Source organism: Bufo gargarizans, chromosome 4, assembly GCF_014858855.1.
Source record: "Bufo gargarizans isolate SCDJY-AF-19 chromosome 4, ASM1485885v1, whole genome shotgun sequence".
Classification (NCBI taxonomy): domain Eukaryota; kingdom Metazoa; phylum Chordata; class Amphibia; order Anura; family Bufonidae; genus Bufo; species Bufo gargarizans.
Window position 1 is genome coordinate 16373468 of NC_058083.1, and position 144179 is coordinate 16517646.

Here is a 144179-nt window from a genome sequence, read left to right on the forward strand (position 1 = left end):
TTTATTCTCATCTTTATTTTTAGCACAAATGGCGCTATGTACCAATTTATTTCGTAAGTTGGGAGCTTTTTTATAAATGACTGTCGGTTGCTCAGGAATCACAAGTCCCAACACTGGGTCATTTTTTAAAATCGACCAGTTTTTTTTTATTGCGTTTTTCAGTTCACCAGAGCACTGTGTGAACTGGGTTATAAATGAAAAACGGAAATCAGTGGTCTTACCTGCTCTTTTTAGTTTATTGGGAGGTTCCTCTTGTTGTTTGGTTACCTCTTTTATACACTTCTCCAAATCTTCATTTTTATAGCCCTTTTCCACAAAGCGCTCCTTTATTACATTACTCTGTTTTTTAAAAATAGCCGAATCAGTGCAGTTGCGATGGATTCTCTGGACCTGTCCCTTTGGTACATTAAGTAACCAAGGGGCATAATGGCAGCTCGTTAATTCTATATAGCCATTGACATCAGTTGGTTTAAAAAAGTTTTTCGTTTTGAGCTGTCCTTCTTCAGCATATATAGTTAGGTCCAGAAAATCCACAGCAACCGCACTGATCGTGCTAGTAAAACTGAGGTTCCATTCCTTATTTTCCAAGTTTGCAATAAAGGTCTCAAGCAAATTTTTATCCCCTTCCCATATCAACAGGCAATCGTCTATATACCTTTTCCAGGTTTTAAGGGTTCCCCTTTTACTGGATTTTTTTAACTCGGGGTCAATGAACTGCTTTTCCCACCTGGTCATAAAAATATTAGCGAAGCTGGGCGCGAATTTAGACCTCTAAAAGTCCGTGTACAGGAACACATAAGAAACATAAAAAAAGGTCTTGAAAGCCACGGAGTATCAGCTCATTATAAAAAATATCATCAAAAAAATCCAGAAGGTTTAAAGTTTATGGGAGTAGAATCCGTACAAAATCATTGGAGGGGAGGCAGTCTTTTGGAAAAAATTAATAAACAAGAAACCAAGTGGATATACGAATTAGGTACACTACAGCCGGGAGGTCTAAACGTAGACTTCGACCTGCAAACTGTTTTGAATTAGAGTAAAAAAAAAAAAAAAAAATTATATATAAAAAAGCATGCCCATGTGAATAGGGACTTAATAGCATCCGTTTTCTTTCCCCTGGGGATGAGGAGATTCCAGTATAGGGTTAATAGCAGGATAGGAAAAACATGGTGGAGGAACACATCTGACTCCTGATTAATTGCAATGGAGGAATAAAAAGGTAGGGGGAGGGTGAAATCAAGTGTGCCCCTGACGAAGCTCTAGGAGTGAAACCCGGGTCGGGCAGAAGTAGCAGACGCTGGGAATTTTATGCGTTTTAAATAATTGCTTTTTAAAAGAGTTGTCTTGTAAGTACGGACAAATAAAAAGTTTTAAACAAATATACACGGAGCTTCACTATTGCAGAAGCCATTTTTGTCCACAGAATATTTGCAGGAATCTGAAGAAAAGGACCACAGATTTGTCTAGGGAATATACCATTTGAGTCCGTGCGGAGATTTAACCAGATCGAATAGGAGCGTGGCTGTTTTGATAGAACAAGAACTATTTACCACGAAGGGATTACATCCATGCCCTGTTTTCTTCGCATTCTGTGAGTATAACCGGTTTAATGCAGGTTACTGTTACATACGGACTCACACTATTATAAATCCATTGGTTGCAGGATATCTATTAGAGGGATATTTGCAGCCCTCGGCTCTCTCTGCAAACAAGGAAGTAAGAAGGATTAAGAACTAGCATACTGACCTGGACCAGAAGCGCGGTCCGAACCCCATATACTGTACTTGTATCTGATCATAACAGCCTGGACATGCTGGAAATTGTAGTTCTCTCCACTTTCACCTCTCCCTGTGTTGCTCCCTAATTTCCAATAATAATCTGGTGATGATGAGACTTGTAGTTCCCTTGTCACTATTATAATGTTCTGCAGCAGCTGAGGTGAGTATTAGGCTTTGTTCACTTCTGTGCTGGTGACGTTCGCTGTTCTGCCGTCATAGGAGCAAATCAACGAAAATCACTGCAGTTCCGGATCTGGCGCTTCATGGACGACAACACCCGACGGATCCCGCTGACTATGATGAGATGTCAGGTTTCCATCTTCCAGGCTATAAAATTGTGTCCAGCATTTATGACTTGATCCACGAATGAGGCCCCAACACAGATGTGAACGAAGCTTTATATGTTCTGCAGCAGCTGAGGTATGCATTAGGAGGTTCTGACAGTTCATAAGGCAAGGGGGGATATGGTGGCACTGGTATACTATTATGCCAGAACCACCATAGCCCCCCCTCCCCCCCCAATGAGCTGTGCTTGTGTGCTGCTTATAGTGGAAAGTGCCCTAAGACAATCAATGGGGACAATCAAAAGCGGGTTTTTTCCCGGTATTGAGACCCTATGACGGATCTCAATACCGGAAAATAGAAACGCAAGTGTGAAAGTAGCTCCTAATGTCTACACGGCTGCAACTGCTGGGGGTATGGCAGGGGAGAAGCCAGGGCAGGTGGTGGGATGGGCCAGTGGACGGAGTTAGTGGGGCCCCATTAAGATTCTTGCTATGGGGCCCAATGATTTCTATGTACGCCTCTGTGATAAGCTTTACTGTATCTTTACCCATAAAACTATATATCAATCAGTTTTTTCAGGGTGACCGGGCCCCTTTAATGCGGCAACATCAGAATCAATGTGTCGGTTTACCTTTGTATAACTAGACCATGTTACGGCTTGAAGCATTTTTCTGGCGGTCTGAGTGTGTTTTTTCGCATCAAAGGAAAGTCATGCGTTTAATTAGGCCAGTTATTCTGGCTCTGTTGTCAACTGTTTTGCTCTTGTTACAGCTGTTCATTATTTTATTAAGCTGGTTTATAGAAAGATAGATAGATAGATAGATATGTGATAGCTTGATAGATAATATATTTATCTATTAAATGATAGATTTGGGCCAGATAGATAGGTAACTAGATAAATTACAGATATATAGAAAGATAAATGGGTAGCGAGATAGATAATAGATAGATAGATAATAGATAGATAGATAGATAGATAGATAATAGATAGATAATAGATAGATAATAGATAGATAGATAGATAGATAATAGATAGATAATAGATAATAGATAGATAGATAATAGATAGATAGATAATAGATAGATAGATAATAGATAGATAGATAATAGATAGATAATAGATAGATAGATAGATAGATAATAGATAGATAATAGATAATAGATAGATAGATAGATAGATATGTGATAGCTTGATAGATAATATATTTATCTATTAAATGATAGATTTGGGCCAGATAGATAGGTAACTAGATAAATTACAGATATATAGAAAGATAAATGGGTAGCGAGATAGATGCTGGATAGATAGATAATAGATAGATAGATAATAGATAGATAGATAATAGATAGATAGATGATAGATAGATAATAGATAGATAGATAATAGATAGATAATAGATAGATAATAGATAGATAATAGATAATAGATAGATAGATAATAGATAGATAGATGATAGATAGATAATAGATAGATAGATAATAGATAGATAGATAATAGATAGATAATAGATAGATAATAGATAGATAGATGATAGATAGATAATAGATAGATAGATAGATAGATAATAGATAGATAGATAATAGATAGATAGATAATAGATAGATAATAGATAGATAGATAATAGATAGATAGATAATAGATAGATAATAGATAGATAATAGATAGATAGATAATAGATAGATAGATAATAGATAGATAGATAGATAATAGATAGATAATAGATAGATAGATAATAGATAGATAGATAATAGATAGATAGTAGATAGATAGATAGATAATAGATAGATAGATAATAGATAGATAATAGATAGATAATAGATAGATAATAGATAGATAGATAATAGATAGATAGATAATAGATAGATAGATAGATAGATAATAGATAGATAATAGATAGATAGATAATAGATAGATAATAGATAGATAATAGATAGATAGATAGATAATAGATAGATAGATAGATAATAGATAGATAATAGATAGATAGATAGCCCGATACAAAGAAAGATAGATATTAGATGGCTAGATATATAATCAAAGTTTTATAAATACTGTTTTCTGTTAGATACAGCGATGCTGTTTTTATAAGACGTTGCAAAACATGGTTTTAGATAGATAGGTAGAACATAGATAGATAGCTTAGGTTTTTATAAGATTCATAGAAGAGATTAATAGAATTATAACACCCTGATAAAGAGGTTAATAGACACCATTTTATTTTTTAAAGATATTAGGTCTCGTAACACATGTATAAATATTGTGGACTTCTAAATTTGGTAGGTGTTTGTATAAATTGTTGGACAGACGGCGTATTAGAAGACAGATACGTGTTATCGGCACCCGTGTAAGTTGGGTGCCGCAATTAGCTATGGTTAATATTTATAAATGCTACATATCTATGTTAGACGCGGTGATCAAATATTTTGCTTAAATCACGGACGCCTTCGATTTTATTAAACACGATCGTATATAATTAAAGGGAATCTGTCACCTGCTTTTACCATTTTAAAGGGGTTATCCCACTAAGCGTTTTCATACTTACCTGCTGCCACCGCGCGTTCACTTCCTGGATTCTGGCTGGGGGCGGGCTTCATCTTGATTGAAGTCTTCTCCCGGCCGTGCCGTGCGCTGGACTGAATGCGCACGCCGCCGCGCATGCGCAATGGTGACTTATTCCTACAGAGCCGGCGTGCGCGTTCGCAGCTCTGTACTATTCTGGTTGGGAAGAAGTCACTGTCGCACATGCGCGGCAGCGTGCGCGTTCAGAACAGCGAGCGGACCGGCCGGGAGAAAAGGAGTCGTCTTCTGGGCAAGCGCGACCTTCCGGCTTTTGGAGAAGAACAATGGTCGTAACCAGGGGAGACCGAGTCACAACAATCAGGTAAGTGGGGATGAATTTTATCCTAATCGGTGGGGATTTGTTAATAAAGTATATTTACAAAAATGATCACTGTCAAATCATTAACAGATTTAACAGTGATCATTATGATGGGATAACCCCTTTAAGCTGGCACCATCGCTATGTTCACTAAAGTACCTTATTTCCAGCAGTCTTCTTTTTACTTTATTTTGTTTTGTCATTTTTATATAAAAGCGCTTTTTATGATATGCTAATGAGGCTCCAAGGTGCCCAGAGGGGCGTTTTTTTCCTTCTCCAGTGCCCAGTGACGCCCCCCTGCAGTGCCCAAGAACGCCTCCTGATCCTCAAATAACCTCCCACAGCCCCGGCAAACGGTTCCACCCCCTCCCCACGCCATAGTCTACCTTCTAGAAATGCCCCGTCCTTCTTCCTGTCGGCGGCCAGAAAACTCGCGCAGGCGCAGTACCGCCTGCGGCCTGCGCGATCATCAAGCTCCTGAGGGCAACAGCCTCAAAAGTCTCACTGGGCATGCGCTGAGCCCAGTGATGTAACCTGAGCGCGGTTGCCCTGAGCAGGTTGATGATCGCACAGGCGGTACTGCACAAATTTTCTGGCCGCCAACAGGAAGAAGGACGGGGCATTTCTAGAAGGTAGACTATGACGTTGGGAGGGGGCGGAACCGTTTGCCGGGGCTGTGGGAGGTTTTTGAGGATCAGGAGGCGTTCTTGGGCACTGCAGGGGGGCGTCACTGGGCACCGGAGAAGGAAAAAAACACCCCTCTGGGCACCTTGGACCCTCATTAGCATATCATAAAAAGCGCTTTTATATAAAAATGACAAAATGAAATAAAGTAAAAAGAAGACTGCAGGAAATAAGGCACTTTAGTGAACATAGCGATGGTGACAGCTTAAAATGGTAAAAGCAGGTGACAGATTCCCTTTAAAGCAAATTTCAAACATCGCAGGTCCACTAACAAAGGGACTGCGTCAGTTACCTTCCAGGACCTGTGGTGACATCATCAAAGGTCCTTTAGCTTTAGGAAGATAGACGGATCAATTAGCCATTGTCAATATTTATAATGGCTTGGTAAGAGGTTAGTTAATACAAGCTTAATATTATTTTATTGTTAAAGATATTAAAACTTAATTAAACAGATCTAACAGAATAAGGGGCGTTGAATGGGGCGGTATTAAGGCGTGGTTTGGGAGGGGTTTTAGGTGGAGTGGGTGTGGTTATGGGCGGGGAAAGGGGCGTGTCGACCTCTCACTTTTAGTTTGACGAAACCTATAGAGGCTCTACTACTCACGTGTCATGTTGATGAATCTGGCGCACAGACTAAGGCACTGCTCACATAGCGCACCAGTAATTCTTCACCTCCTCCATACAACTCATTACCATACCCTCTGGCACTGTAATGGGGCGCACTGAGACGAGGCTGAAGTTGGTTTCTTATTCACATCATTTGTATTTTATTTTATTTTTTTAAGAATTTTGAGGAAACCTTATCAACAGTAACAGAAAAAGTTGCAGTGACATCAGTTGAAAGCGACGTTAAAATACAAAAGATGGGCACAAAATGGGCATCAAAGTGGGCACAAAAAAAGTGTGATTAAAAAAAATTCTATTAATTCGGGCCAGTGATCTCGGACTACAGTTTGTGATGCCACACATCATATACAATGGAGGTCAGCCTGGCCCAAACAGGTTCTGGGCATGAAAACTGGCATCAAAGTGGGCAGACGGACACTTTTCACTGATTTGAATAAGTAACTTATGTTTTTAAGGGGTTAAAAAAAATTTGGCCACTGATCTTGCACTGCCAACATACAGGTTCTGGGCATGAAAACTGGCCTGCCCGTTTTGATGCCAGTTTTCATGCCCAGAACCTGTTCGAATTTGTGACCAAAATTCATTTAACCCCTTAAAAACATCAGTTCCTTATTCAAATCAGTGAAAAGTGTCCGTCTGCCCACTTTGATGCCAGTTTTCATGCCCAGAACCTGTTTGGGCCAAGCTGACCTCCATTGTATAGGATGTGTGGCATCCAAAACTGTAGTCCGAGATCACTGGCCCAAATTTATTTAATTTTTTAAATCACACTTTTTTTGTGCCCACTTTGATGCCCATTTTGTGCCTATCTTTTGTATTTAACATCGCTTTCAACTGATGTACGTTGAGCACCGCTCACCGCAACTTTTTCTGTTACTGTTGATAAGGTTTCCTCAAAATTATTTAAAAATAAATAAATAATGCAAATGATGTGAATAAGAAACTGACCGAATAAGAAACCAACTTCAGCCTGGTATAGCTGAGGCTGTTCTTATGGGCACCATGAGATTGCTCTGGCTCTATTCATTGGGACACCCTTTTTGTCCCGGACTACTTACAACTCTTTGCCCACGGTCACAGTTCTTAATGGTAGATATAGACCCTGAGGAGACAACCATGGAAAGACTATGGTCTTCATAAACATGGCGGCTCTATTCTGTTGTACCGGAGACACATTTAAACATACACTTTGGCCTCTAGCGTCTCGTCTGCTCTAGAAGGCTGAGAAGTAAGAAGCTGCTAGACCGTTTCAGAACAGGAAGTGACGTCAGCACCGATGGCCAGGGCTCTTGGTTGCCTAGAAACGGGAGAACTTGGCATCTTAGTTACCTGGTCTCCATTGTGATCCCGGGCACCGGCAATAACATGTTCATCTATCTGAGTAAGAAGGTGAGTGGCTCTCCCGCCTCCATGAGATGGGGATCGCAGCTGGAGGTAGAGGCTTCCATGCTGTTCTGTTTATACGGGTTATATGCTGTCTTGCTGGGACTTGTAGTCCTATATTAAGCCTTACAGTTTGACCCTGTAAACGCCGTGTTAGGACAGTGATGTTCTATCTGTACCCGGGAAAGCTGGGTGATGTGCAGTGTGGCTGCCATTGTAGGTGCTGGGCTGAGCTAAAGTTTTATGACGTCAGTGGGGCCCCAACAATGAGTGAGGAGGCCACAACGATTCATTGAATCCATGAGCGATGGGGACCTAGATTATATAATCCTGCCAGCCTGTTCTGTGGCAGTGCTGGGTTCCTACAGTCGCCCATAGAAAGTGAATAAAAGTCACATGACTGCTGACAGTGACGTCACAACTCATATTGTTTACGTATAGTCACATGACTGCTGAAGGTGACATCACAACTTATGTATGACTTACCTGTGGTCACATGACTGCTGAAGGTGACATCACAACTTATGTTTGACTTACCTGTGGTCACATGACTGCTGAAGGTGACATCACAACTTATGTTTGACTTACCTGTGGTCACATGACTGCTGAAGGTGACATCACAACTTATGTTTGACTTACCTGTGGTCACATGACTGCTGAAGGTGACATCACAACTTATGTTTGACTTACCTGTGGTCACATGACTGCTGAAGGTGACATCACAACTTATGTATGACTTACCTGTGGTCACATGACTGCTGAAGGTGACATCACAACTTATGTATGACTTACCTGTGGTCACATGACTGCTGAAGGTGACATCACAACTTATGTATGACTTACCTGTGGTCACATGACTGCTGAAGGTGACATCACAACTTATGTATGACTTACCTGTGGTCACATGACTGCTGAAGGTGACATCACAACTTATGTTTGACTTACCTGTGGTCACATGACTGCTGAAGGTGACATCACAACTTATGTATGACTTACCTGTGGTCACATGACTGCTGAAGGTGACATCACAACTTATGTATGACTTACCTGTGGTCACATGACTGCTGGCGGTGACATCATCTCTTTTATTGTTCACCAGTGGCTGACGGTGACGTCACGGCTCATATTATTGACATTGTGGGCGTCTGACCCTATTGAATGAATAAAGGTCAGCAGGAAACGTGCCTCGGGCTTTGTTCACATTTGGGTTTCAGTTGCGCAGAATTCAGCGCTATCGTTGTCATCAAAATGATGGAAACTCCAGTGGAACCCAGACAGACCCCATTAAAGTCCATGTTGGGGGTCATTGGGCTATCGACAGCTTTGCACTGATTTATTTATTTATTTTCATGGTTCATTAACCCTTTTATGACTGCCACCAACCATGTATGTGCTGTCTATGCTCCGTGCAGTTAGCAGGTATATAAACATTGGTAGCATGACTTTAATCCATTATGTTTTCACTGCCTGGCCCTGTCAATCAAAGTGCAGAGGACGCAGCAGTTGCAGAGAGAGCAGAGCCTCTGGGTGTAATGGGATCCTAGAAGCTCATTTGCATATAACAACATTTTTCTCAGCAATGCAGGCACATGTGAAAATGGGACCAACACAGATGCCTTCAGCTGTCAAAAGCACATGTAACAGGTCAACCAGTGTCATAGGTACAAAACTGCTGACAGATGCCCTCTAACCACTTAACTGTTCTGCTGGAGCTGAGCTCGGGCAGAAGTGGAAAGGGGGAGTCTGCTGTAGATGCTGATATCTCATGAATGGTAGCAGCTTGAGACATAGGCTGGCATTCCAAGCTTTCATACAAGACCAAACTGACAGCATTAGCCCAAGATAAACAGGAGATATCACTGTTAGAAATCGAGTTGGGAATAACTGCGGGTAAAACCTGCTTTTACTATCACTTTCAGTTGCATTCACTGCATCCTGATTTCTAACAGTGATATCTTCCTGTGCAGTGAAGATAATGCAGTCATTCTGCCAGCTTTCAAACAACACAAAGCCCATATCTCTAGCTGGTACCAAACCAGAGATATGAGCAGCTAAAGCAGCCGCCCTCTCCCTGTCAGTCAGGAGGAGGAAAGGGAGCAGCTGCAGAGCTGACAGGAGGAGAGAAAAATTGTAAAAATCCTATAGAAATGTGATATCATTAGGGATGAGCGAATCGACTTCGGATGTTTCACCCGAAAGTCGATTCGCATAAAACTTTGTTCTAATACTGTACGGAGCAGGAGCTTCGTACAGTATTGGAATGTATTGGCTCCGATGAGCCGAAGTTACTGCTTCGCAAAGTCTCGCGGGACTTCACTCAATAACTTCATAAATTAATTTGTACTGTAGTTAAAAAACATTTCCCGATCTCGGGTTCGGTTACAAGGTAGCACTTGGGACTGAACCCGAGTTCGGGAAATGTTTTTTTACAGTATAACTTTAGAAGCAATTTTTCACATTTTAAACTAAATTTCCAAAACCATTTTTTTGAGCACCAATTCAGTTATAAAGTGATTTTGAGGGGCTTTCATAATAGAAACCACCCATAAATGACCCCATTTTAGAAACTACACCCTTAAATTATTCAAAACTGATGTTACAAACTTTGTTAACCCTTGAGGTGTTTCACAAGAATTAAAGGAAAATGAAGGTGAAAATCCCAAATTAAATTTTTTGGGTAGTTTTTTTTATGTTAATCATTTTTTTTTCTTGCAACACAGCAAGGGTCAACAGCAAAGTAAACCTCAATATACCGTATATTACTCTGATTCTGCAGTTTACAGAAATACCCCATATGTCGTGGTAAACTGCTCTTCGGGCACGTGGCAGTGGTCAGAAGGAAAGGAGCGCCATATGGATTTTGGAGGCAGATTTTGCTAGAATGGTTTTTAGACACCATTTTGTATTTGAAGAGACCCTGATGTACCCCTACAGTTGAAACCCTCAAAAAGTGACCCTATTTTGGAAACTACACCTCGTAAAGAATATATAAGGGGGGGGGGGGAGGGGGGTACTGAGCACTTTGACCCCATACGTGTTTTATGGATATTGGAAACACTTGGCTGTAAGGGGTAACAGGAAAAAAAAAACACACCATAATTTGTTACCTATTTTCTCCTGAATACGGCAACACCCCATATGTGGTGGTAAACTGCTGTGAGGGCTCATGGCAGGACTCAGAACGGAAGGAGCACCATATGGCTTTTGCAGTGTAGATTTTGATGAATTGGTTTACGAGTGCCGTTGGTTTTTATTTTTGAGTGATTGTCTTATATGGGGGCTCATTTTTTGCGGGATTAGGTACCGTTTTCATTGGTACCATTTTAGGGTACATAAGGCTTTTTGATCGCTGGGTATTACACTTTTTGTAAGGAAAGGTGACAAAAAATGGCTGTTTTGGCATATTTTTGGATTTTATTTTTTACAGCATTCACCTGTGAGGTCATCTCATGTGATATTTTATAGAGCAGGTTGTTACGGACGCGGCGATACCCAATGTGTCTATTATTTTTATTTTTGTCAAGTTTTACACAGTGAAAGCCTTTTGGAACAGAATAAAATCTTGTTTTAGTGTTTCTATTTTCTGAGAGCCATATTGTTTTATTTTTTGGGCGATTGTCTTAGGTAAGGGATCATTTTTTTTAAATGACGGCTTGATTGGTACCATTTTAGGATACATACACCTTTTAACAAAGAAAGGGCTGGGCACTCTCTATAGTCTTTCTTTGTTATATTGATTTAGCTTATAGATTGTAGCAGTGCGGCCTAATTTTGATTTATTTCAAATTCTACTTTTGCATACACCTTTTTGATTGCTTGGTATTGCACTTTTTTGTGAGGCAAGGTGGACAGAAAATGGCTGTTTTGTTGCAGTTTTTTTTTTTTATTTATTTTTTTACGGCGTCTGGCCTCATGCACAAGACCGTTTTTTATTAAGGTCCGGAAAAACGGGGTCCGTAGGTCCGTGACCGTTTTTTCGTCCGTGGGTATTCCTTGTTTTTTGGAGGATCCACGGACATGAAAAATGAAAAAAAAATCTAAGTCAAGTTTGCCATTGAAATGATAGGAAAAAAAGGACACGGATCACGGACACGGATCACGGACACGGATGACAATCTTGTGTGCATCCGTGATTTTTCACGGACCCATTGACTTGAATGAGTCCGTGAACCGTTGGCCGTGAAAAAAATAGGACAGGTCATATTTTTTTCACGGCCAGGAAACACGGATCACGGATGCGGCTGCCAAACGGTGCATTTTCCGATTTTTCCACGGACCCATTGAAAGTCAATGGGTCCGTGAAAAAAAACGGAAGACGGCACAACGGCCACGGATGCACACAACGGTCGTGTGCATGAGGCCTCTATCTGATGGGTTGGATCATGTGATATTTTTATAGAGCCGATCGATATGGACGCGGCAATAACTAATACGTCTACTTTTTTTCCCTATTTTTTTTACAATTTTTATTAAAATTTATTTTGGGATTTTTTTATTTATTTTTTTTGTCCTACTCTGAGACTTCAACTTTTGGGGGTCTGACCCCTAGAAAAATACCACCAAGTCTGGAGACTATTCCCATACTTTGAGTGACCAAGTTTAAATATCTGGGAATATGGATTACAAGGGAGGTTACACAATACATTGAGCTCAGTCTGATGCCCCTACCAGATAAGATGAAACGTAAAGTAGAGGCCTGGAATAAATTACCGTTGTCTATGATAGGCAGAGCGAATTTAGTCAAAATGATACTAACTATCCTATATAACGCCCCGCTTTGGGTCCCCTGGCATTTCTGTAGAAGGATAGATGGGCTATTTAGAGATCTGGTATGGAAGAAAGGGGTGCCTGGGATAAAACTACAGCTTGCTAAGGATAGTGGGGGAGTAGTACTGCCACATCCCTGGACTTACTTCTTCGCTGCACGACTTCAACATATGCGAGATTGGAACCTGTCCACACTCCGGGACTCCAGGAGATCCATTATTGGGCGTCGCTCCCCTATTGGGTGCTGGAGGCACTCGCACTTGTGCTGCTAACACTACTACGGAGCGCTCACTAGCACACAGACTAGGACCTTACCTGAGTGAAAGCAAATAATTACTTTATTTATGATAAATGATAATAAAATAATCTTAATTCTAGAACGGCACTTCTCTTGTCTATCATGAGTAAGTGAGAGTAAAGCATCAATACATCACCAGATACTGTGGCGTCACCCGCTGCCCACAGATTGGGGGATTCCAACAATCAGCACGGGTAAGAATCTGGGAACTGCGCAAGGCACGTCTGCTGCGCCCCCAAAATTCCCAGTGGAAACCCCCCTAATTTTATAAGCTTTGGGCATGTCAGCGCGTGATCATATTTACTTGATCATGCGCAGAGAGAAAAAAGTGTTAGAAAAAGTCTTCTTATGAAGCCTTCATGCACAATACTTGTGACTATGGCTGAGAATCTTCTCGGTTTTCCTGACCCCCAGTACTCTCAGTACTCTCAGTACTTTTCCCCTTATACACACGGCTATACTAAGGTTTCATGACTACTGGAGTGTCAATCACCATTATTCCACGCATTCTTATACATTCCTATCACATTTGTATAACAGCATTTAAAGGGAACCTGTCACCAGGGTTTTGGGTATAGAGCTGAGGACATGGGTTGCTAGATGGCCGCTATCTATCGCATCCGCAATACCCAGTCCCCATAGCTCTGTGTGCTTTTATTGTGTCAAAAAAAACAATGTTCTATATATATAAATAAGAATTACTAACGTTTCCGGAGCCCAGCCACGCCCACTGTGAAGGAGCCCAGCACCGCCCCGCGTCCTCCGAATCTCCTCCTTGCTCCCCAACGTCGCAAAACTAGAGCGACGTAATCTGGCAATGTGCGAGCTAGCGCATGCGCAGTGTCGGCATAGTGTTCCTTCCCTGTGCTGACATCAGCCTCAGGGAACGAACTGCGCATGCGCTAGCTCACGCATTGCGAGATTACAGCGCTCTAGTTTTCTGACGTCGGGGAGCAAGGAGGAGATTCGGAGGATGCGGGGCGGTGCTGGGCTCAGAGTCAGAGAACGCTGGACTCCTCTCTGAAGCACGGAGGAGACAGGACTCATCTAAGGTTCATTTACATATCTATAAAATAGTTTTTTTTTACACAATAAAAGCACACACAGCTATGGGGACTGGGTATTGCGGATGTGCTAGCGGCCATCTAGTAACCCATGTCCTCAGCTCTATACCCCAAATCCAGGTGACAGGTTCCCTTTAAAGGGGTTGTCTCACTTTAGTAAATGGCATTTGTTATGTATAGAAAGTTAATTCAAGGCACTTACTAGTGTATTGTGATTGTCCGTATTGCTTCCTTTGCTGGCTGGATTCATTTTTCCATCATGTTATACACTGCTCGTTTCCATGGTTACGACCACCCTGCAATCCATAAGTGGTGGCCGTGCTTGCACACTATAGGCAAAGGCACCAGCCTATGCATGCTCCCACGGTCCGAGCCACCAGAGAGGCCGGTGCTTTTTCCTTTAGTGTGCAAGCACGACCACCGCTGATGGATTGTAGGTTTGTCGTAACCATTTTCCCCACATGCTCGGTGTCTACTGTCAGAAAGTCTACCGACAATTGGTCGTCATATTTTGTGGTCTGTAATTCAGGTTTTCTATGTATATGTGAAGACGGTCCCAGACCTGCTGGACGAGAGGTCTCGGTGTCTTCCATGGTAATGTGTTCACGTACCATTTCTGTCTCCCATTAGATTGCCATTCCCAACAACATCCGCTTGAAATGCATATCGTGGAACAAAGACCAAGGTTACATCGCCTGCGGGGGAGAATCGGGGCTGCTCAAGGTCCTGAAGCTGGAAATGCAAACCGGTAAATGAAGACGTTCTTCACTACATTTTGGCCGCGTTTCAGTTTGCTTAATCTCAGTTTCTAAAACAGCAGCTACCTGTCTGCCGGGCCTGCTTATATGAGCAGATGCCAGGACGTGGACACAAAGTGGGTCCTTCAGCTTTTCTTCAGAAGGCTGATGGTTGCCTTCAGGGAAGGAGGGAGACCCGTCACTGAGGCTTCCTTTTTGTAGGCCGCTCTAGAAAAGTCAATATTTTTAGACCTGGTGGTCATATCCGGGTTGGGTCTCTGGAGATAACCTAGTTCCTCAGGAGATGAAGGTGTTGACACGTTCTTCCTGATGGGATCACTCCATGTTTGCAGTGTGGGCTGACAGAGGTGCACAACCACTCTCATCATTCAAGCCTCATGCACTCATTTAGCACTATTCATGGACCATACATATAAAGGGGAATCAACAAGGGTGGCCATGTTGTCCTCTCTGTGGACACATCACTTGCCCTGACCAGATTAATATATAGTTTTGTACACTGTATAATTTGTACTTTATTCATTTAACCCTTGATTATTCTGGTCTTGACATCCCTCTCTGAATGTGTGTGTATAAAGAAGCTGTCAATCACAGATTTGAACCCCCCCCCCCCCCCCCCCCCGACTCCTAAACCCGGGATATACAGACCCTGCAAGGAATTAGAGCCGTGGACTGCTGCGAGTGTCAGGACCTACCAGGCACAGCGCTATATGTTGTGTAGTGGCCGTGCTTGGTACTGCACCTCTATGCAGCCCAGTCCCTCTCAAGTGAATGGGCGTGACCTGCAATACCAGGCAGGGGCGGACTGGGATCTTAAAGTGGCCCTGGAAAAAAACCTGAAAGTGGCCCCATGTTGTAGACGGGTCCACATTGACAGAAGCAGGAGGCAACAGAAGTAGGTGGGGTCAGTAATACCACAGCGCAGCACAATATACTGCCCCAGCAGAACCAGATACCACAGTACAGCACAATATACTGCCCCAGCAGAACCAGATACCACAGCGCAGCACAATATACTGCCCCAGCAGAACCAGATACCACAGCGCAGCACAATATACTGCCCCAGCAGAGCCAGATACCACAGTGCAGCACAATATACTGCTCCAGCAGAACCAGATACCATAGTGCAGCACAATATACTGTCCCAACAGAGCCAGATACCACAGTGCAGCACAATATACTGCCCCAGCAGAATCAAATACCACAGTGCAGCACAATATACTGCCCCAGCAGAATCAAATACCACAGTGCAGCACAATATACTGCCCCAGCAGAACCAAATACCACAGTGCAGCACAATATACTGCCCCGGCAGAACCAAATACCACAGTGCAGCACAATATACTGCCCCGGCAGAACCAAATACCACAGTGCAGCACAATATACTGCCCCGGCAGAGCCAGATACCACAGTGCAGCACAATATACTGCCCCATCAGAACCAAATACCACAGTGCAGCACAAAATACTATCCCACGAGAATTACATACCACAGTGCAGCACAATATACTGCCCCAGCAGAACCAAATACCACAGTGCAGCACAATATACTGCCCCAGCAGAACCAAATACCACAGTGCAGCACAATATACTGCCCCAGCAGAATCAAATACCACAGTGCAGCACAATATACTGCCCCGACAGAACCAAATACCACAGTGCAGCACAATATACTGCCCCGGCAGAACCAAATACCACAGTGCAGCACAATATACTGCCCTATCAACATACTAAGGATAGTGATACAGCTGAATTCAGGAGGACACCTGTGGCTGCTGCCAGGTGTATAATTACCTGATGCTCCTAGCATTAATTATTGCTGAGGGCATCAGAGTGTTATGTACCTGGACAGTAGCCATTAGGAGGGCTCAGGTGATGTCACGGTCCCTCAGGAAATCCTGATGTCAGGAAATCAAGGAGATTGGCTGAGAGTGGAAGAATCTAACAGCCCCCTTGATTTCTCTTTATTCAGTGTTGATAGGGTTCATGACCACTTCCCTTTTCTCAGCTGTTGCTCAGTGGTCATCACTTCTATCCTTTATAGTCTCACCCCACCCTTCTGACTATGCGGTTGATAGCTTCATTTGGGTTTGGCTGAGCTGGTGTGAGATCCTCTCTGGTGTTCATGTTCTTCCATATCTACAGAAGTTAAAGAGGACCTTTCATCAGAATTAAACTTCTAAAGTAACCATACAGGCATGTAGAGCGGCGCCCAGGGACCCCCCTGCACTTACTGTTATACCTGGGCGCCGCTCCGTTCTCCGGTAATTGCCTCCAGTATCTTTACAGTTAGGCACCACCCAGGGGAACCTGCCGGCGCCTCCTTCTCCCATGCTGCAGCGCTGGCCAATCACAGCGCTCAGCTCTCTCTCAGGCTATGAGCTGAGCGCTGTGATTGGCCAGCGCTGCAGCATGGGAGAAGGAGGCGCCGGCAGGTTCCCCTGGGTGGTGCCTAACTGTAAAGATACCGGAGGCAATTACCGGAGAACGGAGCGGCGCCCAGGTATAACAGTAGGTGCAGGGGGGTCCCTGGGCGCCGCTCTACATGCCTGTATGGTTAATTTAGAAGTTTAATTATGGTGAAAGGTCCTCTTTAAGTGTCGCGTTTGTTTGTATTTGTTATTTTCCCTGTTGTTGTATCTGGGCCTGAGAAAGAGACTTCAATTTGTCCTGGGGAGGAATGGGTTGTCTCTGGTCCTAACCTCATTCCAGGGCCTTATAGGGAAATCAGGGCCTAGGTATCCTGCTTATGAATATTCCTACCTTCGAGGTCTATTTATAATGATAGGTAGTCAGGGCCCAGGTTAGGGTTGTCTAGGAGGTGACCTGTTTCTTCCCTAGTTTCCAGGCCCAGTTACTGTTCCCCTTCCCTGTGTTCAGTGTGGAGCCCCCCCCCCACTGATTGTGACAGGTGACCATCTGGACATCAGCCCATCAGTAAATTTCCCTGTAGGGTCTATGACCAGTCCGACCCTGATACCAGGCAAAGCCAATACTAAATGTCCAATGGTAAACAACAAAGGCTACAGGAGCTGTGGCTCCTTCAATCAGCTGATCGGCGGGTGTGCATCGGACCCCCACCAGTATGATGTTGATGGCCTCGAAAACCCTTTAAACTTCTGAGCTCAGGGCTGTGCACAGTATGCCGTATTCTGGGAATAGATGACGCTTTATTATTAGCGGTGGGCAGCGGTAATATGAGCAATGGAAAGCCTCTGTGTCATATAGCCCAGGGCGAGGAGAAAAGTGAGGCTCGTCCTTGGGTAACTTTGGGTCATTTAAAAAAATAAATAAATAAGGAATTCCTCAGTAACTCCATTATTGTTTCTTATGTATTTAATCTTTTTTTCTGCTGTTTCTAGTTGATCTACCCTTTAAAAATAATAATAATCCTCAGATTGAGAATTTTTATCAATTTTTTTTTGCCTGAGCGTATGATTTTTCTTTCCAGATGATGCCAAGCTGAAAGGTCTCGCTGCCCCCAGTAATCTCTCCATGAATCAGACCCTTGAGGGACACAGTGGTAAGTCATGGGACTTGGATAGATTATATGATATGGTCCAAAAGGGGTTTTCTGGGACTAGGATATTGATGACGGATTAATCAGATTGTACCTAAGTGGCTTCGATAGTTAAGCACCGTAAATCACCTCTTAGAGGGGTTTTCTGGTTATAATTGTAAGCAAGTGCCTGCAGCCTACCTACTGAGACAGAAGATTCATACTTACCTGCTCCGTACCGCTCCAGTCCTCCGCGCTGCCTCCACCTTCCGGGCCCCGCACTAATTACATGCTGTGGTGCAAGGGCATGGTCACACGCACCGCTCTAGCCAAGGACTGCATAAGAGGTGAAATGCCAAAACGAATTCCCATATGAATGTCACAGATCCATATATCATAGCATAACAAACCAAAAGGAATATATGGATACCCACTGAACAGTATGAAATAATATCCCAACGCCAAGTGTGAGGAAACCATACACAATGTTATTGTAATCACAAAATAAATACTCACAAAGTTAAAAAACAATAAAAAAAAAAGCACTAGGGCTGGTGGCGCATGATTAGCAGGTCAAGGAATAAAGTGAAAGTGGCTTCCCTTCCCTTGAGAAAGCAGCACGCGAAACGCTCGTCGGGGAGTGGACTGGTGGTGCTTGGCTGGTCAGTATACATTGTAATATTGTCCTTATTCATTTTTCTTTTTTGCATATGTCACCGATTGCGGTGATTTACATTAGCTTCATATAGCTATTGTTTTTTTCATATCGCTTGGTCACATGTCTTTTGTGTGCCACATTGTGACGTCAGTGGTACACATTGTATATTTTCTTATTAACTTGTGCTGCTGATCGCACTTTGCACTTTATTCCATGCACCACCAGCCCCAGTGCTTTTTTTAAATAGTTTTTTAACTTTGTGTTTTGTCAATTGTGAGTATTTATGTGATTACAATAAAATTGTGTATGGTTTCCTCACACTTGGCGTTGGGATAGTATTTCATACTGTTCAGTGGGTATCCATATATTCCTTTTGGTTGGATAAGCAGTGATGTGACCTCAAGCATCAAGTCACCACTGAGGCCAGTCATCTGCTGGGACGGTGCATGTGACCATGCCCGCGCACCACCGGATGTAAACAGTGCGGGGCCCGGAAGATGGAGGCAGCGTGGAGCAGGTAAGTATGAATCCTCTGGTTCAGCAGGTAGGTTGCGGGCACTTGCTTTAAAATCATTATAACTGGAAAACCCCTTTAAGTTTGATAGTGTGGGGGCTATGGTGTAACCTGTTACAGACACAGTACTCTGCTCCAAGATTTCTTCAGGCACTGTCTAGAAGATGCCGAGATATTACTATCAGTGATGGCCATCTTGAACTCATGCGGGCTGCCATCTTGACTCACAAGTCCGACGATGCAAAGGTGAGCCCTTATCTGTGCCTGCGCCGCGAGCCGGTCTGAAATCAAATGCGGTCACCGGGAGCAGGCAGTTCCGAGAACAGCCACCGGGGGCCTTCATCGGGCTGTACTGCCTGCTCCCGGTGACCGCATTTGTTTAAGACCGGCTCGCGGCGCAGGCACAGGTAAGGGCTTACCTTTGCATCGTCGGACTTGTGAGTCAAGATGGCAGCCCGCATGTGTTCGTTGGCAAACACTGAGAATTGGCCATCACTGATTACTATGTAGTTCCTTCTATGTTGTACTGATGTCTTCGTATCGCGCACACACGTAAATATCCATCCAATAATATATTGTTTGGTTGGACCGCTCCGCTATCTGACTGTCGTCACATGTTGAGAATTTAGTTGCTTTAGAGCAGGCATGCTCAACCTGCGGCCCTCCAGCTCTTGCAAAACTACAACTCCCAGCATGCCCAAACAGCTTACAGCTATCAGCCTACAGCAGGGCATTGTGGGAGTTGTAGTTTTACAATAGCTGGAGGGCCGCAGGTTTAGCATGCCTGCTTTAGAGAATGTTAATCCGCCAGGTACCTCTTTAGCCGTTTATACCTGCATACTTTTTTTTATGTTTTCTGTGATTTATGTATTCCCGAGTTTTGTACCACTTTGTTGTGTTTGTATTGTATTGTAAGTTGTATTTTGTTTGAATTTTTTACCTCTGTTTTGTTAGATCACTTTTAATAAAACTGGCTTAGGCTCCTTTCACATCTGCGTTTTCCTTTCCAGTTTTAAAATCGGTCATCGGATTTTGTCCCCATTCATTGTCAATGGGGACAAAACTGAACAGACCGGAACGGAGTCACCAGAATGCATTCTTTTCCGGTTTGTTGCATTCCCATACCGCAAGCAGCGTTTTTGTGTGCGGCATGGGAAACACAAAAAACAAAACGTATCCGGCACCCATGGACTTACATGGTTTAAGTGCCGGATCCGTCATGTTCATTTTCGATATAATACAACCGGATTCGTTCAGAACAAATGCAGCTGGTTGTATTATTCAAACGGATGCATTTTGCTGTGGTTTTGAGATCCCATGCCGAATCTCAAAACCGGACAGCAAAAAAAACGCAGATGTGAAAGTAGCCTTAAAAAATATATTGATGACCTGTCCGTAGTATAGGTCATTAATATCAGTTTAGTTGGTGGGGTTTAAATCCCAGCACTCCACCGATCAGTCGTTACCTGCAGCCATGGTTCCAGGAAGTAAACTGTGCAGCGCCTGCGCTGTGTTGTGGGCGTCCTCCAGTACGGTTACTCAGCTGCTCTTCACTGGAAGGGTAAGCCGAAACTCTCGTTGGGGTTGCGAGTCGCGACCACCATTGACCGCAATTGCAAATGGATGAGTTTTAATATTGGCATTAGTCTTTTGTACTCTGGTCTGGACACAGTTATCACGTTGTTTACAGGGTACTAGCCCAGTGGATGTAGTCCAGGCTCCAGACCATGCATTATAATATATACACCTTTCCATACTCGCCCCCATTTGTAAATGATGTGATCTCTGGAGGATGTTTTTTCTGCCACCTGTCCTTGCATCATGTGATCTTTTTAATAAAAACGTTTATGTTATTTGTATACACAATAAAGCTTTATTCTGTTTTACGGGTACTGTTTTGGGCTCGTTTCTTCTTTGTAGGCTGTTTTTGCAGTTTTTGAGCTGGTACCTTGGTTACTATAATAGATGCGGGTAGTGCCCAACACAGTGTACTGTACACCCGAGATTTAGGTGTTATTAGTGCTTGGCTTGTTCGGCCTTTTTTGTTTCTTCACTGGAGTAGGCCCAAGAGCGGCCATTACACAGTGCGTGCAGCTGCGGCGTTCCTGCTCCACGTCCTGAGTGCTTCCTAGAACCACGACTGCAGCTTACAGCTGATCGGTGCGGGTGCTGGGTGCCGGACCGTCACTCAGCTGATATTGATACCCGATAGATCAGGCATGCTAAACCTGCGGTCCTCCAGCTGTTGTAAAACTACAACTCCCACAATGCCCTGCTGTAGGCTGATAGCTGTAGGCTGTTCGGGCATGCTGGGAGTTGTAGTTTTGCAACAGCTGGAGGGCCGCAGGTTGAGCATGCCTGCGATAGATCATCGTTTTCCGGAAAACCTATTTCAAAGAACCGTCCATGTTGGAGAGCCACGGTCATCCGTATAGTCTTAACCAAGCCTTTCAGGTTGCCCATTGACATATATAGATGTCTATTTACTCCTGTGGCTGCCTTCAGTCTTTATGAGCTCATTATGCATATTAAAGGGCTACTACATGTAAAGATAATATAAACCGATCTGCTAACATTCCTCCACGTGTGTACGTCTGGAGATATATGTAATATAGCGGTGATCGTGCGTCTGACAGCGTCTTGATGCAAGAAGAGAATTGATGCAAAGTCTTATAAATGCCAAATTTCACCCCCAGGATCTGTGCAAGTGGTGACCTGGAATGAACATTTTCAAAAACTGACCACAAGTGATCAGAATGGGCTTATCATTGTCTGGATGCTGTACAAAGGTAATCCTACCCCCCCCCCCCCCCAACCTACTCAGTACATTATGCTTCATTTACTGTATAGCCGATCATATGTAGACCACAGGAATGGGCCGAAAATGGTTCGGTTAGTGGCCACTATGAACTTTTCCTATGCAGCTGTAAGAACCAGTGTTTAGGGGACCATCTACTAAGCCTAGAATCCAGCTAAAAAGAACTTTACTGGCGTGACACTACCCAAATGTCATTTTCAGCTGGATGCTAGGCTCAGTGTTCAGCGTTTGAATGCTAGATCTTTAAATTGCTCACTAATTTATCCCGTCACGGTCGGGTACGCACAGCCCATAGGGCTTTCTGTAGTTTGCATCACCAGTTCTGGTGCATCACAGTTGCCAGCCTGTCTTTCATCCATATCTTACAGGAGAGACATGGCATTGATTGAACTGTCCATCTTCCTGGGCTCAGGGGATCCATGACCTTGCCTAATTTTCGGTGTGTCACCTATCTTTTTTCAGGCTCATGGTACGAAGAGATGATCAACAACAGAAACAAATCTGTAGTACGCAGCATGAGCTGGAACGCGGACGGTCAGAAGATCTGTATTGTGTATGAGGACGGGGCTGTCATCGTTGGGTCAGTGGATGGTAAGGACCTCTTTCTAACGTCGTACTCTTGTCTTGCTGTGGACACTTTTTCTTGGATGCGACATGGCTCCACCTATGAGTAACATTCAGCTAACTGAAATCTTATATCCTTCCTGCTTGGTCATACATGACATCTGCCTTCAGGATCTACCGTATTTTTCGCCGTATAAGACGCACCGGCCTATAAGACGCACCTAGGTTTTTGAGGAGGAAAATAAGAAAAAAAATATTTTGAACCAAAAGGTGTGCTTTTGGTGGGTTTTGAACTAATTGTGGTCTGTGGATGGCACTGTTATGAGGGATCTGTGGGTGACGCACTGTTATGGGGGATCTGTGGGTGACGCACTGTTATGGGGGATCTGTGGGTGACGCACTGTTATGGGGGATCTGTGGGTGACGCACTGTTATGGGGGATCTGTGGGTGACGCACTGTTATGTGGGATCTGTGGGTGACGCACTGTTATGGGGGATCTGTGGGTGACGCACTGTTATGGGGGATCTGTGGGTGACTGTTATGGGGGATCTGTGGGTGACTGTTATGGGGGATCTGTGGGTGACTGTTATGGGGGATCTGTGGGTGACACTTATGGGGGATCTGTGGGTGACACTTATGGGGGATCTGTGGGTGACACTTATGGGGGATCTGTGGGTGGCTCTTATTGGGGTCTCTGTGTATGACAGTTATGGGGGGGATCTGTGGATGACACATATATAGCATCTTATGCTATGTGTCATCCACAGATCCCCTCCATAAGTGTCCCTGTAGTGAATGACCCTCAATACAGGGCTGGGGGCCGGCATCTGGCTTTATAATGACAGCGGGGCCCGTGCAGTGACTGTATTCTACTACACGGGCCCCGCTCATTGTATAATCGTATGTCTAATAGTAAATAGTTATGTGCATAATCGCATAATGAGCGGAGTACTTACAACTACAAGCGCTCGCCGAGAGGAGGGAGGAGGCAGGAGGCAGGCCGGGAGGACAGGCGCTGGCAGCGTGAGTCATAATTCATGCGCCCACGCCGCCTGCTTCATTCATAAAGTGGGCAGCGCAGGCGCGTGACGTATGACTCACACACTGCCAGCGCCCGTCCTCCCAGCCTGCCTCCTCCCTCCTCTCGGCGAGCGTTTGTAGTTGTAAGTACTCCGCTCATTATGCGATTATGTACATAACTATTTACTATTAGACATACGATTATACAGTGAGCGGGGCCCGTGCAGTGGCGTCTCTAGCTTTAAAATTTTGGGGGGGCACACTGGGGGCCAGGACAAAAGTAGGGGGGGCAGCTATAACAACGATACATTTACATAAGTACGCTTAGAAATGCTGCGATACTTTACCCAATACCTAAAACCACAACAGGGAAGAAAAGTCCAGCTGTCTGTGGATGACACTTTTATATAGTGGGGGATCTGTGGATGACACTGCTATGGGGGGATCTGTGGATGCCACATACCGTATATAGCATCTTATGCTATATGTGTCATCCACAGATCCACCCCATGACAGTGTCATCCCCATTTCCCCCTCCATAACAGTGTCATCCACAGATCTCCCTCCTTATAACAGTGTCATCCACAGATCTCCCTCCCCGCCACTCACAGGAGTGTACATATATAACAAACATATTTCACATGAACACTTAGTTACTTGGCTTGGCCCTTGGGGATCTCGGACGGCACTTCAACACTTGGCCGGGGGCTCGGCGGAGCTGATGTTGTGTTTTATCCTAATGAGAAAGATTTCATAATAAGGATTTGGAGAAGGGGCAGAGGGATAGCAGAGCAGGGAGAGGCTGGTGCTGCTACTAGGGGGTCATACCATGGGGGAGTAATAAAGCCCACCATAATGCCCCCCAGTAGAAATAATTCTCCTTATAATGTGACAATACCCCCTTTTGCCCCCAGTTGAGCTAATGTCCCCCATAATGTGCCAGTATAAAATACCCCTATATAGTGCCCCTAGTGAATGCCTCCATAGTGCTCCTCTCCCCCTTCCTGCTAGTGCCCCCCCATAATGTACCAGTATAAAATGCCCCATATATCGTGCCCCAGTAGATGCCCTCAGTGTCCCCCATAATTTGCAAGTATAAAATACCCCTTCTTAGTGCCCCCGTAGATGACTCCATAGTACTCCTCTCCCCCCTTCCCCATAGTACCCACCATAATGTGTCCCAGTTTAAAATGCTACTGTACAGAGCCCCCCATATAAAACACCCCTTCTTTGTGGCCTCAGTAGATGCCCCTATAGTGCCCACCAATAATGTGCCAGTAATAAGTGCCCTCAATAACGTGCCACTGCCAGTAACAAGAGCCCCCATCACGTGCCAGTAACAAGAGCCCATCACGTGCCAGTAATAAGCCCACCATCACGCGCCAGTAATAAGCCCCCCCATCATGTGCCAGTATTAAGCCCCCCATCATCATGTGCCAGTATTAAGCCCCCCCATCATCATGTGCCAGTATTAAGCCCCCATCATCATGTGCCAGTATTAAGCCCCCCATCATCATGTGCCAGTATTAAGCCCCCCATCATCATGTGCCAGTATTAAGCCCACCATCATCATGTGCCAGTATTAAGCCCCCCCATCATCATGTGCCAGTATTAAGCCCCCCCATCATCATGTGCCAGTATTAAGCCCCCATCATCATCATCATCATCATCATCATGTGCCAGTATTAAGTCCCCCCCCCATTATCATCATGTGCCAGCCAGTATTAAGTCCCCCCCATTATCATCATGTGCCAGCCAGTATTAAGTCCCCCCCCATTATCATCATGTGCCAGCCAGTATTAAGTCCCCCCCATCATCATCATGTGCCAGTATTAAGTCCCCCCCGTCATCATCATGTGCCAGCTAGTATTAAGTCCCCCCCCATCATCATCATGTGCCAGCCAGTATTAAGTCCCCCCCCATTATCATCATGTGCCAGCCAGTATTAAGTCCCCCCCCATTATCATCATGTGCCAGCCAGTATTAAGTCCCCCCCATTATCATCATGTGCCAGCCAGTATTAAGTCCCCCCCCATTATCATCATGTGCCAGCCAGTATTAAGTCCCCCCCCATTATCATCATGTGCCAGCCAGTATTAAGTCCCCCCCCATTATCATCATGTGCCAGCCAGTATTAAGTCCCCCCCCATTATCATCATGTGCCAGCCAGTATTAAGCCCCCCCATCATCATCATGTGCCAGCCAGTATTAAGTCCCCCCCATTATCATCATGTGCCAGCCAGTATTAAGTCCCCCCCATTATCATCATCATGTGCCAGCCAGTATTAAGTCCCCCCCCATTATCATCATGTGCCAGCCAGTATTAAGTTCCCCCCCATTATCATCATGTGCCAGCCAGTATTAAGTCCCCCCCCCCCATTATCATCATGTGCCAGCCAGTATTAAGTCCCCCCCATTATCATCATGTGCCAGCCAGTATTAAGTCCCCCCCCATTATCATCATGTGCCAGCCAGTATTAAGTACCCCCCCCCCATTATCATCATGTGCCAGCCAGTATTAAGTCCTCCCCATCATCATCATCATCATGTGCCAGTATTGTAATAAAATAAAAAAAACACTTATACTTACCTCAGTGTCAGCGATGCGATGCAGGCCTCTTCTGGCCTGTGTCCCGCGCTGTAAGGCTCAGGCGGCGTGATGACGTCATTGCGCCGCCTGCGCCGGCCTCTGATAGGCTGCCGGCCTAGTGCGCCGGCAGCCTATCAGAGGAAGGAGAGGGGACACACCTCTCTCTCCCCTGCACCGCCGCAGCACAGGCAGATTACAAGGGAGATGAGCGCAATGGAAGCGCTCATCTCCCTGTGCTTGACTGCGGCGGCGGCTCACTTGGCGGCGGGAACGGGGGCATTTTAGTTGGGGGGGCACATGGGGGGGCACAGCATGATGTAGGGGGGGCCGTGGCCCCCTCTGGCCCCCCCCTGGCGACGCCACTGGGCCCGTGTAGTAGAATAGTCACTGCACGGGCCCCGCTGTCATTATAAAAGCAGACGCCGGCCCCCAGCCCCTCCTCCCTCACAGCTGATACACCCGCCGCGCGGCATCGCGGCGGGTGTATCATTGAAAATCGCTAAATAATTTGCGCAAAAAAATTGCGCAAAAATTCGCACGAAAATTCGCAAATCGCTAAATAAGCTGCATTCGCCGTATAAGACGCACTGCTATTTTCCCCCCACTTTTGGGGGGAAAAAAGTGCGTCTTATACGGCGAAAAATACGGTATCTGATATTCCTAATAGAACCATGTGGATCCGTCCGCTTCTATACCAAGTTTCAGAGAGGTCCCCAAAGCAAGATCCTCCATGTTCTCTGCTTTCCCCCCATGCACCACCTATAACAGGGTCTGATGGGAATGATTGCATCCTATGCACAGAGCTACAGAATAGGGTGGCGCTATTTAAGCAATAGGTTAAACATCGATCAGCCATATCATTAAATGTTGGGACATCGGCACCTGTCAAGGCATGAGGTATATTGGGGAGCAAGTGATCACTCAGTTCTTGAAGTTGGGACGGATCGCTCGTATACAAGTGTATGGGAACGATCCGTCCATTGAAATGAATAGGACGGTTAGGTGTAATTACACCTGCTCACCACTGCAGAGGCGACGGCGAGAAGGTAAACAGTGAAGAGGAGGCAGCGCTGGCACGGCGCACGCCTCCTCTTCAAACAGCTGATCGGCGGGTGTGCCGGGTGTCGGACCCCGCCGATCTGATATTGATGACCTTTCCTGAGGATAAGTCGTCAATATTAAAAGCCTGGAGAACCCCTTTAAGAAATGTTGTCACAGCCAGCTTCTGAATCTTATTACAGGCTATGGTTCGGGGAATGCTAGGCGTATTTATGACATAAGCTTTATTCTAACAATTTCACTTATCGTTGGTATTTTCTAGGCAATCGTATTTGGGGCAAGGAACTGAAAGGCATCCAGCTGTGCCATGTCGCTTGGTCGCCGGATAGCAAAATTCTTCTTTTTGGGATGGCAAATGGAGAAATCCATCTCTATGACAATCAGGGCAACTTCATTGTAAGTTCGGCTGCGTTAGAAAACGTTCTCTTTCATCACTTGCCCAGGCTCACTGTCATGAGTTGTCTTTCTGTAGGTGAAAATGGTGCTGAGCTGTTTGGTCAATGGGACTGGTCCTCTGAGTATTGCTGGCATGCATTGGTACCCGGGCAGTAAAGGTTACGTGGAGCCGGATTGCCCCTGTCTGGCTATATGTTTCGATAATGGGCGGTGCCAGATAATGAGACATGAGAATGATGAAAGTAAGTCTTATTTTCTGTATGATTTATGAAATATCTGAGAGCCAGCCCTCTAGAATTAAAAGGGTTCTCCGAGTTAAATAAAAACTCAGGCAGGCCCCTGTGTATGTGCTAAAATAACACAAGGAGCGATACTTGCCCCTTTTCTTCCCTGCCCTCCTGTCCTCCCCGCTGCTGTTTGTTTTCCTGGCTGCAGCGGTGATTTTTCATGGCTGCGCGGTGACCTGCGTGCTTGGAACATCACCGCTATAGCCAGTAAAACAATGTCAGTGGCCGGGAGGACTGGAATGCAGCACTTGAAGCCACAGGGGAGAAAAGGAGTCAGTATGGCTTCTTTTGTTATTTTAGGACATGTACGGGGGCTGCCGAGTTCTCATTTAACTCAGACAACCTCTTTAACTCTATAGTAAGGGAACCAGCGCTGTAGAATCTCAGTACATCCTACAATCTTGGCTTCCCGATCGGATACAGGAACCTGGAAGAAAGAGAAGGATGTTTTCTCCCCTAGTGGATAGATGAGTAGCCCGCAGCACGGACCACCTATGAGTATGCTACATAAAGTATTTAGAAAAATGAGGGTCTGAACGGAGTGCCCACCAGAATGCTTTCCGTTCTAGTTTGTTGCGTTCCCATGCGGGACACAAAATCGCTGCAAGCAGCATTGTTGTGTGCGGCATGGGAAACTGAAGAAGCCGGATCCAGCACCAAAAACCATGTAAGTCTACGGTGCCGGATCCGTTTTTTTTTTTGTGTCCAAAAAAAACTGATCCGGCACGTTGACTTACATGGTTTTTGATGCCAGATCAATTTTTTCATTTTCGACATAATACACCCGGATCCGTTGTGAATGGATGCAGCCAGTTGTATTATTATGACGGAAGCGTTTTGCTATGCTTTTGAGCAGTGTTTCCCAACCAGTGTGCCTCCAGCTGTTACAAAACTACAACTCCCAGCATGCCCGCACAGCCAAAGGCTGTCTGGGCATGCTGGGAGTTGTAGTTTTGCAACAGCTGGAGGCACGCTGGTTGGGAAACACTGCTTTTGAGTTCCCGTGTCGGATCTCAAAACCGGACAGCAAAAAAAAAAAAAAAACGCAGATGTGAAAGTAGCCTTAATTGGAGGTATGACACAATACATAGCATACACTTTGGTTTTACAGACCCGGTTCTGGTGGACACTGGTATGAATGTGGTGAGCATCCAGTGGAATCACTGCGGCAGTGTGCTGGCTGTGGCTGGATCCCAGAGAACAACCAATCAAGATAAAGACATCAATATTGTCCAGTTCTACACTCCGTTTGGAGAGGTATGTGTTCACATTTATATCAAAGCCTATAGATCAGGATTATAGGGGTTGTCAAGGTTCTAGATATTGATGATCAATTCTCATGATACGTCATCAGTATTTGATTGCCCACCCCCCAGCACACCCAACTATGAGTCCTGTAGCTTAGCTACTGTTCACTTAAAGGGGATTTCCCGTCTCAGACAATGGGGGTATTTCGCTAGGATATGCCCCCCATTGTCCGATAGGTGCGGGTCCCACCTATGGGACCCGCACCTACACCTAGAACGAAGTCCAGAAAATTGTTGAGGGTGCATTGCGCATGCGCAGCCGCACTCCATTCATTTCTATGGGGCCGCAGAAAATAGCCGAGCCCTGGCTCAGCAATTGAATGGGGCTGAGCTGCGATACCAAGCACAGCCGGTATCAAATGGACGGCGCTCTGCTGAATGAGCTGACAGATGGCTGCGGCGCTACTGCCAACGCCTGTGCCTTCTCAGACAGCTGATCGGCAGGGGTCCCAGGTGTCGGACCCTCAACGATCAGATACTCATGATCTATCCAGAGGATAGGTCATCATTTAAAAAGTCTCAGAAAACCCCTTAAAATGGTAACCTCACTTGGCCACTACATAGCTGACAGAGCTGTCTACTTCCAGCAGCTGATCGGTGGCGATTCCAGGCGTCAGACCCCCATCAAACTGGTATTGTGTTGGCCTATCCTGAGGATAGGTCATCAATATGTGGAACACTGACAACCCTTTTAAGCATAGATTGGACAGACTGTATTGTTCCAGTGGGAGCCTTCTTGTTGCTCACCTCCCTGCTGTAGTGAAACATTCCTGTCATTGGAAATATTGGAGATGAACGATTACCTTATTTTTTGCCCCATAAGATGCACTTATGATTTGCAGGGAGACGTTGAAGGGAGAGTGGGAGCAGGCAGATGAGGGTTTCCTGCCACACATGCAAGCTCCTGTGTACGTGCTCTAGAAGCTGATGAGTGGCATGGGGGCTGACGATAGGAGGTGTGGGGGCTGATCTGAGGTCTGAATGAGGGTCTTATTTAGATTGTGCCTCTTATGTGAGGTCTGATTGGGGGTCATTCACATTGGGGTCTTATTAACATTTTAGGTCTAACTGCTGGTCTGACCTGAGGTCTAATAAAAAATATTTTTTTATTACTGTCCTCCTCTAAAACCTAGGTGCGTCTTATAGGGCGAAAGATATGGTATATGCTGCTCTGTTCTGATGCTTCCCAAACTGCAAAAACTGCTTTAGCTCATAGACCGGGATCCAAAGGGCGTGGGAGTGATGGCGAACTGCTGCTTCATGACATCTACATGTCAGAATAGTACATAAAGAAAACGAGTTGTCTGAAATACTCTGTGTGACGGACTGAACCGTCACAGGGGATGCTGGAGAGGCCTGAGGGCTAGCCTCCTTCCTACGGACTATGGACCCAGAACTATGGAGATTCTCCCCCCCCCCCCCCCCCCCCCCCCTTAGTCTCTTGGGGTTACAAGGAACTATTAACCCTGAGTTATGTGTGGAGTATTATAGGCCATATCATTCCTATTGCCCATTAAAGGTGCAGTGGTAAACCAAGCAACACAAAAAGGGTCAAAGAGGACCATTTATGGGTCCAAACATTGTAAGATATGTAGAGCGGTGCCCAGGGATCTCCCTACACTCCCTATCATCCCTGAGCTCCGCTTGGTTCGCCCGCTATGGCCCCGTTACCTTCTCCCGCGCTGTATGGTAATTGCTACTATCGGTAAACCAGGGAGGAGTCTGCCCTGTTTCTCCCTGGGCGTTCCTTCTCCCTGGCTGAAGCGCTGAGATCACAGCCAGAGAGAAAAAAACTCCCAGGCTATGGGAGAAGGAACGCCCAGGGAGAAACGGGGCAGACTCCTCCCTGGTTTACAGATAGTAGCAATTACCATACAGCCTCTGGCCTGTGGAATTGTATAAATTGTGAGTGCTGGCATTAAAGTGTCCTGTTCTACCCTTCATGAAGTCTGGGCTCATGTTTGGGGGATTGGAGAACTACACTCTGGGGATTGCTATAATCATTATACTCTCCAGAGTATAATCCCTAGCTCTTGTAAGAGCTGTTCCTGTTCCTGTTTTGCTCTTTGGACTAAGGAGAGCTTCACCCACTGGAAGCTGGAGCCCGGCCTTGGGTCCAGGGTGGGTGGAGTACAGCGAAACCCCAAACCAAGCTGCGGCGGTTTGTGGGGTTTGCGGTGGTTATGGTGTCGAGTGCGGTGCTGATGGTCCTTGGCGAGCAGTTAGGAGTATCGTTCGACGGAGGCACCCAGTCCGGGTGGCAGGCGGTCCATCACACTCCGATATGAATAAATTTTCTAGAGAGGTTCACATACCTGTCCATTTGCTTGCTGTGGGAAAGCAGTACTAATAACCTGTTTGTCTTTGAAGCACTTGCGCACATTGAAGGTTCCTGGGAAACAGATGTCCGCTGTGTCGTGGGAAGGTGGCGGGCTTAGAATTGGACTGGCTGTGGACTCATTCATTTACTTTGCAAACATCAGACCTGATTACAAGGTGAGAACTCGTGGAAATTGGGAGTATGTTAAAGGGGTTGTCTCACTTCAGTAAAAGGCATTTCTCATGTAAAGAAAGTTGATACGAGCCACTTACTAATGTATTGTGATAATCCATATTGCCTCCTTTGCTGGCTGGATTAATTTTTCCATCACATTATACACTGTTCTTATCCAGGGGTTATGACCACCTTGTAATATGAGGACCCCTGTATATCTATGAACTATATATTTTAATATGTTTTACAAATTTGTTTTTAACCTTTATTTTTATTTTATTTATTTTTTAGATATATATGTATTTGAGGTGTGCTAGAGCACATAGATAGGGGATAATAAACCTCATACAGAAATCAAAAGTCTCACAGCGATTCTAGATGAAGTGTGCCTATCGAATCTAATTATACACATACACATTACTCTACTGTGATAGGGTGAAGTCACATAGATAGAGCACCGGGTCCGATACTACTAGAGTGTGAGCCGCTAATCTAATATACATAGTCTTCAGCAGGACCTTCAGCAGCACTGGTCATGTAACTTCATATGTATCTGTAGTCACCATCTAGATACAAAAGAAAGTTAAGCAGCACTCCAAGCCCCTTAAGCTACATGCACACGAACGTTGTTTGTTTCCGTGTCCGTTCCGTTTTTTTTTTTTTTTTTTTCGGATAGGATGCGGACCCATTCATTTCAATGGGTCCTCAAAAAATGCGGACAGCACACTGTGTGCTGTTCGCATCAGTATGTCCGTTCCGTAGCCCCACAAAAATAATATAACATGTCCTGTTTTTGTCCGTTTTAGGCATTGTTACAATGGCATATGGTCGTGTGCATGTAGCCGTGGTGGGATAAATCCATATTCAATGTTCAAGTCACCTGGCATGCTTCCAGGGCAATACGATGCACGTGGTGAGGGGGCCTTGCTCGGGATCCCAGTAGAAATCCGCAGCATTCGTCCAATTCAGTCAGTGGTTTATTTATTAGTTAGGCAGCGTACAGAGCGAAGTTTCGACAATTGCACATATCTAATGCCATTGAATGGTGAATGATGTACTGGCAGTGTACGTGACTCACTTTTCTAATGCGTTAGATGTGTGCATATGCTTTTGGGTTATTCTCTTTATGTACAGGAGGTGCCGGTCACTTGTGGTTACTCCCACATGTTAGTGGTCTATGGGTTCACATTGCTTGATAAAGACCCAAGGGTCGAAACGTCACTATTAGGGATGAGCGAATCGACTTTGGATGAAGTCGATTTGCATAAAACTTAGTTTCAGTACTGTACAGAGTGAGCGCTCGATACAGTATTAGAATGTATTGGCGCCTATGAGCTGAAGTTATTACTTTGCGCAATAACTTTATAAATTGATTTCTACTGCAAAAAAACATTTCCCGAACTCGTGTTCGGTTCCAAGGTGCCACTTTACAGAATTGAAATGGGAACGCAATGAAATGGAGCGGAACGCCTTCTGGTGCACTGCGTTTCCTTCAGTTCAGTTTTGTCCCCAATGACAATGAATGAAGACAAAACTGAATCGTCCCCCCCCCACCCCGCTATTAAGACCCTATGACGGATCTCAATAGCGGAAAGGGAAAGCGCAGATGTGAAAGTAGCCTGACCTGTGAACACTTACTCTTGTGATTTTTACAGTGGGGCTATTGCTCAAACACGGTGGTGTACGCGTACACGAGGCCGGACCGTCCCGAGTATTGTGTCGTCTTCTGGGACACTAAAAACAATGAGAAATTTGTCAAATACCTGAAGAGCCTGATCTCTGTTACGACGTGCGGGGATTTCTGTATACTGGCAACTAAGGCCGACGAGAACCATCCACAGGTTTGTGCCGTCATCGTATTGGTTTTTATGTTATTTGCGACATGCGGTGAGTGATGGTTTCACCTGGATTATTGTGGCCTGGTTATCAGCACAGGGCTGGCTCATTTCAGGTAAGATCTGTCTGTGTAGGTGTTTATGGGGGATGTTTAACCCCTTCCTGCTTCACAGCCTAGGGGTACTGCACCGTGTTTGGACAGGCAGGAACGGAATTACAGCGACCGGTGCAGTAACTCTCCGGCAGTTGCCTGTGGATAAGATAATACCTGTCAGCTCTGTAGACATTTCTGTTTTAGGCCTCATGTAAACGACATTATTTTGCGTCCACGTCCGATCTACATTATTTATGGATCGCACGCAGACACAGTTATTTCTATGGGGCTGCAAAAAATGCGGACAGCACATGCATGTCGTCTGGGTGCCGTCAGTATCTGTGCAGACGCATGTCCACCCCACAAAAAAAGTTGAATATGTTCGATTCTTGTCCATTTTGCGGACAACAGTAAGCATTTTTACAAAAGACGAGATGGGGAAGGTGCGCGATACAGCAGGTATCAGTTTTTTGTGGATATGCAGTTTGCGGAACAGATATGGTAATGTGCGTAAGGCCTTAGGGTCCATTCACACGTCCGCAACTGTTTTGCGGTCTGCAAATTGCAGATCCGCAAAGGACAGACAACGTTCATGTGAGTTCCGCATTCTGCAGACCGCACACGGCCGGCACTATAATAGAAATGCCTTTTTTTGTTCGTGGCTGCGGACAAGAAGAGGACATGTTCTATTTTTTTGCGGGGCTGCGGAATGGAAGTGCGGAACGGATGCGGACCCATTTTGCGGATGTATGAATGGATCCTAAGTTGTATTCTCCATTAAATAACATTACTGAAGCATTTTTTATTATAAGACACTTCATTGTGCCAATCCTCTGTTACTCATCCTGGAAATGTAGGAATGCATTGACAACTGACTTGCCCTATTGTCAGGGGGACGAGAACGCTCAGATGTCAGCTTATTCATACATTTCCAGGAGGAATAAAACCTGAACACTTTAAATGGCCTTGGATTTGTGATGTGGATTTTAGATGCACGGCTTTTAAGGGTGTAACGTGTACAGGACACTTGGTTACTAACTGCAAAGCCTTGTGGATCTGTTTATTGTATAACGCTATGCAATTGTGCTGCCCGATTTTCGGCTGGCCGCACGGGTCTCTTATTCAGGGTGTTGGAAGACGTTGTTGTAACAGATGTTTTCTTCCTTTCAGGATGACGGTGAAACCGAGACTAGCCGGGTAAAGGTAAAGTTCCTTACTTCTCTTTGTACCATCGATACCTGTCTGAATGGAGGCTCTGCAGCGCATACTAGCACTTTCCTGTATGAGAGCTGTGTCTTCCTACGTGCTGCGATAGATAGCCATCCTATACACCCACAGTGAAAGAAGGATTTTCAGCTTTTATGATAATCCTTGAAAACGTCTTCTGTTAGACGTCCAACACTTCTAAAGCCCCCCCCCCACCCCTTATACAGATACGGTACGGTATCTGTACAGAATGTACGGTATGATCCGTTATATGCTTCTAACACCTCCTAGATCCCATCAGCCACTCTTGGCTTAAGGTCCCTTTACACAGGGCGATGTACAAGCAGATTGCCGGGAAGGAATCGGAGGAGACCTGTGTAATTACATGCAGCGAGCTCCTCCATCGCACTTCCCCACACTGTCTTTGTTTTTCCGGCACCACAGCACGATCTGCCACCGGGAAGCAAAGAATTTTTGTGCTGATCCAACTACCCGATGAACGAGCGTTTCGGTAATCGGCGGTGCAATTACACCATCAGATCATCGCTCACGTTACCGTGTAAAGGGCCCTTTACATTATAATGGGAAGTCCAGGTCTATGAGTGTGTGTGTGTATATATATATAGAGGCGAAAAATGGATTTATTATTGGGAAATTGGAGTATATGAGGTCTGTTATCTGCTCCGTATATGTACAGGTATTGGTCCTTGCTTCTAGTTTCTGTAAATAGGGAAGGTCAGGCTCGGACTGGCCCACAGGGGTACAGGGGAATCCCCCGGTGGGCCCCTGAGCAAGGTGGGCTCCCACTCCACTCCCTGCACATAACACAGTAGATTGACTGCACTACATACATATATTCAATGTACAGCACCTCCACCAGCCTATGTTCATATAAAAAACATGTTAGATTATTTATTATATTTGAATGTATCCGTACGGTGGGCCGCAAAATAAATTTTACTGGTGGGCCCTAGGTACCCCAGTCCGACACTGGGATAGGTCATAGTAATATTAAACAATGGACCCCTGAATCTAGGGTAAGGAGGCCCACCCTGTGGGCCACATGCAGACCCCAACTCTGGTGGCTTCTCAAAGCTCCGAGGTAAGAGGAGTGGCACACAGCAGTGGTTGGCAGGTATGAGGCTATGTCCACACAACCCATTTTAAACTCTGCCTACAAAGTTCAGTGCAGAATCCACTCGTACTTTTTTCAGCGCTTTTTTTTTTCCAGGTGTTTTTTCTTGTTGTTTTTGATGCAGCTTTCCAACACTTTCTTTTTTAACCAATGGGTGTTTCCTTTAATATAAAACTGCATTTTCAGCTTGAGGTTTTTGGCTTGGATCGGCACTTATTTTTCTTTTCAGATTCCCATTCATTTCAATGGGAGAATCGGCGCGGGTTCTGCTGATGGAGCATGATGTTTCCCTTTTACATGTGGGAAAAAAGCAAGAGCTGCTTGCCACTGAAATGAATGGGAGGCTGCTTAAAGGCGGTTTTCGGCGCAAAAAACCCAGTGTGAAATGATGATGGATTTGGAAATCAGCCTACAAAATTCAGCGCGGGATCCGCATGTGTTTTTTTTTTTTTTTTTTTTTGTGTGTTTTCTTTCAATTTTGTACACGTTTTTTATGTGGTTTTTCCACCAATGGATATTTTATTTCAATGCAAAACTGCATTTTTGGCTTGCGGTTTTTAAACATTGAAAAAAAACCTCCCCTTGAAATGAATAGGTGGCTGTTTAGAGACGTTTTGTGGCAGAGATAACAGAGCCGAAAAACTTTGTGTGACCAGCTCTGGGGTCCCCATAGATCAGCAGAATAGGAATCTTTGGAACCCTGTGTGACAAACCACAGTAAATGAGGTGGCGAGGTGGACATGCACGTTTGTGGATAGCTTCATTGTGGTATTGGAGTAGAGAACGGAGATAGCCACACATATCTGTGGTCACCTCACCACCTCATCTACTTCTACTTCGCCACACAGGGTTCTACTGATATACAGTATTCATGCATGGCCTCTTCCTTCCTAAAGTGTGAACTGGTGAATGGGAGTCCTGCAACTGGAACCATTATCTATTAGACCTTTGTGGCATATACTTTCAGTATGCCATGAATGTCTCAGATGGTAATAGTCCTTGTGATTACTTGAGTGACGAGTCTCTTGGACCAGAAAAGGTTGTGCATCCCTAACTTAGGGTATCTTCACTGGCTGGAACAGCACCTACAGAGCAGCCCCTGGACCACGATGTAGCTGTGTATATCCATGATACCTCTTGGCTGGCTGAGTGGCATTGTGTGGGCACAACCATTGGAGGTTCTGGAAGCAGCTCTTATGTCAATGTTTAGTCACTGTGCCAGATTCCCTCATTTTACCAGTTTTCCTGCCATATATGTGTACAGGCACCACCTGTGGTTTGGTAATCTCGGGGTATCGGCTTCTTACGCTCACATATTTGCTAATTCTACATTTTATGTTTTTAGGCATCGTCTGCCTCCGGAGCACAGGTACAGTGGTTTCAATTTTCTTTTTGTTCATTTTCCATGCAGTGTCATCCCAGTACAACTAACATAACTCGGGCCTGGACAAATCCCAGGAGTCACATAGCCAAGACTTTTCTAAAATTGGCATTAGAATAATCCTGCCAGGTCTCAGAGAAGCACAAGTGTCTTTCAAAGGCTAAAGGATTGTGTTGATTCTCCTTGTAGCTTTGGTCCATCACGATCGTGGCTTACAGTCTTAAATTGACAGTGTATTTTCAGTAAACCTTTGATAGCAGGGGCGGACTGGCCATAGACCCTACAGGGAAATTCCCTGGTGGGCCGATGTCCAGGGTCTGAGCCTTCCTTGCGGCTGCTGGCCGAGTACCTAATGATCTGATGCTCTCAGCCTTAATTAATGCATCAGGTACTTATACGTCTATCAGGCGGCTGCAGGCCCCTCCTGAATTCAGCTCTATACCCATCCATGATTCAGTTGAATACTGCAGCGGGGGTGGCAGTATTTTGCACTGCCTTTTGGTATTGGGGCCCCATCTTCTGTTGACCCGACCTATTTTTGTTGCCCTGCCTACAACATGGGTCCTCTCTTAGTTTTTTTCCCAGGGCCACTTATATCGGTGGGAGTCTGAGCGCTGAGACCCCCACCAGTCTCTAGGACGAGGGGAGAGAAGCGCTCGCTTAGCCTGCTCTCTCTCCTCGCTGCATGATATGGGCTCCTAGACTTTCTATTGAGGCCATCTTGCTTCCTATCCTGCAGTGAGGAGAGAACGCACAAAACGCACGCTTCTCTCCCCTCGTTCTACAAATCTTTAGAGTTTCAGTGCTCGGATCCCCACCTGTCTACATTTTTGGTATGTCCCTACAATGCCGTATATCAAAAGTTTACTGAAAGTACAGTGCCACTTTAAGGTGGCCAGAACTTAGGACTGGGCATGAGGTTGTCCCACTTGTGCCCCAGTGGCAGATGTCTGGGGAGATAAGGAATAGGCATGGTGGATTTCCAAATGCTCGATCCAAGAGAGATAAGCCACCAGCTGAAGTGTCTGACAGCAGCCTATTCCACTCTCCCCATTGAGAGCACATGGACGCTCAGCTGATAGCAGCGCACTTGTGTATGGGAGGGGGGTGTCGGGAGGAATAGCTTTCAGCTGAATGAGCTTTTGCCTGCCAGCTGTCTAATGTATATGGTCAGAAGACCAGGAAGCAGACTTCTTATACATTAGGTCCAGCAGACCGACAGCTAGTGAAGAACTGCTATTTACCTCTCATCTAATCAGAGTCCAATATTTTACATTTCATGTATATAACGGGACCATTTCTCAGCTCAACGTGGCGGCTTATGCAGGGGTCTTTCTAGTTATCTAGATAATAGTTTTTTGCGTTTTATTTGCTCTCATGGGGCGAATGTCTTCCGGCTCTTTCAGATTTTTTCCACACTCCACTTCCAGCACTGACTCTTCCATAATTACCTGATATATGATATAATTATACAATTTTAATAATATAGAGCAGGGATGGCCAACCTGTTGCGAAACTACAACTCCCAGCATGCCCAGACAGCCTACAACTATCAGTCTACAGCATGGCATGGTGGGAATTGTAGTTTTACAACAGCTGGAGAGCCGCAGGTTGGCCATCCCTGATATATAGTATTTAATATTCTGTATTTGGAAGGTGGAATTGGTACGTCGACTTCTCCCAACATTGACACCACAGCCCCGACCATGATCTGGTATAGTGGCCGGCCATATACATTAGATAGCTGTCGGCCTCACTTGGCTATCTCTGACAATACCTTACCTGTGCATGCTCCGCCACGCCTGCCTGTGTCCTGAGAGAGGGGAGAGATGCTGGACATAAATGAAGCACGCTGCAGGTGTACGCTATATACTGATGGTAACATAACAGTCTCTTGTGCGGTACATTATCTTCGGACATTATAGTGTTTACTCCTTGCGTTTCTACATTTACTAATGTCACAATTCTTTGGTTTCTAGTACGTGCTTGTTTTGTGCAATTCGATTGGAACTCCCTTGGATTCTAAGTATATTGATATAGGTAAGGAGACCCCATGTAATCTGACGTGTATTTGACATGTAGTTAAAGGGAACCTGTCCCCATCTAAGTGCAGTATGATCTGCCAGCAGCAGGGTATAGAGCGGGATGAGCTGAGCAGACTGATATTTGGTTTTATGGGAAACGATTCAGTAAAATCTGTAATTTATTTATTTACTAATAATTGATACATTTAAATTCCTGTTTGTTCTGAGCTAAGGTGTCCAGGAGGCGGTCCTATCAGTGATTGACAGCTATCTGTGTATACAGTCATAGGGGGAAGGCTGTCAATCACTGATAGGACCGCCTCTTGGACTTCAAAGTCCAGAACAAGGCGAAATCTGAAGGCAATTTTTTTATGATTGCATTTTACTCGTTTTGGGCTCAAATAATTATTTTATTTTATTTATTTATTTTTTAGATACAGGAGTTAAAAATGTGTTTGCATAGTGAAGACTTATCTCTAAACTCCCATCCTCATAACCAATACGTCATGAATCTGCACAGACGGATCCGTTCAGATAATACAACCGTCTGCATCCGTTCAGAACGGATCAGTTTGTATTATCTTTAACATAGCCAAGACGGATCCGTCTCCCAACACCATTTAAAGTCAATACAGGGCGGATCCGTTTTCTATTGTGCCAGATTGTGAATTAAAAACGGATCCGTCCCCATTGACTTACATTGTGTGTCAGTTTTGCTCAGTTTCATCAGACGGACACCAAAACTCTGCAAGCAGTGTTTTGGTGTCCGTCTCCAAAACGGAATGGAGGCAAAATGGAGGCAAACTGATGCATTCTGAGCGGATCCTTTTCCATTCAGAATGCATTAGGGCAAAACTGATCCGTTTTGGGCCGCTTGTGAGAGCCCTGAATGGATCTCAGAAACGGAAAGACAAATTGCCAGTGTGAAAGTAGCTTTAAATGAGTGTTTATGAGGTAAGGAGATCAGAGATCAGCCTTATAATACTCTTCAAACAGACTGAGGCTACTTTTATACTAGCGTTTTTTGCGGATCCGTCATGGATCTGCAAAAACGCTTCAGTTACAATAATACAACCGCATGCATCCGTCATGAACGGATCCGGTTGTATTATGTCTTATTAGGGTTGTTGCGGGTATCGAAATTTCGATACCCAATCGATACTTTTGTCCCGGTATCGATACGATACCGGGATTTCCGTTTTTTCGATACTGGGCTGCGCTTCTGCGCAGTCTAGTATCTCTGAACATGAGCGCGCTGCTATCGGCGCGCTCATGTTCTCTCAGCAGCACGGGGAGAAGGAAGCTGTCCTCCCTCCCCCCTGTGCTGCTGCCGCCGCCGCTGCCACCAATGAGAAGAGAGGGGCGGAGGAGGGGCGGCAATGAGAAGAGAGGGGCGGAGGAGGGGCGGCAATGAGAAGAGAGGGGCGGAGGAGGGGCGGCAATGAGAAGAGAGGGGCGGGTGCACTGCGCCACCAATGATAGGATTATTTCCACACAGAGCGGCGCCCAGCGATGTCCCAGCACTCACCATTAGTCCTGGGCGCCGCTCCGTTCGCCCGCAGTGCCCCATTACTGTCTCCTCTCCTGCTCCACATGCTGCTGATTACTATCGGAGCGATGGGAGGAGACATCAGCTTCACTAGTGGGCGTTCCTTTTCCCTGCGCTGCGATTGGACAGCGCTACAGCCAGGGAGAAGGAACGCCCACTAGTGAAGCTGATGTCTCCTCCCATCGCTCCGATAGTAATGAGCAGCATGTGGAGCAGGAGAGGAGACAGTAATGGGGCACTGCGGGCGAACAGAACGGCGCCCAGGACTAATAGTGAGTGCTGAGACATCGCTGGGCGCCGCTCTGTGTGGCCTGATAGTGAAAGTCTGGACTCATATACAGTAGTCAGTCTTTAACACATACAGGAGGCGGGTGCCGGCAGCAGAATCGCATTGCCGGCACCCTGCCCTTGACAGGGAGCTGCGATCAGCGGCAGTTAACTGCCGCTGATCTGCCAGTACCCGCCTCCTGTATAAAGGGGTAATTATCATTGGTGGTGCAGTGTGCCCCCCCATCCCATTAAAATCATTGGTGGCACAGTGTGCCGGCCCCTCTCAACCCCCCAGTATTAAAATCATTGGTGGCAGTGGCCACAGGGACCTCTCCCCTCCCCCTCATTGGTGGTGCAGTGGCAGCTTCTGATCGGAGCCCCAGCTGTGTAAGCCTGGGGCTCCGATTGGTTACCATGGCAGCCAGGATGCTACTGAAGCCCTGGTTGCCATGGTAACATCCCTGATGCTGTGTGCACAAGGCAAAGTGCAGCAGGGACAGTGTGAAGTCCTATTCACCCTGATAGAGATCTGTCAGGCTGAATAGGAAAAGGGATGAAAGATCCCAGGTTCTAGCCCCTAAGGGGGGAAATAGTTATTAAATAAAAAGTGTAAAAAAAAAACCAAAACACTAAAATATGAAGTATAAATCACCCCCTTTTCCCAATTTCACATATAAAATATATAAATAATAAACATATTACATCGCCACGTCAGAAAAGTCCAAACTATTAAAATATAAAAAAAAATCTAGGTGGTGAATGCCGGAACAGAAAAAATAAAATAAAAACTGCGCGATTCGCCATTTTTAATAATGAGGAATGCACGTGGCTTTTTTTGTTTATTTTTTTCGCGTGGTATCGAATGGTATCGAGTATCGCAATACTTTTTCATGGTATCGAAACCGAATCAAAAATTTGGTATTGCAACAACTCTATGTCTTATATAGCCATGAACGGATCCGTCATGAACACCATTGACGGTCTATAGGGGAAGGCTCCGTTTTCTATTGTGTCAGAGAAAACTGATCCGTCCTGGCACACAATGTAAGTCAATGGGGACGGATCCGTTCATGACGGCTTGCTCTGCACCACATCGCGGACAGAAAAACGCTGCAGGCAATGAATGAGGACAAAACTGAAGCGTTTTCATCCGCTATAGAGACCCTATGACGGATCTCAATAGCAGAATTTAAAACGCTAGTGTTAAAGTAGCCTGAATTTTAACCTCTGTTTCTAAAAAAAAAAGCAGAATATACTTAATAAAGACCAATCAAAAAGTCCTTTTTAGCCCAAAATGCTTAAAATGCAATCATAAATAAACATCGCCCCGAAGGTGCCCATATCTTTTCAATGTATAAATTATAAGTTAAAACTGAATCTTTTCCCATAAAACTGTATATCAGTGCTCAGCTCCTCCTGCTCTATAACCTGTCGCCTGCAGACTGCACTGCATTTTCGTGGTGACAGGTCCCTTTAACATTTTCTAAATGCTTTATTATTATAATTAGAGATGAGTGAATTTTATGTTATGAAATTCATTCACGCTTCGTTTGGTGGTAAAAGCAGAATTGCTTTACCACGGACTGGATTCTATGACGGAATGCATAACGGAATGTCTTTAGAGGTATTTATTCATTCTGTCATAATGGAAGTCTATGGCCTACATAACTGATCCGTCCCGTTTCCATTATGCAGGAGAGGACTCTCCTGCATAACAGGACGGATCCGTTTTGCAGCCCATAGACTTCTATTATGTCGGTGCTTTACCTCATCTTTGATCCCCTGATGAACCAGCCTTTACTGACAGGGGAAACGCGTCGGGACGAGGGACGAATATACCTTACTTGCCTACAGGGCTAAACCAGGTGACAGTTGAGGGCTTAGCTACCGAGAAGTGGGGTTGCTCCTTTCGGGGCAGGGGTAGTGTGAGGGTCAATTTAGGGTTAAGTTCCCCCCTCCACCACAGCCCTGACCTTACTTCTCTATTATCTGGTGTGACAATCAGCTGTCTTCAAAACTGTAAGTCATAATATTTTGCTTAATATATTTGGGATCATCATATCCAAGATAAAGTGGGGCTCTTCCACATTATTATCTATTGGCACAAGCCGAATTGTTATTTATTTTTGTTATGGGGCTATTTTCTAAATTAATGCTAGTAAAAGTTATGTTTTAAGAGAATTCAGTAATTCTGTGATAGTGATTGTTATGAAATTTTTGCAAACCCATCTAAATATTCCGGTGATATTTATATATATAAGTGACAAAACAAGCAGTCATAAACAAGCAAAAAGTCACCTTCACACCATGCGGCAATTCTGCCTCAAAGAGCCCTTGACCATAGCACCACCAACCTGTTTTAATGGCAAACAGGTAGCCTGCACTTTGGGTAGGTGACTTTCACTGTTAGTACTGTGGATGACAATATCGTCCAGGTAAGCCGAAGCGTACCGACGATGTGGACGAAGTACAATGTCCATTAGTTGCTGAAAAGTGGTGGGGGCGCCATGCAGACCAAAGGGTAAGACCTTATATTGATACAGCCCCTCAGGTGTGACAAAGGCAGTTTTCTCTTTGGCAGCCTCCGTTAAGGGCACCTGCCAGTACCCTTTCGTGAGGTCCAAACAGAAAAATACTGGGCTTGTCCTATCCTCTCGATGAGGTCATTCACCCAGGGCATGGGATACGCATCGAACTTGGAAACCTCATTAAGTTTTCAAAAGTCGTTACAAAACCGCAACATCCTGTCCTCCTTGGGTATCAATACTATAGGACTGGCCTACTAACTTTTTGACTCCTCAGTGACGTCTAGCTGCAACATTAGCTGCACCTCCTCCGATATGGCTTGTCGCCGAGCCTCGGGTACCCGGTATGGTTTTAATCGGACTTTTGCCTGAGGCTCAGTGACAATGTCATGCTGGATTATGAAAGTGCATCCAAGGAGGTCCGAGAACACATCCGTGTTCCGACTGACGAACTCCCTGGCCTCCTGAGTCTGTTTAGAGGAGAGGCTGTCAGCAATTTTTACTCTGGCAGCCGCCTCTCTTGCATCAGACAGAGGGGCCGGTACCTCTTCTCCTAGAAAACCCAGCCGCGGGCTGTCTCCTGTACAGGTTTCCCTATCTTTCAATGGTTTGCGTAAATTCACATGGTAAGCCTGCTCCGGCTTTCACCGCCCTGGCTGGTGTACCTTGTAGTTTACATCTCCAATTTTCTCGAGTACCTCGTAGGGCCCCTGCCACCTAGCCAGAAACTTACTGTCCACGGTCGGCTCCAGAACCAAAACCCTGCCAATTATAAACCCGACTCTGGGCTCGCTGACCTAACAAGAGGCAACACTGTCTCTATTCGATCTTGCATCTGGGTAACGTACTCAATGACACTTTCATGTGGAGTGGGTTGTTGTTCCCACGCCTCTTTGGCCTTGTCCAAGAGACCGCAAGGGTGTCTGCCATATAGCAGTTCGAAGGGCGAGAACCCAGGAGAGGCCTGGGGTACCTCTCGCACTGTGAACAGGAGATAGGGCAGAAGGAGGTCCCAGTCCTTCCCATCTTTAGACACTACCTTTTTCAACATATTTTTTTATGTTTGGTTAAACCGTTCTATCAGACCGCCCGTTTACGGCTGGTAAAGGACGTCCGTAGTTGTTTTATGTGCAGCAACTTACAGAGTTCCCTCATCACCTTGGACATAAAAGGGGTCCCTTGGTCGGTCAGAACCTCTTTAGGTAGTCCTACTCGGGAAAACATCTCCATTTACTCCTTAGCTATGAGTTTGGCCGAGGTATGTCACAGTGGCACCGCCTCTGGGTACCGAGTGGCGTAGTCTACGATGACTAAGAGGTGTTGATGCCCTCTGGCGGACTTCGGTACTGAGCCCATGAGGTCCATAGCTATTCGGTCAAATGGTACTTCGATAATCGGGAGAGGTACTAGTGGACTACGGAAATGTGGCTGGAGGCTAGTTATCTGGCAGGACGGGCAAGACTTACAAAACTCTTCCACTTCTTTGAATATGCTGGGCCAGTAAAACCGCTTTAGAATACGATCCTGAGTTTTCTGCAACCCCAGGTGACCCCCGAGAACGTGTTGGTGGGCTAGAGCTTGCGATAAGCCTTGGGGACCACCAACTGTTCAATAGGCTCACCTCGTAGTTGGTTTACCCGATACAACAAATCCTGATGAACCACAAAACTGGGAAACACTGACTCTGCCCCAGGTTGTTGTAGTTTACCATCTACTATTAACACATTTTCCCAGGCTCGGGATAGGGTTGGGTCCCGACGTTGGGCAGTACCAAAATTATCCCCGGAGACATTGAGGTCTGCCAATTCGGGACCCGACGGCAAGTCCTCTACGCCTCCCACCATCACACTTAGCGGGGTTGTCTCCCCCTCTTCCACTGAAGTGGCGGTCACCTCTACCGCTGGCCCTTCGGTCTCAGGTTCCCAGGGTTCTGGTCTCCCCCCTGAGTCGGGCCACTCTGCTAGGGTTACCCCTGTCTCATGGGTATCAGTCACTCTCGTAGCAGGCCACAGTGCCGGGAAGCCACAAATAATGTAGATTTGTGGCGACAGCCACCTCGTGGGTCCATCTACCAGCCACAGTGGTTAGAGACACCAGCGTAGTGGGGTAGTCTTTTAAGTCTCCGTGGATGCACATCACCCCGACTTTCCGGCCAGTATACTCAGTGGACCGCACCAGGGTAGCCCTTACTAGGGTCACCAGACTCCCTGAGTCCAGCAGAGCCTCCACCGGTGTGTCTCCTACTTCCACCTGGCACAAATGATCTAGAGACTCTGGGGTACCTGTGGCACACAGCCTCCTGGCATATAGCGATTGACGGTAGCCATAGTTAGTGTCCATGGGCTCAACCCGTTGGGGACAGTCAGCCCTTACATGGCCAGGCTTCTGACACCGCCAGCAGACTATCAGAGCCAGGTCTGCCGTGGGTACATCCCAGGCGGGTTTTATCGCCTCAAATCTCCGGGCCTGGGGTGGAGATTTCCGGGGTTTGCCGACCGCCAGAACCCTCCTTTAGATTTCTGGTAGCTTCATAGCATTCCACCAGGTCCACCATCTCAAGGGCATTGCCAGGAGACACCTGACCGATCCAGTGCTGGAGAGGGTATGGCAAAGCCCTCCAGAACATATTGGCTAATAATCGGCACGTCAGGCTGTAGCCATTTTTCAAAGAGGTGAAGTAAGTTATAATACAGGGTCTTCCAGGCTCAGCCGGGTTGAACCCCCACTGATGCACCCGCTGGGCCCGGACCAACACATTCACCCCCAGTCTCACCAGAATCTCACCCTTGACTTTCTGGTAGTCGGCCGTTTGATCGTTCAGCAAGTCGAAATACACCAACTGGGAATCGGATGCCAGGGATAGAGCGACGACCTCAGCCCACTGGTCACGGGGTAGCTTTTCCCTGATGGACACTTTCTCGTACATCGCAGGTAGGTTTCGATGTCGTCTGCAGGGGTCATCTTAGGAATCGCGGCACGGACTGCTTTCCGGGCATCGTGGACGCTCAGGGTTGCTCCTGCTGTCTGCAAAGCCATAATGTGTTGTAGCAGCAACTGGTTAGTCTCCTGCTGCTGCTTATTAGCCTCGCATTGCTGCAGGTTTGTCTCTCGCTGCTGCAGATTATCCTCCATGAGGGCCTTCACAACAGCCTCCATTTTGTCGTGGGGCACTGATTGTAATACAGCTGGTTTAATGTACGACATACAACCATGCCTGAAAAATGCAGAAATAAAAAAATATCGGTGTTCACGCCAGCCTCACTGCTTTTGCCCGCATCCTCCACCAATTGTGGGGTTTCGCTCTGGTAGACAGGATAAGCGGACACAGTATAGAGGCAAAAACAACTTCTTTGGCTCAAACAGTTCAGTATTTTATTCACACTTTAGGCAAGTGACAAAACAAGCAGTCATAAACAGGCAAAAAGTCACCTTGCGGTATTGGTGGTAATTCACACCATGTGGCAATTCTGCCTCAAAGAGTCCTTGAGCATTACAGCATCAACCTGTCTTCACGTCAAACAGGTAGCAAGCCTTCATCCAGACACAAGGCTCCCAGATCCCAACACAGAGACATGGCTTCTGAGCCCAGCTGCCTATTTAAGGACAGCCAGGTGCTGCCAAAACCCGGATTGGCACTTAAAATCGAAATGAAAGCCAAATGAAAATGGCCGCCAGTAACTCGAGACCTTGTGAGTTCTCATGCATGCGCTGTTACTGTAAGTAGCGGTACTACAGTATATTGATGTCATATCTTACACAGTAAGTTTACCTGCAGTCCTATGTAAATCCACATCATAATATCGCCATGAGTTGTGCTAGCTGACACACTCAGCTTTGCTGCATTTATCATTTACTGTATGTTTAATAGTGTGTTACTCTGTTCGTAGCTATTAGTAAAAGGCTAGCGCTCTTTGGTGTGTTGTACAGGGTTATTGTGCCTGGCGCTGGGGCTGCGCACAGTAATACGTATGGTTCCCTTATGGAAGACATCATAGTCCATTACATAACATTTACCCGAGGGCTTCATGGAGCAGAACATAAAATAAATCGCCGGCTTGTTTCACTAGGTGCTACTTTATTACATAATATCCGGCAATGCTCTGGTGAGAATCTGGACCTTTTAAATCGGTCGCTTTCCGCAGCAGTATGACCTCCGATCGTCAGTTCTTCTGTTACATCCAACAGACGGACCTTTCATAGCTCCGCCTTAAGAGCTGCCAAATCTACAGCGTTTGTCTATTTTATCCTCCGCCTGTAAAACTCCTTCTGAAGCTGCTCCAAGAAGCCTCCACAGCCCGAGGAATACAGACACATCTATGGATCATTAATGTGCGCGTATAAACCCATAAATCTGCCGCATCTCACACATCTCAGTTTTTTACTGCTGTGTTGATATTATCATTATTATTATTTTTTGGTATGAGCTGTTTATAATCATGCCAGCCTAACAGGGGTAAGAATATGTCATTGCAGTTAATGCTGTATCAATAACCCCTTAAAGGGAATCTGTCACCAGCCACCTCCCTATCCAGCTGTTTGTACAGACACATCGCTGATTAAAACGCTGTTTTTCTTTTGTTGATCGGAGGCTGTGTTCCAGAGTTATGATACTTTTTCTTAATATGCAAATTAGGCCTTTAGTGCAACAAAGGCGCCAGCATTACTATTGTTGCACCCAGGCTCCGCTTATTTGTGTGGCCAGCTCCTCCCTGGCTGCTTTGATTGACAGGGTCAGGTAGTGGCAAAGCAGCAAGGGAGGGGCTGGCCACAGAAAGGAGCTGAACTTGGGTGCAACAAGAGCAACGGTAACGCCCTTATTGCACCAAAGGCAATTTGTCTAATAAGAAAAAGTATCATAACTTGGGTAACGGAGCCTCGGATCAACAAAAGAAAAACAGCGTTTTTATCAGGTGAACCACAGCGATGTATCTATGGAAGCAGTTGGATAGGGAGGTGGCTGGTGATAGATTCTGTCACCAATCTCTGGCCTATATAAGTAATGCTACGGTGCTGTCGCAGGAAGTTAGGAGTGCATGGGGGAGGTACTGGGCTCATTGAAGAGGCGGGCTTGGGCTCTTTGTAAGTTTGGCCAGTCATAACTTTTTTTTTGTATTTCCGACAATAGAGTTGTGTGAGGGCTTGTTGTTTGCAGGGCGGGCTGTCGTTTTTATTGGTACCATTTTGGACACATACTACTTTTTCATCACTTTTTTATTCTGATTTTTTTGGTGGGGCAAGATGGCCAAAAAACAGCACATTGTCTGATGTTATTTTTCTTTTCCATTTTGTGCACAATAAATATTTTTAGATCTTTAATTTAAACATTTATTAGACATGGAGCTGTCTACTATGTTTATTTTTTATTTTTATATGTAAAATAGTTCTTAAATATTTTTAAACACATTTGAATGTCATCTTCTGATTGCTTGTACCATAGACTGCGGTAGAATGCTACTGCAGTCTATGGGATTTTTACAGGCTGTCTTTCAAGCTGTGTCTCAGGCTTCCTATCATGGCTAGTGGAGTGTTTACAAGCCCCAAGGCTACAATAGCAGCCAATTAGAACCTTGTTTTCACTGTGGGAGCTCCAGTCAGAGGACAGAGGGAGCCCCCCCCTACTGTCTAACTGCAGCATCTGAGGAATGATTGGAATCAGAGTTATCTCCGAACTCTGTCATTATGTCCAGGTGCTGGCTGTATTATACCTTGTGATCCCAATCCATACATGCCCCCCACCCCCCTCCTATGACGTATATATTTGTAATGGATTGTTAAGAGGTTAAGTGCTCTCACTCAGCTTTCCGCAGACTCCGAATGGTGGGATTTTCTAGAATATATATTGATGATCTATCCTAAGGATAGGCCATCAATATCGGATTGGTAGGGGTCCTACTCCAGTCAGCTCTTTGTAGGGGCTTCAGCACTTGCACAAGTGTTGTGACCTCCTCGTTCTATACCAAGCACAACGCCATACATTGTATAGTGGCCCTGATTGGTATTGCAGCTCAGTCCCGTTCACTTGAATAGGACAATGCTGAAATAGGCCACGTGACCGATATTGTCGTGACGTCACCGGCCTGAGACGAGGCTGGAGCACTTTACAGAGGTGTGCGACTCCTTTGTGCCATGGCATCTTATTTTCTGACAGGTCTATATATATATATCTATAAACTATTATATCACTATGAGCATTGGGAAACAGAGGACATAATCCTCTTATAGTTAATTACTGATGCAGCTTGATGCAGACTTACATATAATTGTTCTCTTTCTACAGTACCCATGTTCGTCACCATGACAAAAACCCACGTCATCGCGGCATCTAAGGAGGCCTTTTACGTCTGGCAATATCGAGTGTCAAAGAAGCTGACCGCAATGGAGATAAATCAGCTGCTGCGGACCAGAAAAGAGGGTAGAGAACGGTAACGATCAGGATCATGGCTCTGTGTAATCAGCGTAGAAGGGTCCTGGAGAGTTTGTTCACTTTCTGTGTCTTACAGGATGTTTCACATTGATGAAGCCCCGTCTGGAACTGGAGAAGGGATTATGGACTTCAATAAAGCTCTGGCGGTGAGCAATGTTAAAATATAAGAGTTCCTTCAGCCACAAGGTTGACATGCCATGCTTCTGTACTTCTCCTCTGGCATATCTCCTGTGTTACCAAAAGGTGGGCATGTTGAAATTCAACATCCCTGATCCTAAAGGCAGATGTCGGGGCATACAGGAGGCTCCCATACAGATGAGATGTCAGCCGATCCTGCAGAAAGCCTCATTGCGAGAGGAAGGCACTAGCTTCTGTTCCTCTTTGGCCTTCAGTAGAGATCAGTATAGTTGGCGGCTAGGGATATAACTGCATGAACAGAAAGCTTAAAGGGGTCATCCCGGGTTAGAAAAACATGGCTGCTTTCTTTCCAGGGCATCGCTACACCAGTCAATGAGTACTGGTGTCTGTTATTCCCCTGAAGTGACTGGTACTGATCTGCAATACCACATTTAGCCTTTGGACAGGCGTGGTGCTGTTTTTGGGAGAAAGCAGACATGGTTTTTCTATTCCTGGACAACCCTTTTAATTGTGGTGTTCTGCGGGATACCGTTTTTTAAATAAGCAGAATGGGTTAACTAATAAGAGGTCATAAACACTTATTTAAGCCACATTCTTATCAGTAAGATAAGACCTGAGCTATAATGAGTGTTTATGATGTCAGTGAGCAGAGATAAGGAGTCCATCAGCTCCCCAAATGACTTAAAATCCAAAGGGTTTTACTAGAGCATGTCAGCTCTGTACAGAAAAAAGGATTCCAAATTTTTTATAAAGATCAAAATTATTTTAGCTCAAAATGAGTACGATGCAATAATAAAAAAATAAAAAAATTCCCCCGAAAGGTGTACATAGCCTTTAAGCTTTGCTGACCCTCACCGATTCCCTAGTGTGGCGTTCCAATGCCTACCACAGGGATCAGCAACCTCCGGCACTCCAGCTGTTGTGAAACTACAACTCCCAGCATGCTCCACTCACTTCTATGGGAGTTCTGAGAACAGCCAAGCAAGTGTGCATGCTGGGAGTTGCAGTTTCACCACATCTGGAGTGCCGAAGGTTGCTGACCCCTGGCCTACCAGGTCGTCGCTGATGTGTTTCCAGGTCTTGTGTCAACACACAGGAAGTGGCAGGAGGCCAATCAGTGGTGACCTGCCTTAGCCAGTGATTGGCTGAGTGGGCTCTTCTCACATTTCATGTGTGTCAAGCCGGGACCAGAAAACAGAGACCAGTGGGGACATTGAGTGGGGGGGGGGGGGAATGCTTAAAGGGGTTGTCCGGGTTCAGAGCTGAACCTGGACATACCCATAATTTCACCCAGGCAGCCCCCCCTGACTTGAGCATCGGAACAGTTCATGCTCCGATGCTCTCCCTTTCCCTGCGCAGGATTGCGCAGGGCAAGGGCTCTTTTATTTACTGTAACACACTGCTGGGCGGAGGCTTCCACCCAGCAGTGTGTTCGGTTACGTCACCGGCTCTGATGGGCGTGCTTTAGTGATGCCCTAGCCATTTTACAGGCTAGGGCAGTGCTAAAGCCCACCCATCAGTGCCGGTGACGTCACCGGGCTCACTGCTGGGCAGAAGCCTCCACCTGGCAGCCTGAAGGAGAGCCCAATACGTCACCGGAACTCCAGGAAATGCCTTTTCCCTGCGCGATCAGTGGAGGGCAAAGTGGAGCATGGGAGCATGAACTGCTCTGATGCTCTTGTCAGGGGGGCTGCCTGGGTTAAATTCTGGGTATGTGCAGGTTTAGCTCTGAACCCGGACAACCCCTTTAATTCCATTTTTTAACCCAGTCTGGCCCTTGTTTAAAAAATGTCATACTACTGGAGCACTGCTTTAATAGGAATTTCCAGGATTTTTCTGATCAGCGGGGGTCCGGCACCCCACACCCCCGCCGATCAGCTGTTCTGCAGTAGTGAACAGGAGCAGCGCCGCAGTTACCAGCTTTCCGCTACACAATGGACGGAGCCGTGTAGTTATTTCTGATCAGTCACTAAACCCATGTCTCAGTCTCCATGACCGCCCTCTCATTCTCCTAAATTGGATGAGTTTGTAAATGTATTTTTTTTTTTTAACAATAGGCAACAAGAGATCTCATCTGCTCCGTAACAGCATCTGATAGAGTCTTATTTGTGGTAAGTGTTTGATGTTACGTCACATTCTACGGTAGAGGTGGTCTTACATAAATAAAACGATCTTCCTTTAATCATCTAAAGACCCCCTGGTCATGGAAGGGTTACAGTGATTTGCTAAATGTATTAATCTCCTTGTGATCGGTCTTTCTATTCGACCAGTAAGTGTTCTCTCCATATTGTGTAGGCTCGCGAGTCTGGGACGGTGCACAGATACAGTCTGCCGAACATGGTCCTCGTACAGAAGTACAGCATGAGCTGTCGGGCGTACCACATGAGTATGAACTGCAACTCCAGGTAAAGCTGACATATGAACACCTTAAAGACCAGGCCTATTTTCATTTTGGCATTTTTGTCCGTTCACATTTTTGCGGGACAAGATATTTTTTAATGCCGTCATTTAATTTACCATGTCTTGTATTGGAAAACAGGAAAAAAGTATATATATTTGTGGGGTAAAATGAAAAAAAAAAAAAACAAAAAAAACAACAATTCCGTCATCGTTTTCACGTCTTTATTCTGCGGCTCCATACGATTGCATCGATACCAAACTTGTATGGTTTTTATTTTGTTTAATTACTTTCAAAATAAAAAATTTGAAAAAATCAAACTTTTCTTTGCATCGCCGTATTCTGACAGCCAGAACTTTTTTATATTTCCATCCACAGGGCCGTATGAGGGATTCTTTTTTGCGTAACGAATTGTCGTTTTTAATGTACCATTTTTGTAGTATGTATGACTTTTTTATTACTGTTATTCAGGTTTTTTTTTGGGGGGGGGGGACAAGATGACTAAAAAGAAAATGTCGAATCGCGTGTTTTTCTTTTTCTTTTCGTTATGACATTATCCGCACAGGAAATTTAAAAAGACGTGGCGATACGTAATATGTTTATTTTTTTATTGTTTATGTCTTTTTAGATGTAAAATTGGGAAAGGGGATTGATTTAAACTTTTAATATATATATTATTATTTTTTAACTTTTTTTTACAACTTTTATAGTAATAACTATCAGCCCCTTGAGAGCCGCATCCCTCTGCCTAACTCGACAGATGCCGCGATCAGCGTTGATCGCGGTATCTGAAGGGTTAAATGCGGCCGGGTGCCTGCTGTATGGTACAGCCGGCACCCGCCGCGTATGGAGTGGGCTCACCGCGGCAGCCCGCTCCATGCAAATGCAGGCGGCGCATAATGCCATACATGGAGACCCCCCCTTCCTCAAAAGCATTCTGCCCTGGTGATCAGCTGTGGGTGATTTCCTAGGGAAGATGCAGGGGCCTACCCAATGTAATACATGGAACCCATTGTAATATATTGTCTCGTTGACGCCCCCAGACTCAAGAGTCTAGTAGAACGAGTATCAAGTGGGTAGTTATTATGGTCTCCTATTACAGGGTCCATTGGTGTGGACACTGAGCTGTGCACTGACGTTAGGTAGAATCGCACACCCTGCGGCCTCTCCTCTGCTCCCATAACTCTGATAGGGTCTGTTAGAGACAAGATGACAACTCCTGTGAGTAGATTAATGGTTGTTTTAGTGGTTGTCACCTTTGAATAAAACAATATAATAAATGACCCAACCGTGTCTTGAAGTATATTAGGAGGCATTTCAGTGACACATTCCCTTTAACATTTACACTATGCCTTTAAACACTTGCCATTGCTCGGATATTAGGGCTATAACTTAGCCTTTAATATTTTAGATTTGGATCCCATTAAAGCCAAGAATAATATACCGTAAATGATTCCAGGCTCGGGGTCAGCACTCGAGTGAAGTCTGTGTGCTTGGGAGAGGTTTGATGGGTGAAAAGATGCAAGTGACATCCTTAAAGGGAACCACCCCTGAGGAAGCCAGCAGAGCCTGGCGATACGCGTTGGGCTTTTTCTGACCACCATGCATACCCCCTTCATGCTATACTAAATGATAAGTATTATAGCTTTCCAAAAAATGTTTTCATTGTTGATGGATTACATGTATTTTAAGCTGTCGCTTATTTGCATATGTGGGGTAATGCTTATGTTTCTGTGGTGAGTCAGGGGGACATGTGTCTATATTCAGTACACATGACCCAGATTCATTGTATACAATGTTTTTAATCCATTCTTTGTTGTGTCTGTTGCTTTAAATAAATTTGATATTTTTATAGATGTGCGGCAATTATCTCGGTATTCTTTTCTTTTTTTGTTTATCATATTGTGCATTCATACCGTGTGCCGGCACTCTTGTTCTATTTTTGATGTGCCCCCGTTCTCTATATTACATCCTTAAAGGGAACCTGTCATCACCTTTATGCTGCCCATACTAACGGCAGAATAAAGTAGAGACAGGTGAGTTAATTTCCGCCGTCTGTCATTTATAAGTTAAAAGTAAGTGGTTGCCGAGAACCAACCTCACAATAATTGCAGACTGGGCCTGGAAAAGAGTCCCGGCCACCTGAGTAGAGTCCTGGTTATTCATGAATTCCTGCTCTCCTGCCCACCTGCTGATGACTGACAGTCTTCTACCGAGTTGTCTCCCTTTCTCTCTAGGAGAGAACTGCCAGTCATCATCATCATCAGCAGATGGACGGGGAGAGCAGGAGATTAGGAATAACCAGGACTCTTCTCAGGTAGATCTGACTCTTCTCCAGGCCTTGGCTGCAATGATTATGATGCTGGTTCTCGGCAACCACTTACGTTTAGCTCATGAGTGACACACCGCTGACATCAGCATTTCTGTCACTACTTTATGCTGCCCTCAGTGAGGTCAGCATAAAGCTGATGACGGGTTCCCTTTATTTAAGAAAGATCCCAGCCTGTTACCGTCATCCAACCCCTAAACGACCTCCAATGACTTGGTGGGGAGAAGGGGGAACTGTTCTTCATGTTATCACCTCTCTTAACATTCCTTACCTGTTACAGTTATTTCTCCACCCCCATATCACCTCCACTTACCTTAGGGAGGCCATACTGAAACTGTTCTTCATGTTGTCACCCCTCTTAACAGTTGTGGCCTGTTTCTGCCACTTCTCCCCCTGTACAACCTCCAGTCACCCCATGGAGGACATACAAAAACTTTCTTCGGCTATCGCTCCTCTTAACAGTTGTAGCCTATTACTGTCACTTCACCCCCTGTATAACCTCCAGTGTCCTCAGGGTGAATACAGGAACATCTCTTCATGTTATCACCCCCCTCTTACCGATCACAGCCTGATACTATAATCTTTTCCCCTGTGCGCCCTCCTGTAAACCCAGGGTGGGATACAGGAACTGTTACCTGTCAGGAAGTAAATCTGCCCACTGGAGGGGTGAGGAGATGACCTACTGGATATATAACCACCCCCAACCTCATAGCGTTTGTCAACTCAAAAGTTTCCTGGACTCTGGACGGCAGAGATTTTCGGTGTATTTAGTGTTGGTGGATACGTGCTGATATTATTTTAGTAGGTCTTGTGTCTTGGGCTCTGATTGGGTTGGATTTTTAGCCTTTTTAACTTTTATATTTTTCCACTTTTTTTTTTTTTTTTTTTTACAAAACCTGCTGGGTGGCATTTCCATGCGTGTCTACTGTTAGTGTGAATTCAGGTTCTATTTGTTTGCATCTACCATGAAGACCCTTTGCAGCGTAGCAGGGGGCTGCTCACTGTTACAGCTGAGGGGCTTTATAGTAGGTGCTCTTCAACACTGCCGACATTCGTCTGTTTGTGTGACTATGTCATGCGGCAAATACTATATACTTTTATGGCATATATGTTGAACATCAGCTATACGCACTTTCCAGGACATAGATTGTACCCCGGATTAGCTTTTTTTTAGTCAGGTAACATTAATAAAGCTTCAGTACTATCAGTGGTGGTGGTCTGAGGAGCTTCACCATGGCCTCTTTACTAGTGTATAGCCTTCATCCACTGACAGTGCTTTCTCCTCTCCTTTCCAGCCGTCTAGCTATTATAGATATTTCCGGGGTTCTCATGTTTCTGGACTTGGAGACTCGGCACACAGATGATTCTGGACAGCAGATCATTGGTGAGCAGCTCAAGTTTGAGCGCAAGGATGTCTGGGACATGAAGTGGGCTAATGACAACCCAGACCTGTTTGCCATGATGGAGAAGACTAGGATGTATGTGTTCAGGAACTTGGATCCTGAGGTAAATATTCACATCTCATCGCACGTCTACAGAACTATACCTGGCTGCAGACCCTGCCCTTTGGCATTGTGAGAACCGCTCTGCACATGGTCACTTGATTTCTCGTGGCTAATCAGTTCAGAGTCCATCTCCGTATAACACAGAGGTGCACATTTTCTTTCTCAACAGAGGGCCACATTGTCATATTGAATGACTGTCAAGGAGTGTTTCTAGCTGAGGCATTTATGGCATGTCAGAATGCCTTAAAGGAGTTGTGCACCTTTGGGGTGGGGGTGAGTTTGGCAAGTCACCTCTCCTGGGCAGACCTGCGAAGGTAAGCTTAATTACCTGCCTCCCATCGCTGGCTCCTTTGTGGCTCGCCCTGGGCACCCTGGATGTAAGTTTTCTGTTTGACACTGCTGTTGCAGTCCAGCGATGACCTGTGGTGTTATGACGCAAGGTGGTCAGGTCACTACTGCAACCAGAGATTGGCTGCAGCGGAGTCAAACAGGAAGTGTACATCCAGTGGATCAATCAAGGCCATGGAGCGAAGGAGCAAGGAGCCGGTACTGGGAAGCAGGTGTATGTATGCTTCCCTTCGCAGGTCTGCGCAAAGGTGCACAACCCCAGTAAATGCCTGATGGGAGCAGATTTGACTTCTGCCTTCTGGAAGATCCTCTTATCCAGAAATCATTTCTCCAGACATGAGGAGAAGACCAAGCATGCACGTGACTGTCTCCGGTATAGATTATGGGTGTTATGCTTACTGGCCTGTATTTCATAACTACAATGGAGAGAATCAGATGCATAAACGGCCAACTATTTACTTCATCTGCTCCTTTCTGGAGGGTCAAGCAGAGATCAAGGAACCCCATACTCCTGATTTATGAGGACACGGAGATGGCTACACCATTAGTTCTTTAGTTCTTCCCCGTCCTTGCTGCTGAGCTGTGTACCACACTATTTCTTTCTATGATGGAAACTACATGGGAGAAGCCACAAACGTACAAGCAGTGATGGCTAACCTCCGGCACTCCAGCTGTGGTGAAACTACGACTCCCAGCATGCTCCATTCATTTCTATGGAGTTCTGAGAACAGCCAAGCAAGTGTGCATCTTGGGAGTCGTAGCTTTACCACAGCTGGAGTGCCGGAGGTTAGTCATCACAGGTCTAGATGGTTGGAGGCTCCATAGAATGGCATCGTGGACCACAGGTGGGCGCAGGTTGTGGTCAATTCTATCTTCAGTAGGGGCGTTTCAGTGGGTTAAAAGGCAACTGCTAACTTACCTTCATTAGGACGTGTTAGTAAGACCTTCCATTCCATGTTAGAGGACAATTCTTGAGTATTTTATGTTACTCCTGACAACCGGGCGTAACTCTTTCTATTGTTTAAGGGGATGTGACCTAGTCAAATCAGAACCAACCATCAGACTGTGTAGGGACAAACCCTATTGACGGGGGGAATAACGCCCAGTTGTCAATGTACTGCAGGAGTTATAACAGAGGAACAGCACCCATATGCTCCGGAATTGTTAATTTTAAGGGATTGCAAGTATTTATTAAAACGGACATGTCAGGAGAGCTGACGAGCCCCCTTTAAGCCACGTGGCTTGGCTTAGGGTCCATTCACACGTCCGTTTTTTCTTTCCTGATCTGTTCCGTTTTTTCAGGAACAGATCAGGACCAGATCTGGACCCATTCATTTTCAATGGGTCCTGGAAAAAATCGGACAGCACAATGTGTGCTGTCCGTTTCCGTTGTTCCGTTCCGCATGTCCGTTTAAATATAAAACATGTCCTATTCTTGTCCTGAAAAATCGGATCCTGGTACAATACAAAGTCAATGGATCCGCAAAAAACGGATGACATTCGGATGTCATTCCGTATGTCATCCGTTTTTTGCGGATTCCGTTCCTGGAAACACATAACAAATTTTTTTTATTTTATTTTATTTTTTTTTTTTTTCTATTTTTTTTCAAAGAAATCCAAACAACTTTATTTGATTATTGAAATGTATACATGCTCCCGTTTTTTGCGGATCCGCAAAAAACGGATGACATACGGAAACATTTTCAGGAACAACGGATCCGCAAAAAACGGACCGTTTTTCAGGATGAAAAAAAACAGGACGTGTGAATGGACCCTTATAGATGTAGAAATATATCCTCAGTTTCTCTTGCTTCTCATTAATTCATTATTGTTATTTATTTCAGGAACCCGTTCAGACTTCCGGATATATCTGCAGTTTTGAAGACTTGGAGATCAAATCTGTTCTATTGGATGAACTGTTAAAGGTGTGTGCGGAGTGTAAATGCACATAAGCATTATTATAAACAGCGCTATGCCCGATTAACCGAAATCATGTTCTTCCCATGCAGGATCCGGAGCACCCTAACAAGGATTACATCATAAACTTTGAAATCCGTTCCCTCCGGGACAGCCGGGCGTTAATTGAAAAAGTTGGGATTGAAGACGCCTCTCAGTTTATAGAGGACAACCCCCACCCTAGACTATGGTAATAAGACTGTAGTGACGTATGGAATCGCACAGGGTGGTAACACCGAGCACTTTCCAGGGAACATTGGGTCTGGTACCCAAAAACTAAACTGGCAGAATATGCCATTAATGTCAATGAATACTACCGGGGGCAGACTAGGAACTTAAATGGTCTTGGAAAAAATCTAAATGTGGCCCCCATCTTGTAGGCGGGACCGAATTAACAAAAGGTGGGGATCATAAGTGGGACCGGCCAATACTAGTAGATGGGTCTATCACAAATAGGCAGGATCAGCAATATCATAGGTCAATACAAAATACTGCCCCAGCAGAACCAGGTGCCACAGTACAGCACAATATACTGCCCCAGCAGAACCGAATACCACAGGACAGCACAAAATACTGCCCCAGCAGAACCAGATACCACAGTGCAGCACAATATACTGCCCCAGCAGAACCAGATACCACAGTGCAGCACGATATACTGCCCCAGCAGAACCAGGTGCCACAGTACAGCACAATATACTGCCCCAGCAGAACCAGATACCACAGTGCAGCACAATATACTGCCCCAGCAGAACCAGATACCACAGTGCAGCACAATATACTGCCCCAGCAGAACCAGATACCACAGTGCAGCACAATATACTGCCCCAGCAGAACCAAATACCACAGTGCAGCACAATATACTGCCCGAGCAGAGCCAAATACCACAGTGCAGCACAATATACTGCCCCAGCAGAACCAAATACCACAGTGCAGCACAATATACTGCCCCAGCAGAACCAGGTGCCACAGTGCAGCACAATATACTGCCCCAGCAGAACCAGATACCACAGTGCAGCACAATATACTGCCCCAGCAGAACCAGGTGCCACAGTACAGCACAATATACTGCCCCAGCAGAACCAGATACCACAGTGCCGCACAATATACTGCCCCAGCAGAACCAGATACCACAGTGCAGCACAATATACTGCCCCAGCAGAACCAGATACCACAGTGCAGCACAATATACTGCTCCAGCAGAACCAGATACCACAGTGCAGCACAATATACTGCCCCAGCAGAACCAGGTACCACAGTGCAGCACAATATGCTGCCCCAGCAGAACCAGATACCACAGTGCAGCACAATATACTGCCCCAGCAGAACCAGGTACCACAGTGCAGCACATTATACTGCTCCAGCAGAGCCAGATACCACAGTGCAGCACAATATACTGCCCCAGCAGAACCAGATACCACAGTGCTGCACAATATACTGCCCCAGCAGAACCAGATACCACAGTGCAGCACAATATACTGCCCCAGCAGAACCAGATACCACAGTGCAGCACAATATACTGCCCCAGCAGAACCAGGTGCCACAGTGCAGCACAATATACTGCCCCAGCAGAACCAGGTGCCACAGTGCAGCACAATATACTGCCCCAGCAGAACCAGATACCACAGTGCAGCACAATATACTGCCCCAGCAGAACCGAATACCACAGTGCAGCACAATATACTGCCCTAGCAGAACCAGATACCACAGTGCAGCACAATATACTGCCCCAGCAGAACCAGATACCACAGTGCAGCACAATATACTGCCCCAGCAGAACCAGATACCACAGTGCAGCACAATATACTGCCCCAGCAGAACCAGATACCACAGTGCAGCACAATATACTGCCCCAGCAGAACCAGATACCACAGTGCAGCACAATATACTGCCCCAGCAGAACCAGGTGCCACAGTGCAGCACAATATACTGCCCCAGCAGAACCAGATACCACAGTGCAGCACAATATACTGCCCCAGCAGAACCAGATACCACAGTGCAGCACAATATACTGCCCTAGCAGAACCGGATACCACAGTGCAGCACAAAATACTGCCCCAGCAGAACCAGATACCACAGCGCAGCACAATATACTGCCCCAGCAGAACCAGATACCACAGTGCAGCACAATATGCTGTCCCAGCAGAACCAGATACCACAGTGCAGCACAATATGCTGTCCCAGCAGAACCAGATACCACAGCACAGCACAATATACTTCCCCCAGCAGAACCAGATACCACAGCGCAGCACAATATACTACCCCAGAGGCTGTGGCCATCAATAGCTTCCATGTTCTATCCCCCACCTCCAATTGTCTCTAATTAAGATATGGAGCAGGTGTCTTAGGAGATGAGATGTGGGCCCCAGCACGGAACCAGCCCAATCTACATCATGCTGCATGGACTTCCCCTAGTAATGACCCTAATATTGTCTCCAGTAGTATATTCCACAAGTGGAATAAAAGGAAAGAAGAAAAAAATAAAATACCTGATGTAATGAATCGCTCTCTCAAGCAGGGCAGCGATGACAGACTCCCCCTCTGACAACGGGGTTAAAGTCCACATGGTGCTTTATTCTGGCCCTTCAGCACCAGCACAAACATAAAATAAAATAAACACCTGCCCGTCTGGGCTCTACCTAATACAGAGGTCTTCTCCCTAACTCACCTCTAAAGAGGAGTTCACACACAGGGTAAGATCTGGCTTTACTCAGCCATACGGTCCAGCAGCCTCCTGGCTGTGACCACACAAGTACATTGGGGAGATATTTTCCAAGAGTCCTCCCGATTCTGACCGTGCGACCCCTCTTTCCTCAGACGTCGCTGGGCCCCCCAAAACTCAGGCTTTCACACAGCCTCATGGCTGAGACCACGCAAAGCCTCTGTAGGCTTCCTTTTCCAAATCCTCTCTCTCACAGTCATACACAGAGGTTTGTTTTATCCCTCACTGATATTGCAGCCCGCCTCACCTGTGATCTCCTCAGCTAAAGAAAATACATGTACTGGAAGGGTGCGGACTGGCAGATCCCACTACCAAACCTACCTACCAGTCCAAATAAAATACAGCCCAGAACAGAATCTAGGTGCAACGGGGGCATTGCCATTACACCTAGAGACTCTGCTTTCTATGCAACTTTGGGCCCCTCTGCACTTTGAGTTTAGGAAAAGTCAGAACCAGGTGTGATAAGTCAAAGTGCAGAGGGCACATCAGTGCAGAAAGAGGGTGGTGATTTGAATTTTTTTTTTTTTTAACTTTTTTTTTTTTTTCCACTTTTTTATAGTTCCCATAGGGAATCATTAGATTGCTATTCTCATAGACCCCAATGTATTATAAAATTGCTAGTTTCCTATGGAGCAAGGGCTCCATAGGAAATGCACACGGGGGGAGCCGGATCATCACCGGAAGCGCGTGAGTCCGGTGTTTTGTGCGCTCAGATGCCGTGGTCAGGATTGACCATGGCATCTGAGGGGTTTAATGTCCGCAATCTGCATTACCACCGGTTGCGGACATTAGCCGCGGGGTTCTGCAGGAGCGGGCGCCATCTTTAAAGACCAGGCCAGCGCCGTACTAGTACAGCGCTGGTCAGGAAGGGGTTAATTCACATCAGATCATTATGGACCCTGCCAGGGAGAATGAAGAGGGCTCTTATCGGCCTCTGGGTCTATAGCCAGTCCACCCTTGAATATCACAGTTACTATGACATGCAAAGCCAAGCCAGGACTCTCTGCTCTGCTCTGCACTGATGAGGGGCAATCACCCCGGAACAGCTGTCTGCAGATGAGATGCTGGCTTATTTATTATCCAAGTTATGTCTCAAGGCCTAGTTAAAGGGTTGAACACTGACTTATAGGATAGCTGCCTTACATCTGGTGGCATCAGAGGCAGAGCTTGTTAAGAGCTCATTTATATCCCTTTCTTCCCAGAATTCCAGAGGAACATGTATGGGTGATAAGTAGGGATGAGCGAATCGACTTCGGATGAAACATCCAAAGTCGATTCGCATAAAACTTCATTAGAATACTTACGGAGCGAGCGCTCCTTACAGTATTAGAATGTATTGGCTCCTATGAGCCGAAGTTATTACTTTGCGAAGTCTCGCGGGACTTAATAACTTCTGAAATTAATTTCTACTGTTAAAAACCTTTTTGCCGAGACTTTGCGAAGTAATAACTTCGGCTCATCTGAGACAATACATTCTAATAATGTACGGAGCTCGCTCGCTCCGTTCAGTATTCTAACAGAGTTTTACACAGTTTTATGCGAATCGACTTTGGATGTTTCATCCGAAGTCTATTCGCTCATCCCTAGTCATAAGCCGCCTCCACGCTGATGAGGTGCTGTCACCAAGGAGAGAGAGTACCACCCAAATCCTCACATTAGGACATTGAGGTGAAGCTCTATATTAGTGGGTAACTCCACAGCAACTATAAACCCTGAGCTCGGGGGCAGCCCGTGTACCCGTGTACCCAGAATGTACCACGTCCAATCATTACACGGGCAGCAGTGTGCAATGCAATAAAGTGCTGAGCAACTATGGGGGTGGTATAGACTTTCCTGGCATGAAACATAATTGCTTCTGGCATATTACACATTTTACCAGAAAGTTGTTGTTTTTTCTAATTTTCTCATTTAAATCCACATTGCTGTCTGACAAAACAGTTTAGCAACTAGACAATTCACTGTACAATATTTCAACTTAAGATAGTCAGGATCTCTGCTTGCTGTCAGTGAATGCGGCCTTATGTTTTTGTTTACATTCTGAGTAGTCCCATAGGAGATTTTTATTTATTTATTTTTCTTGCACTTAAACTTTGAAACACATAAACATTGTTTCCCTTTATGTAGAGAATAATTTCTGGGATTGTTTTCAGCTGAAGTGGATGATTTATTTGGCGATGGTCAGAGAGGGGATTTGTACTGTATGTGTTACTTCCAGCAGAGCGGTGAGGAATGTGAGATACATTGAGGTCTAGACTGCAGCAGGAATGGCGTGTGAAGCCGGACCGATGGAAACAGTCTTCATATGGAGCCGTGGATGAAAATAAACACCGCCACAAGGCTGCTTTTTGTTACCTTAGGCCAGGTGTTATGCAGGCCATAAACCGATCCCATAATAAACGGACAGTTCCGCCCCGGACCCTAGACCTGTATTACACAGGGGAAAAAGAAACATAATATTTTTTTTCCTTTTAACCCCTTCTTGGCTCCTTCTTCTCATAGGATGAACAGGGCTGCATAGTCTTATGGCTGGTGGGGGTACAGAATATGAGGCATAAGGCCTGCAGTGTTGGTATGAGCCAGGCCAGTTGAGCGTCTCGGTTCCTGAAGTGCGGTCCTTTGGATGCCGTGCAGCAGCCAGTCGTGGGAGCATTGTCACTGCAGAGGTGCATTGGGTTGCAAGGTTTGCACAATTTGACCTCGATGCAGTGGCTTCTGACTTTTGTGTGGTACTGTACCAGTGGGTGACAGCTAAATTACAGTAGAAATCAGTGAGACGGTCCTTCAGCGCAGGCCGAGGAACAGGTCGTCATCGGGAAGGAGCAAATGCTTGTTGCTAGTTGATCGCCTCTTTCATGCGGCACATAAAATAATCATCGCCCTGTGTAAATAGGAAAGTGCTGCCGGCAAAGAACGAATCTGCACGGAGCCAAATGATCACATAGCGACTCAACGATCAGGCAGTTATTAAAGGGGTTATCCAACCACTAAAATGCCTCCCCATACGCCCGGGCCCCTCACACGGATAGCACTTACCTCACTCCCCGGCACCTGCATTGCTCCTGGTTCCAGCACGGATGCTGCTACATCTCCTCATCGTGCGGATCAAAACATCCAGCGTGGGGGGGCATCCGAACAGCAGGCAGTGATGCCGGAAGTTTTGATCCGCACGGCGGGGAGATGCAGTGGCAGAGGTGCCGGGAAACAAAGTAAGTACTATCTGTGTGAGGGGCCGGGTGTATGGGGAGGTATTGTAGGGGTTGGATTACTGTTTTGGTATAAGTGCAGTCTAGATAGACCAGGTGGTCATTTTCTGCTGTCACTCTTGTATGTTTCCGTTATCGGGAACTTTTCCTGAAGGTAACTCGTTATTCGGATCTTTAAATATGGCCACCACTCCGGAACGGGTGGTCACCATAGCCGCTGGGTGCCTGCTGTTTCACACAATAGGCACATTTAGCTAATGTCTGCGATTGGCGTTAACGCCGATTGCAGACATTTAACCCCTTAGATTCCGTGGTCAATTGTGACCACAGCATCTTACTTTCACACCTGCGCTAGGTGCGGATCTGTCTGGTATCTGCACAGACGGATCCGCACCTATAAATTCAAACGCTGGTATCCGTTCGGATATCCGGATCTGTCTGCATACTCTTAGTCAAAAAAAGTCTAAGTCTGAGTGTAAGTCAAACGGATCCGTCCTGACTTTACATTGAAAGTCAATAGGGGACGGATCCGTTTACAATTGCACCAATATTGTGTCAATGTAGACGGATCCGTCCCCATTGACTTACATTGTAAGTCAGGACGGATCCGTATGTCTCCGCACCGCCAGGCGTGCATCCATTCAGAATGCATTGGGACTAAACTGATCCTTGAAACGGATCTCACAGGCGGACCCTGAAACGGCAGTGTGAAAGTAGCCTAAGGCTACTTAAGCGGCTTTGCGGCGCTGCGCTCCCAGGGCTGGAACATCTTCCCTTCGCTAAGATCGGGGAAGGTGTTCGTTATTGGTGATAGGCCTGAACCTATATGAGGCTACCAGGCCTATCATGGGTATATTGCAATGTAGGGCTGCAGGTGGCAGCACTGCATTGGAATATACTGAATTTTACACGTAAATGTATAAATTAACATTAGTGTGTGTAAAAGGTAATCTGATGATTGGATGTTTAGGTCCCCTGGTGGGAGGGAGGGGGGTGTCACTAAAAAAAAAAAAGTAAGAAAAAGTAAAAAAAAAAAAAAAAAAATACAAATTTGAACCCTTTCCCCATAAAAAATAAACAAATTAAAAAATTGAATACAAATGATCAAAAAGTCATACAAACCCCAAAATGGTATCCCTGAAAACTACAGATCGCCCCACAAAAAAATGAGCCCTCGCACAGCTCTGTAGACATAACGATAAAAAAGTTATTAAACACAAGGGAACCTATACAAATGCGGTATCGCTTTAATTGTTGTGACCCAGAAGATGAAGGCCACAGGTCAGTTTTACCGCATCGGGAACGCCACAAAAACAAAACCCATAAAACCCCACCGTATTCTAAATTTATTTTACAGCTTCCCGTTGCAATAATAAATGGTTCCATTAGAAAGTACAACCTGTCCCACAAAAACAAGCCCTTATACGTCTACGTCTATTACAGAAAAATAAAAAAGTTATGACTCTGGGAAGGCAGGGAGTGAAAAATTAAATTGCAAAAACTGAAAATGGCTGCATCAGGAAGGGGTTAATTATGTCTGCAAATGTTTGGCCAAGTTTTAGGCTAGGGCTACACAGCGACATGTGTCATGTGACAATAAGTCGCGCAACAGAAAGGGTCCAACTACACTGCGGCGTGTGTCTCACCAATGTCGCGTGACATTTATTGTACTCTTTGTCAATGGTGTCGCACTGCGGCATGCTGCGACTGCGATGGATTTTTTGTGCCAGTCGCAGCGTGTTGCAAGTCACAGTGCAACATCATTGACTATCATTACAATAAATGTTGCGTGACATTGGTGAGACACATGTCACCGTGTAGCCCTAGCCTTACATTAGGAGTGGAGCGTCTGACAGGTCATAAGAAAACGTGCCCATCCATGAGACTCCTTTGACGTTGCACTGTTGTCTATGCAGCTGCAATGCGGGGCGTGCCACCTGCCTCTCTTCACATGTGATGGCAGAGTGGGCTGAAGAAGGCCGTTCTAGAGAGACTTCAAGGCTCTCAGTATTGAAATCGCTGCAAGGAAAAAGTTGTCCAGAGCAGTCAGGATCACTGGTCTCTATAGCTAACAAACTCCATTCCGCAGTTTTGATATATGGTGGCCCAGCATGGAGATGTACAGTTATACAATCACTATAATCCAGGTAATCTAGAAGGGAGGACGCAGCAGTAACACCTAGTACTTTTACAGTAGGGATGGCAAACTGCTCAAAGTTGGAGACAGAAGGTGAACACATCGCAACCCGTCTGTAGTATCTTGCCAGCATTACAGGATGTCTCACCTGCCCCTACACCAAGCTTCTTTGAAGTAAGATCAGGATTAGGGCTCCTGCTCTGCCGTGTTAATGGTCAGGGGCGTAACTACTATAGCGGCAGACCATGCAACTGCTGGGGCCCAGTCTTAGTTGGGATCATCCCCTCTTCTACTGGGGGTGAAAACTTGGTCAGGACTCTACCCTCTAAAGGAACAACTTTTAGCAAATGAAGCAGTGGAAAAATGTCCTATGGGTCATTGAAAGGGGTTTAGGCGGAAACCCTTCTGTCCTGTGTCCCCCACAGAGGGAAAGTACAAATGGTGCCCCCCCGGGCCTGGTTTGATCCTTGATATGGGGACCTTACTTCTCTATGTACGGCACTGTTAATGGGGTATTGAAAACTCATCTAGACCATAGATAGCCAACGGGATCGGTCATTTCTAGGACCAGAATCTCATTGTATGAATTTGAGAAACCCAATGGACCTGACTTTATCAAAACCGGCCGAGTTGCCCATCGCTCCCAGCCCCAGCGCAGTTTTATTTATCACAGAGCTTGTCCATGTAAGTATTTTAGTATATAGCTCATTATGGACCATTTGTACTTTCCCTCCGCAGGCGCCTGCTCGCCGAAGCCGCCCTCCAGAAGCTAGACCTTCCTACGGCTGAACAAGCCTTCGTCCGTTGTAAAGACTACCAGGGCATAGAATTTGTGAAACGGCTGGGCAACCTGCAGAGCGAGCCTATGAAGCAAGCCGAGGTGTCAGCATATTTTGGCCGGTTTGAGGAAGCAGAGAGGATGTATCTGGACATGGACAGGAGGTGAGAAGTTGACTGAACGGTACTTTTTATGTTGCTATGGGATGTGTCTACGGTGTTAAGGGGTCTTGTACTATAGAGCAATTCTGCTCTTCCATGACATAGTGCAGCTTTATACTGTACAGTCTGCCCCGATTCTGCCTCCATATAGCATCCTGGCCTAACACCATAATGGTCCTTTTTAACCCATTGTTTATTATAGTTTTGTGTCCTGCAGTGCTTTTTATTACCCGTGCTGCATAAGTGTAAGGTAGAGGCGTGTTTTTTGGGTTGTCTCATCAGTTTGGACACTGGGATAATCAACCGATTGCCCTGTGTATCTCTCCTGGCAACACGGTCAAATGGCTGATTTGGCCAGAGGAAGCCGTGGCCAACCAAGCATTTGACTACTTGCCCTACCAGGCAAATATACTATTATATGGCTCCGGCGGCTATTGAAATGAATGGGCATCCATGTAATACAAGAGCTGCCCGAGTCTGGAGCCAGTCCTACAGATTGACTCTCTGTTCGTGCTCATAGAGGTTCTCAGCAGAGGACCACCCTGAGGACCTCCCTACATCTACAATGTCCATGTATCCTAATATATAGTGCATGCCATACCTGTGCACTACTTGTCTATTGTTTGCATGCCATATCTGTCCACATCCTGTCCATTGTTTGCATGCCATATCTGTCCATTACTTGCCTGCTGTTTGCATTGCCATTATCTGTGCACTACTTGTCCATTGTTTGCATGCCATTATCTGTGCACTTCTTGTCTACTGTTTGCATGTCATACCTGTCCACTTCTTGTCCATTGTTTGCATGTCATACCTGTCCACTACTTGTTTATTGTTTGCATGCCATATCTGTGCACTACTTGTCCATTGTTTGCATGCCATATCTGTTCACTACTTGTCTACTGTTTGCATGTCATACCTGTCCACTACTTGTTTATTGTTTGCATGCCATACCTGTACACTACTTGTCCACTGTTTGCATGTCATACCTGTGCGCTACCTGTCTACTTGTCTAATCATTCTGTAAGGATCTAGTCAAGCAGACTTAGATTTGTGGGTCTGTATGTACGTCACATTCTGTTCTGTTAGGTATGGTGGATATTGAGGCTTGTCACGCCCTGTCTGCTTCTAACATCTACACGCTAATGTGCTTTTTTATTTTTTTGTAATTGTTTTGTTTGTTTTTTGTCTATACCAGTGGCAAACTGCAGGAACTTACATGGTTTTGCGGCCTATTTTTATATCATGTATGTAAGTAACTAATATAGTATCTGTAGTATTCATATCTCCATTTAACTCCTGGCTGTAATCACTTTTACAGAGACCTTGCTATCAGCCTACGCATAAAGCTGGGAGACTGGTTCCGAGTTCTGCAGCTGCTGAGGACGGGTTCCGGAGCCTCGGATGATGCTCTGCTGGAGCAAGCATACAATGCCATTGGTGACTACTTTGCAGACAGACAGAAATGGTATGATATGAAAATAGTGTATTTGAAATTTCTTCTGACTACTCCAGTACATGATGCTACAGACAGCTGTCAGCCTAACTTTCTGACTTGATATCTCCCCTGGACGCCACTTGCACACTTGGATTGGGTGAGCGTGTACTCATAAGGCTTAGGCTTAAAGAGACCACCAGTGTATGGAGACTTACTGGCAATGCTCCTTGGGAAAATGATATGCCAAGAGGTATCGCCAAAGGAAAGATAACCAACTCTCTAGCGCCACCAGGTGGAAGTGGCTCCCTATGAGTCAAAATTTCACTTTTTAACAAGTCTTGGGACGTGACAAAGGAAAATAGCCAAACCAAATATCGATTGGTGTGCTTGCCCTTCATTAGTACCGAGTAGTCACTGGCTGGTTGGGTGCAATGTGATTTTTCCCTCGGGAGATAGTTTTGTAATATTCTTTTCCCATAGAGCATTGTACTCAGCCAGCCAGAATCTTACTCTTTACTGACGAGGGTCAAACATATCGAAACAGTTTACAAACGGACATCTGGCTTGGCTATATTCCATTGTCAAATCCCAAGGCTTGGTAAAAAGTTGTATTTTGACTCATAGGGAGCCATTTCCACAAGGTGGCGCTGGCGAGATGGTTCTCTTTCCTTGGGAGATACCTCTTTGCACACTACCATCAGGAGAAGAGGATAAGCTGCTGCCAGACCATCTGGTGCTGCTTGTCGTCTACGGGATCGGCACATTGATATCCAACAGCTTTCCTTTCCATCAAATGCAAACGTTGGGGACAGTTGGCTACTCCAGTGTGCAGTAGGGATCAACCTGCTGTCTCCAATGTCCATTAATCCATTGGGAGTTTTGTATAATGGTGGCATGTGGTGTCTCTCCATTAACCTGTGTTCTTTGTATGTAGGGTGAATGCTGTGCAGTACTACGTACAGGGCAGAAATCAGGAACGCCTGGCAGAATGCTACTACATGCTGGAGGACTATGATGGACTTGAGATTCTGGCCAATTCCTTGCCTGAGAACAATAAACTGCTTCCAGTAAGTTTCTTCTTCTGTATCCATGGAAAGACAGACCTATCTGAAAGGTGTGTAAAAGAGTTCACCTGTTTTCAGCCAAACGCTTGGTATCGTGTTCAGGGACTGGCTTATGTATCTGCATCTCTATTTATAACAGAAATGATGTAGCAGTGCCCAGTGTGTCACAGGCTGGACACCCATGGCGCCCAACTGACCTCAGTGATTTATAATGGTGTCTGCCAGGTCTGCCCGCTGAGGTGTTCACCGTTTTGCCAGGGAACAAGTACTGCATGCAGCGCTATTTATTTTTTCATCAAATGTGACTTATTCTTTGATGGAAGCTCCTAACAAAGCCTGCGATGCAGATGCTTAGCTTCTGTACGGACACATCTAGGGGGTTGTGGAGTTTCAAGGTATAATACTGTGATAATGAAAAAAGAAGCAATAACCAGAAACTAGTTAAGAAAAAAATCATTCTATACCAGGTTATTGTACTATTAAAGCCTTCTTCACACGCCAGTGTTTGGTCAGTGTTTTCCATCAGTGATTGTGAGCCAAAACCAGGAGTGGAGCCACATAGGGTGTAATGGAAAGATCTGCACCGGTTCTGTGTTTAGAGCCGCAACTGGTTTTGGCTCAAAATGGCTGATGGAAATCACTGACCAAACACTGATAGGGGAATGAGGCATAATACTGGATGATTGTACCTTTTCAGCATTTAGGAACCCCATGAAAATACATTTCTCGGGAACCCTTCTAATTAATACTGTTCTGTGCAAAAGACAAAAAAGGCTAAAAACAAGCAATACCTATAAATCATGGTTTGCTATTAGCTTCTGAATTTTAAAACCATAAAGAGGCTTATCTATTAGTGTGACACCTTGCCATTCAAACCCCAGATCAGACTAAATATGTCACCGAACTCAGCGACCTGATGCCAGTATTGTCAGGACATTGCCTAGAAAATGGAAGGAGACAGCATCCCAGCCTGCATCCTCTTGGGACCCCCGGTGGAGAATCACTGTTGTAATCATATCATTACAGATAGATAGATAGATAGCTATGAGAGAGAGATAGATATTAGATAGATAGATAGATATGAGATAGATAGATAGATAGATATGAGATAGATAGATAGATAGATAGATAGATAGATAGATAGATATGAGATACAATAAAGAAAAGAGAGAAGCAGCACACATGAAGGTGCGGGTGCAAAAAAAATCCTCCTGAGGGACCTGCGACCAAGGTCCCAGGTATGAATAGTAAAGCAAAGAAGGCAGCACTCCAGATGATAATGAAAAAAGTGGATGGTTTATTCACTCATCAGCAACGTTTCAGCTCTCTATGGAGCCTTTTTCCAGCTGAGTAACATGTGCAAAATTATATCTATAAATAGTGCAGGTGATTAACAGGGTATAAATTGATACATCATATAATAAAGTGCAAATACATAAAAATTACATCCATATTGCAAATACAGTACATATATCATCGTGTTTTTTAATATAGCAGCAATATAAATACAGTGTTAAAAATTCCATAGTGCAATAAATATGGTATAGAATCACAAAAGATACATAATTACTAATCAAGGGGTGACAGGTGAACAGGTGTGTTTAGCATAATAAGTAAATGAAAAAGTTAAAAACCTTTGAATGAATCACCTAGGGCAGAGTGGACAATGTGGGAACTGTTGGCGTCCGGAAAAGAGAATGGCGCATGCGCCGCTTCAACCGCTATCGCGAGATTCTCAAAGGTGGTAAAGAGCGTACAAACCACATCAAAGATGGCTGCTTCTGAACATTACGCTTGAGCGCATGCTAGATATGAGATAGATAGATAGATATAGATAGATAGAAGATATTGCAGATCAGGGATCAGCAACCTCCGGCACTCCATCTGTTCTAAAACTACAGCTCCCAGAATTCTCCTTTCACTTGTACGGGAGTTACAGGAACAGCCAAGTAAGTGTGCATGCTGGGAGTTGTAGTTTCACAGCAGCTGGAGTGCCGAAGGTTGATAATTCCTGCAGTAGATGGATGAATGGATAGATAGATAATAGTTATGAGATAGATAAATAGATGATAGATCATGTGTATGGGCAGCTGAATTCTCTTTATTTCTGCACTGTTACTAATAGACTTGTTTGTGGACAGGACATCGCCCGCATGTTTGTGACAGTCGGTATGTGTGAGCAGGCCGTGGCAGCGTTTTTGAAGTGCAACATGCCGAAAGCAGCGGTAGATGCCTGCATGCACATAAATCAGGTAAGCATCTCTTAAAGAGAATATTCTCTTTAGATTTAAAATTTAAAACAAAACACGGATTTTTAGCGACCTCACAGAAGACGGTCATGTTTGCGTTTTACTGTCACAACCAGACAGCTTAGAAGCTCTGACAGAAGCCTTTCAGAACCTCCTCCTTGAGTTTTCTTTGTTTTGGTTTTCAGTTCCTCATCTCGTTAGCCTCTCTCAGCTGTCATGTAGTTGGACTGATTGCATCCCTTTAAATTCCTCCCCATAATGCATTAGTGTGCGGTTTATACAGCTTCCGGGAGTGTGTGTGCGCGCGCATGCTGATCCTATTTCCCAGTCTTCTACAAGTTAAGTGTTGTACATTCATTTGTGATTTTCTGTTTGCTGGATCCCAGGTGACCCTGACTCCCTCCGTGTCTAGTGTAGGGAGCCGGTGGTCGTGTCCCTTCACTATTGTAGGGTGTTCAGGTGTTATATAGTCGAGGTACGAGGATATGCGATCATCCACCATTAGGATTATCGCATAGGCTGAGCAGTAAGGGAGAGAGCCAGGTCTGATGCAGGGGTCTCCCTTTTTGTTCCTTAGTTTTGGATCCAGTGAGTCATATATTCATTTTGCATTGTCTTGTTTCCGGTACACCTTCCGTGACATTATAAACCGCCAAAACTGTCTCAAGCATGGATCCGGTTTTACTTTTGACTGAACGCTTCCAGGGTCTTTCATTGGAGGTAGCTGATCTCCGTAAGACTCTTTCTCAGTTTCTAGTGACCAGTTCAGCTGGCGTTCATGGAGTTTGTTCTGAGCCCAAGATCTCGCTCCCGGATACGTTCTCCGGGGGTAGTGAGAATTTTGTGCGTTTCAGAGAGGCTTGCAAACTCCATTTTCGCCTTCTTCCCCATTCCTCTGGTGATGAGGAACGGAGGGTGGGGATCATTATATCGCTGCTCAGGGGTAACGCTCAGTCCTGGGCTTTTCCGCTGCCGGTGGGGGCACGGCCCCTCCGTTCAGTGGATGAATTCTTTTTAGCCCTGGGTCAGATATATGATGATCCAGATCGTGTTGCTTTGGCTGAGTCTAGACTACGTCTGTTATGCCAGGGTAAACAATCCGCAGAGATATACTGCTCAGAATTTCGGAGATGGGCAGCTGATACTGGTTGGAATGATGCTGCACTCCGAAGTCAATTTTGCCATGGTCTTTCAGAGGGATTGAAAGATGCATTTGCCTTTCATGAGAGGCCTATCTCCTTGGACTCTGCTATGTCTCAGGCCGTTCGTATTGACAGGCGTCTTAGAGAGAGAGGAGAGATCTCTCCTTCCTGTCATACTCAGTCCCAGGACAGTGCAGCGGTCTCATTCTGTGCGCAGGGGTCTCAGTCGCTGTCAGCCCCTTCTGAGCAGGAGCCCATGCAGCTGGGGTTGATTGCCTCTGACAATAGAAGATTCAGCCCGCATGGGAAGGTTTGTTTTTGTTGTGGAGGTATAAATCATTTGGCAAATGTTTGTCCCTCTAGGAGATTCAGGCAGTTTTCTGGGAGTAATAAAGAAACAAAAAGGAAAAAATCTTTTAAAAATGTTCCATCTGTTACTATTGGCAGGGTTGAGGCGGAAATTGAAGGTTTTCCGTTTGCTTGTAGTTCCCGTTTTGTCCTGCCTGCCAGGGTGGCGCTAGAGAGCAAGAACATTTTTTGTAGATAGTGGAGCAGCTGTCAATCTCATTGATAATCATTTTGCGATAACTCATGGTTTCCAGGTGTGCACTTTGGGAAAGGATATTCCTGTTTATGCTATTGATTCCGCTCCACTTTCTCAGAAATCATTAAAGGGCATAGTTCACAATATTCGTTTAATTGTGAGTGATGCTCATGTTGAGGATGTGTCATGTTTCGTCCTTAGCGGATCACCTACTCCTCTTGTGTTGGGGCTACCCTGGCTCACTAAACATAACCCCACCATTGATTGGCAAGCGAGGCAAATAAATGGTTGGAGTGACTTTTGCAGAGAGAATTGCCTCACGACATCTGTTTCTGAGGTTTCTACTAAGACTGTACCACCTTTTCTCTCAGAATTTTCGGATGTCTTCTCTGAGAGTGGAGTTCAGGATTTGCCCCCGCACAGGGAGTACGATTGCCCTATTAATCTCATCCCAGGCGCCAAGCTGCCTAAATCTCGTTTATACAACCTCTCCCAACCTGAAAGGGTCGCTATGCGTGCTTATATCTCTGAGAGTCTGAGAAAAGGACACATACGACCCTCAAAGTCACCTGTTGCCGCTGGTTTTTTCTTTGTTAAGAAAAAAGATGGTTCTTTAAGACCTTGTCTGGATTTCAGGGGGCTGAACAGTATCACTATTCGTGACCCTTATCCGCTTCCTCTGATCCCGGACCTGTTTAACCAGGTTGTTGGGGCTAAAGTCTTTTCCAAGTTAGATCTAAGAGGGGCATACAACCTGGTCAGGGTCAGAGAAGGAGACGAATGGAAGACGGCCTTCAATACCCCTGAGGGCCATTTTAAGAATTTGGTTATGCCTTTTGGTTTGATGAATGCCCCAGCCGTTTTTCAGCATTTCGTGAACAGCATTTTTTATCATTTAATGGGAAAATTTGTATTAGTGTATTTGGATGACATTTTGATTTTTTTCTCCTGATTTCAAAACTCATAAGGAACACTTACGTCAGGTCTTGCTCATCCTGCGGGAGAATAAATTATACGCGAAACTGGAAAAATGTGTGTTTGCGGTTCCAGAAATTCAATTTCTGGGGTTTCTTCTCTCCGCTTCTGGTTTTCGCATGGACCCCGAGAAGGTCCGCGCTGTGCTTGAGTGGGAGCTTCCTGAGAATCAGAAGGCGCTGATGCGTTTTTTAGGCTTTGCCAATTATTACAGGAAGTTTATTTTGAATTATTCCTCTATTGTTAAACCACTCACTGATATGACCAGAAAGGGGGTCCATTTTTCTTCCTGGTCGGTAGAGGCGCGTAAGGCCTTTTCTAATATCAAGGAGAGTTTTGCTTCCGCTCCCATCTTGATACAACCTGATATTTCTCTACCCTTCATAGTTGAGGTTGATGCTTCTGAGGTGGGTGTGGGTGCGGTCTTGTCTCAGGGTTCCTCTCCTGCCAAATGGCGACCGTGTGCCTTTTTCTCGAAGAAACTCCTCCGCAGAGAGAAATTACGATGTGGGAGATAGGGAATTGTTGGCAATCAAGTTGGCTTTTGAGGAATGGCGCCATTGGCTAGAGGGAGCCAGACACCCTATTACCGTGTTTACTGACCATAAAAATCTGGCCTACTTGGAGTCAGCCAAGCGTCTGAACCCGAGACAGGCCAGATGGTCTTTGTTCTTTTCAAGGTTTAATTTTGTTGTCACGTTCCGCCCTGGGGTTAAGAATCTGAAGGCAGATGCCCTGTCACGTTGTTTTCCGGGAGGTGGGAATTTTGAAGACCCGGGTCCCATTTTGGCTGAAGGTGTGGTGGTCTCTGCTCTTTTTCCTGAATTGGAGGCAGAGGTGCAGGCAGCCCAGTCAGAGGCTCCTGATCTTTGTCCTCCTGGGAGGTTGTTTGTGCCTCTCGCTTTAAGACACAAGATTTTTAAGGAACACCACGATACGGTCCTTGCTGGGCACCCGGGGGCAAGAGCCACAGTGGATCTCATCGCTCGGAGATTCTGGTGGCCTGCGCTTCGTAAGTCGGTTGAGGGTTTTGTGGCAGCCTGCAAGACTTGCGCTCGTGCCAAAGTCCCTCATTCACAGCCATCAGGTCCTCTCCTTCCCTTACCCATTCCTTCCCGTCCTTGGACACATCTGTCCATGGACTTCATAACGGACCTGCCTCGTTCCTTCGGGGAAGACTGTGATTCTGGTGGTGGTGGACCGTTTTAGCAAAATGGTGCATTTCATCCCTTTTCCTGGCTTGCCCAATGCTAAGACGCTGGCGCAGGCATTTATTGATCACATTGTCAAATTGCATGGTATTCCTTCAGACATAGTCTCTGATAGGGGCACGCAGTTTGTTTCCAGATTCTGGAAGGCTTTCTGTTCTCGCTTGGGGGTTCGGTTGTCATTCTCTTCTGCTTTCCACCCGCAGTCGAATGGCCAGACAGAGCGCGTCAATCAGAATCTGGAGACATATCTGCGCTGTTTTGTGGCGGAGAATCAGGAGGATTGGTGTTCTTTTTTGTCCCTTGCTGAGTTTGCTTTAAATAACCGTCGTCAGGAGTCCTCTGATAAGTCACCATTTTTTGGTGCATATGGGTTTCATCCGCAGTTTGGGACTTTCTCGGGAGAGGGGTCTTCTGGTTTACCTGATGAGGACAGATTCTCCTCGTCTTTGTCATCTATTTGGCAAAAGATTCAGGATAATCTAAAGAGCATGAGTGAGAGATATAAGCGTGTGGCAGATAAGAGACGTGTGCCTGGTCCGGACCTGAATGTTGGTGATCTGGTGTGGTTGTCTACCAAGAATATCAAATTGAAGGTTCCCTCCTGGAAGTTGGGTCCTAGGTTTATTGGGCCTTACAAAATCCTGTCTGTCATCAATCCTGTTGCCTACCGTCTTGATCTTCCTCAGACTTGGAAGATCCATAATGTTTTTCATAAGTCCTTATTGAAACCTTATGTTCAACCCATTGTACCCTCGCCTTTGCCTCCTCCTCCGATTATGGTTGATGGGAATCTTGAATTTCAGGTCTCTAGGATTGTGGATTCTCGTCTTGTCCGCGGTTCTCTCCAGTACCTCGTTCATTGGGAGGGTTATGGTCCTGAGGAGAGGATGTGGGTCCCAGTGACGGACATTAAGGCCACTCGTCTCATCAGGGCTTTCCATAGGTCCCATCCTGAGAAGGTGGGCTCTGAGTGTCCGGAGTCCACTCGTAGAGGGAGGGGTACTGTCACAACCAGACAGCTGAGAAGCTCTGACAGAAGCCTTTCAGAACCTCCTCCTTGAGTTTTCTTTGTTTTTGGTTTTCAGTTCCTCATCTCGTTAGCCTCTCTCAGCTGTCATGTAGTTGGACTGATTGCATCCCTTTAAATTCCTCCCCATAATGCATTAGTGTGCGGTTTATACAGCTTCCTGGAGTGTGTGTGCATGCTGATCCTATTTCCCAGTCTTCTACAAGTTAAGTGTTGTACATTCATTTGTGGTTTTCTGTTTGCTGGATCCCAGGTGACCCTGACTCCCTCCGTGTCTAGTGTAGGGAGCCGGTGGTCGTGTCCCTTCACTATTGTAGGGTGTTCAGGTGTTATATAGTCGAGGTACGTGGATATGCGATCATCCACCATTGGGATTATCGCATAGGCTGAGCAATAAGGGAGAGAGCCAGGTCTGATGCAGGGGTCTCCCTTTTTGTTCCTTAGTTTTGGATCCAGTGAGTCATATATTCATTTTGCATTGTCTTGTTTCCTGTACACCTTCCGTGACATTTACCATTTTCATTTTTTTGACTGAATTCACGTAAGGTTACAGAGCTAGCCTGAGGCTGTCCTATTGAGAGATTCTGATGACAGCGTGCCCCCTTCTGACTTCTGTCGGGTGCAGTGGTGTCATGGAAAACTTGTGTGGATGCAAATCACCATCTGTATCAGTATCTTCACCATGACTGGCTCCAGAAGCCGCAGATAAGCATGTTTATACTGGGGGGCTTTTATTAAGCTATTCACGCCACTACTGTGGCTTAAAAAAAGTCGCAATTTACGTAGCACTCCATATTTGCACAATAATTTGCGACTTTTTGAGCTTCTCGTCACTTTTCCAAAGTGGTGAGAAAAGACGGTGGATCTTATATAGAGGGGGTGGGCTTTGTACTGGTCGCCAGATTAACTACAGCTTTCTCCAGAAACTGGCTGACATAGACCTCCGTTTCTGGCGCACGGCAGGGTGGAGATGTGACTAGTTTATTATGAGGCATCTGCCTCTTACTAAATGAGGTACATCTCGGGCCATTGCAAGGAGATCAAGACTGGCGCATGGGACTGCCATTCTTGATAAATCTCCCCACTTTGTATGGTCATCAGATATTGGCCTGTATCCAGTGTCTTAAAACCGAAACACAAGAGGGTTGTGTCCAAGCAGATGACATTTGCATTCCCGGCCGCCTGACATGAATGTGGCATCACGGTGTAATACGTTGTGGATTTTGCAGGCATCTCTAGCACTGTCTGCACACACCAGGGATGAAAGGTTAACGTCTGCACATGGTACCTGCGTCCCTCTGTATGTCCCTGTATATGTTAGCCACCCTCCGCTTTCCTGACGTTGAGAGGAGGCTTCCTCGGTATTTCTGTCCTCACGCCCAGCTAGAGCAGAACAGCTGCTTTTCTATAGGAATGAGTGAGCCATTCATTCCCAACAACCTGAGGAATGAAGTTGGTGTGAAATTCTTCTCAGAGACCCACGTCCCCTGGCGAACTAGTATTGTTAGCCTCAAGCAAGAAAAAAAGTGGTTTTCTCATATCTTTATTAGAGCATGTAAGCTGATGGAGAGGGATATTCTGAGCTGGACTTCATTTTATATTTTTAAAGGGAGCTTTGGGCAACTCGGCTTTGAAGGACCAAAGACCTTCATTCAACTCAATGAACACCCACTGATTTATCTGGTTTGCTATGCACTGCCTTATCTTTGCTCCTTGTGGACCACCCAGCATTCATAGATGTCGGGCTGGTCCAAATATAGCATTTAGAAATGTCTCTGCAGAGTCAGCAGAACCGAAATGCTGCATCTACAGGAGAGGAGAGCTGGTTGGCACAGTTTATTACAGTCTCCACCTTCCGGGTTGCTATATAGGTTGTGCTCGGTGCACACAGTTCAGGAAGTGCCAATGATGCCCCAGCAATCCACGGGTGCATGGTAGCTGCAGGAGCTTCTAGTTGTTAGCAGACCCAGATCAGATCTGCAGTCAGGAGGCTGTATTCTCCATATAACTGGGGGTAATGTGGAAGCCTTAATAATGTAATGCTAAAAGTCTTCAGATTTGGAATACATACATGCAAAAGGCAAGTAAATAAATAAAAATAAAAAAACTAACACTACAGAACCAAACCACCTCCGACAAAAAGTACACAACCCCAGTGTAAAAACTGCTATAATGGAAAGGAGACACTGTTTAAACGTGCACTTTAGTGTCTCTTTGTAGTAATAAAAAATGTAAACAGTGAAATACATAATAAAAATATTAATTTAAAGATAGAAAAACTGGATAGCCAAACCTAAAGAAATTGTATTACTTCCTGCGCCTGGTCATTAATGGGGGTGTAATCGTCTAGGGTTACCTACACTGCACAAAGCTTAAAGAGGACCTCTCATGGGTCCAGACATTATGAAATAAGTAGGGGGTTGTGTAGGAGTTAATTCATGGTATAGAGAATCAAAAATGCAGTGCTCACCTGCGTTTCGTATCAGAGGCACGGATGTGGCTAGGAAAAGGCCAACATAAACCGTGCAAAAAGTGAAAGGATCCAGCCTCTGGTAAAAAGATAACCTTTATTTGATGTGGTAAAATCTATACAGTGCAAGACAAGTGCAAAATCGACGCGTTTTGGATCCCGAATTAACGATCTTTAAGGATTGTTAACTTGGGATCTGAAACGCGTTGATTTTGCACTTGTCTTGCACTGTATAGATTTTACCACATCAAATGAAGGATGTCGTTTTACCAGAAGCTGGATCCTTTCACTTTTTGCACAGGGCATAATTCATGGATGTAATATCGCTTACTAGTGTGTCTGTCCGGCACTCCGTTCGCCCGCTGTGGCCCCCGTTCACTTTGCCCGCCTGATATGCTAATAAGTATCATCGGTACAGGAAGGAGGAGACGGCCCTGTTTCTCAATGGGCGTCTCCTTCTCCCTGGCTGTAGCGCAGTCCAATCACAGCGGAGAGCGTCAGAGAGAAGGTAAGTTTTATTTAATTTTTTCTCCCTGGCTGCGACGCTGTGATTGGACAGCGCTACAGCCAGGGAGAAGGTGACGCCCATTGAGAAACAGGGCAGTCTCCTCCTCCCTGTACCGATGCTATTCATTAGCATATCAGGTTGGCAAAGTGAACGGGGGCCACAGCGGGCGAACGGAGTGCCGGACAGACACACTAGTAAGCGATATTACATTCCTTAATTATGCCCTACATAACACCCTACTTATTTCATAATGTCTGGACCCATTAAAGGTCCTCTTTGAAGGTGTTGTCCACCTTTTATTAAGTGATAGGCCCTCACTAGCTGATCGGTAGTAGCCCCAGCAGCTCACTCCACTACAAAGTAGACAAAGCTTTGGCGCCGGAGCTATTGCTGAGCAGCTGATCGCCGGGGTGCAGGGTATCAGTCCGCCACCAATCAACTAGTGAAGTGGGTAAAATAATGTCACTTCCAGGAATATATCTGCTGTTACTCCCCTGATGAGATTAAACATGTATGGCCAGTATAAACTACAGTGTAATAACAGTTCACCTTCATTCAGTGCTTGTTCAGCAATCAGCCGACCTGTGTTTAGTGTGTATGGCCACTTTATTTTAGGTTACACCTAGTGCAAGGCCTGGCCCAGGAATAAAAAAATAAATTAAAAAAAATTAAGAAGACCTGCATCGTCCCCTCTGGACCTGCAGGAAGCAAAACCCGTCTATTAGGCTCCTCTGGGGTGTACCTTTGGCTACGGGAAAAATAAGTGCTTACATAGCAGACACCAGGCCTGTAAGATCTGATAATGCGATCATGGTGGTGCTCTAAGAGCAGCTTGACTCTGTAATGTGTGGACAACACCGTTTTAAGCATGCTAAACTGTTGGGGAGAGCAGGATAAACATACCTTTTGGGGAGTTTTTATTATCAGGATTAGTGTGAACATGAACCTTTTATTCTTCCAGATTCTGCTCCTGCAAGTGCCCTGGAGGCAGCGCTTCACTGTGAAGTGCTCTGCATTGAGCTGCTTCCTACCCTCACCCCTCTGCTCTGAGTGACGTCTGTAGCAGCCAACCAGGACATCAAAGCAGAGCAGTGCAGAGAGCACTTCGTAGTAAAGCTCCGCCTCCTGGGCACTTGCAGCAGCAGAACATAGCAGAATAAAAGTTCATATTCCCACTACTCCTATTGAGAAATGCTCCACAAAAGTTATGTTTGTATTGCTTTCTCCAGCCACTACCTAGTGCTATCAGCAGTTTAGCACGGTCAAAGACTCCCTTTAAGTAATAAGCCGCAGTCTAATCAGTATTGGGAGTAATATCCTTGTACGGCTATTTGCACACGTGCGGATTATTGTGCAGAAAAACCTCAGTGTAATACAGCACCAGCAAAATGTATGGGATTAGAAAAATCTCCGGTACACTAAGTTTTTTTTCTTCCATATGGCAATTGACCTGCCGGGCAGATTTTGAAATCCAATTGTAATGTCAATTGTTTGTTCAGTTCTTTTGTGTGGATTTCACCCATTTCAATGGAAATGTGTGGTCCGTGGAACATCTGCACCAAAAACCCCATGTAAAACAGAAATGCACAGAAAACCGTGCAGAATTTCTGTTCTGAAATCAGCCCACATGTGCGCCCTAAGGGTTCTCGTCCACTCCCTGTATCTGACTGGCTTTCAGCACGTCATACAGTCCATAATGGGGGCAGTAGTGATCCCTACACTGTATATGCGGTCTCTCTATATGAGATATGGAAATCATAGAGAATTCTCAATTGCAAACAACCACCAAATCCAATTGAATTAACCAAAAGTTTTTGCATTTCAGTGGAACAAAGCAGTGGAGCTCGCCAAGAACCACAACATGAAGGAAATTGGATCCTTACTCTCCAAGTACGCCTCTCATTTGCTGGAAAAGAATAAAACGCTGGACGCCATTGAGCTGTACAGGAAAGCCAGCCACTTCTTGGAGGCAGCCAAGCTCCTGTTCAAGGTAACTGGTTTATCATGGATGTTTTTTTTTGCTTTAGGGCTCATGGACACGACCATTGCTGTTTTGTGGTCCGCAAAACATGGATCCACAAAAACAAACGATGACATCCGTGTGACATCCGTTTTTTTTGTGGATCCATTGCAAAATGGACAAGAATAGGAAATTTTTTTGCGGAACAGACTTGCGGACATATGGAATGCAGACGGAGTCATTTCAGTTTTTTTGCGGCCCTATTGAAATGAATGGTTCCGCATACAGGCCGCAAAAGAAACTGAACGGATACAGACAAAAAATACATTTGTGTACATGAGCCCTTACTGTAAGAATCAGGGATCCCCATAAAGAAATGCAGGAGCAGAATCTGGCAAGATAAAAGTTCATATTCTCGCTAATCCTGATAGTAAAAGCCCCACAAAAAGGTATGTGTGTACCCTTTTAAGAAATGATCTTTCAATATGTTTATGGAGGCAGCAGAAAATCAGCTGGATCCCATCAGTCATTACCACCCTGTGAGAATTCCATAAATCTTTTCTTTTTTGTTGGAATTACCCTTTAAGGCTATATGCACACGAACGTAAGGGCTCGGTGCGTGCAATGCACGGGCACAGACCGTGGGGCAGCCACATGCGGATCGCGGACCCATTCACTTGAATGGGGTCCGCGATCCGCATACGACGTTACTTTTTTGCGGTGTGGAGGCACGGCCAGAAACACCACGGAAGCACTCTGTAGTGCTTCCATGGGGTTCCGATCTGTGCCTCAGTTCCGCATCTCCGTGATTGCGGACCCATCTTCTGAGCTCCCACAATGCAATGGTGCCAAAAAAAACAGCAGAACCGTACCCCTAAGGCCTCATGCACGCGACAGTTGTTTTTTTATCAGTCCGCAAAACGGGGTTCCGTTGTTCCGTGATCCGTTTTTGTTTCCGTGTGTCTTCCTTTATTTTTGGAGGACCACCAGACATGAAGGAAAGTAAAAAAAAGTCTAAGACAGGTTTGCCATGCAAATGATAGGAAAAAAAACGGACGGGGACGCGGATGACAATCGTGTGTGCCTCCGCGTTTTTTAGTGGTCCCATTGACTTGAATGGGTCCGCAAACCGTTTTCCGCGAAAAAAAAAAAATAGGACAGATTATATTTTTTTTGACGGACTGGAACCATGGATCACGGACGCAGATGGCAGAGTTTTTAACTGACCCGTTGAAAATCAATGGGTCCGCAGAAAATCACAAAAAACTGCACAACGGACACGGAATAAAACAACGGTCGTGTGCATGAGGCCTAATATGGCACAGTTGACCTTCTCCAAATAGTGTTTTTGTTATTTTGCCTTCCTCTGGATCAACCTGAACCTGATGAATGTGTCTTTTTTTAAAACCTTGCTGAAGCAGCACAGTTACGAAACTGCTGAGACTACAGAGTGGGATTGTTATTCGAAGTGAAGCTCTGCAAGCGATTGTTCCTTATAGTATGGTGTAAAGTGGTCCGTCTTGTTTAGGATTTCCGTATGTACCAGCTGTCCTCTCTGCAGGGACCAGTGATACTAGGGGTATGACCACACGAGGTGGCACTAATGCGGGTAAAACAGCAGTTAAGGGAAAAAGATACTGATGACCTATCCTCAGGGTGGGTCATTAATATCAGATCTGTGTGGGGTCTGACACCCGGGACCCCCGCCAAATCAGCTGTTAGAGCGTCTCAGACCCTTCATAGGCCAGTGACATCTCTGTACATCGGCCAAGTGGCCTAGTTGCAGCTCAGACCCATTCAAGTCAAGGGAGCAGAGCTGCAATACCAAGCACTGCCACTATACTGTCATGTGAAAAAATTAGGACACCCTTTGAAAGCATGTGGTTTTTTGTAACATTTTTAATAAAAGGTTATTTCATCTCCGTTTCAACAATACAGAGAGATTAAAGTAATCCAACTAAACAAAGAAAACTGAAGAAAAGTCTTTTCAAGATCTTCTGTAAATGTCATTCTACAAAAATGCCTATTCTAACTGAGGAAAAAGATAGGACACCCTCACATGTATTCCCTCTTAAATTGGCTCAGATCTCACACAGGTATATCACACCAGGTGCACATAATTAGTAGATCGTTACTCTGCATGTTGAATGAGGCTTGCCCTATTTAAACCTCAGACATTTAGTTTGGTGTGCTCCTGACTGTTGAAGTGAGAGTGAGCACCATGGTGAGAGCAAAAGAGCTGTCAGAGGACTTCAGAAAAAAGATTGTAGCAGCCTATGAGTCTGGGAAGGGATTTAAAAAGATCTCAAAAGATTTTGAAATCAGCCATTCCACTGTCCGGAAGATAGTCTACAAGTGGAGGGCTTTCAAAACAACTGCCAACATGCCCAGGACTGGTCGCCCCAGCAAGTTCACCCCAAGAGCAGACCGCAAGATGCTAAAAGAGGTCTCCAAAAACCCTAAAGTGTCATCTCGAGAACTACAGCAGGCTCTGGCTACTGTTGATGTAGAAGTACATGCCTCTACAATCAGAAAGAGACTGTACAAGTTTAACTTGCATGGGAGGTGTGCAAGGAGGAAACCTTTGCTTTCCAAGAGAAACATCGAGGCCAGACTGACATTTGCCAGAGATAAAGTTGACAAAGACCAGGACTTCTGGAATAATGTTCTTTGGACAGATGAGTCCAAAATTGAATTATTTGGACACAACAGCAGAGGACATGTTTGGCGTAAACCAAACACAGCATTCCAAGAAAAGAACCTCATACCAACTGTGAAGCATGGAGGTGGAAGTGTCATGGTTTGGGGCTGCTTTGCTGCAGCAGGACCTGGTCAGCTCACCATCATAGAATCCACGATGAATTCTACTGTGTATCAGAAGGTGCTTGAAGAACATGTGAGACCATCAGTTAGAAAATTAAAGCTGAAGCGGAACTGGACCATGCAACATGACAATGACCCAAAACATACTAGTAAATCAACCAAAGATTGGCTGAAAAAGAAGAAATGGAGAGTCCTGGAATGGCCAAGTCAAAGTCCAGATTTGAATCCCATTGAGATGCTGTGGGGTGACTTGAAAAGGGCTGTACGTGCAAGAAACCCCTCAAACATCTCACAGCTGAAAAAGTTCTGCATTGAGGAGTGGGGTAAAATTTCCTCAGACCGATGTCGAAGACTGGTAGATGGCTACAAGAACCGTCTCACTGCAGTTATTTCAGCCAAAGGAGGTAACACTCGCTATTAGGGGCAAGGGTGTCCTATCTTTTTCCTCAGTTAGAATAGGCATTTTTGTAGAATGACATTTACAGAAGATCTTGAAAAGACTTTTCTTCAGTTTTCTTTGTTTAGTCGGATTACTTTAATCTCTCTGTATTGTTGAAACGGAGATGAAATAACCTTTTATTAAAAATGTTACAAAAAACCACATGCTTTCAAGGGGTGTCCTAATTTTTTCACATGACTGTACTATGTAGGGCGCTGTGCTTGGAAAGCTGCCAGGAGCCTCCCACTCTATCAGAGCTCCGGCGAGCGCAAGGCTCCCTGAAATCAGCTAATCGGTGGGGGTGCCGGGACTCAGAGCCATGCCGATGTGATAATGATGACCTATCCTGAGGCCAGGATCAGCTCTCAGCTTCATCAGTGCAGTCCCATGGTGGCCCTAGCCTTAACATGCAGCCAACCTATATTTGTCAGAATGGTGACTTGTATTTCCCAGGTGAACACAGATAAAGTCTTACATCAACGTACAGAAATCCCAGAAGTGAGCAGGTGCTGCCATCTAGTGGTTGTGTCTGTTGTGTGTGTTCAGTGAAAATAATATAATAAGGCGGCTCTCCTACCAATCGTAAGGAATAGGGTGTACTGTTCAAATAGGCACACCCTGTCTGAAAAATGTTGAATATAGAATAGATTTTGACAGGCACTCGCTCACTTAGGCATATGTGGATGCAAAATGTATTCCTAGAGTATAATACAAACAATACAAATTAATATAGCAACATATACGGAATCACTGTAAATTAAAACTGTAGGTAGAAACAGGCAAGGTGGTCCACCTATATCATAATCAGGGTCAATATTCGGAGAGTGTTCACATTTAAATCGGGAGAGTGTTCACATTGAACCGCATGATTGCTCATCATATAACTTTCAAGATCAACCCATTATAGTCCACGTGACTATATAATATATCCTTTTGTATGTAAGATAAGGTTCACTTCACAATATATTGAGAGGTCCCAATAATTGTACAGTAGCACAAACTGGGTAATTACCTCAATCGGATTCAGGATCGCTCAATGAATAGGTAAGTGTTCACATTTAAATAATTATTCACATTCGGGTTAAAGAGGACCTTTCACCTGGATATCCTTAATCTCATTATAATCCTACCTTATAGTGCGGCCCCCACTGATGTCTTGGCCCCAGGTATCACTCAGGGTATCAGTTTTGATCCGAGTGTTCCTTTAAAGGGGTTGTCCCATTACGACAACTTATCCCTCATCCACAGGATAAGTGTCTGATCGGCGGGGGTCTAACTGCTGGGGTCCTCAGAGATTACAAGAACAGGGGCTTTTGAATAGAGCGGTCACACATGCACGCTGCCGCTCCATGCAGCTTTACGGGGGTGCTGAAGGCTTGTACTTTATCTCCGACAGTCCCGTAGAGTAGCCATGCATATGCATCTCTCACTGCATTCAAAAGCAGAGTACGGGCCCCCTTTTCTCAGGATCGGCAGGAGCCCCAGGCAGTCGGACTCCCACCGATCAGACACTTATTCTCTATCCTCTGAATAGTGAATACGTTGTCGGAACGGGACAACCCCTTTAATGTATTCATTATCCTTTTATGCTATAGGCTTCAGTCCAAGGGGTAACCTACCATGTCTTCTGTTTCAGATTGCCGACGAGGAAGCTAAGAAGCGCACAAAGCCATTGCGTGTGAAGAAGTTGTATGTCCTGGCTGCTTTACTGGTAGAGCAATATCACAGACACGTGAAGCACACACAGAAAGGGAAACTCAAAGGGAAGCAGACGGAGGTGAGACATAAGGTTTATTGGCATTACCGCAAAAGAAGTCGCCATGGTGTCAGCTCACTACTAAGCACATTCATAGGTATCCTTACCCCAGTGGTAGGGCGATAATTTTCCATAGTTTAACCCCTTCCTGCAAATGGACATCAATCTAAGAAGTTTGATAGAGGGGGCTTCCTCTGATATCCTATAGGTGCCCCATGCCGAGCTTATGGGATGCTGTTGGTTACCTATTAAAAGGTGTGGCCTCATAGATTGCCTGTCATTGTAAAAAGGGTAATAATAGACATACAGAGTAATATTGCTTTGAAATACCGGAGATTTCAAGCATTATCTAATAATCTCAACCAATCAATTTCAGCTGACACCTAATAAAACACCGAATAAAATAAACACTTGTCACGTGTCGGTGGTGGCGTAAAGGCTATAGAATTTAATGTTAATTACAAAATTGAGAATCTTCTAAATAATCTTAATTAAAAATATCCTCACATTTTGCTTCTGCAGAGTATGTGTAATTCCTTCACCTAGCTGCTGGTGCTGCTGAATATGACATCTGTCAGAGCTCTGCTCCTGTTTCTAGCAGCTTTCTCTGCTCCCATCCTCCCTTCTCTCAGTGTTAGAGATAGCAGCCGGAGCAGGGGCGTAGCTATAGGGGGTGCAGAGGTAGCAGTCGAGGAGTCCAGAAACCTGAGGGCCCTTGAAGGTCTTCCTAGAAGACCCTTGTGCCTCATAAGAAGACATCGGTATTATAGAAAGTGCATGCTGGTCAAGTTACATCTTTGGAAGGAGGGAAGGGGTTAGATAAAGAATTTGGCATGGGGTAGGGGCCGTATTATTTTTGCCTCAGTCAGCACGAAGGCTATGTGCTTACCTGCCCCTGGCCACAAGCACTGAGGGATGGGGGGTCCAAGCTGAGCTCTTGCATTAGGCCCATGAGCCTTTAGCTACGTCCCTGAGCAGGAGTTGGGTAACAGTGGAGAGGGGACGATGATCAAAGGAAGGCAGCTCACACAGGCTGCAGATAGGGAGGACAGGACACACAAGGTAGTTTGCAGGGGAAAGGCAGCATCATCCTGGACACACAGATTCAACATTTATTATTGGAAAGGACATATGCCCATGAGAAAAATCTGAATTTAGGATCAGGTTTATACTGATTATAAGATTGTAGCCTAAGACTTACTGCTACTTTTCTTTTTCTACTCAAGATATCAATTAACATATTGAAAAATCATTTGCCATGTCAGAGGTGTCCAACGCCTATAAATATTATTTATATTCCTTAACGATTGGAACACTGGGAATGGAACAAGTATTAAAATTGTAGCTGCAGCTCTAAACCCTGCTTTCCCCGTATCCAGGAAATTGAAGATGCCAGTTTGTATGTTTTGCAGGCTACATCTGCGATAGCTGGTCTGCTGGAGGAGGACAGTCTGTCAGATAATCGGATAGTTGACAACCCCTGGCGAGGAGCCGAGGCATACCACTTCTTCCTGCTGGCTCAGCGACAGCTCTACGAGGGCTATGGAGATGCTGCCATGAGGACAGGTATATAGTGTATTTATGTGGTTATTTCCTTCTGGTGCTTCCACATACATAATGCACTAAATGCAAGGACCAACTCCACTACCTTGTCCTCCCAAATATGTGGTTAGCAATTTTCTTATTTATAGGTTTAGTAGGTATGTCTCACACAGCCTCTCTAAAGGGGAGCTTCACTTGCATATAACCATGCTCCGCATTGATCTGCATGGGTGACAACTATCTAACGTACACGTTTCCTGATTCTGCCTACATTTTGGCTGGTGGAACACTTTCAGGATGTTTTCCAGGATTTTACTTTGATGGCCTGTCCCTAAGATTGGCCATCAGTGTGATGATTGTAGGGCATCCATCCTGTAGGACCAGCACCAATGACCATAACGTAGGTACAGTGGCACTTTACTGCTTTATGAACGCTCAGTCCTGGAGGTTGGACTTCCAATGATCACACGTTAATGGCCCATCCTAAAGAGATATATCTAAACTAAATTAAAAGGGTTTTCTGAGATTTGAATACTGATGACATATCCTCTGGATCATCTTTAAGTCTTACCTGATCAGTGGGGTCTGACACCCCCACAATCAGCTGTTTTAGAAGGCACCAGTGCTCCTGTGAGCTCTGCTGCCTTCTCCGAGCTTACCAAGCAGAGCTCCGTACATTACATAGTGGCTGTGCTTAGTTTCGTAGCTCAGCTCTGTTCACTTCAATGGGGGCTGAGCTTCTCCTAGGCCACGAGCAGCTACTGCAAGCACAGTTGCCTTCTCAAACAGCTGATCAGCAGGAGTTCCAGGTGTCGGACCCCCACCGATCAGATACTGATGACCTATCCAGAGGATAGGTCATCAGTATTTAAATCTCGGAAACCCCCCTTAAAGGAAATCTTCTTCATTTACTCATCTTTGTCATTTCCAGCTCTTCATCTACGAGACTATGAGGATATCATTCCTGCTGTAGAGGTGTACTCCCTTGTGGCACTTTGCGCCTGTGCTAACAGAGCGTTCGGTACCTCCTCCAAGGCCTTCATTAAACTGGAATCTTTAGAGACGTTGAGCCTCGAACAGAGGCAGCAGTATGAGGACCTTGCCCTGGAAATCTTCACCAAGCACAGCCCGAAGGACAGCAGGAAGGCAGATGTTGATGTCTTCACAGATGGGTGAGTGTAATAGAGATATAGAGGCACTACAGACATGTAAGGAGTTATCTGAGGATAGCGATAGACCTCGGGAAAAATGAAATAAATATGTAGTTAGAGTGGGTAGTTGTTAGGGACTAGGGAACCCCTGTGCCGTCAACCCTGGGGACCTATAAAGGGACATTAAAGTACACTAAGCCTGTAGTTAGTGCACACCAAGCGCCCTAATAACAGCCTGTAGTATAATGACACAGATCATAATGTATTAGCCTGCAGGAGCACATTACATTATCAGTATGCAATAAAGGAGTAAAAGCTGGGATCAAAAAGTGAGGTAGCAGAAACTATGCAATAAAAAAATGTAGTAACCTTGAAAATGAGTTTAATAGCATATTTTGTGTGAAGCACTAAGGGTATAAAAATAAACCCAAAAAATACTGAAATCACTTTTTTATATGTACGTACCACAAAATAAAATTGATATAAAACATTCTGTAATTTACTGTATATGTACCCAAAAAAAGTGGTTAAAAAAGTCTCCTGCTTAAAACAAGGCCTCATGTGACCATGCCAACGAAAAGTCAAAAATGTCTTGGTTACTAAAAAGCCAAACAGGCCTGGTCATTAAAGTGTAACTGCCGTTTCATTTTTTTATCCCCTAATGGTATAGTGCACCCTGCTGTATAAGTGCTTTTGTGATTTAAAATTTGATCATTTTCAGTTTGACCTGCTAATAACTCCCACAGATGCATGCTCCTTCCTACTCAGCAGCTCTCATCTCACAGCGTCGCCGTGTGCAGTCCGTCTTCTCAGTATTATAACAAGAGACGGACGAGCTCTGGGAGGAGGACTCAGCCCTGACAGCCTGGAGCTGGGGCAGATAGTGGAGGGGGAGCTCTGCTTTAGATGGTGATATCAATAGTAACAGCTAGAAATATGCAACTGGTCTTGTTTGAAAGCTGACAGTCCAGGCTTTCATGACAGCTCTGGTCCAAGCAACAGAGGAGAAATCACTGTTAGAAATAGAGTCGGGAATAATCACAGTAAAATCTGCTTTTACTTGATATCTTCCCCTATACCGAACAGAGTTATGCCATTCTGGTATTGTCTGAAAGGTTGGAATGTCAGCTCTCAGACAATACAAAGCCCGTATTTCTAGCTGGTACCAAACTAGAGATATAAGCAGCTAAAGCCTCCCTGTCAGTCTGGAAGAGAATGAGGGACAGCTGGCTATTAAGAGGTTAAAATAAATGCTTACTGATTTAATGTAATTGCAGGGCTTGTCTCTGGTTAGCTGTATGTGAGGATACACACTGCTCTGGGTACTGTGGGGAGTTATCTGCGTTCTGATTGGTCCTGCTAGTTCATGTGAGGAGAGCAAGGGCTTATGGGAAGTGAGGGAAATACAGGATGGCCTCAAGGAAGGGCAAAGATCATCACAGAAAGAGCAGCAGAGGCCATCTTAGGAAGTTACTGAAATAGAGGCACAGAGAAATATGGTTGCTAAGGGGTTAATAAAGACATCAGAAAGGTAAAATTAGCTGAAAAATGCATCTTCCCTTCAGCATCACATATGTTAGGAATTTCATTTTTGGTAGTGAAATGGCAGTTACACTTTAAGACCGCACGGGCCATCTAGTCTGCCCTTACATTATTTCCTTTTTTATTTTTTTATCTTGAGATGGATACAGTAAGGGGTTAATCTTCATTTTCAGGTTTTTTTTTTTACTATTATTTTGAGTTACCTAAAATAAAACCATATCCAATGAACCCTCAGTAGTATCAATGGTCTGGGATGTCTGTAGAATATAACGGTACTTCTGGGAAACCCCTTTAATCCAGCATCTGGACATCCAGAAAGTCTGATAATCTGGCACTGTAACATAATGTGGAATTTGACCAGAGGAAGATTGAGCAAGGAGAACTAACGAGACAGTTCTTCTGCTTAGAAACCAGGAGTTTGGGCTCGGCCTGGGAAACATGGTCCATGTGTCTGCTGCATCTCCCAGGCCAACCGCGGCTCCCCTGACTGCATCATAGTCATTTCTGTTGTGCTGTACTGACATGATGATGTGAGGACACTGTGATAGCTCCTCAATCATAGCTTTATCATAAATGACTATGATGTAGTCAGCTCGAGTCACGGGAGCCGTGGTTGGCGTGGGACATGGTGCCGACACATGGGGGTCATTTACTAAAGATCAGCTTTTTTCTGACCAGTCTTAAAGGGGTTATCCCAACTACAAAACATGCCCTCCAATGCCTGGGCTCCTCATATAATTTATACTCACCCTGCTCGCCGGCACCCGCGTCACTCCTGATCCCTGCATGCCCTCCGATGCATTTCTAAGCCTCCCTAGCATCGCTGCCCCATCCCCCAAAGTCCCCCAACACCCCTTTTCCCCCAGTCGCCAGATGTTTTGGGACGTGTGACCGGGAAATGCTGCAGGGATCAGGAGCGACGCGGGTGCCGGGCAGCAGGGTAAGTATAATCTATCTGAGGGGCCTGGGCATTAGGGGGCATGTTTTATAGTTTAGATAACCCCTTGTGTGCCAATTTTCTAGTGCAAGTGTTTAATAATTCGGGCCACAGAGGTCCCGCCCGTGGCTAGCCTCCTCCCGTCAATACCCAACCCACTTTTTGTAAAAGTGTCGAGGGTGCCACAAATTTTATCACAAATGGTACTTTTTCACAGTTTCTTGGCGTAGAACCATGGTAAATGTCCCCATCATGTTAGCATTCTTATATTTTGGGTTCTCTTCCTTCTCTATGACAATGCGAGGTTGAAGTTGCGGTAAAGACTATTTTTCTCCACAGCCTTTTTGTAGAAATATTCATTCATGTTTATTTTTACTCCCAACAGTGGGGAAGGGAAACTCCCAACATGCGTTGCATCAGGAAGACCCATCACCGACTATCAGTTCTGGATGTGCAGCGTCTGTAACCATGGCGTGCAAGACCGTGAAATCGCCGCTTACAGCTTCTGCCCTCTTTGTCACAGCTCTGTATCCTGATGGACTCCACCGGCCTGTCATTTTATACTGTAAATAAAGTTCTAATCTATTCACTGACAACGTTTCTGCCTCTTCACTACTTATAAGAGGGGACACAGAGGTCAATACGAAAAAGGGGGTAATTCTTATAGTCCTGTCTGCCGTAGTCCTAAACTGTCTTCATGAATCTGAAGCTGGCCATACTCATTAGATCAATGACTGCTGAACCCAACAATTTCAGCGCTCCGTCCTACCATCGAATATGTATGGGGGCCTCCCAGCATTCTCCTGACAGCAGATTCAGGGGGAAGGAGAATCAGGAGGTTGGATCTCAACATGCCCATTCCTTTTAGTCTTTGAGAGATAAGATGCCACCAGAGGTGTCTGGCAGTGGCTTTCTCCACCGTCTCCCTACTCTGAGAAGATGCACACTAGGCTAAACCGAGCATGCATGTGTAATGGGCCGCAGGAATGGCCAAATATGCATTTGGTCAACAGCTATCTGATTTGTATGGCCAGCTTGACAAACATTACTTTCTTTTCTGGCGGCTGTGCTGCTCTTGTCTATAGGCTGGTACTGCAGTATTAAACTGCCTCCGGTTCAGGGTATTTTGGGTCATCACCTACAGTGCCTTGAAAAAGTATTCATACGCCTTGAACTTTTCCATGTATTTTCATGTTACACCAATAAACGTAAATATATTTTATTGAGATTTTATGATAGACCAACACAAAGTAGCAAGTATGTGTGACGTGAAAAGAAAATGACACATGGTTTTCAAAAAACCCCAACATTACAAAAAATAGTGCTCCCAATTTAATAACACAACTGTCTGTACCTCCTCAGAAATCTACCACTCCAATATAGAATCACACACACAGTGCATCCTTAATGAATATAATCACGACTTTATTAGTACATAATATACAATAAAAAAAGATCAAATATTAACCCTTTGTACCCCGGGCCAGTTTTCACCCTCCTGCCCAGGCCATTTTTTGCAAATCTGACATGCGTCACTTTATGTGGTAATAACTGTGGAACACTTTTACTTATCCAGGCCATTCTGAGACGGTTTTCTTGTCACATATTGTACTTCATGACAGTGCTAAATTAAAAAAAAATCCCAAATTTACCAAAAATTGGGAGAAATTCACAATTTTCTAAGTTTGAATTTCTCTACTTTTCAGACAGATAGTAATGCCTCAGAAAATAGTTATCAGTCATCATTCCCCATATGTCTGCTTTATGTTGGAATCATTTTGTAAACGTCATTTTATTTTTTTAGGACGTTAGAAGGCTTAGAAGTTTAGAAGCCATTTTTTCAAATTTTCAACAAAATTTCCCAAACCATTTTTTTAAGCACCAATTCAGTTATAAAGTGATTTTTGAGGGGCTTACGTAATTGAAACCACCCATAAATGACCCTATTTTAGAAACGACACCCCTCAAATTATTCAAAACTGATGTTACAAACTTTGTTAACTCTTTAGGTGTTCCACAAGAATTAAAGGAAAATGGAGGCAAAATTTCATTTTTTACGCAGATTTTTCATGTTAATACATTTTTTCCCTTCCCCCCACAACAGCACCACAGAGAGAGAGGATCTGCCTCCAGGGACAGGAAACCTGCAGAATAAAAAGGTGGAGCCTCTCTCCCACCTCAGTGGTTTTCTGTCCCTGGAGAGGGAGACCTGCAGTTTTCTTTTCAGGTATCGCTAGTCTGGAAGTCCCAGGAAGGTCCTGGAGGACTAGTTGGTAAATACCTGCTGGGTTCCATTGCCCATAGGTTGGGCTGGCAGGACCCTAGGAGCCGGTGGAGGTCCGGGGCCTCTGCTGGCCTCTTGCGGCAGGTGCACGGGCCCCTCCAGGGGAGTAAGGCCGCGCGGTGTATGGAGGAAAAGGAAGCAGCCCCAGGGGTGTGATGCATTCCACCGCTCGCGGCCCAGCATCAGGAGTGGTTCCGGAGGCTTTTTTTCCAGCGTGCGGCACAGAAGGAGAGACGGCGCGCAAGTGAGGAAGTCACTTCTGATAAGGCCATGAGTTACACGTGGCGCACTTCCCGCTGGCCGGATCTTGCGTTCCACAGGCGAAAGCCTTCCGGGAGGAAGGTGTAAAAGAGCGCAGACACCAGCGTGGACTGGTGTGCTCTGAGGCTGCTCCTGCATGTGATTTCCTACAGTCGATTCCTGCATTCTCCTTTCTTGTATGTTAAGCAGTCTCCTGGTGGGGTCAGATAGGAGGTATGTCTCCTCCATACTAAAAACATATATTGACTACCTCTCCTTTTATTAAAAGATTATCCTTATTAGGATGGAAGAAGAAAAGAGACCTGATCTGGCAGAAGGGGAAAGCCTTGCGCCGGTACCTTTATTTTACTGATGAAGAGAAGTGCCCAACTATGGTACTCATTGATATTTTGATTGCTTCTTTATTTTTGGCAAGACCTAAAAAGGTTTTGGCTAAAAGAAAGAATAAGGAATGTGCATTATGTGGGTATTCCTTATCCTCTTCATATGCGAAAAAGCTTTGCCAGCAGTGTATTGACAAGACTGTGGTGGAGGAATCCCCCAGCTTTTTAGAAGAATATCAGGTCTCTCATTAAATCGGAAGTGAAAAGTTCATTGAAGTCCTGTAAACATCAGAAAAAATCAGCGGTAGACTGCTTATCAGAAGTAGATTCTGCAGAAGATAGCGAACTAGAGCTGGAGACATATGAATCACCTTTATCCTCTTTTTCTGAAGATGAGATGGAGGGGAGAAATGTATTTCCCGTAGAAGATATAGACAAGCTGTTAAAGGCGATTAGCTCTACATTAGAATTAGAAGACCCAAAAGATAAGTCTATTGTTGATTCCGTGTTTGAGGGTCTTCAGGAAAAAAGACACAGATGTTTTCCCTTACATGGAGAATTTTTATTTGGTCTCGATTTAGACACTCTTTTAGAGAAAGCGGCAGATAGGAAAAATAAATTTCCGGGGTTTTCTGGAGGGTTTTCCTCCGCTTCTTTTTCCAGATCCAGGCGTCCTTTTCGTTCGTCTGGGTTCCGAGGAAGAGGCCAAGGTACCGACAAAAACAAGAGTTCCAGATCTAGAGGTGTTGGAAGTAGGGGCTTCTTGTTTGGAGGTTCCTCCTCCCATCCTAGAAAAAAACGTCCAAACAATGATGCCAGGTATGCTGTGGGGGGTAGGCTAAAGTACTTCTTTCCCGCATGGGAAGAGATTGCAGGGAGTTGGGTCAAAAATATCGTAGGAGAAGGCTTACTGCTAGAATTTCGGGCAGAGCCTCCTCAGAGATTTGTAGTGGCAAAGGCTCAGGGGTCATCGGCTATGGAAATAGAGGTCTTAGACCTATTAAAAAAGAAGGTGCTAACCCCAGTCCCAACAGTTCCTAGTAAAGAAGCAAGACAATTCTTTCCAAACGATTATAAACTTAAAGCAACTAAACAAAAATCTTCTTTTAAGGAAGTTCAAGATGGAAACGATAAAATCAGCAATCCATCTCCTATTCCCCAACTGTTTCATGACAATCTTAGACCTAATTGATGCCCCCTAATTCACCCCCTACATCAGCAGTTTCTCAGGGTTGCAGTGAACATCGGAGATTGTATTCATCACCTCCAGTTTCAGGCGCTTCCATTTGGCCTTTCGATGGCTCGCAGGATTTTCACAAAGGTGATGGCCGAAGTATCCTCATTTATAAGGACATTCTGTTCCTACCTTACCTAGATGACTTTCTGATTATAGCAGACTCTCAGAAGAAATGTGGAATGGCAGTACAGAAGGAGACGGAAATTTTAGAGGGTTTAGGATGGATAATAAATCAGAACAAATAAAAAATTATACCGAAGTCTCGTCAAGTGTTCTTGGGCCTCCTCTTGGATTCAGTAGTCCGGAGAGTTTTTCTGACAGAAAAAAAAGATTTCTCGAGCCCAGACAAGATTACAGATCCTAAAGTCCTCACAAAACCTAACTATTAGAAAAGCGATATCCTTGTTGGGATCTCTGACCTCGTGTATACCGGCAGTAGAATGGGCTCAGTTCCATACTCGGACTCTTCAGATGGAGATCTTATCAGCGACAAAAAAGAGAGGGAGTTCGTTGTAGACAACAATAAAAATCTCGGAAAAGACTCCAGGGGGCTGGATCTCACAGGCTCACATGGAAGGCAGCCTCGATGCCTGTGGAAGGCATCGGGCTGCCTTCCCTGCCATCGGGTCCCTGTCACAGCAGCGCGGGGACCCGATGTGGAGGGAGCTCCCTTCCTTCACACACCCCGCACATACCGCGGTCAGCGCTGACCGCAGCATAGTGAGGGTTAATGGCAACACAAAAACAAGATATAATTCTGTTCAAAAATGCATTTACAGCAGGGTCCGGCTAACGAAGACAGCCGGTCCCCTGCAGCTATGGCGCTGGTCGGGAAGTCACTTTCCGCAACAACATACTATTACTGCACTGGGTGGGAAGGGGTTAAAATCAATAGCGGCGGCATACAAAAACAAACCAGAAGCACACTGGGGTTGTAATAGCGCCATATAATACCTTAAGTGGACTCTATGTCCCCAGTTATATAAATCAATACGCCTAATGGTGTATGTCTGACCACCCCGACTAATATAAAGTGCAAATGCTAACCAATAAGGTTTGGAGATACGTCCTCAACATAAAAGGACACCTGAACTGAATCTAATGAGGTAACAGAGAATAACATTGACCCACAATAGGTAGTAAATCAATCATATACCGACCAGTGTAACTTCAGCCCTGACGCGCATTTTGCTCTCGCTTCCTCAGGTCGGTATATGATTGAGCACTGTTCAACCGGTCATCCGAAAATGGAGGGTATATGGCACAACTGCAAAGTGCAAACCTATCAAGACATAGCCATCCACCTAAACTGACAGCCCAGACAAGCAGAGCATTAATTATGTCTGTGAAGGTTCTCATTTATCCAGGTCATGGTATATATCTGTAAAGAATAAATCAAGGCAACTGGACGTACTGTAGATTTCTTGAAAACGTTTCACTTGTTCTTCCAACGAGCTTTCTCAATTCTGAGTGACTGTACAAAAACACAAGATGGACAACATTGTGTACGCAGTCCAGTGCAATGAGGAATGCTCAGAACTGTATATTGGCGAAACAAAACAACAACTACATCAGCGTATGGCTCAGCATAGAAGAGCCAAAACCTCTGGTCAAGATTCAGCCGTGTACTTACATCTAAAAGGAACAGGTCACACCTTTGAAGACAGTCAAGTACGTGTTTTGGATAAGGAGGCCGATTGGTACAAACGAGGCGTGAAGGAGGCCATCTATGTAAAAATGGAGAAGCCAAGCTTGAATAGAGGTGGGGGGGTTAGACATCTATTGTCTGCCACATACAATGCTGTCTTGACACCTTTTTCTGGGAAGTCTTTATCACCTACTGACTCCAATTAGGATAATGGAATCAACACCTTTGACCCAATGCTGGGTATAATGACCAGATGTGGATTCAGTTACATATTTATTCCCAGAATTTTTGTACAGTCACTCAGAATTGAGAAAGCTCGTTGGAAGAACGAGTGAAACGTTTTCAAGAAATCTACAGTACGTCCAGTTGCCTTGATTTATTCTTTACAGATAGAGCATTAATTAGAACTTTTTGGCCAAAATGCAAAATGCTATGTGTGGTGGAAAACTTACACTGCACATCACCTTGAACATACCATCCCCACCGTGAAACATGGTGGTCACAGCCTCATGCTGTGTGGAGGCTTTTCTTCAGCAGGGACAGGGAAGCTGGTCAGAGTTGATGAGAAGATGTATGGAGCTAAATACAGGGCAATCCTGGAGGCAAACCTGGTGGAGGCTGCAAAAGACTTTAGACTGGGATGGAGGTTCACCTTCCAGAAGAACATCAACCTTAAACATACAACGAGAGCTACAATGGAATGGTTTGGATCAAAGCATATTCATGTGCTAGAATGGCCTAGTCACAGTCCAGACCTAAATCCCATTGAGAATCTGTGGCAAGACTTGAAAATTGCTGTTCACAGACGCTCTCCATCCAATCTGACTTAGCTTCAGTTATTTTGCAAAGAAGAATGGGCAAAAATGTCAGCCTCTAGATGTGCAAAGCTGGTAGAGTCATACCCCAAAAGACTTGCAGCTGAAGGTGGTCCTACAAAGTATTGACTTGGGGGGGCTGAATACAATTGCACACCAAACTTTCCAGATTTTTATTTATCAAACATTTTGAAAACCATGAATCATTTTCTTTTCACTTCATACATACTTGCTACTTGATGTTGCTCACATAAAATCTCAATAAAATACATTTAAGTTTGTGGGTGTAATGTGAAAAAATGTGGAAAAGTTCAAGGGGTATGAATACTTTTTCAAGGCACTGTATATACAGTGACAGATGCAGATCCATCTGTGCCATAGAAGTGGATAGAGCTGTAGACCATCATGTACATTATTGCTCCATTCAGAGAAGGGAATCAGGGATCCTTCACTCTTGGGGTCTATGGCAGGGTCGCCAACCAGAATTTTTCTTTTTTTCTGGACAACTTAGCTCAAAATCATGGAAAGTCAAATTTATTTCCGGACAAACTGGAAAATCATAATAAATGGTAAAGAATATAAGTAATACATGTCTGTAGCTCAATATACTGATAGGAACTTGTTGCCAGCATTTACTGTGAGCTGGAAAATGATGAAAATTACCACCAAAATAATCTAGTCAAGAGCAACCAGCCTCCAAAAAATCATGGATACATTTTTTTTTTTTACGGACATGGGCCCCCCCTCCCGGATCTCCCACCCCCACATACCTATCGGACCTCCCACCCCTTCCAGAGCTCCCACCCAAACACCCCTCCAGGACCTCCCACCCGAACATCCCCCTAAGTGTCGTCCACAGATCCCCCCCCCTAAGTGTCGTCCAATAGATCCCCCCTTCAGTGTCGTCCACAGACCCCCCCTTCAGTGTCATCCACAGATCCCCCCCTTCAGTGTCCTCCACAGATCCCCCCTTCAGTGTCCTCCACAGACCCCCCCTTCAGTGTCCTCCACAGATCCCCCCCTTCAGTGTCCTCCACAGATCCCCCCCTTCAGTGTCCTCCACAGATCCCCCCCTTCAGTGTCCTCCACAGATCCCCCCCCTAAGTGTCCTCCACAGATCCCCCTTCAGTGTCCTCCACAGATCCCCCCTTCAGTGTCCTCCACAGATCCCCCCCCAAGTGTCGTCCAATAGATCCCCCCCTTCAGTGTCCTCCACAGACCCCCCCTTCAGTGTCCTCCACAGATCCCCCCTTCAGTGTCCTCCACAGATCCCCCCCTTCAGTGTCCTCCACAGATCCCCCCCCTTCAGTGTCGTCCACAGATCCCCCCCCTTCAGTGTCCTCCACAGATCCCCCCCCTTCAGTGTCCTCCACAGATCCCCCCCTTCAGTGTCCTCCACAGATCCCCCCCCTTCAGTGTCCTCCACAGATCCCCCCCCTTCAGTGTCCTCCACAGATCCCCCCCCTTCAGTGTCCTCCACAGATCCCCCCCCTTCAGTGTCCTCCACAGATCCCCCCCCTTCAGTGTCCTCCACAGATCCCCCCCCTTCAGTGTCCTCCACAGATCCCCCCCCTTCAGTGTCCTCCACAGATCCCCCCCCTTCAGTGTCCTCCACAGATCCCCCCCCTTCAGTGTCCTCCACAGATCCCCCCCCTTCAGTGTCCTCCACAGATCCCCCCCCCCTTCAGTGTCCTCCACAGATCCCCCCCCCTTCAGTGTCCTCCACAGATTCCCCCCCCCCCTCACCTTCAGTGTCCTCCACAGATTCCCCCCCCCCCCCCACCACCAAGAGCCGCTTCCTACCTAATTTATTAACTGCACTTACTTGCCTCTGTGGAAATTGAAGAGAAGCGCCGTAATCTCGCACAGGCGCACTGGCAGAGGCCAGGAAGACGGTGCATGCGCACTTCGATGCCTCTGCCGACTGCCAGTGCGCCTGTGCGAGATTACGGCGCTTCTCTTCAATTTCCACAGAGGCAAGTGCAGTGCGGTCTGCAGCGCTGGTGCCAGCCTGGCTCCGCCTCCGCTACGCCCCCGTTCCGGCCCCCTCCACCGCGTCCGCCTACCTCATGTTCCGGCAGTGCCACTCACTGTCCTCTCCTGTCTCCTCCTTCCTTAACTTCCGCCTTCCCCCCAGCCAGGCCCGAGCCGCGGACCGCCCGCGCCCCGCCCACTACACTGGGCGGGCGGGCGGGCGGGCCTGGCTGCTGGCTGCCGCAGCCTGTGTCAGACTCAGTATATTAATAAAAAATAAAAATAAATGATGCGGTCCGGACGGGCCCCCAGTGGCGTAGGGCCCCATAGCCACTGCTATGGTTGCTATGGCGATCCCTACGCCACTGTCTATGGGGGTCTAACAGCTGATCCAACATGTATTGCCTATTCTGTAGATTGGGGCTGAATACTTTTTGTAGGACACCCTCTGTAATCATTGTATATAACACATGTCAATCCGTACTGATGGTAGTCCTCCAGAAGCAAACTCCATTTTTGTTTGGGGGGGGTTTCCTCTGTTGGGAAGTGTACACTGCCATTCAGTGACCAAATAATACCACAATACAATGCCTAAATACAGCATCCAAATTAGTATATAGTCAGTATATGGGCAGAGGCAGCTCTAGACTTTGTGAGGGCTTAGGCGAAACTCGAACATGAGGCCCCCACGAAGATTGTTGGGATGCTCGTGATCTCCCGTACGGCGCCCCGGCTCAGTCGTAAAGAAATAAGCTGTGTCAACCACCGCACGGAGCGGTGGTGTGGTCAACACTCCCACTCCATGTATCTCTATGGAAGACTCGGAGACACACAAGTGCTGTATCTGCGGCTCTTCCATAGATACATAGGGGGGGGGGGGGGAGTGTTGACCACCGCTCCGGGCACAATGAGATCCGGAGTACCATACAGGAGATCGTGGGGGATCCCAATGGCCAGACCCCCCCGATCAGACACTTATCTCCTATCCTTTGGATAGGGGATTTATTTTCCTATCCCGTAGTGCAGTGACATCACAGTAAAGGGTTAATATGCACAGTGGCAACACAATACAGGGCTTATATTCACAGTGCATATTGACACTTTGCATTAACCCTGGCCCAGTTCTCTAAATCGACCCTCCCCCCACACACCGCATTTTGCTATATTTGCCATACAGCAGCACATACCTGTCACATCCAGGGCCTCCAGGTGACGTCTTCTCTGATGTAGATCTTCTCTGTCATCATCTTCTCCATTCGGTCCGGACACTTCTCTCAGCGGCCTCGTCTCTGCAGAGTGTAACACACAGACATGTTAGTGTCCTCACTTTTCCATCATCATCCCCCAACCTGGAGTCCCCACAGTGTTATCCTGCTGCTCGCTGTTCCCCCCAGTACCCCCAAATACTATCCTGAAGAAATAATAGTGCCCCCATAGTAATAGTGCTCCTCATAGTCCCACCAATAGTAATTCCCTTCTAGAATGCCCTCATTAGTAATACTGCCCCCACACTGCCCCCCGTTAAGTAATTTGTCCGCCACACTGCCCCATTAATTAATTTGCCCCCCACACTGCCCCCATTAAGTATTATATCCACCACACTGCCCCATTAAGTAATTTGCCCCCACACTGCCCCCCGTTAAGTAATTTGTCCGCCACACTGCCCCCATTAATTAATTTGCCCCCCACACTGCCCCCATTAAGTATTATATCCACCACACTGCCCCCATTAAGTAATTTGCCCCCACACTGCCCCATTAAGTAATATGTCCGCCACACTGCCCCCCATTAAGTAATATGTCCGCCACACTGCCCCCCATTAAGTAATCTATCCGCCACACTGCCCCCCATTAAGTAATATGTCCGACCCACTGCCCCCATTAAGTAATTTGCCCCCCACACTGCCCCTATTAAGTAATATGTCCACCACACTGCCCCTATTAAGTAATATGTCCGCCACACTGCCCCCATTAAGTAATATGTCCGCCACACTGCCCCCATTAAGTAATATGTCCACCACACTGCCCCCATTAAGTAATATGTCCGCCACACTGCCCCCATTAAGTAATATGTCCTTGTACTTGTCCGCTGATCTGCTAATCTGCTGCGCGGGCATGAGTTCAGTCACTTGAGAGCGCAACCCCCTCCCCATCCTGCAGCGCGTAATGCCATGAGACCCGTGACCTCCCGCGGCGGGTCTCGCGGGATTACGCACTGCACTACTGGGTTGCGCTCTGAAGTGACTGAATTCATGACCGCGTGGCGCAGCAGCCTAGCAGATTAGTGGACAAGTACAAGGGGGGTGGGGAATAGCATTCGGGGCACTGGCTCAAGCCTGGAATGTTTTGACCTAAGGATGCTCCCACCCAACACCGCCGCAAGTACTTGCAGCGGTGTCGGGTGGGAGCCAGAGCGAGGCCCCCACCAGAGTGAGGCCTTAGGCGGCGGCCTAAGTGGCCTAATGGAAGGGCCACCTCTGTATATGGGGATCATTTATCAAACTGGAGTAAAGGAGAACTGTCTCAGTTGCCCATAACAACCAATCAGATTCCAGCTTTCATTTTTGGCAGCTCCTTTGGAAAATGTAAGGTGGAATCTGATTAGTTGCTATGGGCAACTGAGCCAGTTCTGCTTTACGCCAGTTTGATAAATGACCCTAATAGTGCCCACATGAGGATGCCTTCACACATGGCAGAATAATTCTCCAGAAGATGCGGATTACATCCCCCATTGAAATGAGTGGAGACATTGGGGAAGATTTATCAAAACTGGTGTAAAGGAAAACTGGCTTAGTTGCCCATAGCAACCAATCAGATTCCAGCTTTCTTTTTTCAGAGTGAGTTCCTTTGGCAAATGAAAGGTGGGATCTGATTGGTTGCTATGGGCAACTAAACCAGTTTTCAACCTGCAACTCCTCATAATTTACGCCACGGAATGTTATTCCACAGCTGAACTCGGGGCAGGGATGGACACTTTTCAACCTCATAGGACAACATGGGGAAAGGCCATAATTACCAATGTTTTAGCTGGTAAAATGGCGGCATCTTGCCCCGGCCTGTTAATACCAATCCCCGCCCAGGAATGCCCACTTTATTGACGGGATTTAGCCACCCCTTTTTTTGGGACAGCCTGAATTTGCCAGGACCGTCTCTGAAAATCAGGGACAGTCCCAGCAAATTTGGGACACTTAGCAAGTAGCAACTACAGAAGTCTTTATGTGGCGTATTTTGGCAGATTTTTCTAAAGGCTTCCTAATGCTCTCACGTATTTCCCATACGTTAAGGTGAGTTCGCATCACGTTTTTTGCCTCCGTTTGATGTATACGTTACAAAGAAAAAAAAAAAAAGATACATAACCACAGCACACCTCGTTCTTGTATCCTGCACAGTCCAGTAAAAAAATTATATATTTTTTTGTTTTGTTTTTTACAATGGAACTCTATGGGGAATGGATGCCACTTGCATCCATTTAACATATATGTTTTTTGTATACTTTAAAAGGATGGGAAAAACATGATGGGAACACAGCCTTAGGCTTCTTCCACACGAATGTTGTGCATCCGTTCTGTGAATTGGGGACCGCAAATGCACGGGCAACATCCGTGCGGTGGCCGGGACCCATTCAACTTGAATGGGTCCGTGATCCATCCGCACCGCAAAAAAATAGAACAAGTTCTATTTTTTTTGCAGTGCGGAGGCACGGACAGAAACACCACGGAAGCACTCCGTAGTGCTTCCGTAGGGTTCCGATCCGTGCTTTCTTCTCGCATCTCCGTGATTGCGGACACGTTCGTGTGCAAGAGGCCTTAAAGAGGACCTTTCATCAGTTTAGCCCTAGTCTAATTATGGTCTTACCTTATAGGGTGGCCCCCACTGATGCCATGGCACTTTTTTTTTTTCTAAAGACCCCCCCCCCCGTTCATCCGCTATTGGCCCTGTTAATTTTGGCGCCTTATATTATGAGCTGACTCGGTTATACTAGGCAGAGACTCGCAGTTTTGCTGGGGGCGGTTCTCTTCTCCCTGGCTGCGAGCACATCCAATCAGAGCGCACCGCTCTTAGCCAGGGAGAATGAGCTCAAGTTCTCGCAAGATTCGCGCAAACTTGAGAGTGTACACCTTCGGAGCGTGCGCCATATTAGAGTCCCCGCCGGAGAGCATCGGAGGATCGCCTCGAAAGAGACAGCAGCAGCAGTGTACACGCTCAAGTTCTCGCGAATATTGCGAGAGCTTGAGCTCATTCTCTCTGGCTAAGGCCTCATGCACATGACCGTTGTTTTTATCGGTCCGCAAAATGTGGTTCCGTTGTTCCGTGATCCGTGTCCGTTTTTGTTTCCGTGTGTCTTCCTTTATTTTTGGAGGATCACCAGACATGAAGGAAAGTAAAAAAACTCTAAGTCAAGTTTGCTATGCAAATGATAGGAAAAAAACGGACGCGGACGCGCGGATGACAGTCTTGTGTGTCTCCGTGTTTTTTCACGGACCCATTGACTTGAATGGGTCCGCGAACCGTTTTCCGTGAAAAAAATAGGACAGGTTATATTTTTTTGATGGACTGGAATCACGGACGCGGATGACAAACAGTGCATTAGCCGAGTTTTCAACGGACCGATTGAAAGACAATGGGTCTGCAGAAAATCACGAAAAACGGAACAACGGACACAGAATGAAACAACGGTCGTGTGCATGAGGCCTAAGAGCGATGCGCTCACAGCCAGGGAGAAGAGAACCGCCCCCAGCGAAACTGCGAGTCTCCACCTAGTATAACCGATTCGGCTCATTATAATATAAGGCGCCAAAATCAACGGGCAAACAGCGGACAAACTGGGGGGTCTTTAGAAAAAAAAAAAAGTGCCATGGCATCAGTGGGGGCCGCCCTATAAGGTAAGACCATAATTAGACTAGGGCTAAACAAATTTTAAATGTTACAAAACAAAAATGGCACTAGAAATTCTTGAAATTCATGAGTGCCTACTGCAAGAATTACTCTACAGACTGTCATATTCTTATTACTGGAGTAGCCCTTTAATTGTGGAGACCAATTTGTTGTACAATCCCCGGAAACATTTCTCCTGTAGTGTGGGGGGGTGGTGGTCGTTTATGGAGACAGAACCCTGGGCAGCTCTATTGTAGTAACATCAGGCCCCTGCAGGTGGCGCAAGAGCAAACACAATTCATCTGACGGGAAAGCGCGAGAGCCGCTGAGCCACGCCTCCACGTGACGTCACGCCAAGCTGTCAAAAAGCCGGAGCGCGCTCAGGCGAGTCACATGACCGAGCGGGTTCCCGGAAGAGCCGGTGAGTGTTGGGGTATGTGAGAGAGTTCGTGTACTAGACTAGGCAACGTATACAGCGTCAGTGCCTCTACAAAGGCGGGTGTGGAACTACAAGTCCCAGCAGTCTTGAATGGGCAGTTTGACAGTAAACTGATAAATTGAGGGTATTTATGCCTGTGATAATGAATAATTATATATGATTATGTAATCTGTCCACTGTCTGTCTGTCTGTGTCATGTTCCCCTTTTTTGGGGGAAATACTAGAAACCAAATGAAGTTGTCAGTTTGTATCCCGAGCTGAAAGTGGCGCTAAAATATCAGCGTTAAAAGTTCTGAGCGATCCAGTGCGGCACCGGGCTGCAAACATTTGGTCTCCTGGTCATGTGACCTATTCGCCGTCCTTTACGCACTTTATTTGGGGGATATCTATGGCCACCTTGACAGAATGCGGGGGGCCCCGGCTGTCCATATGTGATCCCCCCCAGACAGTGGACAGCAGGATTGTCCCCTAGTGAACGGGCCGGGGGGGTCAATCCCAGTTTTTGGATGTGGATATTTTGCAGGTGAGACACATTCCCCTATTTGGCGCAAAATCACCTTTAAACCTCGTGCAGTTTTGCGGCGCGCTGCCGGCCTGTGTGAATTCACCCCAGTGATGAGGACACTTTGTTTCTTTTACTTGGTGCTCATTTTTGTGATGATTTCTGTGCTTTGTCCTCTCGGTGTAGAATGGAGCGTGGCCTGCTGCACACCGCCAATGCCGAGCTGGAGAAGCGCCACCTGGAGGCGGCAGAGGAGCTTTACGGGAAGATCATAGAGCGATGCGAGCGGAACAGGTGAGAACGACCCTGCTGTCATCTCTTCCCTCCTCCGCCTGTCTAATGTGCATCGGTGCATGTGGTGACGGCCGTCGCGTGATGTATCCCAATGTACGTATAACCGCTGGGTTCACATCACATTTTTACCCTACATTTAACATATAAATTTGGGGAGGAAAAAAGATACAAAAGCGCAGTACACTACACTATTCCTTTATACAAATGAGTCCTGCAAAAAACGTGATGTGACCCCAACCTGATGATGCGCACTCGCCTGCATGATGGGGAGCTGGATGGGCATAGATTTCCTTGGTACAGCATTTTAGATAGGATATGCCCCCATTGTCTGGTAGGTGCGGGTCTCGCCTCCTGGGGGGTCCCAAGGTCCATCCACTGCCAAGTGCTCTCCCCATACAAGTGAATAGGAGCACACCACGCTTGCGCGGCTGCTGCTCCCGTTCATTTTTATGAGGCTGACGGAAATGGCCGAGCCAGTGCTCAGCTATTTTCGTCAGCCCCATAGAAATGAATGGAGGGCGGCTGCGCATGCTCAGTGCACCCTCCACCACTTTTGGGGCACCGTTCTCGGTGTAGGTGCAGGTCCCAGAGGTGAAACCTGCAACTATAAGACAATGGGGGTATATCCTAGCGATATGCCCCCATTGTCTGTGATGAGAATACCACTTTAAAGGGGTTGTCCGGGATCACATTTTTTTTTTTTTTTTTTTTAAACTGCTTACTCACTGTTAGTAGCCAAATCCATCTTCCTAAGATGTTTTTAGGTAGCTTTTGCACTGCTGCATGGCTCCTACAGTCCCCAGCAGACTGTGTACATATCTGTTTATGTATGCCGACACTTCCTGCTGCAGTGCATTGTGGCTCCCAGTGCAGCTCAGCAGCTCCTGGTTTCTACAGTGTAAGATTACCACCCTGCACCCGCCCCCCTCATACATATTCAGCCTCCCCCATAGATCCGCCCCCCTCATACATAAACTCCTCCTTGCTCTGTCTCTTGCACTTCATGTGCTCAGTGTTTGCAGACAGTGAACTAACACACAGGGAGCAGCTCCATCTTTCCACAATGGTAGATCATTTTTATGCTTGTGCTAGTTACTCATGGTATACAACCTTAGGGATAGCAGACTGCAACAAACTATAAGGGCCACGCTCCCACATCTATCCATAAACATCGCTGACAGCGTCACACTATAAGGGCCACGCTCCCACATCTATCCATAAACATCGCTGACAGCGTCACACTATAAGGGCCACGCTCTCACATCTATCCATAAACATCGCTGACAGCGTCACACTATAAGGGCCACGCTCCCACATCTATCCATAAACATCGCTGACAGCGTCACACTATAAGGGCCACGCTCCCACATCTATCCATAAACATCGCTGACAGCGTCACACTATAAGGGCCACGCTCACATATAGATCCCTAAACATGACTGAGAGCTTTACACAATTATAGCAGCTTTGAAACAAAAAAATATTGTTTTAGTGTGTCCATAGTCTGAGAGCCACCTTTTTTTTTTTTTTTTTTTTTTTTTTTTTTTTTTTTTTTGACCGATTGTCTTAGTTAGGCTCCTTTCACACCTGCGTTCAGGTTTCTGCTCGTGAGCTCCGTTTGAAGGGGCTCACGAGCGGCCCTGAAAGCAGCCGTCTGGCCCTAATGCATTCTCAGTGAGCGGACACCTGAACTCTACAAGCAGCGTTCGGGTGTCCGCCTGGCCGTGCGGAGGCGAGCGGATCCGTCCAGACTTACAATGTAAGTCAATGGGGACGGATCCGCTTGAAGATGACACCATATGGCTCAATCTTCAAGCGGATCCGTCCCCCATTGACTTTCAATGTAAAGTCTGAACGGATCCGCTCAGGCTACTTTCACACTTAGAAATTTTTCTAAGTTATAATGCAGACGGATCCGTTCTGAACGGAGCCACCGTCTGCATTAATATGATCGGATCCGTTCAGAACGGATGCAAACGTCTGCATTATAGGAGCGGATCCGTCTGATGAAACATCAGACGGACCCACTCCGAACGCTAGTGTGAAAGTAGCCTTAGGGATTTATTTTTTGCGGGTTGAGGTGACGGTTTGATTAGTACTATTTTGGGGGACATGCGCCTTTTTAAACGCTTGTTGTTGCACTTTGTGATGTTAGGTAAAAAAAAAAAGGCTTTTTTTTTTTTTAAAACAGTTTTTATGATATTTTTTTAAGGTGCTTTTCGGACATGGTGTGTAATGTGATATATTTATGGAGCCGGTTGTTACGGACAAGGCAATACCAAATATGTGTAGGTTTTTTTTATTCATTAAATTTTTTTTATGTAATAAATGAACGGATAAAAGACAATTTTTATTTTATTTCTAATTCAAATTTTGTAAAGGGGTGCGCCCCCCCTCAATATAATAAACATTGGTGGCGCAGTGCGCCCCCTCAATATAATAAGCATTGGTGGCGCAGTGGACCCCCCCCCTCAGTATAATGAACATTGGTGGCGCAGTGCGCCCCCCCTCAGTATAATGAACATTGGTGGCACAGTGCGTCCCCCCTCAGTATAATGAACATTGGTGGCACAGTGGGCAGTGCCAATGAGGGTTAAAAAATAAAAAAGATAAAAATTAACTCACCTCCTCCAATAGATCGTCTCCTGTACTTTCTTCGGGACCTGGCAAAGGACCTGTGGTGACATCACTGTGCTCATCACATGATACATCACATGATCCATCACCATGGTAATGGACCATGTGATGAGCTCAGTGACGTCACCACAGGTCCTGTAGAATGAACAGGAGACTGGCAGCTACGCGGTCAACTGGAGGAAGTGAGTTAAATTTTTTTAACCCTCATTGGCACTTCCCACTGAGCCACCAATGTTTCTTATACTGGGGTGTTGGGGGGGGGGGGGGGCACACTGTGCCACCAATGTTTCTTATACTGGGGTGTTGGGGGCACACTGTGCCACCAATGTTTCTTATACTGGGGTACCGCACCTGAAGGGTTAACTCAACTGCAGCTGATCGCAGCTCCCTGTCACAGAGGTCGGGTGCAGGCTATTTGATTCCGGCACCCGCCTCCTGTATTTGTATTACAGCTCAGTTTTCTTCATTGGTGGCGCATTTTGGTCGCCATCTGGAGCCCTGACTAAGGCTAATCAGACCTCAGGGTCTGATTAGCCTTAGGTCCATAGCAACCAGGACGCCTTTGTTAGGCGTCCGGTTGCCATGGCAACGATCGGCCGCTGCAATCGCAGCAGCAGGGGCGCGATGGTAGAGAGAGGGAGCTCCCTCCTTCTCAACCACATGGATCTGGATGCCGCGCACCTGTTACAGAGTGTTAGCTGTTACAGTTACAGCTAACGCTCTCTGCTGATGGCAGCGGCTCCGTTCCTGAGCCGCTGCCATCAATATCTGCACCACAAGGAGCGGACACATGGGGGGGGGGGGGGGGGGGGGGGCGCATTTGTTATATATGGGACAATGGGGGCAGAAAGGAGTGGAGCATTTTAGGGGAGGCACTTTATTTCACTTTGACGTCACCGGACTGGAGGGGCGGAGCTTAGCGCAGTCTTGGCCAGGAGAGTTACTGCCCCTCCTAGACTTTTGAATAATTAATTAGGCTGTCAGTGACGTCATCGGGCTCCCGGAGCAGCGGAAGAGGAAGCTTTCCTCCTCTGCAAGGGACCCGGTACGTCACTGACTGAAAGAAGTCAGTTACTTCCTGCCATAAAGGTTTTTGGTAAAAAGGGTACTTAGAAACATGCTGAAAAGGTAGGACATGGGTGTATGTAAAGTGTGTATGTGCAATGCTATTAAACAATGGTCCCTAATCCCGGACAACCCCTTTAAGACATTGAAAGTCATAGAAACTGTTAGTGTTTTTTTTTTTTTTTTTTTTCCTGCCGTTTTTATAGTGACTTTTCTTTAAACAAATGTATGGATGATATTTTTGTTACAGGCGTTTTTCCCCTGTAGAAAATGGTGGCGGAAAAACACCTGAAAAAACCCTCCATAGCTTCAACGTGCTGCAAATAGGGCCACCAAATAGAAAAAGCTAGTAGCTAAGAAAGCACATGCGTGTCCTGCTTTTTTATTTTATTTGTGGTGAACCTCTGGATCTGGGGTTTGTCAACTAAAAAACGCCCCTAAAATCTGAGGTGCCAGAAAAACATTGCAAAAACCTGTGTGAATCCGCCCTAAGACATGGTTTGGTTAATTAGTATTCCCTTTTGCATGTTCTATATTGTTTTGGGTATTTTTGAAAGCGTTTGTTTTTTACTTCGTGGATGTAGTTTACGTGGTTATAGCATAACCAGCCGAAGCTACAAGAAGTCCAAAGTCGGCTCCAGAGTCCAGATGTATGGAGGAGGGGCGTGTACTTTTATGCATCGGGTGCGCTGGAAGTCAGACATGTAAAGCTTGTCTCCAGTGAGCTACTTAAAGGGGATTTCTGGGATTTATAGACTGATGACTCAGGCAATTGACGCTGATTCTCGCGCATTGTAGTTCGTCAGTGGGTTTTAGCGCACAATCTGCAGTAGTAATGAGCTTGCTGTATAACTGGGTAGGATTTAGGTGCAAAATCTGTAGCTGAATGTGTCACCCCACATTGGTAGATTTGGCACCTAGCACATTACTGGGGTTGTCTGCTGTATGTGTGCCTGCAAAAGATATAGGTGAACTACTATGTGCTATAATTATATTTTTTTTTTAGCACCAGTAAACTGGCTGGATAAAGAATTCCCCCTAATTTGTCTCGGATTGCAAATTATATGAACACTAGAGCAGGGATGCCCAACCTGTGGCCCTCCAGCTGTTGCAAAACTACAACCTACAAACAGTCCAGGCATGCTGGGAGTTGTAGTTTTTCAACAGCTGGAGTACCGCAGGTTGGGCATCCCTGATCTAAAGGAAAAACTGCAGGACCGGAGTGGGCGGGGCATGACATTGACGTACTCTGCCCACTCAGTTACTGCTGTAATGTGCACAGCGGGGCATCGGTGCATGTGGTGTCGGTCGTCGCGTGATGTATCCCAATGTACGTATAACCGCTGGGTTCACATCACATTTTTACCCTACATTTAACATATACATTGGGGGAGGAAAAAAGATACAAAAGCGCAGTACACTACACTATTCCTTTATACAAATGAGTCCTGCAAAAACGTGATGTGACCCCCAACCTGATGATGCGCACTCGCCTGCATGATGGGGAGCTGGATGGGCATAGATTTCCTTGGTACAGCAGTTACCCCCCCCCCCCCCCAGAATGTTATGCTGCAGATTTCACGCCTTGCAATGCATCGAGTGAAACCTGCATAGAGCTGCAGCAAACGCTTGGACAAGCCTGCAGATAATCCACCCTGTGTGGTCATGCCCTAATAATTGTCTAATATCAAAATGGTCCAATAATAAAGCGGGGAGGGATCATTCCATTTATTGGGATATATTATGGGATTGCTATATAGGCAATTCCCCCTGTAGGTTCACGTGAGGTCCCTATAGAGGTAAGGAGACCTTGCAGTTTATCTGTGAGCACTTCTGCCATGATTTTATTTTTAATTTCTCATCTGCCGTTACATATTTCCCCCATGTCCAGTCATGTGAGGGCGGCGTCGCGTCTGCCGTCGTGAAGTCTGGTGATTTATGGCGGGGGAGAGCTGCACATATATTTTTTAGGCTGTTATAAATCTGCCTGAGCCTTTACTCATTGCTCTCTGCCTCCATAATCATCAAGATCCCTGGGAATTGTCGCATTCTTTGTTTTTCACATGGCCATCTATATCTGTATCTGTCACCTGCATGTGAAAGCGGTCAGATAACATGCGTCCTTGTGCCCCGCAGCAAATGCAGCACGGAAGAGCTCTCCATAGCCTACAATAACCGGGGACAGATTAAGTATTTCCGCGTTGACTTCTACGAGGCGATGGATGACTACACAGAGGCGATACGATTAAACCCGAAATTTGAGGTTCCGTATTACAATAGAGGCTTGATCCTGTATAGACTTGGTGAGTATCATCACAGTTACAAGAACTCTTAAAGGGGTTATCTGATTTCTTGAAACATCCTCCCCATGTGCCGGGCCCCTCACAAATAAAGGTTATATACTCCCCCCCCCCCCCCCCCCCCCCCCCCTCCACCGCCGCTGCTTCTCCCTGCACACGGATGAAAACATCCCGGGGGTGGGGGGTGCTCAGCCACTCAGCCAAAGGCAGGTGGGGACTAGCCGCCCTAGCATCACCCGCAATGCTAGAGGCTCATCCCCACCTGCCATTGGCTGCTTCCCCCCCCTGTTTTCATCAGTGTGCAGGAGAAGCAGCAGCGGTGGTGCGGGGACCAGGAGCGGTGCCGGGAGTAGGGTAAGTATATTACCTGTGAAGGGCCTGGCACATGGGGGGATGTTTCAGAAATTGGATAACAACACCTTTAAAGTGTACCTTCTATTTATGAAAAGACATAGGTCACAGTTTTGTATTTTGATACAATTCTAGCTGCCAGCAGTCGCCACTAGGGGGAGCTCATTGCATTCAGGTTATTTATACGGCTCCCTCTAAATGCGTTTATACATTGTTCTCAGTGAGCTCCTGATCTCCCCCTAGTGGTGGCTGCAGGCTGCATTATTTTATCTTCTAAGTTTATACTGTGGGAAGGGAAGCAGCGAGTTCTGAAGCAGAAAACCTGCCTGAACCCAGTCTGTGCAGAATTTCGCACCCATGGTGATGAAAATAAATGAAACAATAGGCCCACTTTAGTTTTGCAGCATACATAAGATTCCCTGAAAGATTAAAGGGGTTTTCTGTTTTTTTGTTATACTGATGGCATATACTCAGGATAGGAGATCAGTGGGGGTCTGACACCCAGGAACCCTGCCTACCAGCTGTTGTAGGAGGTCACGGCACTCTGGTCAGCGCCATGGCCTCTTCACACCTTACCAAGCATAGCACCTTCCATTTGTTAGTGGCGATGCTTGGTATTCACTTGAATGGGACTAAGCCTTGCGTAGGCCATGTGACCATTGAAGGTGACATCACAGATCGCTGCGGCTTGTTCATACAGCTGATTGACAGTGGTACAGGGAGGCAGACCCCTGCCGATATGTCGGTGATCTAGCCTGAGGATAGGCTATCGCAGGGATCAGCAACCTTTTGGCACTCCAGCTGCTGTAAAACTACAACTCCCAGCATGCAAACATGCTCGGCTGTTGTCAAAACTCCTATAGAAGTGAATGGAGCATTCTGGGAGTTGTAGTTTCAGAACATCTGGAGTGCCAGCGGTTGCTGATCCCTGGGCTATCGGCATACTAGAAAACAATTTTAATCCCTTCACGACTGACTCTGCTATGTTTAAAAATGGTGACTGCTCATGAGCGCGGCAGGTGGCGTAGCTGCTGGGTTTCTGCTGTTTTAAATGTTATCGCTGATTGCAAACTTTTAACCTCTCAAATGCTGTGGTCAAATGTTACCATGGCACCTGAGAGCTGAAGGTGCTCCTGGGCTTGGAACGGCTCTCCCTAGCAGTGATCAGGGGAGCCATTCATTCCCAGAGACGGCTCTGGTCCCTCTGAAGAATCAGAGGCTGCTGCAGCAATGTCTCTGTAGGCACTTTTTATGTGCAAACATAAAATAAACATTTTAGGTGTCGTTGTAATTGGACAGACCTATTGAATAGTAGTGACCAGAAAATCTGTCAATTTTTCCATTGCCCGGAAGAAACTGTTCATAAAAATTTAGCAATAAGTTCTGTGTGCACCAAAATGGGGCCATTGAAAAATACTTCTGTGAAAAAGAAGCAAGCCCTCCTAAAGCCTCCCTCACACGTCAGTGTTTCACGGACGTGTGCTGTACATGTTCTCCACGGACAGCACACGTCTCCATTCATTTTAATGTGTATATTCAGACATCAGTGTTTTTACCACGGGTGCATGCTCTATTTTGTCCATGTTCACGGATTCATCACGTCCATTATAGTCTATGGATCCTGTGGCGATTTGCTCTGGTAGACAGGCTAGCGGACGCAGTATAGAGGCAATCACAAAGTCTTTAACTTAAACGGTTCAGTGTTTTATTCACACATAAGGAAAAACAAAAAGTGACATACTGCAGTTTAGGTGTTGACACCATGAAAAGTCCACAGAACGAAAACCTTCACCTGGTTTGCAGCTTCTCCACCTGTGGCCCACAGCAGGCTTTAGATGCCTGTTTCTCAGCATGCGGCTCCCAATCCTTTTTGCACAGCACAAGTTTTCAGATCCCAAAACACACAGGGACTGACAGCGCTCCACTGTTAGAGAGGAGTAATCCACACACAGCTGAGACTGCTGGCTGCATTTGATTTGGCCAGTAAAGACCCGGTCTGGAGCGTGGGGAGCAGCCACCCACCCAGCACTTTGGCTACTCCCAGTAAGAGCTGGCCTGGATCAGCTTACAGCCACACTAAAATAGCAACGTGTCAACCAACACTAGCTGCCGATGACGCTTGAAAATACCGGCTCTTATTCCACCGAGGCTAGGAACCTCGGTAACACATACCTTCCGTCAACGACGGACCCTTGCGCCTTCCTACAGTCCGTGAAAACCACGGATCGTTAAGAAGAGATGCTTTGAAAATTATTTCTCAGCTGTTCAATGTCAGTGAAACATGGATGCAACACGGACAGCAAAAAACAAACACACGGACCCATCACGGATGCATCATTGACCACCTGCTCATGTATTTGAGCACGGACACGAATGTGTGAATGAGACTTAAAGGGAACCTGTCACCTCTACTATGCTACCCTCTCTGAGCGTTTCTAAATGTTCATTATGTTACCCATAAAATATAAATTACACTTTTAATTTCATTTGCAGATGAATTCAATAAGTATTATTCATTTCTGTACTCCCTGCCTTTTATGCAAATTAACTAAGAGTCCTATCTTACTTGAGAGGCCAGAGAAGAGTCATATTTTCAAGCTCTGACTCCTCTCCGGTTAATTTGCATATGTATCAAATGAGTTTTTTACACAATAAAAGCACACAGAGCTATGGGGACTGGGTATTGCGGATGTGCTAGCGGCCATCTAGCAACCCATGTCCTCAGCTCTATACACAAAATCCCGGTGATGGGTTCCCTTTAAGTCAGCGGAAAGAGAATGTCAAGTTCTAAGTGTCTGAACGCTGCAATTGTTCTTGTGGACCAAAATAGTCCCGATGCGTAAAGGGAACCTGTCATGAACTTTATGCTGCCCATACTAACGGCAGAATAAAGTAGACAGGTCTGTCATTTAGAAGTTAAAAGTAAGTGGTTGCCGAGAACCAACATCGCAGTCATTGCAGACTGGGCCTGGAAAAGAGTCCCAGCCACCTGAGAAGAGTCCTGGTTATTCATGAATTCCTGCTCTCCTGCTGATGACTGACCGTCTTCTACCTAGTTTTCTCCCTTTCTCTCTAGGAGACAACTGCCATCATCAGCAGATGGACGGGAGAGCAGGAGATTATGGATAACCAGGACTCTTCTCAGGTAGATCTGACTCTTTTCAAGGCCTGGGCTGCAATAATTATCTCATGAGTCACAAATCAGCATTTCTGTCACTAATTTATGATGCCCTCAGTGAGGTCAGCAGAAAGCTGATGACAGGTTCAGTGTAAATCTCGGCTACTGGCTTCCTCACTGCGCCTGCGACGAATGCTGAACGGTGCGAGATTTACACTGCAGACACGCTAAGGTCAGCCAGCTTAATACCCATTTTTCAGGTGACAGAAACCCTTTAAGGGGTTTAACTCCTTACTGTCAATCCCTGGGAACTTAGTGGCCCCATGTTGTTGGAAGGTCTAAAGTAACAGAAGGCTGGACCAGCAATACCTTAGTGCAGAATACTGCCACGCCTGTGCAGTATTCAACTATATCGCCATACTGAGGAAGGTAATGCCGTTGAATTCAGGAGGGGACCTGCCATTGCCAGCCAGTTGTCTAAGTGCCTGATGCTCCTAGCATTAATTAAGGCTGAAAGCATCATGTTGTGTATCCAGCCGGCAGCCATGAGGAGGGCTCGGGTAGCCCCCTGGGCATCGTCCCACTGGATAATTTCCCTGTAGAGTCTATGGCCAGTCCGTTTTTTTTTTTTTTTTTTTTTTTTTTTTTTTTTTTAGTCCCTTACTAATTACTATGCAAGGACCGCATAGTGGCTGTAGGCACAAAATTAGATTTTTAGGACATTAAACGTTTCTGAAAAATCTCATGTTGTGTCCACAGCGCCTGAGCAGTCCTCGGTGTACAGTCTGATATATTTACTTGCGGCATATCAAGCTTAGCAGCTGTGATGCATTTAAAGGGGTTCTCCAGCTCTGCTACATCTGTGTCTGTATGTATACCACGTAGTAACACTGTTTGTATCTCAGGGTTCTATGATGATGCAATTAAGGATTTCCAGAGAGTGCTGGAGCTGAACCCTAAGTTTGAAGATGCCAAGATCAGCTTAAAGCAGAGTGTTGTGGACAAAGAAGAAAGGAGTCGGAGGATTTCTGAATTTGGAGTGGATTGAGGATAAGTGACCCAGACGCTGCTTCATACTATTACCTCACTAGATGGGAACGTTCGCTGTTGTCAGCCATTCATGCCAATGGAGGATATAGTACTGGTCGATTACTTGAAACATGACTTCCCATTGTATCAGATTTATCTATTGGTATCAAGTGGGCTTTGCGCTTCTTGTGTCTGCTTATAAATACTTATGCAGTATATTGACCAAATAATAGAAGTGTGAATAAGGTCATAGCCCAAGCAACACCTGCAGACTTGTGCCTGGCCCTTTAAGATGTCACTTGTTGCATGAGGCGAGTGGGGCGCTGGTTACACAAGTATGTGCAATGCCTCGTTGTGCGCTTGTGTCTCTCCATTTAAAAGCGTTGTCCCATTGCAACATATTCCTGATCCACTGGATAGGGGACAAGTGTCTGATCACCAAGGGGTTCGACTGCTGGGGCCTCCCATGATCACGAGAATGGGCCCAGGTTGCTCCATTTGAATGGTGGGGCAGACAGGCATGCCCACTCCTACTTCACTGACCTCTATCAGGTTACCGGAGGTAACGGAAGCGGCGTCTGCAGCACTCATCTGTATTTAACATCCCTTTAATAAAATAAAAAAAACTTGCTGTGCATTGGAAACCCCTTTTCGGCTACACTCGCACCTCATTTATGCAGGATTAACTCTGATTTATTTCACACACAGTGGGGCTTAATCTGTAATCTTAAGCCAACCAATAGTTGGTGTAGTCAGGAGCTGCCCATACACATTAGAGTGTCACCGAATTTGGCAGGTTCAGCCGAAAATACGCTAATGTGTAGGGAGGCCCTACATTGGTTTGCTTATGAGGAAGAATTTTGGCACAGAACGGTGTATCTTAGGCTATGTCCCCTTTCCCATGACTCCACACCCCTTTTCGGTCCAGAAGCAGAAACCTAAATGCGCCAAAGTTTAGATGCATTTACATTAACTTTTTTATTTTTTGCTTAAATGTCCCTACAAGGCAACTTTTTCAAATGATATTGATAAAAAAACAAAAACATGGGTATGCCTTGAATGTCCAGATGGGCAACACCTTTAAAGAGGTATTCTAGTTTTAATGATTAGATTTTTGAATAGGATGTTGAACAATTTTCTAATGTCCATCTATTTAAAATTCTGCTTGCAGTAGCGTCTCTCTAAAGAAAAAAAGGTAATAGCCCATTTTATTCCTGTAAAATGCATCCATAGGAGAGCTAGAGAGGACTAAACATGGCGTCAGTCAGGGGACCCGGCTTTCAGCCATCTGCCCAGGTAACAGTTAAATAGTGAAGTAATGTGAGGCAGCACATATACAGTATATATGCTATTACTACCTGCAGCAGTATCTTGTCATGTCTTTGTAGAAACACCAAAGTTTATTAACATGACCTAGAGACAGGCAGCCATTTTACTTAGAGGCAGGCATCACTTAGAGGCAGGCGGCCATGTAAATACTTAGTGATGTGGTTACTGTAATAACCACAATAAAATCCTGATTCCACCCCTAGTCCTATTTAGTTATCACTTGAATGTGTCCTGTTTGCTGCCCCAGCACATGTCTGTCATGTAACACCGCTGCTTACTGAATGTCAGGGATTATATAATGTGAAAAGTGGAGCATGACTGATGCCATGTTTCAGGTAGGCCATGGATATATTACATACTAGGACTGATACATGGGCCATACCATTCTACTGCATATAGGGGTTGACTGCCTGATATCAGATATGTATGTATGCAGAATTTTAAGCATGTGTATTAGAAAATTGTATGATTACCTATTATATAAATAAATATAAAGATAAAAACTGGAAAACTCCTTTTATATAATAGGTACAATATTTCAGCTCCTTAATCAAAGACTCCAAGAGCCCAATTTGATGGATGTACATCTGCCTACTAACTTCTCTTCACTGGGGCATTTAGCTGTTCATATACCATTAGGGCTGCGTTCACATCACCGTTTTATTTTCCATTCTTTTGGTCTGTTAGAAGTACAGAAAACACAAAAAAAAAACAGGTCCTTTATTATCTGTTATGCTCATTTTGCATCCGTTTTGGCCTTTTCCATCTGAGATCTGTTATTTTAGATGAAAAAAAGTACTCCATTGAGGAGTACTTTTTTTCTGTCTGAAATAACAGATCTCAGCAGGAAATGGCTAAATGAGATGCAAAATGAACATATGTCCTAGGGCAGGCATCAGCAACCCTCTGCACTCCAGTTGCTGTGAAACTACAACTCCCAGCATGCAAGCATGCTCTGCTGTTCTCACCACTCCTGAAGAAGTGAATGGAGTATTCTGGGAATTGTAGGTTCAGAACATCTGGAGTACTGGAGGTTGCTGATCCCTGTCCTAGGGGATGTAACACTGGGGGAGTCACTTGTAGAGAAGGATTTGGGTGTCCTTGTAGATGGTAGATTAAATAACAACATACAATGTCAATCAGCTGCTTCTAAGGCCACCAGGATATTGTCATGCATTAAATGAGGCATGGACTCGCGGGGCAGGGATGTAATATTTACAAAACGCTGGTGTGACCTCATCTGGAATATGCAGGTCAGTTCTGGGCACCAGTACATAGAAAGAATGCATTTCAGCTGGAAAAAGTACAGAGGAGAGCGACTAAACTGATAAGGGGCCTGGAGGGTCTTAGTTATGAAGGAAAATTAAAAGAATTACATTTATTTAGTCTTGAGAAGAGACATCTAAGGGGGGACATGATTAACCTATGCAATTATATAAATGGGCCATACAAAAAATACAGTAAAAAACTGTTCTAAATAAAATGCCCTCAAAAGACAAGGGGGCACTGCCTCCGACTGGAGAAGAAAAAGTTCAGTCTCCAGAAGCGTCAAAGCTTCTTTACTGTAAGAACTGTGAAGCTGTGGAACAGACTCCTCAGGACGTGGTCACAGCAGGAACAGTGGACAGTTTCAAAAAGGGTTTAGATGAATTCTTAAAAGTAAATGATGTAAATGCTTATGAAAACGTGTAGAAATCGGAGTCTCGCTTCCTTCTGGGATTCCCATCCCCACCTATCCCTTGGTTGAACTTGATGGACGTATGTAATTTTTTAACCGTATTAGCTTTGTAACTATGTGTTTTCTGTACTTCTGATGGATCATAAGAACGGAAAACGAAATGGTGATGTGGTTCACATCACCATTTCGTTTTCCGTTCTTATGATCCATCAGAAGTACAGAAAACACATAGTTACAAAGCTAATACGGTTGAAAAATTACATACGTCCATTACATACGTCCATAGCCTAACACAAACCCTTGTAAAATGACCTGCTTAGATGCATGAACTGCTCTGACAGACCTGGTGCATCCATTGAAACATCCAGAAAGGCCTTTGCCCTATTACACTGAGGTCACAGCAGATTACGTGGCATCTGCTGGTCAACATTACGTAAAGTCTGATGATCCAGCCACAGGCTTGGCACCTCATTCGCGCCGAACATTACACATACATCGACCATTAGGAAGAAAAGCGTTACCACATTAAGAAAATAAACACGAGCCGCTATTGTGATCCAGATACATTAGAAGGCGTAGATTTAATATATTTTGTTATTAAAGTCAGCGTTTCAGGCTGACACATAGATTGTAAGCAGCAGGGATGACTTCAGTGAGTGGATCTGAGGTGCTGGCATCTCTGCGAGGTTATTAAACACAGTGTTTAAGCTGTTCTTGATATGTTTCTCGTATTGCGTCATACATCAGATATCCCCGACCGGGGCCATTTTGGCATTGTCCGCTTAACAATCCTGTTCAAGACTGAAAACATAATCCGCGGGAGGATCCAAGGGCAGAACTTAGTGACACAATCAATAAAATGTTCACAGATAATTGTGTCAAAAGAGAAACGAAGCAGCCGCTGTGAACATCAACTCCGCCATTTTGTATGTCAGCCACTAACTCATTCTGTGTTTGCTGAGGTTTTCTTTTTTCTCTCTCTTTGCTTTGTGAAGATTAGAAACACATTGGATTTACTGAATCGTCACCAAAAATGCTCTCAACTCCAAAAGTATGTAGGAGCTATCTAAAGCAGCTCTTAATATAAGTGGAGTGAAATCCCCATCGCTGGCAATTCTTGCGCCATATCTTAAGGTCTGGATTACCGTATCACTTCAAGAACACAATTCATTTTATCCTCTTAGAAAGTCCATTCACGAATCATGACTGTAATGTGTGTCCAGATACTAAATTTGGACAGTGTCCCTGCTATGTGTTGTATGTACATTGTCACGGTGCTCAATGCAGTGGAACTGTGGATTCTGAGATGTTTTACAGTAACCAAAAAGTATAGTCTAGTCTGGTGGTTAGTTTGTTTTCAACAAGGTCCCTCACGTGGAAATATGCCTGGGTGCAGGTTATACTACTGGTCATTACCTTCTAGGTGGTAATTACTATAAGTGGCTGAAGATAACAATGAAGTAATTTCTCCTGTGACCTAGAGGGCAAGATATAATTAAGTTAACAATACAAGAGCATAATAGAGTCAGATGTCAAGGCTGTGGTCTCAGGCACTGGAATATAGCTGGGTCAATAAAGCAGAGTTGGGTCACTAGCCAAGATTGACACCAGGGATGCTAGAGCATAGTTACCTTATTAGCCAATGTCATGGGAACTAGAACATAGTTGGGTCACTTGTCAGGATCAAGGCCATGGGTTCTAGATTGTAGTCACTTATCAAGGCCAGGAAGATGAACACTAGAACAAAGGTCATTTGCCAAGCTCAGGACTATGGACATTACTGCATAGTTGGGTTACTTGTCAAAGTCTGCTATGGACACTAGAACATAATTGGGTCACTTGTCAAGGTCAGGTCCATGGACATTAGAGCATAGTTGGATTTCTTGTCAAGGTCAGGACCATGGACACTAGAGCTAGTTGGATTACTTGCCAGGACCATGGACTTGTAGTTGGGTCATTTGTCAAGGTCAGGACCATGGACACTAGAGCATAGTTGGGTTACTTTTCAAGGTCAGGAGGACCATTGACACAAGAACATGATTGGGTAACATGTCAGAGCTATGGATACCAGAGCATAGTTGAGTTACTTGTTAGGATCAGAGCTGTGGACACTAAAGCATAGTAGGGTCACTTATCAAGGCCAGGAACATGGCACTAGAATATAGTCGGGTCACTTATTAAGGTCAGGGTGATGGGCAGAAAGATTAGGGCCCTGGGTGCTAGATCATAATTAGGTATCTAGGCAAGAACAGGGTCGTGAGCCCTAGAGTGTAGAGCACAGTATGGGAGCTGCGAGAAAAGAAGATGGAAAACACACACATAGCTCTATTACTAACCAGAAGAAAATCAGTGGATAGAGCGTCATAAGGCAGTAATTCTTTAATACTGGATTCATGGCATTTCATGGACGTTCTGGAAGACCGCTGGGCTACATCTTCGTTTCAATTGTTTTTTATTGTGTTTAACAACATAAGGAAATATCGGGCATACCCGACGAGTAAGTACAAGAGTTACATAATGTCTTAGTAACAATAGTCAATAACAAAAAAGAAACATTCTTCAATACGAAGAAACCATTAAGAGTTACAATAACTTATAATGCCTGTGATTAGAAAGTAATTGTTGTACTGTGAGATGTAGCCACCTAAGTCATGCCTAAAGCGACCAATGGTAAAAAGCCCACAATTCAAACCTTGCTGTTTTTAAAGGGGGTTAGCTTAGGACAGAAAAGGTGGGAGGACTGGGGAGCTTCTAAAACTGGGAACCATATGGGGGAACTCGACCAAGGCTTCCAATTCTGATGGAATCTGTCGAAACCCTCTCCACCCATAGCGATAACCCTCTCATACGAGTAGGTAATGTTAAGTGTGGCTATTAATTCGGATACATTCGGAATATCTGGGGTCTTCCACTTCCGTAGCAATAACAATTTTGCTGTTACACAGTATATACAGAATAAGGCCCTCATACGGGTTGGCAGGGTATCAACTCCTATCAATAGGAAGGACCAGTTGTGGAGACCATGTTATCCCAGAGGGTATAATCCTGTCTAATCGAACTCTGCAAGCGGCCCAGTACGTTTGAATCTTAGGGCATTGCCATAGTATATGTAATAGGGTTCCTCTGCATCCGCATCCTCTCCAGCATAGATTAGAGACAGAAGCATACATAAGAGCCAATCTATCCGGCGTGCAGTACCATCTGAGCACAGTTTTAACAGCTGTCTCTACATGAGAGGTGCACTTCAGATATTTGTGGATCATTCTGAGGGCCTGCATCCAATCCGTAGCAGAAATAGACAAATTCAGGTCTTTCTCACTGGGCTACATCTTAAAACAAGAGAATGAGACAGTTCAAAGTCAAGGAAAACAGGTGTAGATAATGAACCAGCAGCAAACCAAAAACAGTTTCTAGAGAACAGAAATTCTAGAGTTAATAGATAACTCTAGATTTGTTTCTGACTGTCTCTCTCCTGTGCTGATACAGTGCCTTGTGAAAGTACTAACCCCTCTCCTTCCTTATAGTATTTTTCCTGTTTTGTAGTGTTACAACCTGTAATTAAAATTGATTTTGACTTTAGCTGAGAACAGAAGATAGAAGCAAGAAATGTAGAAGACATGCATTTCAAAATCACATCTACCTTCATGAATTATTATTTTAATACAAACTGGAAAACCCTTTTGAGGTGCAAAATATTTTTTTTTCTACTGTGCCAATAATTAAGGGAAACTTTAATGTGCGTAAGTACCGTATTCACCCCATGAAAGACAATGCTTTGTGGAACCACCTTTTGCTGCGATCGCAAAAGTAAGTCCCTTGAGGTATAACTATTATTTTAGCACATCTAAATGCTAGGATATTTGCCCATTTTTCCAAGCAAAACTTCCAGTTAGATGCGGTGTGTCACAGATTATCCACTGGATTGGAGTCTGGGCTTTTACTACTCATTCCAAGGCATTATCTAGAGGATATCCTCCATACATGTACATGTACAGCAGAAGTCTATTCTTTAAAAATGGCACCAGTTGCACTCTGGTTTAAACAGCAGACACTCGGGGATCATTTCTGTGATAGGTGATAATTCCGTTCACAGACGTTTAACCCCTCAGATGCTGTGGTCAGTTGGGAGGAGCTGTTCCTTTTGGTAGCCTTAGTCCCCTCTGAAAGATCCGCGGCTACCGCAGCAATAATTGCGCATTGAATGTCCCATAGGCTGCAATGGTAATTCATTGCGGTCTGTGGGACAAGCAATCTAACAATCACATGTTTAACTCCTCTACTTGGGACTTGCTATAAGTGATTTTTTTTTTTTAAGTTTTTAAAAATATATATTTTTTTAAATCACTGCCCTTTCTTAAAAATAAAAATAAACAATAAAAAAACATCATTAGCACCACTGACGACCCCAGAACTATAAATAAAAAAAGAATTTATCCCATACGGTGACTGCTGTAACAGAACAAAATCTAACTGTCTGATTTGCCATTTTGTCGTCGCTGCACCTCTCTAAAGAATTGAATGAAAGGTGATCATAAAGTCACACACTCAAATTATTTTTCAAGAATTACAATACAAAAGAATCTATAATAACTGAGGTATTGCTGTATTCATACTGGCCCAGAGAATGAAGGTAACTAGTCAGTTTCACCTCCTAGGAAACGCTATAAAAATGAAACCCGGAATTGCGTTTTGTTTCCAGTTTCACCCCATTTGGATTTTTTTTTCCAGCTTCCCAGTATCTTATGCAATATTAAATGTTGCCATTAGAAAGTACCGCTTGTTCCACAAAAAACAAGCCCTCAAAAGTTATGGCTCCTGGAGTAAAAACAAAAATGGAAAAATCCCCCTGTCCGCAAAGGGGTTTAACAGCTCCAGTATAGCTTTAGCAGTATGTTTAGGGTCATTGTCCTTCTGGAAGGTGAACCTCTGTCCCGGTTCTAAATCTCTAGCAGACTGAAACAAGTTTTCCTAAAAAATTGCTCTGTATTTACTTTCATCAGTCATGACCAGTTTTCCAGTACTTGCCAATAAAAAGCCTCCCCATATATTGATGCTGCCGCCACCATGCTTCACTGTAGGTATGGTGTTCTTGGGTTGATGGGAAGTGTTGGATTTGCTCTACACCTAGCACTTCCCATATTGACCAGAGAACATTCTTAGAGATGAGCGAATCGATTCTAAATGAATCATATTTTTTACAAATTACACAAAAATTCTGCCAAATGAATCCCAAGGTTTGGTGTTTTGGTTTGGATGAATAGGGAAATTCGTGGTACTCCATTTTACATTTTAAATGTGAGGAAAACAGGGCGAAGAGGATGAAGAAGACAGTCAGCCGGTTAGGTGGCAAGTTAATGGCAGGTCCTTCAAGCTCTCTGCCATATGTAAAGCACAGACGTCATTCTGAGCTCAGACTGCCATGTGAGAGGACCTGTGTGCTATTTCTCTGGCAGACACCAATTACAGACACAAGGCAGCTATATTAGTGTGTTGCAGGGATAGTGTAGGGATATATTTAGTCAGGTAGTTTGAATTAATAGGTAGAAAAGTCAGGGTATCATCAGAGACTGAAAGTGTATGTCAGAGTTCCATGTGTTTGCTTTACAGTGAGGGAAGAGCAGCGGCTGCCAAGTGGAAAGCCTCATGTAATGCACTGCAATCACCTGAATCCTGCAGTGCCTGCACAAACATCACATTTCTCTGTGATTGAGTAGCCAGACTACAGTTCATACTGTAAGTATTTTATTTACATACTCCAAGCACCTGCAGCCGCATACACTTCACTGGAAAAGCTATGTAGTTGAGCCTTTTTTCTAAAAAAACTTGCAATTTTGCTGCAATTTAAAATTGTGCAGTTCAATGCATTTTACTGGATTAATACACCAGTTTAATTCAACACATTTTATTGCGTTAATATACACGTACCATCCAGTTCAATTCAACACATTTTACTTAATTAATATACCAACCAATTTAATTCACTGCATGTTACTGCTTTAATATACCAGTTTAATTCAACGCATTGTACTGCATCAATATAGTTACATAGTTGATACGGTTGAAAAAAGACATACAGTATGTCCATCAAAAGACAAAAGTCCATCAAAAGACAAAAGTCCACCAGTTTAATTCAACGCTTTGTGCTGCATCAATATACCAGTTTAAATCAACGCATTTTACTGCATTAGTATACCAGTTTAAAGGGGTCATCCAATTTCAAGAAAACCCCCCCAAACGTGCCGGGCCCCTCACCGGTAATATACTTACAACGCCGCTCGAGCGGATATATATTATCGGTGAGGGGCTCGGCACATGTGGTTTTTTTTTCTTGAAATTGGATAACCCCTTTAATTCAATGCATTTTAGGGAGAGTTTACATCACTGTTATTTTTCTGTTCTGATCCGTCAGAAGAACAGAAAAATAAAGAAATTAAATGAATCTTGTAAAAAAAATTCATCATGCGCATCAGTTAAGTGCATTTACATCCGTTTGAGCCATTTCCATCTGAGATCAGTTTTTTTAGACGGACTCAGATGGAATTGGCTCAAACGGATACCAAATGTGCATAACTGATGCACAGGATCCATTTTTTACAGGATTCATTTTATTTCTTTATTTTTCTGTTCTTGTAATGGATCAGAAGAACAGAAAAATAACAGTGATGTGAACTCTCCCTAACTGTATTAATATATCAGTTTAATTAAATGCATTGTACTGCTTCATTAAATCAACGCATTTTACTGCGTTAATATTCCAGTTTAATGGTATGAATTGTCCTGCATCAATATACCAGTTTGTCAATGCATTTTACTGGTTCAATATAGCATTTTAGTTCAAAGCATTTTACTGCATTAATACACCAATTTCATTTAATGCATTTTACTACATTAAAGGGACACTGACAGGGCCAATAAGCATATTGAGGTATATATATGGCAGTACAGGTCTTATAATGGGTATTACAATCATCTAAGTATCCCCCCTGTCCACATTATACATACAGTAAACTTAAGCTTTATAACCTGCTCCAACGGTCTTCAATCTGCCCAAGGGGCGGCGTTTCACCTCTCTTGCGCCCAGCCAGCCTCCCCCAACTGCCGCTTTGAAGCGCCGCCCAGCTCATGAATATTCAGTTTGCTGGGCGGCTTCTGCGGTCCCCGCTCTGAAGCGCTGCGCTTAACAGTGCCCGGCGCATGCGCCGGATCTTGTGAAGTCCGGTACAGTAAGCGCCGCCCAGCTCATCAATATTCACTTCGCTGGGCGGCGCTTACTGTCCCCGACTTCACAAGATCCGGCGCATGCGCAGGGCACTGTTCAGCGCAGCGCTTCAGAGCGGGGACCGCAGAAGCCGCCCAGCAAACTGAATATTCATGAGCTGGGCGGCGCTTCAAAGCGGCAGTTGGGGGAGGCTGGCTGGGCGCAAGAGAGGTGAAACGCCGCCCCTTGGGCAGATTGAAGACCGTTGGAGCAGGTTATAAAACTTAAGTTTACTGTTTGTATAATGTGGACAGGGGGGATACTTATATGATTGTAATACCCATTATAAGACCTGTACTGCCATATATATACCTCAATATGCTTATTGGCCCTGTCAGTGTCCCTTTAATATATCTTCCAGTTTAATTCAACACATTTTACTGAGTTAATATACCAGTTTAATTTAGCTCATTGTACTGCATCAATATACTAGTTTCAATGCTTTGTACTGCATGAATATACTAGGTTACTTCAATACACCATTGTAAATTGTCAATACCAGTGTGCAGTGTGTTCTTCTCTTTCTGTTAATTATCGAAAAACACAATTTTGGTACCATTCAGTAATCAGTGTACCAAACCTTTTTCCTAAAAAGAGGCAACAACACCTCATGTGCTATGGCAAATACTCAAGATAGTCTTCTAATCCTACCATACCCAACAAAAGCAGGGCAGAGCATTGCTTCCACTCCCCCTCCCTCCTATAATATGTTTAAAGTGAAGCTTTGCCATACTGTCTTAGACCTGATGATCCTAAGTAAGAGCTGGTTGATTCACATGCTAAAGTGCATCAACCAGCAAACATCCTGCTGGCTGTCACCTCACCCAGGACTCGCATCAGCAACCGGCATACCCAGGAAAGTGTTGGGGCCCACAGCAAAGCTGATTGTAATGGTGAAGCAGCCGCCGGCACTCCACAGCAGCAGCATGATATCCTCACACATCGCACTGCTGGTCTGTGTAGGAGGAGGAGTGGAGCAGGCTGGGAATCAGCATCTGCTCCTCCGACACAGCAGAGCAATGTGTCACGGTATTCTGCTGCTGGGGAGTGCAGATCATGGGAGGAACTGGGTGAGTATTTATTGGTTTTTTTTCACTTCGCTACTGTGAAGGGGGCACAAATCTGGGCATAACTGCTGTGAAGATGGCACATATTTGGACATATCTACTGTGAATATGGCACATAACTAGGCATATCTACTGTGAAGGAGGCACATATTGGGGCATAGCTACTGTGCCAGGGGCACAGCTACTGTGTCGGGGGTGCATATCTGGTATAACTACTGTGAAGATGGCACATATCTGGGCATATCTACTGTGAAGGGGGCACATATCGTGGAATAGCTACTGTGCCAGGAGCACATATCTTGGGATCATGATAGGAAGTAGGTGAGTATTTATGGTTTGTTTAACTTCCTGTGAAGAGGGCACAAATCTGGGCATAACTACTGTGAAGATGGGATATATTTGGGTATATCTACTGTGAAGGTGCACATTTCTTGGCATATCTACTGTGAAGGGGCCCATATCTGGGCATATCTACTGTGAAGGGAGCACCCATCTTGGCATATCAACTGTGAGGGGGCACATATCTTGGCATATCTACCGTGGGGATGGGCACATATCTTGGCATATCAACTGTGAGGTGGCATATATCTTGGCATGTCTACTGTGAGGAGGGCACATATCTTGGCATATTTACTGTGAGGGGGCACATATCTTGGGGTATCTACTGTGAGAGGGGCACATATCTTGGGGTATCTACTGTGAGAGGGGCACATATCTTGGCATAACTAGTATAAGGGGGTACATATCTGGGCACAACTTCTGTGAGGTGGCACATCTGGGCATAGCTACTGTGAGGGGGCACAATAGTTATGCTCTGTCTATTGCATTTGGAAAACTGTATAATACATGCAGTTTCATTGCAGCATGTGCCACAATGGAGCCCACTGACACTTTATCTCCCAAGGGCCCACATGAACCTTGAGCTGGCCCTGACCTCACTAACACTGGATCTTTGGAGCTCCTTCAGTGTTATCATTGGTGTCTTTGTTGAACTTTTGATTAACAACCTCCTTGCCCAGTCTGTGAGTTATGGTTGGTGCCTTCTCTTTCCCAGTTTGGGATATTTTTTTTATAGCCCAACTCCACATCTTTGCCCCTGACCTGTTTGGAGGCTCCTTCGTCCTGATGTTGCTTAGTAGTGCTGCAGACTCAGGGTCCTTTAGAAAAGGTGTATTTGTCCACATCATGTGCCAGGTCATTTGACACTTTGACCTTATTCAAATAATTGTGTGACTTTGAACGGTAAATGTTTGGACCAGACCTTATTTAGGGATATCATAGCAGGGAGTGAATACATATGCACACATATTTCATAGGGCCTCATGGAAAAACTTGTATGGGACCCCTGTGTAAGAAACAGTCATGTAATGTGTCTAAGTTTCGTTATCCTGGTAAACTGTGTTAAAATTTAATGTATAATGCTATTCTAGTAATACAGATAAATGTAAATGCCTGCAGTATTCGTTTGGTCAGTAGATGGCAGCATAGGACCAATTTGCATTGAAGTTTGCCATAGAGAAAGTGTATTAAAGGGATTCTGTCACCTCCCCTCAGCCAAAAAACGATTTAAAAGCAGCCATGCAGCACAGCTTACCTGGATTAGGCTGTGCTCTTTTATCTTGAAATCCGTCCAGCAGTTACTTCAAAAAACGACTTTGATCAATAAGGAAATGCGTCCTGAAGGTGCCCAGAGGGGCGTTTTTTTCTTCCTAGTGAGCCCAGTACCGCCCCTCTTTCAGTGCCCAGCCCGCCTTCCTTGTATTTTCTAACCGCCGCCCCCAGCCTGCCACAGCCTCCCCTCCCTCTCCTCCCCCTCCCTCACGCCGAACGAAGTCTCGCACAGGCGCAGTACCCACTGAGGGCTGCGCCTGTGCGATCATCAGGAGACTGAGGGCGGCAGCTTCATCTTCGTCACTGGGCATGCGCCGAGCCCAGTGACGTCCGATGCTCGCTCTTCCCTGCTGACTGAGGGAAGAGCGAGCATCGGACGTCACTGGGCTCGGCGCATGCCCAGTGACGAAGATGAAGCTGCCGCCCTCAGTCTCCTGATGATCGCACAGGCGCAGCCCTCAGTGGGTACTGCGCCTGTGCGAGACTTCGTTCGGCGTGAGGGAGGGGGAGGAGAGGGAGGGAAGGCTGTGGCAGGCTGGGGGCGGCGGTTAGAAAATACAAGGAAGGCGGGCTGGGCACTGAAAGAGGGGCGGTACTGGGCTCACTAGGAAGAAAAAAACGCCCCTCTGGGCACCTTCAGGACACATTTCCTTATTGATCAAAGTCGTTTTTTGCAGTAACTGCTGGACGGATTTCAAGATAAAAGAGCACAGCCTAATCCAGGTAAGCTGTGCTGCATGGCTGCTTTTAAATCGTTTTTTTGGCTGAGGGGAGGTGACAGAATCCCTTTAATGTGGTAGTGGCTCTTTAAAACAGCAGTTAAGTGTTGAAGTGACACGCCCCTTATGATGTCAGCCTGCCTCAGTGTGAGCAGGAAGAATGAGGAAGAGGGACTGAAACTATAACGGCTGCCATCTTGGCTAGATAGAAAGCAAGTTCTGTGCTGTGTAAGACGTGTGTGGAGATACTAAAGGATGTTCCTGTGCAGCCAAGCTGTGTGAACTTCAGTCTACAGACGGATGGAGTATAAAGAGACCGTGCATTTAGTGAAGCCAAGTTAAAAAGGACTGTGTGCAGCAGCTAACCTGTGGAGCTGACATTGGGCTGACTGGATTGCCCCTAACAGTAAAGAGACTCACAGTGCTGTCGAGGTACCGGACAGTCACTGTAAAATTCTGGATTATATCCATCTGGTTTTCCGGCCTGCTGAGGAGGACTTCTTTGTTGCGGATCCTGCGCTGGTTATAAAGGAAAAGGACGACATCGGGCCCCACCGTGCACTTCCACAAACTGTAAGAGGTCCACTTGGACCACTGGGATAAGGGGGGTGCGCACCCGCTTGAAGTTAGGGTCAGTTAGGGATAGTTCCTGGGACTGCTATTCCTTAGTGTCCGCACCGCGAACACGGACACAGCAAAGGTGGAAATTGTTGTAGTATTTGACTTGAATTGTTCATACTGTTTTATTGTTAACCTGCTTTTATTAATTGATAGTAAATGCAATTTTCTTAATCTTGACTTCTGCGTACGCACTCTTTTCTGGTTGCGGAGTCATACCACCTGCCTTGCTCTCGGTTCACAAATTGGCGTAGTCGGCAGGATCCGCCTACCAGAATGGACGGCGACGCACCCATTAGGAGGGATGGTGCTGGAGGAAGAATGCCAGCAGGGGCTGTAATGAGTCAGTTAGCAAAGTTTGATGGCAATAATATGTCTGTGAGTGTGTGGGCAGAACAGATACGAATGGTACAGCGCATGTACCAGACCGCACCAGAAGTACTAGTAGAGCTAGCCATATTGACGTTACAAGGAGATGCTAAGACTACAGTGATATTGCGGCCATTTGAACAAAGACAGACATTTGAGCAAGTTGTCCAGATTCTAGAAACTATTTATGGAGAAACCGCATTGCTGGGGTCCCTGCAGGCACGGTTCTTTCAGAGGGTACAAAAGGAGAATGAAAGTCTCCCTCAGTATGCAAATGCCCTACAAGAACTGCTCCGAGATATTCAAGGGAAGGAAAGAGGGGGCTCACCAGCCTTCTGTAACCCTGATCGGACACTCCGTGACCAGTTTGTTCTGGGGATCCGTGATGGCAGCTTGACTGTTGCTATGCAGGACTTTATACGACGGGAGACTGATGCTAAATTTCATGACGTACAGGTGGAGGCCATCTCACGTACCAATAGTATGGTTCAGAAGCCTCAGACCGCAGTTGGAGTTACATTGTCGCAGGGGGCTAGCTCTGGCCCAGAAACAGTGGAAAAAGGGACAGTTAAAGAGATACTTACAGTAATGCAGAAATTGCAAGAGCAAATGGAACACCTACAAACCAATTGTAATGAGAATTCTATGAGAATTGCAGGCCTCCAGAAAACTAGAGACGAAGGGGTGGGCCGTTCATACCAAGAAGGTCAGCATCACCCACAACCCTACTGGAGGGATGAGGATAGGACCTACCGAAGGGGTCCCAATAATGTAGTACAACTCTCAGGAGAGAACGATGGGGCTTACCGAAGGGGCCCAAACCGATGGCCAGAGCGACGGGAAATACGCTGCTGGGAGTGTGGACGCGTGGGCCACATTGCTGCTAGATGTCCAGAGCAGCGACAAGCTTATGAGAGACCGCCGTTAAAACTGAAATCCCCTCCTGCAGTAGGGCGGGCAGTAGGGGAAACTGAGGAGACTATGAGAGGAGAATGCCCTGAAGAGGATCTGATCGCTGCAAGTCCCATCATACAGATGGAATTGGAAGGTATTCCGGTTACCGGGATGATTGACACGGGTTCCCAAGTAACGACCCTGAGTAGAGACTGTTACAAACGGTATTTTCAGCGACATGTGAAATATGATCCCCATACATTCATACGAGTGGTCGCAGCTAATCAGTTACCAGTACCGGTGGTGGGAGTGGCCTGGATGAATGTCAGATTATGTGGCCAAGATCTAGGCAAGAAAGGCATTGTGGTAGTACAGGAGTCACATGAAGTAAAGGTCCCTGTCATCTTGGGGATGAATGTGTTAAAAGAATTGGATCAGATTCTCTTTGAAAAGAAAGGTCACGGTTATTGGAGAGAAACCACTAGCCATCGGCCTACTCAAACGGCCTTCCAGCGTCTGGTCCGAACATGTGGCTTACAGAAAAGTTCAGATGCACAGTGTCCTCTTGCTCGAATTTCGGTCCCTCTGCATACAAAAGTTACGTTGCCACCCAGACGGGAGATGATAGTGTCCATGCCTGTAGGCACCTGTAGGAAACTAGAGGGCATAGCTGTGTTGATAGAACCACTGCCGACAGCCGGAAGAAGTGTTGATCCGCTAGTAGCCCGTTCCTTGGCAGTAGTCCGCAATGGGAGAGTACCCCTCCGATGTGTGAACACTCAGGATCAGAGTGTAGACCTAGCCCCAGGAAGGCTGCTGGCTAACCTCTGTGTGACTCCGGAGGAAGTGAGGAAAGCGACCCCGATGCAGTTGAGGCCGGCTGAACGAGGTGAATGGGCCGTAACCGTGTCTATGGGGGAAGGCGAGAACCCCACCCTTAAATGGAATGGCGGTGCAATTCGAGAACAGATGAAGATAGAGACTTCTTCGTGTTCTCTGGAACAGATCCGGAAGGTAGATGAACTGTTATCGGAAAACCGCACAACCTTTGCACGTCATGCTGAAGATTTTGGATGTACAACAGGGATCTACCATGAGATTCCCACAGGAGACACCCTTCCAATCAGAGAGCGCTACCGACAAATTCCTCCACAGATGTATCAGGAGGTGAAAGAACTGTTGACCCAGATGCTGCAGGGTGGGATCATTCAAGAAAGCCAAAGTCCCTGGGCAGCTCCAGTGGTACTAGTAAGGAAGAAAGATGGGTCCATTCGGTTTTGCGTAGACTATCGAAAGTTGAATACCTGCACCGTACGAGATTCCTACCCCTTACCTCGGATTGAGGAGTCCCTTTCAGCACTAGGAAGAGCCCGCTACTTCTCCTCACTAGACCTGGCTAGTGGGTATTGGCAGGTGCCAATGGCCGAGAAAGATAAGGAAAAGACAGCCTTTATCTTGCCCATGGGACTATACGAATTTAACCGGATGCCCTTTGGATTGACAAATGCACCTGGAACGTTTCAACGATTGATGGAGAAATGTCTTGGTGACTTCAACTTTGAATTCACTCTCATCTACTTGGATGACATTATAGTGTACTCTGCAACCTTTGAGGACCATCTCCGCCAGTTGGGACAAGTATTTCAACGATTGCGGGAACATGGGCTCAAACTGAAACCCAGTAAATGTCGGTTGTTCCAATCTGAAATTGATTACTTGGGTCATTGTGTATCAGGAGAAGGGGTGAGGCCGTCAAGGGACAAGATAGCGGCTGTTCAAGACTGGCCGACACCGACTACCCTGCGAGAAGTGAGGGTGTTCCTGGGAGTAGCCGGCTACTATCGACGGTTTATTAAGGACTTTGCTAGAGTAGCAGCGCCACTTAATACTCTCCTACGAGGCACCGCCGGGGGTCCGAAGAACCGGTCCGTGAAATGGGGCCCTGAACAGGAACACGCCTTCCAGGCATTGAAGGATGCTCTTACAACGGCCCCAATCTTGGCGTATGCTGATTACCACTTGCCCTTCCAGCTATATACCGATGCAAGCCTGTATGGTCTCGGAGCGGTGCTATCTCAGTTCCAGGATGGCCAAGAGCGTGTCATAGCGTATGCCAGCCGATCCTTGCGAGATTCTGAGAGAAACCCTGACAATTATAGTTCATTCAAGTTAGAACTGTTGGCACTGGTATGGGCCATGACTGAGAAATTCTCTGAGTATTTGACCGGAGCTGAAGTCTTAGTACTGACTGACAACAACCCATTGGCTCACCTGGAAAATGCCAAGCTTGGGGCTTTGGAGCAGAGGTGAATAGCCCGAATGTCTAAGTTCAATTACCGCATTAAGTATCGGTCCAAGACGGAGAACCAAAATGCCGATGGACTTTCTAGGGTAACTACCCAGGCCCCCAGCGGAGACGTGGATCATGAGTTGGAGCATGTGGAGATGCCTGACTTCAGCAGATTTTCACAAGCCTTGGTCACTGCTATGCAGTGTGCAGTGGAAGGGACCGAAACGGCTCCTTTCTTTGGCCCCTCACTACAGGAATGGGTGCAAATACAGCAGGCCCATGAGGGGCTGGCGAAAATGATCAAGTGTGTTGAGAAAGGCAAGAAGCCCTGTAAAGAGGAAAGAGAACGACTGACCCGTGAAATGCTATTAGTCCTGAGTCAGTGGGAAAAGTTAGAGATGAAAAATGGAGTACTATGCCGAAAGGTATATCTGCCTTCTGAAATCGACATTTGTTACCAAATCGTAGTGCCTAGTGAACTGGCTCAATCATTGGCTCTTGAGGCTCATAATAAGAATGGACATTTTGGTCATGAGAAGACCTTTCGGTGGCTACAGCGACTGATTTACTGTCCAGCTCTCCGTCAAATGGTCGAAGAAGTATGTCATAGATGTCGAACTTGTGAGATCCATAAGGCAATAGAACAAAGAGCTCCCCTGCAAACCATAGTGACCCAGGAACCTTTAGAGATCGTCATGATAGACTACCTAATGGTGGGCCCGTCCAACAGTGGGCACCAGTACTGCCTCGTAATGGTGGACCACTTCACCAAATTTGCGGTGGTGACCGCCACCAAGGACCAGACCGCTGAGTCAGCAGCTCGAGCCCTATGCCAAGATTTCATCCGAGTGTACGGGTGTCCACAACGCATCCACTCTGACCAAGGGGCTTGCTTTGAGGGACATGTAATGAAAGAAGTTCAACGTATCTACGGGATAAAGAAGTCGCACACGACTCCATACCATCCCCAAGGAAACGGAGCCTGCGAACGATTTAATAGAACTCTGCTTCAGATGATGCGGACTTTGGAGGAGGACAAGAAGTTACAGTGGCCTCAGTTCTTGTCTGAGATGGTGTGGGCCTATAACAATCAGGTCCATTCTACAACGGGGTATTCTCCTTATACTCTCCTCTTTGGACGGTCTGGGCGAAGTGTCGGAGAGTTGCAGTTAAATGATGTGGATGGGTTCCCTCCAAGAGATCCAGCCTCCTGGGTGCGAGCACACCGGCAGAGACTTGAGACAGTTCATCGATTGGTGCGACAGCGTCTGCAAGAAAATTCTCATCCTGATAAGACCCCGGTGCAAAGGGCACCATTGCAGCCAGGTGACCTGGTGCTGGTACGTGTCAAGAAGCCTCAAGGAAAATTGGAAAGCAGGTGGGAGGCTGTGCCATATCGTGTAGTTGCCCGCAAGTATGCAAATGGGTCTGTGTACGAAGTTCAGAAGGAAGGAACTGATTGTGTCCGAGTACTTCACAGAAATATGTTGCGCCTGTGTCAATCTGAAGAAGCAAATTGTGATGGAACTGATAATGTCAACGAGCTCCCACAGTCCGAGACTGGTGGTGTGGAATGGGCTTACGATGATGAGGATGATTGTTGGCCAATCCCCGCTCCTGAGGATGTTCCACCTGTGACTAGTGTTCCCCCAGCCTGTGCCCCCTATGATGCGGAGTCTGCTGGTCCTTCTCAGCCTATGGCTACAGTACCCCAGAGTATACCAGTGGTTCTCAGACGCACCACTAGACCAAATGCTGGCATTCCCCCTGTTCAGTATGCGCAGGACGAGTTTATTTGGCCTGCCATACAACGGTACATTACCACTCTACATATAAGAGTACAGCCCTCTGGATATTCAGTCATTGGCAGGGACTGCCAATCTTAAAGTGGGGGGGGGGGGAATATGTAAGAAACAGTCATGTAATGTGTCTAAGTTTCGTTATCCTGGTAAACTGTGTTAAAATTTAATGTATAATGCTATTCTAGTAATACAGATAAATGTAAATGCCTGCAGTATTCGTTTGGTCAGTAGATGGCAGCATAGGACCAATTTGCATTGAAGTTTGCCATAGAGAAAGTGTATTAATGTGGTAGTGGCTCTTTAAAACAGCAGTTAAGTGTTGAAGTGACACGCCCCTTATGATGTCAGCCTGCCTCAGTGTGAGCAGGAAGAATGAGGAAGAGGGACTGAAACTATAACGGCTGCCATCTTGGCTAGATAGAAAGCAAGTTCTGTGCTGTGTAAGACGTGTGTGGAGATACTAAAGGACGTTCCTGTGCAGCCAAGCTGTGTGAACTTCAGTCTAGAGACGGATGGAGTATAAAGAGACCGTGCATTTAGTGAAGCCAAGTTAAAAAGGACTGTGTGCAGCAGCTAACCTGTGGAGCCGACATTGGGCTGAGTGGATTGCCCCAAACAGTAAAGAGACTCACAGTGCTGTCGAGGTACCGGACAGTCACTGTAAAATTCTGGATTATATCCATCTGGTTTTCCGGCCTGCTGAGGAGGACTTCTTTGTTGCGGATCCTGCGCTGGTTATAAAGGAAAAGGACGACATCGGGCCCCACCGTGCACTTCCACAAACTGTAAGAGGTCCACTTGGACCACTGGGATAAGTTAGGGATAGTTCCTGGGACTGCTATTCCTTAGTGTCCGCACCGCGAACACGGACACAGCAAAGGTGGAAATTGTTGTAGTATTTGACTTGAATTGTTCATACTGTTTTATTGTTAACCTGCTTTTATTAATTGATAGTAAATGCAATTTTCTTAATCTTGACTTCTGCGTACGCACTCTTTTCTGGTTGCGGAGTCATACCACCTGCCTTGCTCTCGGTTCACACCTGCACCACCCAGATTCTGAGTATGCGTGCATCAGCCACTCCCAAATACTGCAGAATGCAAAGATTTCTGAATAATTTTTATTTTTATTTATTTTTATGAAATGGAAGAAATAAAAAAATATATATATATTTATTTTTATTTTATTTTTTTATTTAATTAAATACAGACTGTAATAAAAATGTTTTTGGCCTCAACCACTTTATCCGACTGTGACAGATACTTCAAAATGATGGTGCTCATTCCAAGCAACATATTTCTCAATGCATTTACAGTATATCAGACAACTGGCAATAATGTGCTTCTATATGTGCTTCTATTACAAAGCCGTCTGCCTGCAGCCACCTCTAGGGGGAGCTCAGTGCAGAGGAAGTTTTGCAATTACCATGGAAGCTGTAATCATTCCTTTGCATTGAGCTCCCCCTGGTGGCGGCTGCTTGATAATGCATTCTTTTCAAGAGGGGAAGAAGAAATTCAGCTCCAGGGCCCATAGCAGTCATATGGTCTGCCCACACTGCATATGCACAACTTTTCAGTTTTTATTTATTTGTAAAACAAGGTATTTTTTTATTTCAATGTAACAATCGGGATTATTTTGTCAGGGCCATGACATAAAATCAAAATTAAAATCCATTGTAATTCCGAGTTGCAGTGCAACAAACCAGAAAAAACATCAAGGGGACTGAATATTTTCACAAGGCACTGTAGTTTTCTGCAATAATCAGCGGGTGTCAAAATTATCAGCCTGGAGTCGAGACTGTTCCGCTCACAGAGGACTGTCTGCACTGGATACAATTGTAGCATGCTGGGAGAGTATGGGTTCTGTGAGGTTTGCAGCCGCCGGCTGTATATAAACCTGTTCCTTCTCCCTGACAGCAAGCAGAGATATTGACAATGGTGAGGAAAGATAGTATAATCTATAGGATAATTTAAAGCTTCAGCTTTATTTTGCATTTTTGCAAAACGCATTTGCAGAACACCTATTTATAATTTCTGTTGAGCCCTATAAATCCTCCTGCTGTAACACTGAGAATGCACTTGGATCCCAAGCGTAAAACATGGCATTCTATAAACTATGACTCGCTTGGCCTATTATGACTGGGTACAGATATGGCCACTAGGTGGCAGCAGAACACAACATATCCTCGGAAATTAAAAAAAATATAAAAAGCTGAAAAACAAAACCAGTATAGTCTTCTGCATCAGAGACGCATGTTCACAATGACCAGCGAGCCCCGAAGGTGGCATGAGGTCAGTATTAGGGCTAATGCACACCACCATATGTATTTTGCGGTCCACAAAACACAGATCCACCAAAAATACGGATGACGTTCATGTGATATCCATATTGCACCCGTTTTTTTGGCGGATCCAAGAACGGACAAGAATAGGACATGTTCTATCTTTTTTTGTGGGGCTACGGATGCGGACCATGGTGTGCTGTCCACATTTTTTGCAGACCAATTGATATGAATGGGTCTGCATCCTATCCGCCCCAAAAAAACGGAACGGACACAGAAACAAAATACGTTTGTGTGCATGAGCCCTTAGTAGGGACATTTAATAAAGAAAAAAACTAAACAAAGCAAATATTATCAATGTCTCGGCACTCCCGTTGTTGTGAGACTACAAGTCCCAGCGTGCACACTTGCTCGGAGATTCTTGTCACTCCCATAGAAGTGAAAGGAGGACTCTGGGAGTTGTAGTTTCAGAACAGCTGGAGGTTGCTGATCCCTGCTGTAGATTGTCAGTATGGCGGAAGATCAGTATTGATCAGAGATGGTCAATCCATCCACGTAGGGTTGTTGATGACGAGAGATGTTGAGAATGAGGGAGTCTTGTTCACTGTTTTCAGGAGAGAGGTGGATACATGTGGTCACCTGTCCATTGAAATGAATAAGAATTTAAAGGGATTTTCCAGGTTCCTGACATTGGTGAGCTATACTCAGGGTTGGGCGTCAATATCTGATCGGTGGGGGTCTGTTCCCTGTGGCGCCAGAACTAGCCCTATGAATGGAGCAATAGACTCAGCTCTGTTCAAAGTGTAGCGGCCGTATCAGGTAAATGCAGGCCATCTCCCATTCACTTCAGTGACCCGGCACGGCCACCGCGTTTTGAACCGATCTCTGCTTCTCGCTCCATTCAAATTGCTGGTTCTGGCGTCGGAGGCTGCAGGAAACAACTGAGCGGTGGAGGTGAGGGGTGTTAGACCCCCACCGATCGGATATTGATGATCCAGCCTGAGAATAGGTCATTAATGTCAAGAGACTGGAAGACCCCTCATCGGAGAGCAACAACCCTATAAATTCAGTCCATCTTAAAGTGAGATCAAGGTTCCCTACGATGAGCCCTATAAAAAGTATACGAATCCTTACACCACACTTTTTGCGGATCGGATGTGGACGCATTCATTTCAACGTATGTTCGTGACCCTGCGAAACAGATAGAACATGTCCTAAGGATAGTACATTTCTACAGGATTTAAAAAAAAAAATTGTCAGTGTGCAAACGGCCGGGATCCGTGATTTGCAGACCGCAAAGCTGATATGGTTGCGTGCATGAAGCCCAAAGCTGATCACGATCAGCGGAGTGCTTGTGCGCAATTTCTTTAGTGGACCCTTTGGGGTCCCTGCGCTCACTCGGCATTGATCAAAACCTCTCTGATGTCACTGTGAAAGGTCTGACATTTTCGGAAAGTACGGGTACAGGATAGAACCGCACGAAAAGGAGAAGGCAGAGGAGAGAAGAGGGGCTGCGTACTTCCATGAAGCCTGGGCGACTCTGTGACTGAATGTCAGCTCCGCAGGTGACGTAGCTGTATCCTGGATCCAGTTCCAGTAAGGACACAACGATACCAACTGATAGCACAAGAGGAGTCAGCACGGTCTCGCTTGGTGAGCAGGGTTGGGGTGAAGTGTAGGATACGGGCTCATAGGACAGCATGTGTCAGTGCGCGCCTTCACTGTGGATGCTTTGCTCGCTCTGGGAGTGTCTGATAAACGCCTCTGAAAAATTGGCAGAAGCAGTGTATTTTGGAGATTTCTTAATTACCGTCCTATCATTCCAGGAAAACTTTAATAAAGTGGAGATAAAGTCGCTTCTACTCCTGGCAGCGCGCAGCCTCCCCGTCAGAACAGCCTGCTGACAGAAGATTTGTCATCGGTCTCCGGGGACCTGATGTTGGGTAATGAAGTCATGTTGTCCGATAAAGAAACCAACATTTTACACGTAGGGCGGTATGTAAACTTTTGCAATATTATCCCATCTAAAAATAATAATTTAAATGAAAAGCATGTTTGAAAATAGCCTTTTGTTAAAAAATCTCCTACCGTTTTGTGTATTCAGCGCCTATGCTCAGCTATGTGTCTGCATGGCTATAGACTACAAACACACCCTGTGTGGTCAGATCTTGCAGTGTCACTTTCTTCCATTTGCCTCCTCGTCTGCTCTCTGTAGGTTTGTAAGAAGAGGACTGGAGCAATACATGACCACCGGGTCAGTCTATGTACAGGACAGCCGTTGGGGACTTCCAAGTCCTATACAGCGAGGCGCCGTGGGGAGCAATGGAAAGTGGTCCTGAGGAGTGAGACAGGTAGAGGTGCTGTATAGGATTATGCCCGGGCACCTGTTAGGGCAGTGATCTCCACACATATTGTCCTGATATCCTGCAGACTGTCGGGGCATGATGGGAGCAGGGGTGCACCAGCAATGAGGCCAGGTGAGGCGATCGCCTCAGGCGGCACCAGGTAGGGGCAAGAGGGAGGCAACTGAAGGGCCATGGGCAGAAGAGAAGGGGTTAGGTTAAGAAATTGGCATTGGGGAAAGGTGGCGGCGTTTCAGTTTTCGCCTTAGTCAGCAGAAAGGCTACCCCTGGATGGGAGTTGTAGTTTTCCCACAGCTGGAGAGCCACAGGTTGGGGAACATTGATTTAGGGCCTATCGCTGGTCTTTGTAAAAAGTCTTGAACAGCAATGTCTACAGAAAAATTGTGTCTTCATGGACCAACATAGGGGTGTCCTAAATAAGAAGGGGGCGTCTTCATGCTCAGTGCCTAACATGCATTGTGAATTTGACCAAAATTGATCTCGCCTCAATTTGTGCCATTTTTATCAGCTCACAAATGTAAAGCACCCGATTAAAAAATTTGGCCTTCAGTGCCTTAAAGGGGTGTCTCACTTCCGCCTATATCATTTATTATGTAGAGGAAGTTAATACAAGGCACTTACTAATGTATTGTGATTATCCATATTGCCTCCTTTGCTGGCTGGATTCATTTTTCCCTCATATTATACACGGCTCGTATACAGGGCTTACGACCACCCTGCGGTCCAGCAGCGGTGGTCGTGCTCGCACACTATAGGAAAACACCTCTGGATTGCAGCGGTGGTCGTGCTTGCACACTATAGGAAAAGGGAACCTACCTCTCTAGTGGTCGGGACCGTGGGAGTTCACATAGGCACGCATGCGCAGCAGCTCCTGTCCTGGTGATATCACCTGGAAATGAGCAGTGTATAATGTGAAGGAGAAATGAATGAAGGCAGCAAAGGAAGCAATATGGACAATCACAATACATTAGTAATTGCCTTGTATTCACTTTCTCTACATGATAAATACCACTTGTAGTAGACACCCCTTTAAAGAGGTTCTCCAGGCTACGACAGATATTGATGGCCAATCCTGCGAATAGGTCAGACTGGTGGGGGTCCGACACCCAGCCCCCCCACAATCAGCTGTTTCAGGATGCCGTGGCACCAGGGACTAACAGTGTACGGAGTGGAAGCAGGTGACTCGTACACTGAGTAGTTTCTGGCTCCGGCGTATTGAACCTCAGCTCCCTTTCACTTGATTGGGAGCTGAGCTGCAGTACACCACCGCAGCCACTGCGCAGTGTATGGAGCCTTCTGCCTCCAGCTCCGAGCACTGTACAGTTTCTGGCACCGCGGCAGCCCCAGATGGCTGAATTATGGAGATTCTGGTTGTCGGACTCCCACTGATCTGATACTGATGACCTATCAGTATCTAAGTACCGGACAACCCCTTTAATTCCTCACAGTTTTTATCATCTCTGTTTGCTGTCAATGAATGAATCTATATCAGAGTCATAACGCATCTATGGTCTATTCAGACCCTAAATTCCCTGTAGGGGTCCCTAACTGAAAATAAAAATATTTCTTTATTAGTTATTATTTTAAAATAGATGAACCAAACAACTATAGAAAACTATTAAAATTATCAGTGTCTGATGGAGGGTACAATTGGAGTGTGTAAATGTATTTGCCTTTGTCACATGTAGCCACTATGGAGTGCAGTGCCTCCCATTCATTTATATGGGGTATAGCTGCACCTACAAGCCTCTGCTGTTACTTTGTTTGTGCATTCATACAATGTGATGGCAGATTGGGCGCTCCTATTAAGATCCTTTTATCATTCGGCCTTTATATTCAGGCTGGACAACAGTAAAACAATGTTGCTAGGTTTGTGTGTACTTTTGAAGCTGCCACTAGTCTGCTCAATTCACTTGTCTCTAGGCTACACTCTACACTTTTGTGCTACTGACTGCTCTATTTCATCCATAGAAGTCACTGTTCGCGCTAAACCGCTCATGTGGCATGCTCAATTCCACTCCTCAATGTCTGGTGCTGTCTCTGCAGCGTACTCTTTTATTACTAGTCCCTAACATTTCAGGCACTGTTTAAAATACAGGACGTCATACCACCCCTCCCGACATGTT

The 144179-nt window shown here is 45.5% G+C and overlaps 2 protein-coding genes across 4 annotated transcripts; both read left to right on the forward strand.

Moving 5' to 3' along the window:
* The first annotated feature begins 7520 nt into the window (after positions 1 to 7520).
* On the forward strand, positions 7521 to 93216 carry WDR35 (WD repeat domain 35). Its single transcript, XM_044289620.1, has 29 exons — positions 7521 to 7642; positions 14396 to 14513; positions 17974 to 18045; positions 21890 to 21982; positions 22474 to 22602; positions 27508 to 27641; positions 27718 to 27883; positions 29040 to 29185; positions 31606 to 31731; positions 33385 to 33570; positions 34830 to 34862; positions 37346 to 37369; positions 39361 to 39421; positions 50027 to 50171; positions 50250 to 50319; positions 52369 to 52422; positions 52607 to 52716; positions 56334 to 56544; positions 58736 to 58816; positions 58901 to 59037; positions 67645 to 67848; positions 69167 to 69313; positions 70218 to 70350; positions 72489 to 72599; positions 82299 to 82463; positions 87332 to 87472; positions 88864 to 89017; positions 89925 to 90165; positions 93009 to 93216. The coding sequence occupies exons 1-29, from the start codon at positions 7619 to 7621 to the stop codon at positions 93157 to 93159; spliced, it is 3567 nt and encodes a 1188-aa protein (XP_044145555.1). The 5' UTR covers positions 7521 to 7618; the 3' UTR covers positions 93160 to 93216.
* A 13200-nt stretch (positions 93217 to 106416) lies between these two features.
* On the forward strand, positions 106417 to 118404 carry TTC32 (tetratricopeptide repeat domain 32). 3 transcript variants are annotated; one of them, XM_044289790.1, is made up of 4 exons: positions 106417 to 106460; positions 107167 to 107274; positions 113113 to 113279; positions 117651 to 118404. In XM_044289790.1, exons 2-4 carry the CDS (start codon positions 107168 to 107170, stop codon positions 117791 to 117793), a joined length of 417 nt encoding a protein of 138 aa, XP_044145725.1. In that variant the 5' UTR covers positions 106417 to 106460; position 107167; the 3' UTR covers positions 117794 to 118404. The 3 variants fall into 3 exon arrangements, with proteins under 3 accessions (XP_044145725.1, XP_044145726.1, XP_044145727.1); XM_044289791.1 differs by having other exon boundaries at positions 106453 to 106472; XM_044289792.1 differs by lacking the exon at positions 106417 to 106460 and adding an exon at positions 106468 to 106602.
* The last annotated feature ends 25775 nt before the right edge of the window (positions 118405 to 144179 follow it).

Coding starts and splice junctions, on each gene's coding strand:
- WDR35 (XM_044289620.1), top strand. CDS start 7,619: ATGTTCATCTATCTGAGTAAGAAG. Junction 31,732..33,384: donor ACATCAGACCTGATTACAAG/GTGAGAACTCGT, acceptor TGATTTTTACAG/TGGGGCTATTGCTCAAACAC. Junction 58,817..58,900: donor TATTGGATGAACTGTTAAAG/GTGTGTGCGGAG, acceptor CTTCCCATGCAG/GATCCGGAGCACCCTAACAA.
- TTC32 (XM_044289790.1), top strand. CDS start 107,168: ATGGAGCGTGGCCTGCTGCACACCGCCAATGCCGAGCTGGAGAAGCGC. Junction 107,275..113,112: donor GAGCGATGCGAGCGGAACAG/GTGAGAACGACC, acceptor TGTGCCCCGCAG/CAAATGCAGCACGGAAGAGC. Junction 113,280..117,650: donor CTTGATCCTGTATAGACTTG/GTGAGTATCATC, acceptor TTTGTATCTCAG/GGTTCTATGATGATGCAATT.